The sequence below is a fragment of the Neovison vison genome, chromosome 11, assembly GCF_020171115.1.
Source record: "Neovison vison isolate M4711 chromosome 11, ASM_NN_V1, whole genome shotgun sequence".
NCBI lineage: Eukaryota > Metazoa > Chordata > Mammalia > Carnivora > Mustelidae > Neogale > Neogale vison.
Window position 1 is genome coordinate 13345121 of NC_058101.1, and position 144179 is coordinate 13489299.

Consider the following 144179-nt stretch of genomic DNA (forward strand, 5'->3'; position numbering starts at 1 on the left):
GTGTCATTATTACTGCAGAGGCTGAAAGTTGAAAACTACCTATCCAGAATTTTCTGCAGCTAGAGCTGGGATGCATTCCATATTAGCAAGGAAGAATGAAATCAGAATTTATTCTAAGTTTGGCTTTTTTTTTTTCTAGAGGGAAGCATGGTCAGTGGACATCTCATTTTTCTGTGGCAACACTATCAGAAGCCCCCACATCTGATCACTGGTTTCATGGTGGTGATAGTGAAAGCATGAATATCATTTTTCTGATACCCGTCATGACAGGTATGGTGTGTTCCTGGAGCCAGAAGCTATAACGAGGCTTCCTGCTCATGGAGACTTCTTATTTGTTGTGTCTTCCTAGACATGGCGTTTTGTAACTGCAGTGACTTCCTGATGACACAGTGGCAGTACGGCTCTGGAGGCTGTGGCATCAGCATCAGCTTCCCAAGTTTTCAGTTTGTAGCAGCAGCAGCAGGCTTTTGGTGGTTCAGTTCCATAATGTGTCTTTGGGAATGATTTCCTGAAAGCCCCCAATACATTATTTCTCCATCCCTCCCAACAATTCTTGTAAACAGATAAATTATTTTTTTTTTTTTAAAAGATTTTTTATTTATTTATTAGTGAGAGAGAGCATGAGCGAGGAGAAGGTCAGAGAGCGAAGCAGACTCCCCATGGAGCTGGGAGCCCGATGTGGGACTCGATCCCGGGACTCCAGGATCACGCCCTGAGCCGAAGGCAGTCGTCCAACCAACTGAGCCACCCAGGCGTCCCGTAAACAGATAAATTATTAATAGAGCCCCCTTTTGGCCCAAGTTAGCTATTACGAATTCTGTTTTACAGAACTGACCCCATCTATACAGTTCTGCACTGTCTATGGGAAGCGAAAAATTATGTTAACATTGAAGGTGCTCCGTAATTTAGTTCCATTTTGCAAACATGAGCCCTCTGCAGTATCTGACAGTTTTTCTCTGTGTCAGCAGCACGTCATTTCTGATTCGTGCTTTTGCTAGCAGTTTATTTTCCCACTTCTTTCACCCCTTACATCTCTTATGACTAGGTAATGCCTGGAAGCTACAGTGTGGGCACTTTATTGTTTATGAAACTCTACAGGCACTTGAATTGACAAACATCTATCATGCTCTATAAATACTTAAAGCAATATCTTATTTTTTCCTCATAAATGGAAAACTCATATAAGCTTTAGAAAAACAAAAACAAGTCTTTGGGCATAAAGAAGAAAATGAAAATCAATTGCTATTCCACCAGCCACGGAGATCATTGTTTGGATGGGTACCACAACTTTTTGGACACGTTTTCTCTAGTTGTGTGTATTTATATGATCAGATTAGTACATGCTGTCTGATAAACTGCATTTTTCATATAATGTATACCACATTTTCATGTCAATAAATATTAACATTCATTATTTAAATTTTTGCCTAGTACCACCAGAGTAATTGAAGTCTTTGCAAGGTTAAAATTCTAATGCAGAAAGTATATCATTAAGCTTTTGAAAATGTAATTGTGCTTCTTTAGTTTCTTTTTTTAATTGAAATATGATTGACACTTGTTATATTAGTTTCCGGTGTACAAGATAGTGTATCTAAATTAAATGTGTTTTAAGGGACAAAAGCTCCTTTTTGAGAATTATGCTGATCAGAAGTAAACTATAGATTGTAAAACAGAGATCCAGAGAATAGTGTATTTGTTTTGTTCCTCTAGTTATTTATTGATTTTAAAAAATTTTTGTAAGTAAATTCTATCCCCAAGGTGGGGCTCTAACTCTCAACTCTGAGATGCAGGGTTACCCGCTCTACTTAACCCAACCAACCACTCCTGTTATTTTCTGTTAAGAGCAACAATGTATACATAATAGAATTCAATTGCAAGTAATAGTCAAACACTTGGCACAGAGGAAACTGTGCTTTTTAAACAGCGTCTTTGTGGGGACCTTTAAACCAACCCAGAGGAAAATTGTGTGGGGTTTTGTTTTGTGAACGTTGCTGCCACCTACCTGCATATTGCAAACACACTTTATTAATGTGGCAATTAGAGTCTTAGTAGAGCCTTTCTTTTTTTTTTTTAAAGATTTAATTTATTTATTTGACAGACAGAGATCACAAGCAGACAGAGAGGCAGAGGAGGAAGCAGGCTCCCTGCAGAGCAGAGAGCCCGATGTGGGACTCGATCCCAGGACCCTGAGATCATGACCTGAGCCGAAGGCAGCGGCTTAACCCACTGAGCCACCCAGGCGCCCCTTAGTAGAGCCTTTCTATCTGAGGATAATTTTGTCAGAAAAGGATACTTAAAGAGAATGTACTTAACACAAGGAATAATGTTTCTCAGTTAGGAATTTTAAAAATTGAAATGTTATATTAAAAAATACAGTCCAAAAAGTAAACTCCAAAATTATTCAAATAAGTTTATTTCACTATAGTAAATTTTAAGTTATAATTGCAACATCTTTAATTTTTACAAATTTGATTTATGGAGTATAATTTTTTTCTTGCATAATTCTCTTACAGTAATTTGGTAACATTTTCATTTTTGACTTTTGCAGAATTTTTTTTTTTGCAAAAATTCTGAAAACACCTGCAATTTTATTAATGCCATTTTGCCCTATCATTTTACTATGAAAAGTTTCAAACATACACGGAAGCTAAAAGAGCAGTATTAATAAACACCTACACATACCATGTAGTTTCAGTAATTGTTAATGTTTTGCCATGTTTGCTTTAACTATATCTCTATTTTATTTATTTATTTATTTTAAGGAAAGATTTTGTTTATTCATTTGACAGACATAGATCACAAGTAGGCAGAGAGGCAGGCAGAGAGAGGGAGAAGCAGGCCTCGGGTTCCAAGGAGCCCGATGCGGGGCTTGATCCCAGGACTCTGGGATCATGACCGGACCTGAAGGCAGAGGCCTTAACCCACTGAGCCACCCAGGTGCCCCTCTACTTTTTAAATATATATATATATATATATTTAAGATTTTATTTATTTATTTGACAGACATAGATCACAAGTAGGCAGAGAGGCAGGCAGAGAGGAGGAAGCAGGCTCCCTGCTGAGCAGAGAGCCCGATGCAGGACTCGATCCCAGGACCCTGAGATCATGACCTGAGCCGAAGGCAGCGGCCCAACCCACTGAGCCACTCAGGTGCCCCTAAATATATATTTTTTAAGATTTAATTTTTTAAAGTAATCTCTGCAGTGAAATTGGGGCTCGAACTTACAACCCTGAGGTCATGAGTCACATGTTCCTCTGACTGACCCAACTAGGCACCTCTGTACCTTTTTTGCAACTGAACCAATTTAAAGTACTTAGCAACATCACATTTTACCCCTCAATACTTAAATATGTATATCCTTATCTGAAAAGAATAAGGGCATTCTCAACACAACAGCAATATAATATCTAAGAAAATTTTACATTTTCCTGTCATTTATTTATTTATTTTTAAAGATTTTATTTATTTGACAGAGAAAGAGATCATAAGTAGGCAGATAGGCAGGTGGAGAGAGAGGGGGAAGCAGGCTCCCTGCTGAGCAGAGAGCCCGATGCGGGGCTCCATCCCCCCGAGATCATGACCTGAGCCAAAGGCAGAGGCTTAACCCACTGAGCCACCCAGACATCTCACATTTTCCTATCATTTAATAATCAATTACTATTTTAGTTTTCCATTCTTTAATGCTCTTAATGGCTTCTTCGTTTTTACTCAGACTGACCCTAATTCACACACTGCATTTGGCTGATCTCTCTCTCTCTCTCTCTCTGTCTCTCTACTGGCCTGACCCCCTGAGCTTGCACATAATGAATCATAAAGTGTCAGAGGCGACCTCAATTCCATTATAGTGTTAAAATCCCTTCTGAACATTCATCCCAAATCCTAGTAAGAGGACCCTGTTTGGGAGACACCATTTTGGAAATTAATCCCTGTGATCCTCTTGTTTGTACAAGTAAAATTGACCCCGTGAGGCAACTCTACCTGGGGTAACCTGACATAACTCATCAAGGAGCGGGCCTACTTTGGTTTGTTAATATTCTAATGTCCTTAATTTTTTTTAAAAGATTTTATTTATTCATTTTACAGACAAGAGATCACAAGTTGGCAGAGAGAGGAGGAAGCAGGCTCCCTGCTGAGCAGAGAGCCGGATATGGGGCTCGATCCCAGGACCCTGAGACCATGACCTGAGCTGAAGGCAGAGGCTTTAACCCACTGAGCCACCCAGGTGCCCCATGCCCTTAATTTAAGTAAAGTTTGTTGAGGTATGATTTACAGCAAAAGTCGTCCTTTCTGAGAGTTTTGATACAGTTCTGAGCATTCTGACAAAAATACCAGAGTATTACAACCACCATTATAATTGAGATATAGACTATTTTCACCATCTTAAAAGTTCCCTCATGGCCTTTGTTGTCAGCATCTTTAATCCCCAACTTCATCTCCAGGCAACTACTGGTCTAATTTCTATTTGTACAGTTTATATAGTCACATATATGGAATCATACAGGAGGTTGTCTTCGGTGTCTGGCCTCTTTTTTACTTAGTATAAGGCTTTTGAGATTCATTTGAGTTGTTGCATGTATCAGTAGTTTGTTTTTATAGCTGAGGAAAATTCTGCTGATTTTTTTTTTAAAGATTTTATTTATTTATTTGACAGAGACAGATCACAAGTAGGCAGAGAGGCAGGCAGAGAGAGAGGAGGGAAGCAGGCTCCCTGCCGAGCAGAGAGCCCGATATGGGACTCGATCCCAGGACCCTGAGATCATGACCTGAGCCGAAGGCAGTGGCTTAACCCACTGAGCCACCCAGGCGCCCAAATTTTTTGATTTTAATATCAATTGTGTTATAATCTCTAAAACAAATTCATTTTTAGAGTGCCATTTTTAATAAAGATATGCTTTAAAATCATTTTAACAATTGCCAATTTAAAATTATCTACATAAAATCCTAAGTAACTAAATGTGACTACTACCCTTTCAAGTTAAATTTCTGGATACTTTATTTCCCATATACCCATCTGATATACATACTTCCATAGACTGATACACACACACACACACACACACACGTATACACCACTCCTTACCTAGTTTAAGTAGTTGTGATAGAAAACTTCAAGATTTAGTCAGTTGCCATAGAAGTTCATAAGGAGCCATCTGGATGTATTCTGGGGGGCAGAGGGCCCATAATGACAAATCCGAGTTTTATAAACATTAGTTAATTAATGAGCATCCCTATTTTTGGATGGTAAAAGCTATTAAATAGTGGTGGAGCTATTAAATAGTAGGACAGATGCCGAGGGAACTAAAAAATTTTGTTTGGGAATGGTGGAGTCTCCATAACTTTGGTTTTCATAAAGGTGCTGCTCCCTTTTCTCTGTAGAACAGACCAGTTCATCACCAACAGCATTGTACACCATGTCAAGTTTCTCAAAATACCTCTGAGAGTCGCTGAGATGAGGGAGCAGGAGGCTGGCTGAGGACAGAGCAGGGGCTGGTGCCTTGCACCCCCTCTCCACCCACTCCCCTTGGTAATATGTGTGCCATTCCTCAGGCACCCAACTGCCCTGAAAGAAGAACAAATGGTTAGCTTGCACAGATCACAGTCCTATAAGGCAGGAGAATCCCTTGGTTTGCAAATGTCCTTGAGATTTACAACAAAGAAGTTACCTTATCAATAGCCCAATTTCCAAGGACCCATAACTCAGTTCCTCAAGCCCTAACATCACCCTCCCTTCCATAAAAAAACCGAAGGAGGTGGAGGTAAAAAGAAAAGTAAATAAAGTTAAACTTCTTCTAAACCTAAATCTCACTGACAAGGACCCTTGATAGCAGGAATGTAACATTCCACTAGGAGACTCCCAATTGTCTTTATGTTAATGCCTCATTAGAGGGAAAGTGACCTTGGCTTGATAGTAACCAGGCCTTCAATATCCTGATAGTCTTCTTTACCCCAATAGCCCTTCTGAACACCCCTTAGTCCTCACCTACCCAACCTCCTGTGTATATAACCAGCCACTCCTCACAGGCCCTGGGCAGCAGCTCTTCCTGCCCACTGGGTCCTGTCCCTGGTGCTTTTAATAAACCACCATTTTGCACCAAAGATGTCTCAAGAATTCTTTCTTGGTCATCGGCTCCGGACCTCAGCCCACCCAACCTCATCTAGGTTCTAGAACTTCATCAACTGTCTCCAGTGGAATCATTTTACATGTGGAAATTTTACACATGTGATCGTGCTTGCTAAAATATCCACTGAGAGGTAGAAAGTGTATAGTGATTATGTGCTCAGTTCTAGAGTCGGAACACCAGGGTTCATCCCCAGTTCTGTTCTTTAATTGTAGTGTGATTTGGGGCAGCTTCCTTAAACACTGTCCCAGTTCTGTTGTCAGTAAAATGGGGATATTAGTCATCTTTTCTTAACAGGAATGTTCTAAGAATTAAATAAGTCACTGCAGGGAGAGAATTAAGAAAAAAAACACTTGGCATGCAGTATGAACTAAATAAATGATAGTTATTATAATCTATTTCAAATGTGACAGTATCAAATTATATTATGTAGTCTGATTGGCAAAACTTCTGTTAGATCAAGTAGAAAACTCCATAATAATACCAAGCATTACTTACTGAATTCTTTTTTTTTTTTAAAAGATTTTATTTATTTATTTGACAGAGAGAGATCACAAGTAGGCAGAGAGGCAGGCAGAGAGAGAGAGAGAGAGAGAGGAGAGAGAGGGGAAAGCAGGCTCTCCGCTCAGCGGAGAGCCCGATGCAGGACTCGATTCCAGGACCCTGGGATCATGACCTGAGCCGAAAGGCAGCGGCTTAACCCACTGAGCCACCCAGGCGCCCCTACTTACTGAATTCTTAGTATGTTCCAGGCATTTCACCTAGATATTAAATGGAATTAACCCAATACCTCAGCAGTTTTACAGACATTTTACAGACAAGGGACTTGAGAAAGAAATAGTTTAATTAACTTGCCCACTATGACAGAATTTGTGGAGCAGAATGGAATCCAGCCTGATTGCAGAGTTAATATATAGCCTCTTTTCCCTACCAAAAATAAATTAAAAAACCCTTAGCAGGGGATAAAATTTGTTAAATCATGACAAGTTTTAAAAGTTTATTAGCTCAACTCTTTTTTTTTTAAAGATTTTATTTATTTATTTGAGAGAGAGAGAGTGAGAAAGAGCATGGGCGAGGAGAAGGTCAGAGGGAGAAGCAGACTCCCCATGGAGCTGGGAGCCTGATGCGGGACTCGATCCGGGGACTCCAGGATCACGACTTGAGCCGAAGGCAGTCGTCCAACCAACTGAGCCACCCAGGCGTCCCTTAGCTCAACTCTTAATTCATGGATTGATTCAGTATTTTGTTTAAACTTCTCATGCAAACTTTTATTAAGTCACAAGAAATAGAATGGTTTCATAGAATCATAAAATGGACAAGTTTTCAGAGCATCTAATTTAGCCCTCCCATTCAATAACTGTGCTAAGTAAACACCCAGAATGGTGCCACAATTTGTCATAGATGACATTGCTAATGGCTGAGTAGATTTCAGGACACCTGATTAGGACTCCTTTCAGGACATTATACTTAAATGACATATATTTACCTTGGTCATTTTGTTGGCAATGCTTCATGAAAATATTACCCACTTGGGACGCCTGGGTGGCTCAGTGGGTTAAAGCCTCTGCCTCCGGCTCAGGTCATGATCCCAGGGTCCTGGGATCCAGCCCCGCATCGGGCTCTCTGCTCAGCAGGGAGCCTGCTTCCCCTTCTCTCTCTGCCCACCTCTCTGCCTACTTATGATTTCTCTCTCTGTCAAATAAATAAAATCTTTAAAAAAAATATTACCCACATATGTGAAAAAAGAATACATCATCATATTATTATTATTTTTACTTTCAGAGTTGATGCATAGATGGGCTACAGGTGGCTGACAAGTCTGCACAGTAAAATATTCTTCAAACAACTTCTGCAATTTCAACCTCTTTTCCTCTTCAAACAACTTCTGCAATTTCAACCTCTTATCCACTCCAGTATTATTTTTTTACTCTACAATAGAACCGTCGACACGTCTTACACTGGGTTCAAGGGCAAACGCCGCTCTCCAGACGGTGTCTAGCTAAGTAAAACTCGTTTCAAGCTAAGTCTACGCTTGCCTGGGGAGCAAAGGAGGATAAAGCCTTAGGAGAAATGGAGGGCGGGGCTACGGGAAAGACGGGGCGGGGCTACGGTGGGCGCTGCGAAGGGCGGGACTGCTAGAGCGTCCCGGGAAGGAGAGAGCCCATAACGGCTCTCTATTGGGTCGCTCGTCGCGTTTTGCGCATGTGCAGACCGTTTCAAACCGCGGAGTTTGCTGGGCGCGGTGCCTGTGGGGCCGAGCCAATGGCTGAGGACCGGAGGTAGCGCGCTTCCTGGCTCGCAGGCCCCTCGATTTTGCCGCCCTCCCACCTCAGGCTCCTGAGGCGCAGTCTAACCGCTCCTCCCGCGACTCGGGGCGGTGCCTGGCTTCTTCGGAGCCACGGCCCGCGAGGACTTCCGTGCCCGACGCCCGGGGCCGGGTGGCAACATGGCTGCGTCGGGTCTGGTAAGTGCAGGCTCCGGCCGTTCTGGTGAGCGGGAGCTCGGCCGGCCCGTGCCCTGGCGCTCGGGGCGGGGGAGAATGAAATGTTTATTTAGCCTGTGCTGTGGCTTCTTGGAGAGTTCAGCGGGAAAGCCCGCGAATTTTTTGAGACGAACACTGATCGAATGCCGATAGGCAGAGTTAATTTTCGTGTTGTTTCCTCAAGGGTTCCTTTAATTTTGGTTGCGATGGCATCTTTCTCTTCAGAGAATCTTGTGATTTAAACTTTTTTTTTTTTTTTGGCCTAACTTGACGTCTTAGTCCTTCAGATAATTTTCTGTCTGTAGAAGTGTTGGGACGCCTTCAAAGTCTGGACTTGACGGTCTGGAGAAGCAGATTATTGGTACAGACGTATCTGCTGTTGATAAAGTTTTCCAGAGGGCGGCTGTTAACTAAAAGGCGCTCAAGGTGGGAATGACTCCAGGGGGGCGGGCGCTCGTTTTTTGTTTCCGTCTCTGGGCTCCCTTAATGGTCACTATTCTGTATTTCACACTTCGCTTAGGGTTCCTGTGTATTTTACAACCCGTATCAGTCCCTGTCCTAGTGTATTTCCTACTTTCTCTCTCCCTCTTTAAGAAGATCTTGCTCAGGATCTGCCCTTTATGTAAAGTTATAAATGTGGGCGTGTACGCCTGGCGATGTGTGAAAGGATGCTGGAGAGCGGACTTCTTACGGTGAGCACGCCCGCTGTTTCCATGGATTCCATTTACTCCATTGTAGGATTTAAAAAAAAAAGAGAGGATAAAGCCATTTTCATTGGAGGGAGAGGAGGGGAATAAAATTTACCAAATGTCCACAGTTCCTTTTAAAAAAGAGTTCTTTTTTTTTTAATAGAGATCACAAGTAGGCAGAGAGGCAGGCAGAGAGAGAGGGGGAAGCAGGCTCCCCGCTGAGCAGAGAGCCCGATGTGGGGCTCGATCCCAGAACCCTGAGATCATGACCCGAGCTGAAGGCAGAGGCTTAAACCACTGAGCCACCCAGGCGCTCCCCCCCCTTTTTTTTTAAGTCTTAGGGTCTTCGCAAAATTAAGCAGGAAGTTACAGAGATTTCCCATACCCCCTTACTCCCGCCCATGCATAGCCACCCCTGTTATCAGTATCCCCCACCAGAGTGGTGCACCTATTACAGGGGATGAACCTATACTGACACATCGTTATTGCTCAAGGTCCATAATGTACCGTAGGATTCACTCCTGGTGTTGTCCATTCTGTCCGTTCGGACAAAAATGTAATGACAGGCGTCCATCATTGTGGTGGTCTATAGACAGTATTTTCACAGCCCCCATATCCTTTGTGTTCTGTCCATTTACCCCTTCCTCCCCACGCAGCTCTTGGAACCATTCATCTTTTTACCATCTTCATAGTTTTTGCTTTTTCCAGAATGTCATCTAGTTGGAATCACACATACATAGCCTTTTCAGATTGACCCTCTTTTGTCATTACACATTTATCCTTCGTATCTTTTCATGGCTTGATAGTTCTTTCCTTTTAGTGCAGAATAATAGTCCGTGGTCTGGATATACCACAGTTTACCCGTTCACCTGACATCTGGTTGCTTTCAAGTTTGGCAGTTAGAAGTAGAGTTGCTCTAAACATCTGCGTGCAGATTGTTGTATGGACAGCTGTGTGGACAACTCCCTTGGGTAAATACCAAGCAGTGTGATAGCTAAGTCATGGTAAGAGTCTCTTTAGTTTTGTAAAAACCACCACGCTCTTCCAAAGTGGCTGTACATTTGGAATTTTTACATTCAAAAATAAATGAGAGTTTCTGTAGCGCATTTGAAGTTGTTGGGTGTTCTAGATTTTGGTCATTCTAATAGGTAGAGTGATATCTCATTGTTTTAATTTGCTTTTGATGAAATATCTAAAAGATGTGAAACATCTTTTCATATGCTTATTTCCCATCTGTACATCTTGTTCCGTGAAGTGTAAGGCCCATTTATTTATTTATCTTTTTAAAACATTTTATTTATTTATTTGACAGAGAGACGTCACAAGTAGGCAGAGAGACAGAGAGAGAGAGATAAGGAAGCAGGTTCCCTGCTGAGCAGAGAGCGTGATGCAGGGCTCCATCCAGGACCCTGAGATCACGACCGGAGGGGAAGGCAGCTGCTTAACCCACTGAGTCACCCAGGTGCCCCAAGTCTGTTTATTTTTTAATTGGGTTGTTTGTTTGTTTTCTTACTGTTGACTTTAAAGCATTGTTTCTATATTTTGGATAATAGTCCTTACCAGATATGTCTTCTGCACATATTTTCTTCCAGCCTGTTGCTTGTCCTCTCATTCTTCTTTTAAATTTTTTTTTAAACCATGATCAGGGTTTTATTTGGATAAATGTTGGCATGGCTTTAAAATCTGCAATTGATAATATTATTATCAATCATGTTAATAAACTCTTTTCTCATCGTGATCTCTGCCTTTTTTTTATGAATTTCTTCTTTCTTGAGAATGTTGCTGTTCAGAATTTGGGAAGCTTAGACTGGTTGAAATTAGTCTCAGCTCTCATACTGACTGAATTTCTTGTTTTTCATGACCGCAGTCAGTCTTCAATAATCATTACCCTTGTATATCTCACCTTCTTTAAAGACAAACATTTTTAATCTGAGTTTGTGGCCTCACTTAGTATATGAAAAACATAAGAAAATGGTGTTTGTGTGGTGTGTAATAAACTAGACAAGGCTCTGGGGAGAATATAGATAGCTTATCATGAAGTCTCTGCTCTCAAGTTTTTAAAAATCAAATAGAGGTCTTCAAATTTTTAAAAATCAAATAAGAGATCTTCATCTTGTTGAATAATTGAGTCAAAAATCCTTTAGGTGAGGTCAGGCAAGGTAGGAGATCCCTATGGGTGGGAAACTACAGTGGCCCAGAGACCTGTGTTGGAGCCTGAGTGCAGTCAGGAGGGTGGTTCAGTTCAGGATGTCGGAGCATGAGTGGGGTAAAGAGAGTGTTTATATGTGGTGGGGTCATTTATAGCCCACTGGGCCAAGTGAAAATGAGGCGCAATAAATATTTGGTATTGATAATATTTTTTAAAGCATGCTGTTCATCCTGTTACTACCCAGTTTTCAACTAGGATTGATTTAACGATTAAAGATAGAACCCTAAGTATCTCAAATATCCTCTCGGTTTCCAAAATCAGCATGTCTCTGTGTTTTATTTTTCCTGTTGTTCCCAGTGATGAGGCTGTTTCCTAGTTGGAGTTAATGACGTTTTTCTTTGTGGAAGCATCCTAGCATTTCTTAGTCTCACTTTTTCAGAAATTTCACTATTATGGCCTAGGTATGGATCCTCTTGAATTCATCATGCTGGCTATATGCTCTACAGATTTAGGGAATTTGATTGTGTATTTTCTCAGAGTAGATCTCTTTTCTTTTTCTTTGTTTTATTTTTTTTTTTCTTTTTCTTTGTTCTTTATGGAATAAAAATTGGTCAGAAGTTGGACCCCCTGAGTTTTGGAACTTCTTTGTTTCTCCCATTTTCTTTTTTTTTTTTAAAGATTTTATTTATTTATTTGACAGAGAGAGATCACAAGTAGGCAGAGAAGCAGGCAGAGAGAGAGAGAGGAGGAAGCAGGCTCCCTGCAGAGCAGAGAGCCCGATGCGGGACCCCATCCCAGGACCCTGAGATCATGACCTGAGCCGAAGGCAGCGGCTTAACCCACTGAGCCACCCAGGCGCCCCTGTTTCTCCCATTTTCTACTTCTTCTTCATTTTTTTGTCTTTTTCCCCCCTCTCAGACGTGTCTTAGCTTTTTCATAATTACTGCTTTTTTAATTTTAGGCAAAAATGTTTTTAATTATTAAGAATTTTTCTTGGGCTCAGCGTAGTATACCACTTTTGTTTTATGAGTCCAGTATTTCAAATCTCTTTTCCATGTACTAATTAGAGTTTTGTTTTTGTTTTTACATTTTCTTTCTCTCTCTCTCTCTCTCTCTCTCTTTTTTTCTCTTTCATAGAAGCCTAGCCTGGGTGGCTCAGTTAGTTAAGTATCTGCCTTCTGCTCTGGTCAGGATCCCAAGGTCCTGGGATGGAGTCCCTCGTTGGGCTCCTTGCTCTGCAGGGGCTTTGTTTGACACTCCGCAGGGTTTGTTGACACTCAATGTTCCATTACTTTCAAATGTACAACATAAAAATTTGATGGGTTTATATGTTGGGTTATGCTCTTCTTTCTCATTCTTTTTTTTTTTTTTTTAAAGATTTTATTTATTTATTTGACAGAGATCACAAGTAGGCAGAGAGGCAGGCAGACAGAGAGAGAGGAGGAAGCAGGCTCCCTGCTGAGCAGAGAGCCCGATGTGGGACTTGATCCCAGGACCCCAAGATCATGACCTGAGCCGAAGGCAGCGGCTTAACCCACTGAGCCACCCAGGCGCCCCTCTTCTTTCTCATTCTTGAATTCAGTTTTCTCTTGGGCCTTTTTCTTTTCCATTTTTAAAATTCGTCTTGATTTTCCCGTTTTGTTTAGAGACTTTTAAATGTCTGGTGATCTATAGATGCTGGTGGTATTTAAGACTGAAACAATAGAATACAGTTTTTTAGCTCTGTATTCTTTAAATTCAGTTAGTCAGCTCTGTGTTGATAGGGTGGGGATGTGGGAGTCTTTTATCCTGTTCATTCCCTTTCTCACTCTTTCCTCCTTCATATTTCAAGTTTTCCTAGTTCTGCATTGTTACTGCTTTTTCCTGGGCAGATTAGCTTTACGACCCATCAAAAACTGGATCCTCCGAGCTTATTTTTGGCTGCTACTGCTTTTATTCTGCTTCATCAATTAACATACTCCATTTTTTTCAGTATTCTAGAAATTTGTTAAATTTTTTTGTTAATAGGTGGTCCTCTCTTCCACTGTCTTTTTCATTGTTGTTTTATGCCATTTTAGTGCTTAACTATTTTTCTACAGGGATCTGCCTGCAAGTAAAGGAGATAAGTAGATATTGCGAGTCAACCAATTTGAATTATTAGAAGCACAGATAGTTGGAATTTTGATGATGGAAAAGGTATGGAGGCAGGGTAGAGGAAAAGGGGAAAGATGGAATAAATCCCAAGGTGAGCAAATAGTATAAGCAAAGATTTTGAAACCGTAGATATGAGGCACGTTCTCTTTAACTTGATCCAGATGAATTCATCTTTATAATATTATAATGGCCAATTATCAAAATTTGCTGAATGAATAAATGAGGAACTTAAATTTTCACCAGTTGGATGATTTACTTTTCTTTTAGGATCATCTCAAAAATGACTACAGAAGAAGATTTTGCCGACCTTCCAGGTGAGTTATATATTTAAGCTTTTTAAGTCATTTTTATTTCTATCTTCAGAAAGTGATTTTTAAATGAAGAAGGGAAAATTACTTCTAACAATGATTTCTGTGCCCACTGATTAAGTATAGTCTACTTAGTGATTTTATATTAACGGAAATATTAATGCAATCACTGTAGTGACTTAGCAGCAGTGAGAAAAGAAATTTAGCTAATAAATTATGGTTCAGGAAGAATCAGTCTTAGTTCTGACTGACAGCCATGGGGAAAGCACTCTATAGAGTGGATTGAATGGTAATATGACAAAGATGCAGCATATTTGGTGGGGCTAAAAGAAAACATAGGTGTAGGTTATAAAGAGGCAATATAGGATCTTTGTAGTATGGAACTGTTCAGTATCTTGACTGTGGTGGTGATATCTGAACCTACAGATGTCATAAATTGCACAGAATTAGGTATTCACATAAACTCGCAAACGAGTATGGTTGACCCTTGAACATCTTGGGGGTTAGGGTTGCTGACCACTATAAAGTTGGAAAAGTTCAAAATCCTTACATAATTTTTAACTCCCCCAAAACTTCTACTAACAGCCTACTATGGCCTGGAAGCCTTACCAATAACATAAATAATCAACACATACTTTGTATACTGTATATTATATACTGTATTCTACAATAAAATAATCTAAAGAATAGAAAATGTTATTAAGAAAATCATAAGGAAACACAATTACAGTACTGTACTGTATTGGTAACAGTAAGTTTTTGTTGCCTGTTTACAAGAATTGTCTGTTATTACCTACATTAATAGAGTCTTATACAAAACACTGTAACTGTTACATATATTACTAGCACTAGACATCAGACATGAAAATATGTAGGAAAGAAATTCATATTTATTTACAAATACAACAGGTACTGATAAAGAAGCAGTAATATGATTGCTTTATGGTAGCCTGGTGTGATCAATATTATTGTTTTATGGTAGCCTAGTCTATATACTACTGAATGAATTGTAAAATTTTTATAGCATACAGCGTATGGTATAATAATTATATTCATAATGTAGTTTGGAAACATTGTTACTCTTTTATTAAACCACTTACCTGTGAGGAGAGACATATTGTATGGTAGTATAATTCTTTGAAAGGAAAGTTAAAGACAGTGAGATAACACATTATTAATTTTATATTAAATATCACTCACCTTATGCCCATGTAAAGATAGGCTATCTACTTCCGTCAAGTTTTGCACAAGATGTTCTACACAATGAATCCTTAGGTGATGATGATGACAATGACACACAGATGTTTCATACGTTTTTTGCTATACAGTTAATAGATTTTCACATGTGCACACACACATACATAGTTCATTAATGATATGGCATGCTGATTACTGTTCATTAAGTGGAAGTGGGTCATCACAAAGATCTCCATCCTCATCGTCTTCACATTGAACAGGCTAAAGAGGACGAGAAAGAGCTGAGGTGATTTATTTCAGGTGTGATGGAGGCAGAAGAGGTGGGGAGGTAAAAGGGGAGGCAGGAGAGGCAGGCATGCTTGGTATAACTTTTATACAGTTAGACCATAATTTTTGTCTGATGTTTGCTTTTTTCATTTCTCTAAAATTGATTTTATATGGTACCAGTGGTACCAGTCCTTCTGCTGTTTACCTTATTTTCACTGTCTGTTATGACAGTTAGAAGGTCCATGTCATAAAAGAGGCCAAAAACAGTCTGGAGTAATTGGAAGCCTCTATCAGATTATCTAGTATCAGTTTGTTTTCTGATAGTGCTTCTGTATCTCCTACCTCGTCTGGTACTGATTTAGAAGTGCTCATCCCCAGATAGTCATCTTCTGTTAATTCCTCTGGTATTGATGTCTGTTAGCTCTTTAATTTCTCCAAGATCCTTATTTTAAAACCCTGTACCCCAGCCTTTTTTGCCATATCCACAAGCTTTTTCTTGACTTTTCTTGTTTGGCTCCATTGTAAATCCTGTGACGTCATGTATTACATCTGCACATAGTTTGCTCCAGCAGGATTTTATTGCTTTGGGCTTAATGGTTTTCATAGCTTTTTCCTCTAACAATAATGGTATCTTCAGTGCTGTAATCCTTCCAGACTTTCATGTTGTTTTCTCTGTTACATATTCCATAGCATAGAGAACCATGTGTAATGAGTCTTTACAGTCCTTATGATTCTCTATTCTAGAGGCTGAATTTTAGAAGTAGTGTTGGGGGCAGGTATACCGTTGTTTTTTTTTTTTTTTTTAAATATTTTATTTTATTTATTTGACAGAGAGAGATCACAAGTAGGCAGAGAGGCAGGCAGAGAGAGAGAGAGAGAGGAGGAAGCAGGCTCCCTGCTGAGCAGAGAGCTCGATGCGGGACTCGATCCCAGGACCCTGAGATCATGACCTGAGCCGAAGGCAGCGGCTTAACCCACTGAGCCACCCAGGCGCCCAAGGTATACCGTTTTGACTCCTTCAGTGTTGAACTCTTGGGGTTTTGGGTGGCCAGTGGCATTTTTAATATCAGAAGAACTTTAAAAGACAGATAGATCCTTACTGGTAGGATACCTCCTGAATTCAGGGACAAAGCACTGGTAGAACCAGTCCAGAAGAAGGATTCTCATTGCCCAGCTTTCTTGGTATTGTACAGCCCAAAATCTGGCAGCTGGTGTTTATCTTTTTCCTTCAAAGCTGGGGTTTAGCAGTTTTGTAGATAAGTCAGTCCTGATTATTATTATTTGCACAAAACAGTAGAGTTAGCTTATCCTTTGCTTGCTTCTCTTCCTTAATAATAAATGTCCTCTATGGCATGTTTTTTCTAGAATAGGACAATTTTGTCTGCTTTAAAATATGTTTATACAGAGATCCTTTTTACTCAGTGATTAACTTTTTCTGCCCTTTTTTTTTTTTTTTTTTTTGGAAAAGTAGCTTTATTTATTTGAGAGAGAGAGTGAGCATGTTTATAAGCAGGGGGAGGGGCAGAGAGAGTGGGAGACAAGCAGACTCCTTTTTGTGAGGGGAGCTCAATGAGGGGCTTGATCCCAGGATCCTGAGCCAAAACCAAGAGCTGGATAATTAATTGACTGAGCCCTCTTTTTTTTTTTTTTTTTGAGAGAGGAGTGTGGGAGCAGGCATGCAAGCAGGAGGGAGGGGTAGAGGGACAGGGAGAGAGAGAATTTTAAGCAGGCTCCATGCTTGATGGAGGGCATGGAACCTGATGTAGGGCATATTCTCATGACCCTGAGATCATGATCTGAGCTGAAATCAAAAGTCGGATGCCCAACTGACTGAGCCGTTTTTATTATTATTATTTTGAGAGGGTGTGCACAAGCAGTGGGGACAGTGGATGGGCAGAGAGAGAAGGGAGAACACTTTAAGCAGACTCTGCACCGAGTGGGCGCTCCGTCTCATGATCCTGAGATCATGACTTGAGCTGCAGCATCTGGGAACTTGTATGCTGCCTTTTTTTTTTTTTAAAGATATTATTTATTTGAGTGAGAGAGAGCATGATAGAAGAGAAGATCAGAGGGAAAAGCAGACTCCCTGCAGAGCTGGGAATCTGATGTGGGATTCCGTCCTGGGACTCTGGGATCCGGACCTGAGCTGAAGGCAGTGCCTTAACCAACTGAGCCACCCAGGTGCCCCTGTATACTGCCTTTTGTTCAACAGAAGAGTCTTATGTTATCTTGACTTTTTAAAAATTAACATATAATGTGTTACTTGTTTCAGGAGTTCAAGTCTGTGATTCATCAATCTTACACAATTCATAGCACTTACCATAGCACATACCCTCCCCAGTGTCCATCATCCCGCCAATCCATCCCTTCCACCCCCTTCCATTCCAGCAACCCTCTGTTTTCTGAGACCAAGAATCTCTTAAGGTTTGCCTCCCTCTCTGGTTTCGTCTTGTTTCATTTTTCCCTTCCTTCCCCTATGATCCTCTGTCTTGTTTCTCAAATTCCTCAAATCTGTGAGATCGTATGATAATTGTCCCTTTCTGATAGACTTATTTTGCTTAGCATAATCAGTTCTGCCCATGTGGCAAATGGCAAGATTTCAGTTTCTCCTTTTTGATGGCTACATAATTATTCCACTGTGTATATATACCACATCTTCTTTATTCCGTCTCTGTTGATGGACATATAGGCTCTTTCCATAGTTTGGCTGTTGTGGACATTGCTGTTACAAACATTGGGGTATATGTGACTCTTCAGATCACTACACTTTTATCTTTGGGATAAATACCCAGTAATGCAGTTGTTAGGTTTTAGGGTAGCTGTATTTTCAACTGTTTGAGGAACCTCTGTACTATTTTCCAGAGTGACTGCACCACCTTGCATTCTCACCAGCAGTGTAGGAGGGTTCCCCTTTCTCCACATCCTCACCAACACCTGTTGTTCCCTGACTTATAATTTTAAACCATTCTGACTGGCGTGAGGTGGTATCTCACTGTGGTTTTGATTTGTATTTCCCTGATTCCAAATGATGTGGAGCACTTTTTCATGTGTCTGTTGGCCATTTGGATGTCTTCTTTGCAAAAATGTCTGTTCTAGTCTTCCGCCCATTTCTGGATTGGATTATTTTTTCTTTGGGTGTTGAGGTTGATAAGGTCTTTATAGATTTTAGATACTAGCCCTTTATCTGGTATGTCATTTTCAAATATCTTCTCCCATTCTGTCAGTCATCTTTTGGTTTTGTTGACTGTTTCCATTGCTGTGCAAAAGCTTTTGATCTTGATACTTTGATGAAGGCCCAATAGTTCACTTTTGCCCTTGCTTCCTTTGCCTTTGGTGATGTCTCTAGGAAGAAATTTCTGTGGCTGTATTCTCCGCAAGGATTTTGATGGATTCCTATTTCACATTGAGGTCTTTTATCCATTTTGAGTCTGTTTTTTGTGCATGGTGAAAGAAAGTGGTCCAGTTTCATTTTTGTGCATGTGGCTGTTTTCCCAGCTCTGTTTGTTGAAGAGACTTTTTTCCATTGGACCTTTTTTTCCTGCTTTATTGAAGATTAGTTGACCATAGAGTTGAGGGTCCATTTCTGGGCACTCTAGTCTGTTCTGTTGATCTGTGTGTCTGTTTTTGTGCCAGTTACCATACTGGCACTGATTACAGCTTTATAATAGAGCTTGAAGTCTGGAAATGTGATGCCACCAACTTTGGTTTTCTTTTTCAACATTCTCCGGGCTATTTGGGTTTTTTTCTGGTTCCATATAAATTTTAGGATTATTTCTTCCAGTTTGTTGAAAAAAATGGATGGTATTTTGATAGGGATTGCATTAAATGTGTGGATTGCTTTAGGTAGCGTAGATGTTTTCACAATTTTCGTTCTTCCAGTCCGTGAGCATGGAATGTTTTTCCATTTCTTTGTGTCTTCCTCAATTTCTTTAATGAGTATTCTATAGTTTTCTGAGTATAGATTCTTTGCTTCTTTGGTTAGCTTTATTGCTAGGTATCTTATGGTTTTTGGTGCTACTGTGAATGGGATTGACGTCTTAATTTCTCTTTCTTCTGTGTTATTGGTGTATAGAAATGCAACTGATTTCTGTGCATTGATTTTATATCCTGACACTTTACTGAATTCCTGTATGAGTTCTAGCAGTTTTGCGGTAGAGTCTTTTGGGTTTTCCATGTAAAGTGTCATATCATCTGCAAAGAGTGAGAGTTTGACTTCTTTGATGATTTGGATGTATTTCTTTTTGTTGTCTGATTGCTGAGGCTAGGACTTCTAGTAGTATGTTGAATAGGAGTGGTGATAGTGGACTTCCCTGCTGTGTTCCTGATCTTAGGGGAAAAGCTGTCAGTTTTTCCCCATTGAGACTGATTTATTTGCCGTAGGTTTTTCATAGATGGCTTTGATGGTATTGAGGTATATGCCCGGTATCCCTACACTTTGAAGGCTTTGATCAAGAAAGGATGCTATACTTTGTCAAATGCTTTTTCAGCATCTATTGAGATGGTTCTTGTTCTTTCTTTTATTAATGTATTGTATCACATTGATTGATTTGCAGATGTTGAACCATCCATGCAGCCCAGGAATAAATCCCACTTGGTCGTGGTGAATAATCCTTTTAATGTACTGTTGGATCCTATTGGCTAGTATTTTAGCAAGAATTTTTGCATCCATGTTCATCAGGGATATTGTTCTGTAATTCTCTTTTTTGATGGGATCTTTGGTATTTGAATCAAGGTAGTGCAGCCCTCACAAAATGAGTTTGGAAGTTTTCCTTCCATTTCTATTTTTTGGAAGAGTTGGAGGAGAATAGGTATTAATTCTTCTTTAAATGTTTGGTATTATTCCCCTGGGAAGCCATCTGGCCCTGGGCCCTTGGTGGGAGATTTTTGATGACTGCTTCAATTTCCTTACTGGTTATGGGTCTGTTCAGGTTTTCTTTTTGTTCCTGGTTCAGTTTTGGTAGTTTATACATCTCTAGGAATGCCTCCATTACTTCCAGATTGTCTAATTTGCTGGCATATTATTGCTCATAATATGTTTTTATACTTGTTTGTATTTCTTTGGTGTTGGTTGTGATCTTTCCTCTTTCATTCATGATTTTATTAATTTGGGTCCTTTTCTCTTTTTTCTTTTCTTTTTTTTTTTTAAGATTTTATTTATTTATTTGACAGAGAGAGATCACAAGTAGGCAGAGAGGCAGGCAGAGAGAGAGGAAGGGAAGCAGGCCCCCTGCTGAGCAGAGAGCCGGATGTGGGACTCGATCCCAGGACCCTGAGATCATGACCTGAGCCGAAGGCAGCGGCTTAACCCACTGAGCCACCCAGACGCCCTCTCTTTTCTTTCTGATAAGTCTGGCCAGGGGTTTATCAGTCTATTAATTCTTTCAAAGAGCCAGCTCCTAGTTTTGTTGATTTGTTCAATTGTTCTTTTGTTTTCTATTTCATTGATTTTTGCTCTGATTTTTTTTTTTAAATTTTATTTATTTATTTGACAGACAAATAGGCAGAGACCAGAGAGAGGAGGAAGTAGGCTCCCTCTGAGCATAGAGCCCAATGTGGGGCTCAATCCCAGGACCCTGGGATCATGACCTGAGCCGAAGGCAGAGGCTTTAACCTGCTGAGCCACCCAGGTGCCCCTCTGCTCTGATCTTTATGATTTCTCTTTTCCTGTTGGGTTTCGGCTTTCTTTGCTATTCTTTCTCCAGCTCCTTTAGGTGTAGGGTTAGGTTGTGTATTGGAGTCATTTGTTGAGCAAGTCTTGTATTGCCATATACTTTCCTATTAGGACTGCTTTTGATGCATCCCAATGATTTTGAACAGTCGTGTTTTCATTATCATTTGTTTCCATGAATTTTTAAAATTTTTAATTTCCTGATTGACCCATTCATTCTTTAGTAGGATACTCTTTAGCCTCCATGTATTTAAGTACTTTTCATCTTTCCTCTTGTGATTGAGTTCTAATTTCTGAAAATATACAGGGAGTGATCCCAGTCTTTTGGTACTGGTTGAGACTGATTTGTGACCGAGGATGTGATCTATTCTGGAGAATGTTCCATGTGCACTAGAGAAGAATGTGTATTCGTTTGTTTTGGGATAGAATGTTCTGAATATATCTGTGATGTCATCTGGTCCAGTGTGTCATTTAAGGCCTTTATTTCCTTTGCTTGGATGGTCTGTCCATTTCAATGAGGGAGGGTGTTAAAGTTCTCTACTATTTATTATTGTTGATGTGTTTCTTTTTTTTTTTTACTAATTGGTTTTTTTTTTTTTTTAAGATTTTATTTTATTTATTTGAGAGAGAGAGACAGTGAGAGAGAGCATGAGCGAGGAGAAGGTCAGAGGGAGAAGCAGACTCCCCATAGAGCTGGGAGCCTGATGTGGGACTCGATCCCGGGACTCCAGGATCACGCCCTGAGCCGGAGGCAGTCGTTTAACCAACTGCGCCACCCAGGCGTCCCACTAATTGGTTTATATAATTGGCTTCTCCCATGTTAGGGGCATAGATACTTAAAATTGTTAGGTCTTCTTGTTGGATAGACCCTTTAAGTATGACATAGTGTCCTCATCTCTGATTATATAGTCTTTGGTTTAAAATCTAATTTGCGTGATATAAGGATTGCCACCCCAGCTCTCTTTTGATGTCCATTAGCATGGTAAATTTTTTTCTGCCCCCTCACTTTAAATCTGGTGGTGTCTTTGGGTCTAAAATGAGTCTCCTGTAGACAGCATATCCATCGGGCTTTTTTTTAAGATTTTATTTATTTGACAGACAGAGATCACAAGTAGGCAGAGAGGCAGGCAGAGAGAGGAGGAAGCAGAGAGCTGAGCAGAGAGCCAGATGTGGGGCTTGATCCCAGGCCCCTGAGATCATGACCTGAGCCAAGGCAGAGGCCTTAACCCATTATAGGGCTTGTGTTAATCCATTCTGTTACCCTGTGTCTTTTGATTGGGGTATTTGGCATATTTAGTTTCACGGTAAGTATTGAAAGATACGAATTTAGTGCCATTGTATTGCCTGTAAGGTGACTGTTACTGTGTATTGTCTCTGTTCCTTTCTCATCTACGTTACTATTAGGCTCTCTCTTTGCTTAGAGGACTTCTTTTAGCATTTCCTATAGAGCTGGTTTGGTGTTCTTTTAGTTTTTGTCTGTTCTGGAAGCTTTTATTTTTTTATTTTTAATTAATTATTTTTATTAAGATATAATGTATTATTTGCCCCAGGGGTACAGGTGTGTGAATTGTCAGGCTTATATAGGTCCCAGCACTCCCCATATCACATACCCTCCCTAATATCCATAACCCAACCAGCCTCTCCATACCCCCCTCCCACCAGCAACCCTCAGTTTGTTTTGTGGGATTAAGAGTCTCTTATGATTTGTCTCCCTCTTGATCCCATCTTGCTTCATTTTTTTGTTCCCTACCTCCCAGGCCCCCCACTCGGCCTCTCAGATTCCTCATATCAGGGAGATAATATGATAATTGTCTTTCTCTGATTTATTTCGCTCAGCATAATACCCTCTAGTTCCATCCATGTCATTGCAAATGGCAAGATTTCATTTCTTTTGATGGCTGCATAGTATTCTACTGTATATATATATATACACCACATCTTCTTTATCCATTCATCTGTTGATGGACATCTAGGTTCTTTCCATAGTTTGGCTCTTGTGGACATTGCTTCTATAAACATTCAGGTGCATGTGCCCCTTCAGATCACTACATTTGTATCTTTAGGGTAAATACCCAGTAGTGCCATTGCTGGGTTGTAGGGTAGCTCTATTTTCAACTTTTTGAGGAACCTCCATGCTGTTTTTTTTGTCCTGGAAGCTTATCATCTTTACTTCTTTTTGCAGGGACAGTGTAGTTGGATATACTATTCTTTTTTTTTTTTTTTTAAAGATTTTATTTATTTGTCAGAGAGAGAGAGTGAGCAAGCACAGGCAGACAGTCTGAGTGGCAGGCAGAGGCAGAGGGAAAGCAGGCTCCGCTCCAAGGAGCCTGATGTGGGACTCGATCCATGACCCAAGCCGAAGGCAGCTGCTTAACCAACTGGGCCACCCAGGTGTCCCGGATATACTATTCTTCACTGCATGTTTTTCTCCTTTCGTGCTCTGAATATATCATGCCAGTCCTTTCTGGCCTGGCAGATCTCTGTGGATAGATTTCCTGCCAATCTAATATTTCTGCCATTGTATGTTATAGACCTTTTGTCCTGAGCTGCTTTTAGGATTTTCTCTTTGTCTTTGGGACTTCTAAGTTTTACTATTAGATGATGGGTTGTTGACCTATTTTTATTGATTTTGAGGGGGGTTCTCTGTGCCTCCTGGATTCTGGTTCCTGTTTTCTTCCCCAAATTAGGGAAGTTCTGTGCTATAATTTGCACCAATATACCTTCTGCCCCCTCTCCTTATTCTGGGATCCAAATTATTCTAATATTGTTTCATCTGACAGTATCACTTATCTCCTGAATTCTCCCCTCATGATCCATTAGCTGTTTATCTCTTTTTCTCAGCTTCTTTATTCTCTATCATTTGGTCTTCTATATCACTAATTTTCTCTTCCACCTCATTTGTCTTAGAATTAAGAGCCTCCTTTTTTTTTTTTTAATTTATTTGACAGAGAGAGAGATCACAAGTAGGCAGAGAGGCAGGCAGAGAGAGAGAGAGGAGGAAGCAGGCTCCCTGCTGAGCAGAGAGCCCGATGTGGGACTTGATCCCAGGACCCTGGGATCATGACCTGAGCCGAAGGCAGCGGCTTAACCCACTGAACCACCCAGGCGCCCCTAAATAAATAAAATCTTTAAAAAAAAAAAGAAGAAACTGCCTCCCAAAATTTTAAAGAAAGAAAATCATGTATATGTATACACACACACCCCCCCCACACAAATAAGGGTAAATGCGATGAAGAGATGGAATATGACTGTAAAGATGGAAATTAAAAAAGATTTCTAAAATTGATAAAAGTTGGTTGAAAAAGAAAGAAAAAAATTAAAAAAAAAAGGAAGAGAAACATCTTCAGGCTGGAGACTAGAACAAAGCCATACACTAGATTTAGGGTATAAGTCTGTTAGAAGAAAGTGTATCCTAAAATTTTAAAGAAAGAATAACGTACACACACACACAAACACACAGACATACACACACCCCAATACACATATATATACAAAAAATAAAGTTAAATACAATGAAGGAACTTAAAATGAATGTAAAAACTAAAATTAAAAAAGTTTAAAAAAAGGTATTGATAAAATAAGATGATTAAAATAAGAAAGAGGAAAAATTAAAAAAAATAAAATTAAAAAAAAATTTAAGTTTGAAAGACTAAAGAATCATGGGGAAAAAGCCATGAATTCCATGTGCTGTATTCCCCTGGTGCTGGAGTTTTGCTGTTCTCATTGATTGGTAAAATTGGTCTTGGCTGGATGTTCTTGCTGATCTTCTGTGGGAGGGGCCTGTTGCAGTGATTCTCAAGTGTCTTTGCCCTAGGCGGAATTGACAGCGCCCTTGCCAGGGGCCAGGCTGAGTACTCTGCTCGGGTTTGCTCTTGGTGCTTTTGTTCCCTGACAACTTTATGCACAGCTTTGGTGGACGAGAATGAAAATGGCAGCGTCTCAATCTCCAGGGTAGAGGAGACAAGAGCTTGGAGGTCCACTCCCCAGTGAGCCCTCAGAGAAAAGCTGTCAAACACGCCTGTCTCCCTGGTCTCCAGCTGCACTCTGTGCTCACCTGGCCTGTGACCTGTTTCTTTCTGGGACACGAGCCTGTTTGGGGTCTCCAAACCCAGCAGATGCTTGCAGTGCGCTCCCGCGCTGCCCCTCCCGGTGGAGGAATGGGGGGGGGTCTCCCCGATTTGCCACTTGTAGGGTCCTTTCCCGAAGAACAGTATCCTGGCTGTGCCAGGGATCGTGGTTTATGGCAACCCTGAGCCGAGAACGCACTCCTTAGCTCCGTCTTTGCGGCTGGCTTCCCTGCTCTGACACCTGGGAGTTGTGCCGCACTCAGGCCACCTCAGTCTTTCTGTGACCCTGAGGCTCCTGAGACCACACCGTCTCAGTGGGAGCTCCACCCCCTCCCCCGGCCTGCCCTTAGCCACTGGAGCTACATCCCTCAGTGGAGCCGACTTTGCCAAGTTCTGATTTTGTGCTCTGCTGCTCTGTCACTTGCCAGGAGCTGGCTGACGGAGGCCTCCTCTCCACCCCACCAACCCACCGCGGTCTGTATTTCTGTATATCGCCTTGTATTTACTTTCCTGAAAGCCTTACCTTTCAGAAAGTGGTCATTTTTCTGTTCATAGAATTGCTATTATTTTCTTTGATCTTTTGAGTCTGTAGGTGTTCAGAATGGTTTGTTAGCTATCTAGCTGAATTCCTGGGACTAGAAGGAATTTCGGTTTCCTAGTGCTCTGCCTCTTGCTCCTAATCTTGACTTTTTTAAAAAGCCAAGTCTCTTTCTAAATTGTCAGACCATCCTTTCCTGGCATTAAATTCTCTAGCTTTAGATCCTTCACTTCTTTTGCTTTAAGATGTTTTATAATAACCTTGCTTTTTTTCAAGCCATATTAGTATCTGTATTTATGCCTTTCTTGTAAGAGGTCCTGCAAGCCACATAAAAGCTGCGTTTTCAGTACAAGATAAAAAGGTAGTTAGCAAAATGCAAGGTTTTGTATCTGCTGGCACAGCAGCAAAGACAGCTTCACTAATTTCTTTTTTTACAATAGTCCTTATGCTGCATTTATTTATTTTGAAATGGCAGGCAACTACAGAGGCAGACTTCAGTCTATGGTATATATAAAGTAATTCAACTTTTTCTTGTAATGTCATGACGGCCTCTCTGTTGGTGGCATTTCCAGCATCACTAGTGGTACCTTGTGGGGTCCCCTGGTGTTATTTGGGGTTTACAGTATTGCACTAAACATAATGAAAAATGGGAGAACTGTGAGAGATCACTTTTTACTGCCAATTCGCAGTTTACTGGAGAAGATGAACTGCTCACTCAGAGATGATTAGTGTTAGATGGCATTTTAAGGGGATACTCTCTAATACTTGAGCTCAGCACAACAGCAGCAGAGCGACTGTAAAATTATTACAGTTGTACAGCATGCACTACAGTTTTATGCCATTATGATTTAACTGCATCTTTACATTTCTTCACATCTCTTGACTACAAATAGCACCATGTATTGCATGTATAAGTTTTGATAAATTTTAACTTCTAAAAATAGACTTGTCTGTATTTTATGGTAGTAAATGGTAAAATAGACTAGTATCTACATGTATTTTATGCATTCATGACATACTTAACTTTTTGTTAATTTCTTTTTATATTTCTGGGCTATGTGGTTTGTCTGAGTTTTTTCAAATTTTTGCAAATCTCCAAAAAATTTTCCAGTATGTTTACTGAAAAAAAATCTGTATGAGTGGATGAAAAAAAAATCTGTGTATGAGTTCAAACCCATATTGTTCAGGGGTCAACTGTATGTGTAGAAATGGAGAAATCGGAAAAGATTAGTGGATTGTATTGATATCAGTATCCTGGTTGTGGTAGTATAGTATAGTTTTATAAAATGTTACCATTGGGGGAAACTAGATAAAAGTGAACAAGGGATTTTCTCTGTTTTATTTCTTACAACTGCATGTGAAACTACAATGAAAATTTTATACTGATTCATAAGCTGCTATTAAGGTTAATAATATTAAATAAAAAATGCATTGGAGAACTTGAAGGGAAGACTGTTACTTGGAGCTATTAGGACTGTGACCATGAGTTTTTATTAAAGAAGTGTTTTAGTATGGATTGGGTTTGTTCAAAACCATTTATATTGTTGTTTAGATATACCAGTAGTCTAAAATGGCTTTAGATGTGGCTCTTCAATCAAGGAATGTAATTGTTAATGTAGATAACAGTATACTGCTTCAGATACTTTCCTGGAAACTCTTGGACTCTCAAGTACTTGTTTTGTCCTGAGATAGTAAAAGTGATATTTTCCCCATTAAGTAAAATAGCATTTTATAATGAGATATTAAATTATCAAAGTAGATGGTAACTTAAATAGCAAATATCTTCTGGAATGATATGTAACATTTTCCCTTCCTTCTTATTAGAGCACCTGACATTAAGACGAAGCAAGGCCAGAACATACTGGAAATCTTGCAAGACTGTTTTGAAGAAAATAGTAAGACATCTTAAAGGTGGACTTTGATGGTTGGGTTGGATGAAAATGTAAATCTGTCATATTATTATTAATATTAAATTCAGTAAATACATTCTGACATTTAAATATATATAAAATATTTTCCCAGAATGTTGAGTACATGTGTAATCCTTTATGCATTTCCTGATACACTGAGGATGATAGTAGCAAAAAAGAGAATAATTTATCATTTCCTTTAGTTCATATTAGATTCCTATACTCTGGGAGTCCATAAATAATTATCATACACAGGAGAAGGTATTTCATATAGTGGGAGTAAATGTGCGGAATACTTAGGATCTCTAAGAGGTAATGTTTGGTGATATGCAGTTCTTTCTATAGAAATGGTGAGTTAGGGCAAAAACTTCTCTAAGTGCTTGTCAGCATTAGAAGGCATTGAAATAAGAGAATAGGCCAACCAAAGAAACAATGGAAAAAATTTCTTCTATATAAGCACTGAAAGAAGAGCTGTTACATTATTTCTTCAGGAATTTTGTTTGCCTTTTTCAGTTCCTGATGCTGTCTAGGAACATTTGAATGTTGAAGTGATGTTTGTACTTAATTTAAACTAATTGTTTTTAAAGAGTTGTCAAACTTCTTCACATTTCATGTAGGGCTTTTAATTGTAACCAAAAGATTTTATACTGTGTTTATTTATTTATTTATTGCTTTTTTTTAAGGTCTTGCCAATGATTTTAGCACAAATTCTACAAAATCATTGCTTTATTCAACACCTAAAACAGGAGACATTTGTATTCAGTCACCAAGCAAAGAGGTAGGTCAAAAAGAAGAGCTGGTATAGCTTTAACAGTTTAATGATGAAACATTACACAATATAGTTACATTTATTCTAGTTGTTTTTACGTCTTATTCTTAAAAGGGAATCCTATATTCCCACTCTCTTTATCATTTAGAGGTGTTTTGTGACAATTTTGACTTGATGTTTCAAGTGTTTGAAACTGGAGGTCTAGGTGTAGAATTATTATATTGCTGCACAATCATTTTTCACCTCTCCTAAAATAATAATTGAATTAGGTTTTTAGGAAAGTGGGCAACTGCTGAAGTTCCTAATCTAGGTTGGCAAATTTGGTTATATTCTGAAAACCAAAGTTAATCTATTGCTATAAGGAGAATCAGTCTTTTAAAGATTATATCTTAAGAGGTTAGGTTGACCTAACTCTACAAAATAGCTAACTTTCAAATAGAATTTGTGAAGCTAATGAATAAAGACAAGTTATTCAAAAGTACAATACAAATTGGAGAGAAAAATTACATAGTACTAGAAATAACATTGATTAGAAATTTGTATAAATACCTAATTATATAGGTATTTATGAACAATGAAGAGGTTAGGGTTGTGGACCCACCCTTGCAGTTGAAAATCCACTTACAATTTTGGCTTTCCAAACACTTTACTAATAGCCTACTGTTGACTAGAAGCCTTACTGATAACATGAACAGTTGATTAACACATATTTTGTATATGTATTAAACAGTTGATTAACACGTAATTTTGTATATGTATTATATATTACGTTCTTATAATTAAGTAAGTTAGAGGGTCACCTTGATGGTGCAATTAGTTAATCATCTGGCTTATGGTTTTGGCTCAGGTTGTGATCTCGGGGTCGTGAGATTGAGCCCCATGTCAGGCTCTGAACTCAGCACAGAGTCTGCTTGAGACTGTTCCTTTCCCCTTTCCCACTCTCTCTCTCTAAAAAAAAATTTAAAAAGCTAGAGAAAAGAGTGTTAAGAAAGTTATAAGGAAGAGAAAATACACTTATGGTACTGTATTTATTGCAAAAAATTGTGAATAAGTGGACCCTCACAGTTCAAACCCTTGTTCAGGGGTCAGGTATATATAGCTTTTTGGTTCTAAAGACTGAAAACAGATCCAGAATTAGAGAGCTTCTCTTTAATGTGGTAAATTATATAGTACTGGTGTTTGAAAGTTAAATCAACCTTAAGTTTTCTGAGATAAATTTGACTTGGTCATAAAGTATTAACCTTTTTAAATTAGTTTGCTAGTATTTGAAGCATTTGCATCTATGTTCATGAACAGTATTTTCTTTCTTTTTGCAAAATGTTCTTAGAGGGCTTTGGTATCAAAGTTATGCTAGGGCTTTCACTCCTCGGTAGGAAGGGACAGATTGCAGTAGGCCGACATTTCTGCTGTAAAAGCTAAAAAGAATGAAATGCAAACAAATTCTAATTTTAGAGACATGGGGAGCTGTGGAAAGAACAAAGGCTGGATAAAATTCCAAAGAGAGAAAGAATCTTGAGATGAGTTGATGATTATTAATCTTTTTCTTTCCTTAGAGTGTTAGCTCATTTGGTGCAAAAGCTGAGGGCTTTAGGCCTGCCCACACAGAGATAGTCTATGTGGGAAAGCGTAGTTTTGTTTTTTTTTTTTTTAAGATTTTATTTATTTATTTGACAGAGAGAAATCACAAGTAGATGGAGAGGCAGGCAGAGAGAGAGAGAGGAAGGGAAGCAGGCTCCCTGCCGAGCAGAGAGCCCAATGTGGGACTCGATCCCAGGACCCTGAGATCATGACCTGAGCTGAAGGCAGCGGCCTAACCCACTGAGCCACCCAGGCATCCCCAAGGAAAGCGTAGTTTTTGTCAGCTGTGCTGAGATGGCATGACAAACTGGATTCCAGGGATGTTCCAAATGGGTAGGCACTTTTCCTTAAAGAACATTTGTAAGTTCTGGGGCTGGCACAGAATCCTGAGCCAGAAAGGTGGAGTGACATATATAGTCTTGCTATGCCAGGAAGGCAATTGCCAGATTTTGAAGCAGTCTGAGGCAAGAGGCTAAAAAGTTGAACAGAAACCTTCACAGGGGGCGCCTGGGTGGCTCAGTGGGTTAAGCCGCTGCCTTCAGCTCAGGTCATGATCTCAGGGTCCTGGGATCGAGTCCCGCATCGGGCTCTCTGCTCAGCAGGGAGCCTGCTTCCTCCTCTCTCTCTCTGCCTGCCTCTCTGCCTATTTGTGATCTCTCTCTGTCAAATAAATAAATAAATAAATAAATAAATAAATAAATAAACAAACAAACAAACCTTCACAGGACAGAACTGATGTCTCCCAATATTAAATAAATAAATAAATAAATAAATAAAAGAAACCTTCACAGGACAGAACTGATGTCTCCCAATATTTAAGGGCTAAGGTGACTCACCTGGCTCTCAGTTATCCAGGAGACCTCCTCATTCTGAAGAACAGGGTAGTCTAGGATGGATTGAGTCTCACTAAAATTTCATCTCAGACTGACCCATCTTAATCCATGAGAGAGTGAGGATCTGTTCATTTCAGTCCAATCTGCCTAAAAAGAGATAAGGTTTTTTTCTACTCTATAGAAAGATTTTGGGAACTCGACTAACTTATTTTGCTAATTAAGCTTTTTGTATTGAGATAATTATAAATTAACAAGCAGCTATAAGAAATTGAGTGCAAGCCTTTACCTGGTTTCCTCTGTGGGTAACAACTTGTAAAACTGTACTTGCAGAATTACAACCAGGATATTGACATTAATACAGGCTTGAGGTTCAATTTCACAACTCTGATATTGTGACCTGAGCTGAAATCAAGAGTCAGACTCTCAACCGACTTAACCACCCAGGTGTCCCTGCTTTCAGTGATTTGAAATTTCATGATATTCCTTGATGTTAGATTCCTCTAACTCTTCTTTTTTTTTTATTTAAAAATTTAAAAAAAAAGATTTTATTTATTTATTTGACAGATCATAAGTAGGCAGAGAGGCAGGCAGAGAGAGGAGGAAGCAGGCTCCCTGCTGAGCAGAGAGCCGGATGTGGGGCTCGATCCCAGGACCATGAGATCATGACCTGAGTCGAAGGCAGAGGCTTAACACACTGAGCCACCCAGGCGCCCCTCCTCTAACTCCTCTTATTAAGATTTCTTTTTACAGTTTCTGTTTCTTGCAAATTCCTTGCCTTTTTGTACTAGAGCCTTTTGTCGTATGTCCAGTGAATCTTAGTGGTCTCTTCATATTTGAATGGAAAATTAAAATGGTGATTGGAAGTTCTATTTGTGCAGTAAAATTTGTGCCTTGGTAGATTTTACTGTGCTATGATCTGTCTGGGCCATGTCACTGTGGATGTCCAGGTGTTACTATCTACAGGTTTTTTTTTAAACTTGGCTTCATACGTTTTTCTGACAAACGTGTCCTGCTTGGGAGTCTGATTCTAACTACAAATGTTCTCAGCCACGTGGGGCAGAGGGAAGGTATAATTGGATGCTTCCACTTAATATCTCTGTTTCTACTGTATTACTTTTACTTTCGGCTCTGTCTGAGTCTATAGTTTCTCTGATTCTGAAACTCAGGAGAGTAAACATCTAATATGACAGGGTTGGAAGAGGAGAGGCTCCGTGACTCTGACTGCTGCTTGTACCTACTTTTAGCAACTCTTCTGTTCCTAGGCCTCACTTGGAACCCATCTTTTAGAGGTGCTTGCACATCTAATTACTGATCTTACTGGTTTCTCCATAAATATTAATTTCTCTCCTTCTGTGCTTTCTCAGCATGTTTCTCCTCTCTCTGGACTGATTAGTTGCTGCTGATCTGCTTTCCAATTTAAGAAAAGTTTGTTGACATCTGCCATCTGTTCCCTTCTCTTTCTCCTCATACTTCTGGGTTTATACATTTTAAAAAATCCTAATGAGGTTTTAGGAGGAACAGAATATAGTGAAAACTTGCTTTTGTTTCTTTATATAATTGAGTTTCATAGTGTATTCACTGAACAACAGTGCAGTGGCTTCCTTATTTATATATTCCCCAACTGGTAGATTTGTTTCCATCTATTCATTATTACAGTCATGTACACTGATGTGCACCTTTGTCCATGCCTCTTTGCGCTCCTGTTGTAAACTGTATTTCTGAAAAAAACAAAAAAACAAAACAAAACAAAAAAAACTGTATTTCTGTAGGATATGCCACATTTCAAATGAAATTGTTAAATATTGTCAGTTTTTTCCTGCAAGATGATTTTACCAGTTTTCTTTGCCACATGCAATGTATGAATGAGATTTCCCTTTTCTAGATTTTTAAAATTTATGACTTGGTATATTTCAAATTTACAGAAGAAAAGATATTATATAAGGTTATTAAGAATAATATAAATGAGCACTTATGTACCCATCCCTCAGTGTAAGAAATACCCATTCTTCTGCAGCATCAGTGTATCCCGCTGTGTTTTATTGTTTTTAAATACTTTATTTTCCAATTTAAAAACAAGTGTATTTAATCAGAATTACTAATTTTTAATTGCTCTAATGTTATATATCTTTTAGGCTGAATGCCAGAAATCTCATCTGAAGTCAGTTCCAGTTTCTTTAAGGAAGAAAGAAGCCTCTGTTCCAAGTGAAGTTGACAGCGGGTCAGGTTGGTGGCATCCCCATGGATATTATTTACTTAGACATATTTAAAAGGAGGTGCTGAAAGTGTTGCATGTGTTGGCTTGGGTGACAAATTCATGGGTTAGCCTAGGCAAAGTGGTCAGTGTTTGTTTTTTTTTCACATGAATAATAAACTTTATTTGAATATTTGTTTCTTTGTTTTAGTGGTAAGAACATTGATTATTAGGATACAGTAAGAGACATTAACTAAGAATTATTATAGGGCTATAGTTTTAAGAATTTTCAAATAGATTTGGCTTTCTTTTTTTTTTAACAAATAATAAATATTATCTCACATAGTTTCTGTGGATCAGGAATTGAGAAGCAGCTTAGTAATTGGATGGTTTTGGTTTGCAGTCTTTCATGAGATGGTCGTCAAGATGTTGGCCAGTGTGTTGCAGTCATCTGAGGGCTTGAGGGGTTAAGGATATAAGATGACTCACATGGGGCTGGATGTGAGCAGGAAGCCTTAATTCCTTTTCACATGGCCCTCCATGGGCTTCTTCCCCCGCCACAAGATTTTATTTATTTGACAAAGAGAAATCACAAGTAGGCAGAGAGGCAGGCAGAGAGAGAGAGAGAGGGAAGAAGGCTCCCCACTGAGCAAAGAGCCTGATGCGGGGCTCGATCCCAGGACCCTGAGATCATGATCTGAGCCAAAGGCAGAGGCTTAACCCACTGAACCACCCAGGCACCCCTCTCCATGGGCTTCATGAGCATTTTTTTTAAACTGAGGTATAAATGACTTGTAACATTATTGTAGCTTCAAGTATACAACATGATTTCAGTGTTTGTATACGCATAGTTAGTGTTCATTTCCTCTCTTTTTTTGTTCATTTCCTTTAATTAGTCATATGTGCTGCTACTTTGAAAAGTTTATTTACATTTTTAAAATTTAATTTTTATTTTGTTATGTTAGTCACTATACAGTACATCATTAGTTTTTGATGTTGTGTTCCATTATTCATTGTGTAAAATACCCAGTGCTCCATGAAATATGTGCCCTCCTTAATAATACCCATCACTGGGCTAACCCTTCCCCCTTCCCTCTCCCCTCTAAAACCTTCATTTTGTTTCCCAGAGTCCCGTCTCTCATGATTTGTCTCCCCCTCTGATTTCCTTCCTTTCATTTTTCCCTTCCTTCTCCTAATGCCCTCTGTGCTACTCCTTATGTTCCACAGATAAGTGAAACCATATGATAATTGACTTTCTCTGCTTGACTTATTTCACTCAGCATAATCTCCTCCAGTCCCATCCATGTTGATGCAAAAGTTGGGTATTTGTCCTTTCTGATGACTGAGTTATAATCCATTGTATAAACGGACCACATCTTTATCCATTCATTTGTTGAAGGGCATCTCAGCTCTTTCTGTAGTTTAGCTACTGGGGACATTGCTCCTATGAACATTGGGGTGCATATGACCCTTCTTTTCCCTACATCTGTATCTTTGGGGTAAATTCCCCAGTAGTGCAATTCCTGGGTCATAGGGTAGCTCTATTTTTAACTTTTTGAGGCATCTCCACACATTTTCCAAAGTGGTTCTACCAACTTGCATTCCTATCAACAGTGTAGGAGGGTTCCCCTTTCTCCACAGCGTCTCATTTCTTGCCTTGTCAATTTTTGCCATTCTGACTGGTGTAAGGTAGTATCTCAGTGTGGTTTTGATTTGAATTTCCCTGATGGCTAATGATGATGAATGTTTTTTTCATGTGTCTGTTAGCCATTTGTATGTCTTCTCTGGAGAAGTTACTGTTCATGTCTTCTGCCCATTTTTTGACTTGATTATTTGTATTTTAGGTGTTGAGTTTGAGAAGTTCTTTATAGATCTTGGATATCAGCCCTTTGTCTGTAGTGTCATTTGCAAATATCTTCTCCCATTCCGTGGGTTTCCTCTTAGTTTTGTTGACTGTTTCCTTCGCTGTGCAGAAGCTTTTTATCTTGATGAAGTCCCAAAAGTTCATTTTCGCTTTTGTTTGCCTTGCCTTTGGAGATGTGTCTTAACAGAAGTTGCTATGGCCAATGTTGAAGAGGTTACTGCCTGTGTTCTTCTCTAGGATTTGATGGATTCCTGTCTCATCTTGAGGTCTTTGATCCATTTAGAGTTTATCTTTGTATATGGTATAGGAGAAGGTTGAGTTTTATTCTTCGTATATAACTATCCCATTTTCCCATCACCATTTATTGAAGAGACTTTTTTGCCTTGAATATTTTTTCCTGCCTTTTCAAAGAGTAGTTGACCATAGAGTTGAGGGTTCATGTCTGGAGTCTGTATTTTGTTCCATTGGTCTGTGTGTCTGTTTTTGTGCCAGTACCGTACTGTCTTGATGATTACAGCTTTGTAATATAGCTCGAAGTCAGGCAATGTGATTCCTCCAGCTTTGTTTTTCTTTTCAACATTCCCTTGGCTATTTGGAGTCTTTTCTGGTTCCATACAAATTTTAGGATTTTGGTTCCAGCACTTTGAAAAATGTCATTGGTATTTTGATCAGGATGGGGTTGAAAGTATAGATTGCTCTGGGCAGCATAGACATTTTAACAATGTTCATTCTTTTTTTTTTTTTTTTTTTTTTAAAGATTTTATTTTATTTATTTGAGAGAGAGAGACAGTGAGAGAGAGAATGAGTGAGGAGAAGGTCAGAGAGAGCGAAGCAGACTCCCCATGGAGCTGGGAGCCTGATGTGGGACTCGATCCGGGGACTCCAGGATCACGCCCTGAGCCGGAGGCAGTCGTCCAACCAACTGCGCCACCCAAGCGTCCCAACAATGTTCATTCTTCCAATCCATGAGCATGGAATGTTTTTCCGTTTTTTGTTTTTATGCCTTCTTCGATTTCTTTCATGAATGTTCTGTAGTTCCTAAAATATAGATCCTTTACTTCTTTTTTTTTAAAGATTTTATTTACTTATTTACAGAGAGAAATCACAAGTAGATGGAGAGGCAGGCAGAGAGAGAGAGGGAAGCAGGCTCCCTGCTGAGCAGAGAACCCGATGCGGGACTCGATCCCAGGACCCTGAGATCATGACCTGAGCCGAAGGCAGCGGCTTAACCCACTGAGCCACCCAGGCGCCCTAGATCCTTTACTTCTTTGGTTAGGTTTATTCCAAGGTATCTTACGGTTCTTGGTGCTATAATAAATAGAATCAATTCTCTAATTTCTCTTTTTACAGTTACATTGTTAGTGTATAAGAAAGTGATGATTTCTGTGCATTGGTCTTTTTTATCCTGCCACATTACTGAATTGCTCTGTTAGTTCTAGTAATTTGGGAGTGGAGTCTTTCAGGTTTTCCACATAAAGTATGTCATCTGTGAAGAGAGAGAGTTTTACTACTTCTTTGCATTTGAATACCTTTTATTTATTTTTGTTGTCTGACTAGTTGTTAGGACTTCTAGTGCTATGTTGAACAGTAGTGACGAGAATGGGAATCCTTGTCATGTTCCTGATCTTAAGGGAAAGGCTCTCAACATTTCCCCATTGAGAATGATATCTGCTGTGGGTTTTTCATAGATGTATTTTATAAAATTGAGGAATGTTCCCTTTTTCCCTATATTCTGAAGCGTTTTAATCAGGAAAGGATGCTGTATTTTGCAAATGCTTTTTCTGCATAAGTTGAGAGGACCATGTGGTTCTTTTCTCTTATGTATTCTCTCACATTGATTGATTCACAAATGTTTAGCCACCCTTGTGTCCCAGGGGTAAATCCTTCCTGGTTGTGGTGGATAATCATTTTAATGTACAGTTGGATCCTATTAGTTAGGATCTTGCTGATTATTTTGGCATCCATATTCATGAGGGATATTGGTCTGAAATTCTCTGTTTTGATGGGATCTTTGCCTGGTTTGGGGATCAAGGTAATGCTGGCCTCATAGAAAGAGTCTGGAAGCTTTCCTTCTATTTCTATTTTTTTTGAAACCGCTTCAGGAGAACAGGTATTATTTCTTCTTTCTTTTTTTTTTTTTTTTTTTTTTTTTTATTTCTTCTTTCAATGTTTGGTAGAATTCCTCAGGGAATCCATGAGGTCATGGACTCTTGTTATTTGGGAGGGTTTTGATCACTGCTTCAATCCCGTTACTGGTTATTGGTCTATTCAGGTTGTCAATTTGTGTTTCAGTCTTAGTAGTTTATAGGTTTCTAGGAATGCATCCATTTCAGATTGCTTAATTTATTGGCATATAGCTGTTGATAATAATTTCTGATAATTGTTTCTAATTCCTTCGTGTTAGTTGTGATCTCTCCCCTTTCATTCATAATTTTATTAATTTGACTCCTTTTCTCTTTTCTGTTAGATTAAGTGTGGCCAGTGGTTTTATTGATCTCATTAATTCTTTCAAAGAACCAGCTTCTAGTTTCATTGATGTGTTTTACTGTATTTCTGGCTTCTAATTCATTGGTCTCTGCTCTAATCTTAATTATTTCCCTTCTTGTGTGTAGGTAGGCTTAATTTGTTGTTGATTCTCCTGTTCTTTAAGGTGTAAAGAGAGTTCATGTATTTAGGATTTTCTTGTTTTTTTTTTTTTTTATTTAAAGATTTTATTTATTTATTTGACAGAGAGAGATGACAGGTAGGTAGAGAGGCTGGCAGAGAGAGAGAGAGAGTGGGAAGCAGGCTCTCTGCCGAGCAGAGAGCCCGATGTGGGACTCGATCCCAGGACCCTGAGATCATGACCTGAGCTGAAGGCAGAGGCCTAACCCACTGAGCCACCCAGGCGCCCCTCTTGTTTTTTTTTTGAGTGAGTCTTGATGGCTATATATTTCCTCCTTAGGACTGCCTCTGCCATATTCCATAGGTTTTGGACCAATATGTTTTTTTTTTTTTTTAAAGATTATTTATTTATTTATTTGACAGAGAGAGAGAGAGAGATCACAAGTAGGCAGAGAGGCAGGCAGAGAGAGAGAGGAGGAAGCAGGCTCCCTGCTGAGCAGAGAGCCCGATGCGGGACTCGATCCCAGGACCCTGAGATCATGACCTGAGCTGAAGGCAGCGGCTTAACCCACTGAGCCACCCAGGTGCCCTGGACCAATGTGTTTTTGTTCTCATTGGTTTCCATGAATTGTTTAAGTTCTTCTTTGATTTCCTGATTGACGCAAACATTTCAAGCAGGATGGTCTTTAGCTCCCAAGTGTTTGAATTTTTTCCAAACTTTTTCTTGTGATTGAGTTCCAGTCTCAAAGCACTGTGGTCTGAGAATATGCAAGGAATAATTTCAGTCTCTCAGTCTTTTGGTATGGGTTGATACCTGATTTGTGACTCAGAATGTGGTCTGTTCTGGAGAAAGTTGCCTGTGTGCTCAAGAAGAGTGAGTATTCTGTTGTTTTAGGGTGGAAGGTTCTGTATATCTCTGTGAAGGCCATCTGGCCCGGTGTGTCATTTAAAGCACTTCTTTGTTGATTTTCTGCTTAGATGATCTGTCTATTGCTGAGAAATGGACTGCTGAGTGCTCCTATAATTAACATATTATTATCAATATGTCTCTATTTTGGTTAACAGTTGGCTACTCCCATGTTGGGGGCATAGATATTTATAATTGTTAGATCTTTTTGCTGGATATGCCATTTAAGAATGATACAGTGTCTTTCTGTATCTCTAACCACAGTCTTTAGCTTAAAATCTAATTTGTCTGATATGAGAGTTGCCACCCCAGCTTTATTTTTTTTTTTATTTTTATTTTTTAAAGATTTTATTTATTTATTTGTCAGAGAGAGTGAGCACAGGCAGACAGAGTGGCCCGCAGAGGCAGAGGGAGAAGCAGGCTCCCCGCTGAGCAAGGAGCCCGATGTGGGACTCGATCCCAGGATGCTGGGACCATGACCTGAACCGAAGGCAGCCGCGTAACCAACTGAGCCACCCAGGCGTCCCCCCAGCTTTATTTTGAAGCCCGCTGGCATGAAAGATGGTTCTGTATCCCTTCACTTTCAGTCTGGATGTATCTTTAAGTTCAAAATGAGTCTCCTGTAGACAGCATATGGATGGGTCCTGTCTTTTTATCCATTGTGCAACCCTGTACCATTTTATGGGAGCATTTAGATCATTCACGTTGAGAGTGATTATTGAAAGATACGATTTTTTTTTTAAAGATTTTATTTATTTATTTGACAGAGAGAAATCACAAGTAGATGGAGAGGCAGGCAGAGAGAGAGAGAGGGAAGCAGGCTCCCTGCTGAGCAGAGAGCCCGATGCGGGACTCGATCCCAGGACCCTGAGATCATGACCTGAGCCGAAGGCAGCGGCTTAACCCACTGAGCCACCCAGGCGCCCCTGAAAGATACGATTTTATTGTCATTGTTAATCCGGTGAAGTCCTTCTTTCTATAGATTGTCTCTGTAAATTTCTGTATCATTCTTCGGGTCTTACTCCTTTCATATGAACCCCCCCTTAACTTAATAGTCCTAGAAAATCCCCCCCCCTTAATATTTCTTACAGCTCTAGCTTAGTGGTCACATATTCTTTCAGTTTCTGCCAATCTTGGAAGCTCTTATCTCTCCATCCATTCTAAATGACAGCCTTGCTGGATAAAGTATTCTTGGCTGTATGTTCTTCTCATTTAGTACCCTGAGTATGTCTTGCCAGCCCTTTCTGGGTTGCCAGGTCTCCAGGGACAGGTCTGACGTTATTCTGATGTTCCTCCCTCTGTACGTAAGGAATCTCTCCCCTAACTGCCCTTTAGATGGCCTTGAGATTCCTTAACACTGGAATGTTTCATGGCTTTATTTCTCTAATTCTGTTTTCATGGATTTTAAGCTGTTTGTTCCAGGCCTCCCTCTGGTCCTTTTCTATCAGTTTGTCTTCTAGATCATTAATTTGTTCTTCTGCCTGGTTTACTTTGACTGTTAGAGTATCTAGATTAGATTGGATCTCATTGATAGCATTTTTAAGTTCTGCCAGATCACCTCTCATTTCTGAGAATCTGAGATTTCTGAGATTCTCTTAGAGAATCTATGTTGCAATTAGTGGTTTTCTCCTTTGTAGTTATTGTCTGCATAACTGTTACCCTGAAGTTTATTTCCAACATCTTTCTCATATCCATATCCGTTAGTTCTGTGGCAGAGGTCACCGTCCCTGAATTTTTCCTGTGTTGGGGGGGTTTCTTCTCTTAGTCATTCTTTTGAGGTGTGGTGGAGGGAATGTACAGAGTCCAGACTATTGACCACAACCAAAGCAAGATACACCTGTTTTATAGGGACCTTAGGGTTGTTAGCCTCTTGTTCTTCTAGCCTGTCTCCTGAGGGAGGGGCCTGCCACACTGTTACTCAGGCAACCGTGTTTGGGCAGAGTTGCCCTGCCTCCAGTGGGCAGGGGGGGATGCTCAGTGAAGACTAGGTTTTTGGGGCTTTTGTTTGCTGGGCGCTTTCACTAGCGGCTTTCTGTGTCTCTTCCAAGAATCAGAGCAGAAGTGACTGTATCCCAGTCTTTTGACTCAGACCAGAGAGATCGCAGTCTCTTCTCTAGAGAGCCCTCCAGGTCACACTGACTCTCTTTTTGTCTGTGCTGCTAAAAACCAGAGCGTTCTGGGTTGTATGCCCCACAGCAGTATTACCAGTCTTTACTTCCAGGTTCAGGCATGTCTCTGCCCTTTGTGCTTCTGAAACTGCCAGCTGCCCGCAGTTTGCACTTGCTCCCCTGCAGCTCCAGGTTTCAGTCTGGGGGCTGCCCCAAAACCCTCTCCCTGCAGTTTGCTACCAGTCTGTGAGTCTCTGCCTGGTCCCCCGTGCAGGAGGCTTTTGTGCTCAGCAGCTCAGGATCCTAGAGGCTCCCTCCACCTTCTGTTTATCTTCCGATATGTGCCCCCAGAATCACGGCTCCCTGCTTCATACCTCAAAACCAACCGCCGGAGATACTCTGTAGAGATCTGGATATATCTTCTTACATTTTGGGGCTGATTTCGTGGGTGTTCAAATGATCCCTTGACTTCTATAGATTTTGTTTATGGTATCTTTAACCATATGATGAGTAAGATTTTTTATTTTAGTTCTCAGATGTGTGACTTTTATATTTTTTGACCTTGTTTTGGTTAAAAAGTCTCTCTTCTCCTATAGTCCCCATCACCTGTTTCCCCCATCCTCCCACCCACTTCCACTCTGGTCACCATCAGTTTGTTCCCTGTAGTTAAGGGTCTGTTTCTTGGGGCACTTGGGTGGCTCATTTGGTTAAGTGACTGCCTTCGGCTCAGGTCATGATCTCAGGGCCTGGGATTGAGCCCCATATTGGGCTCTTTGATCAGTGGGGAGCCTTTTTCTCCTCTGCCTTTCACTCCCCCTGCTTGTGTTTGCTCTTGTGTTTCCACTTTTTGTCTATTATGAATAATGCTGCTGTGAATGGGAGTGTACAGATATCTCTTGCGGTCTCTGCTTTCAGTTCTTTTGGATACATACCCCAAAAAGAAATTATTGGATTGCATGGCAATGTATATTTAATTTTTTGAGGCACCACTAGACTGTTCCTTGTAGTGGCTGTGTAATTTTACATTCCTACCAACATTGCATATTGGTTCCAATTGCTCCTCATCTTCACCAATACTTATTACTTTCGGTGCATGTGTGTGTTTTGTGATAATAGCCATCCTAATGGGTGTGAAGTAGTAATCTCATTGTGGCTTGATTGTTCATCATTGTCATTAGGAAATTTTAAATTAAAATAATAATTAGATACCACTGCACACTGAAAAGAATGGGCTAAAATCCAAAAAACTGATTTTCCTTTGTAACTCGTTTCTTTGAGAGTTTGTCTTTTCATTTGTTTCAGGAGAAACAAAAGAAAGTCAGTTCATAATTGTTAAAATATTTTTATGCTGTATACTTTAAAATTCTTATTAAATAATTTCAGCATTTGATTCATCTTGTCTATTTGTGTCCTTTGATCATATTGTTCTATTCTGGTTTTTGGTATAAGCAGTCATTTTTATTGTATTCTTGACATTTTGGTAATTATTTTTGGAAACTCTTGATTGTATTTAATTGTATTTGTTTTAAATTGTTTATTATAACATATAGTTTCTTCGTCTTGGTTTAATGTGTAGGTTCTTGCTCACTTTTGTGGATTTTATTTCCAGTGGCAGTTAAGTGTTAGAGTCCTAGCAGTGGTATTTTGTTCTGTTTTGTTTCCTAATGCTGCTGAGATTCCTCTTTAGTTCTTGCTGGTGCTGTGTCAGGAGAATGGAAGGTGCTTCCTGAGTACCCCATGTCCTCATTCATTCAAATGAGGGTTGGGGTCAGAAGCTGTTGGGATTGGATCTTCTTAAATCACTGGGTAGAGGACAGGGGGATGGGGGATGTAGTGTTCTTTTATGTTCTTCCTGCTTTAGATTAGACTGCTCACTGGTACCCTTATTGTTGTCAGTACTAACAGTGTTTCACAGTGTCACCTGTGAGGCAGTGGCTGGGGACCTCAGAGGCTTCACTACTTTGCAGCTGTTTGTGGATCATATGGTCTGCTGTCCTTGATTGTTGAAGTGGGGACAGTGTTGGTCGAGGGACAAGGTTACTCTAGGACTTTGCTCCTCCGCTACTACTATCACTTAGAACTTACGGAGTGGGTCCTGGCATGGTCGAAGGCTTTGCTCCTCTTACAGCGCCACTGCAGAATGGAGTATTTAGTGGCTCAGCTTGTGGAATGGGAGTTGGGGTTCCCCATTATGTCTCTGTTGTGTTTCCCTTCTCCAGGTTTTTTGGATGGAGAATGCAGGGTTTTTTTATCCCCCTGTTCGTGGTTCAGGGTTGCACACCTCTCTAGAACCCAGTCTAGGGATTCGTGGGAGATAAAGGGAAGGTACTGTCTTTTGTTGCTCAAGACTTGAGGTTCCTAGCAAATATGCCTCTTTCCTTCTAGCTTTTAGAGTTCTCTTATTGTTATTCGATGGATATGTACTATTAGCTTACTTGTATTTGGAGGGAAAAACAGAGAAAACTGAGTATACTCTCTTGTTCTATAACCTTCACAAGCTCCTTTTTGATTGTATTTAAAATTTTTAATCTTTGCTTTTTTAAAAATTTTTTTATTATTTGAGAGAGGTTGAGTGCATGGGGGTTGGGGGAAAGGGACAGAGGGAGAAAGAAACCCATGCTGACTCTGTGCTGTGTGTGGAGTCCAACGTGGGGCTCAATCTCACCACCCTGAAATCATGACCTGAGCTGCAATCAGGAGTTGGATGCTTAACTGATACTGAGCCACCCAGGTGCTCTTAATCTTTGCTTTTTCAGAGTATGAATCAATATAAATACTCCCCAACAGTTCTACTTTTTCTTTGATATTTGAAGGTATAAGCCTAAGAGAATATGTATATTCTTTATTTATTTATATATATATACACATATGCATATAAATGTACATGTGTATGTGTGTATGTATATAAACTTTTATGTATAAAGAATATTTTTATATATATCTTTACATATATACACATATACAAATCTTTTATATATCTCTATACATATCTGTTATGTCTCTGTATATGTATGTATGTGTATAAATATGTGGTCATCTGGCTGCCTTAGATCTAAAGATCTAGTCTTTAGATTAGATTTTAAAGATTGAATCTCATGATTTCTCTAAAATTACTTCTTTAATTTAGCTGTATATAGATTTATTCAAATCTTGGGTAAATTGACTATCCGTAGAATTGTGAGTTTTCTGTTTGAAATTTTTTTTATTTCAAAACTTCAGAGCATGGAAAAAATAACATCTTTATATTCATTAATTTAATGAATTAGAACTTTTAAAGGCCTTATATAATTTATTTATTTATTTTTAAGATTTTTATTTATTTATCTGACAGAGAGATAGAGAGCACAATTAAGCAGAGTGGCAGACAAAGGGAAAGAGAAAAGCAGTCTCTCTGCTAAGCAGGGTGCCCGATTTGGGGCTTAATCCCAGGATCCTGGAACCATAACCTGAGCCTAAGGCAGCCGCTTAACCAGCTGAACCACCCAGGCACCCCTTATTTATTTTTTAAAAATATTTTATTTATTTGACGGAGAGAGATACAGTGAGAGAGGGAACACAAGCAGGGGGAGTGGGAGAGGGAGAAGCAGGCCTCCCGCTGAGCAGGGAGCCCAGTGGTGGGGCACCCTGGAATCACCACCTGAGCTGAAGGCAGCTGCTCAACAACTGAGCCACCCAGGCGCCCTGCCCTTATGTATTTTAGTCATAGATCTTTGATTATAAACTAAATGAACTGTGAGTCTTCTGAAAACTATTTCTAGCTATTGCTGCTGAATTTTAAAAAGCACATTTGATTCTAATAGTATTATTTTAAAAGTTTCTAATGTCTTCATATAATTTTCTTCCAGGTCAGGACCGTGAAGTTCATCAGCAAATTTTAACAGCTGGTATTGGTTCTAAAAGTACACCTGACTCGAGAAAAATGTCGAGTAAAAAACTAAAAGATCGTCACAGTGAGGCTGATAAGGAATTACACTTACCAGTTGGTTCACCTTTTGTTCTTTTGGATGCAAAAGCTTCTGTATCACAAAATGTGATTTCATCCATTGCCCAAAAGAAAGAGGTCTACGCTTCTGAAAATTCAGTAAATACATTGTCTTCAAGTATGGAGATTTCTCTTAAAACCAGGAAAAGGTGAATTTTTATTTACTGAAATAATATCAATCTGCTTAAAAATTTTAAAGTTATTTATTAATTAATTTTTAAATTTATTTTTAATGTATTTTATAGTAAGTATTGAGGAATATTAACATGAGAAGAGCATAACATGGTTCAGTTTATATTCAGTTTATATAATAAGGAAGGCTTAAAGTATACTTCAGAGAAGTTTGTGGGTAAACGTTCCTGTAGTTTATGGAAAAAAGTGTTTTCTTCTGATAATATGTTTTCTGTATCTTCCTAAGAGTGTTTTCTCTATGTCATTTGTAATTCAATGGTAGGTATATACTGGCTCATTTCTAGGGTAGCAAAGGATAAGTACTTTGAAGATAAGTTGTGGTGAATCATTGTCTATTTCTTGGGGCTCATTTTGGCCTTTAAGAAGCAAAGTAGATCATTCAAAGTCCTTTGCTACTGGGGACTTTTGCGGTGAGTGTAATTAATGTCTGTCTAGTGTCTTGTGTAATTCTTGGAGCCAAGGAGTTAAATACATTCTAAGATTTTGCTAATCAAAATGTGGTATGCGGTTCAGGATCAAGAGCAATGCATTATCTGGCAGCTTGTTAGAAATACAGAATCTCAAACCCTATTCTAGACCTACTAACTCAGAATCTACATTTAAATTTTTTTTTTTTAAGAATTTATTTATTTATTTGACAGACAGAGATCACAAGTAGGCAGAGAGGCAGGCAGAGAGAGAGAGAGGAGGAAGCAGGCTCCCTGCTGAGCAGAGAGTCCGATGCGGGACTCGATCCCAGGACTCTGGGATCGTGACCCGAGCTGAAGGCAGTGGCCTAACCCACTGAACCACCCAGGCGCCCCAGAATCTACATTTTAATAAGATTATTCAGATGATTGAAAATCTTACTAAATGTTTGAGAACGAGTCCTTTAAGCTACAGAGTTTCTTGGTCTTTTCTCTTTTTTTTCCCACTGACAAATAAGAAATGTAATTTTCCTGAGCAATTGCCTTGTGTATTTTAAGAGATTACAAAGCAGGGGTGCCTGGGTGGCTCAGTGGGTTAAGCTGCTGCCTTCAGCTCAGGTCATGATCCCAGGGTCCTGGGATCGAGTCCTGCATCGGGCTCTCTGCTCGGCGGGGAGCCTTCTCCCCCCGCCCCCGCCTGTCTCTCTGCCTGCTTGTGATCTCTCTGTCAAATAAATAAATAAAATCTTTAAATTTAAAAAAAAAAAAAGAGAGATTACAAATCAGAATTTTTAGACATTAAATAAAGGGCTAGTGAAAAATTTTGTAATTGGTCTGTATTGTTACTGAAGGGAGTTCAGGAGAACTCCAAACTCAGCAAACTGTGAGAGTATTTATTCAGCTTGCCTTCCTTTCAACTTTTTAGGTTAAACTTTGAAGATAAAAGTGCTTTGAAGGAAGTAGAAATAGCAAATAAAATACCAGAAATAGAGGATAAAGTATCAGAAGAACCACAAGAGAGGAAATCGTCAAGAGCATCTCAGAAAAGAGTACCAGATTTAGAAGATGAAATTCTTCCACAAACTAAAAAGAGTTTTTCAACATTGTTTTTAGAAACTGTAAAAAGAAAAAGTGAATCCAGGTAAGTTATTAAGAAACTATCCTTTGAGGCATTTTTTTCTTATATTCTGTAAACAGTATCAAGGATTCTTAATGCTGTTTAACTAAAAGTTAATCTTAATTGGTGCAAATTTTAACGGAAATTATGCCTAACCCTAAGGAGAGTGTAGTTTCTTACCAGCAAATCACCCCCAAAGCCATCGTTAGGTACTTACTAAATGAAATGTGAAAGACAGTAAGTTTATTCATAATTCATTGCTTTCATTGCTTATTCAGTGCTTTTGCTCCTTAGCACTTTCTAGTCTGTATGATATCAAAGAATGAAGGCAGTATTTAGAGACAGAATTAATGTTGTGGTGTATTTCACTGTTAAGAGCTTTATTTATTTATTTATTTTTAAAAAGATTTTATTTATTTATTTGACAGAGAGAGATTACTAGTAGGCAGAGAGTCAGTCAGAGAGAGAGAGGAGGAAGCAGGCTCCCTGCTGAGCAGAGAGCCCGATGCGGGACTCGATCCCAGGACCCTGAGATCATGACCTGAGCCGAAGGCAGCGGCTTAACCCACTGTGCCACCCAGGCGCCCCTGTTAAGAGCTTTAAATCTTCTTTCCTTTTCTTCTTCTAGTGTTAATAAAAGTGTGATCCTAGAAGAAATTTTAATCTGTTCTTGCCTACTAAAAAACCTTCAGAGGTTCATTAGTGTCCACACTGTGATTCTTAACTATGGCTGCGCATTGCAGTTAACTAGAATTAATGGCAGCTAGAGATGGGAACCCCTGACCTAGAGAAACTTCAGATTTTTTTGGCTGGTATTTATAGCCTTCATTCTCCCTAGTTAACTCTTTCTTGCCAACTTGCTCGTACACATTTCCATTTGTCCCTGTTTTGGCATACCATTTTCCCTTGTCATATGCCAATCTCCTTTTTCCTTTCTGGTGACATCTGCTTCTTGGTTCGTGGATGGCTATCTTCTTGCCATAACCTCACATGGCAGAAGGTGGTAAGGGGGTTTTCTGCGGCTTCTTTGATGAGGGTATTAATTCTATTCATGAGTGTTCCACACTAATGACTTAATCACCTCGCAAAGGCCCCACCCCCAAATACTGTACCATTGGGGATTCGGTTTCAGCTTATGAATTTTGGAAGTATACAGATATTTAGTCGGAAGCAAGTGTCAACATTGTTTCCTAAGGATATCATCAGTTAGAATAATCTTGATGTTATGGAAGTTCCTTGAAGTAAAATAGAGGAGCAGAGTTAGAGAATTCTTTTATTTATTTATTTATTTATTATTTATTTGACAGAGAGAGAGAGAGAGCACACGCTCATGCAAGCACAAACGGGGAGTGGCTGGGAAAGGGAGTAAGGGGCCTTCTGATGTGGGGCTCCCAGGACCCTGGGATCATGCATGACCTGAGCGGAAGGCAGATGCTTGACTGACTGAACCACCTGGGCACACTTAGAGAATTCTTATTGGCTGGTTTAGGAAGGCTTAATTTTTAAATTCTTGGCATTACTTTCTTATGTATAAAAACTAACAGATACTGTGAGTTACATACAGTAAAGCAAATTAAATCTATTTTTAACAGATTGGCTATTTCTTTAAATGTTGAAAAGTAACATTTCTGTTTAAACATTCATTCATTATGGTTTTCTGTTTGTATTGACTTTGTTTTTCATTAGACTTTCTAGTTTTCTAATTACATAAACTTGCAAAACTCTACCTATTATTAGATACTATACTTCTTAGCATATATACACACATACATACATTTTTTTTTTAAAGATTTTATTTATTTATTTGACAGACAGATCATAAGTAGGCAGAGAGGCAGGCAGAGAGAGAGAGAGGAGGAAGCAGGTGCCTTGCTGAGCAGAGAGCCTGATGTGGGGCTCGATCCCAGGACCCTGAGATCATGACCTGAGTCGAAGGGAGATGCTTTAATCCACTGAGCCACCCATGTGCCCCCACACATACATACAATTTAACTAAAAGTTAATCTTTTTTTTTTTTTAAACTAAAAGTTAATCTTAATTGGTGCAAATTTTAATTGAAATTATGCGTAACTGTAAGGAGAGTATAGTTTCTTACCAGCAACACAACACGTGTGTATGTGTATGTATGTATACTGTTTTACATTATAAGAATTATCAGGGGGGACGCCTGGGTGGCTCAGTGGGTTAAAGCCTCTGCCTTCAGCTCAGGTCATGATCTCAGGGTTCTGGGATCGAGCCCCGCATTGGGCTCTCTGCTAGGCGGGGAGCCTGTTTCCTTCTCTCTCTCTCTGCCTGCCTCTCTGCCTACTTGTGATCTGTCTGCCAAATAAATAAAATCTTTTAAAAAAAAAATTCTTAAAAAAAAAAAAAGAATTATCAGGGGCTTGAGATTAGGTAAATAGGGAAGGTGTTTTCAATTTGTAATTTTTTTGGTATATTTTATTAGTGAAAACATAGAAAAAGCAGACACAATGATGGTTAAGCTTGCATACTCAGGTGGGAAAGGCAGAAACAGGAGTGCATATGCTAGCTTCAGAGTTTGGTTGTTTACCCTAAGGTTTTATTTATGCATATTTCCCTTCAATATGTGGTTTGCCTGAGGCTGTTATAAAAAGGAAGGAAATAGAAAAGAGTCCATCAGATTACTATTCTTTAAATAATTCTTCCTTCTCTAGAAAGCTTTCCCAACTAATTGGAAGAGATGCTGTTTAATCCCAATTTGCCTGCCTTTCTAGATACTTTCCATTTATTTCTGTATCATGATTGCAATATTAAAACTTATTTGAAAAGTATGTGAATTACTCAAACTTGGAATAATTTTTACATAATATAATTTAGTGCATAATTTAGTAGTGTTTTCTTAGAATATTAGACTGGAAGATGTCTTGAAAATAATCTTGTCTTGAATGTGAAGACATCTGGCCCCCAAGAGACAGCTATACATCCATTCATACATAAAATCAGGGTAGCATTATATGTAATAACGGCATGCATTTTTGGACTGTCTGTCAATGTGTCTGGGCTTTGTTTAATACATTTCTGAGGTTTGTTTTTTTTTTGTAGATTATTTATTTATGTATTTGACAAAGATCACAAGTAGGCAGAGAGGAGGGGAAGCAGGCTCCCTACCGAGCAGAGAGCCTGATGCGGGGCTCGATCCCAGGACCCTGGGGTCATGACCTGAGCCAAAGGCAGAGGCTTAACCCACTGAGCCACCCAGGCACCCCACACATTTTTGAGTTTTAACTGTTCAGTATATAAAATGGGTTGGGGGGAGCATTAAATTAGTTGATGTCTAGGCTTCCAACTCTAAATTTAAATTGAGATTCAATTCAGATTTCATTAGTGTTATAAATGAGTGTAATCAGGTATTATAGAAGTGTAAAAGAAGAGGAGGATTTTCAAGGGTAAGGGAAAATTGAGGTGTGCTTCGTTCTTTAAAATGTACATAGGGGAGAGAGGGAACTGAGGGAAATTGGGAGGGGAGATGAACCATGAGAGACTATGGACTCTGAAAAACAATCTGAGGGTTTTGAAGGGGCGGGGGGGGATTGGGGGAGTCAGGTGGTGGGTATTATGGAGGGCAAATATTGCATGGAGCACTGGGTGTGGTGCATAAACAGTTCTGTTATGCTGAAAAGAAATAAAAAAAAATATATATATATATATATATAAACACATAGGGGCGCCCAGGTGGCTCAATCATAAGTGACTGCTTTCAGCTCAGGTCGTGATCCTAGCATCCTGAGATCAAGCCCTGCATCAGGCTCCCTGCTTGGCAGGAAGCCTGCTTCTCCCTCTCCAGCTCCCTCATGTTTGTGTTCCCTCTCTCACTATCTCTCTCTGTTGAATAAATAAATAAAATCTTAAAAAATAAAAAAATAAAAGATACATAGATTTTATTTCCTGTATAGATTATGGTCTTCACAAAGCAAAGGTAAAAACTTAATTTTTTGAGCTATTGTTTATTATAACATCCTGTTTTAGTCCTATTGTTAGGCATATAGCAACTGCTCCCCTTCACTCATCTCCTTCAAATGACGTGAATTTGTTAGAGGATGAATTTATAATCGATGAATCCGAAAGAAGTTTTGCCAGTCGATCTTGGATTACTATACCGAGAAAAGCTGGGCCTCTGAAACAATGCACAGTAAACCCTGCAGAGAACTCTGCACTCCTTCAAAGTAAGAAGTCAAGAGAAAAACATCACAGTGTATCACCTGGAAATTTGACAAGTGACAGACATTGTGACACAGCTTACCCAGTAGAGAAATCTCAGCCTTCTAAACAAAAAAGACTGGGTAAGGGGTGTGCTTTGGCAAATGAACTGGAAAATCACTGTGGATCTACCAAATATGAAATGTGTAATGAGAATGCAGAAAAATCATCTCGAAAGAAAAAGACTATAAAACAAAAACAGAGAAGAAAATGTAAGGACAATGTACTTGAAGAACAAGTTGATGTGGCTCAGTCTAAAGAAAAAAATACAAATATGTCACATATCACCCAAGGTAAGTTACAGAGATACTCAGACAGAAATATGGAAGAGTGTGAAGAGATGATAAATACTGATATTTCCCAAAAAACAGATGCTGCCTGTGGGTAAGTTTTTTGCATTAAGTATACCTGTGAACATTATCCTACCACAATAGAACACAATATCATGTTCTTGTAATATTTCTATTTAGCTTTGGGAAGTAGGCAAAGTAAACCTATATCTATAAGCTCTTTTCTAGTATCTCTGTTTTACATGTAATTTAATTCTGAGTCCCTTGAGTTTTGTGTAGCTTCTAAGATGGCAGCATATATAAAGGACAAAGTGAAGGGAAAAGGCAGATGGTTACCAGAATATGAATAAGACAATATCATATATTCTTTGAGTTTTATTAAAATATAAACAGGGGGAAGAAAACCCTAAGATAGTATGGAGCTATTTCTTCTAGGATAAAACTTCATATTCTTCTTTTCTATCATTTACTTATTTATCTAACATTTAGCAAATTGCCATACACTGTATTGGGCACTGAAGTTACAAAAATAGCTAAAACAGTTATCACCATTAAAAAAAAATCAATGTAGGGGCACCTGGGTGGCTCAGTGGGTTAAGCTGCTTCCTTCGGCTCTGGTCATGATCTCAGGGTCCTGGGATCGAGTCCTGTATCCGGCTCTCTGCTCAGCAGGGAGCCTGCTTCCCTCTCTCTCCCTGCCTCTCTGTCTACTTGTGATCTCTGTCTGTCAAATAAATAAATAAAATCTTAAAAAAAAAAAATCAATGTAGTAGTGTCTGTAGACTAGGAGATATACACATATATTCATGGGATGATAATAGAATTACAGAGAACAGTTATCCAAGTAGTATCTCAATAGATCTTTTTATCTTGGACCACTATAGTATTTATCATCCAAACTGGGACACTTGAGAATGAGAGGGGGTGTCAGGATAGGAAGCATAAATTGGGATTGTCTCAAACAAACTTGGAGTGTGGCTGCCCTCTTTATGTAATCATTTTGTAGTGATTGAGGTTTGTAATGATGACACTGTCATGAAGAAAAGATTCATTTATGTTTTTTATACCACTTTTTTTGAAGTATTAGAAGAGGTAATTATTCTTACAGAATTTCTTTAGAATAGTTAATGGAGTAGAAAACACTTAACAAATGTATTAGATACTTTATGTGTACGAAATACAATTTAATCCTTCTTGACAGCCCTATAGTTAGGCGATAATACTCAAGATTAGAAAATATTGGCTCAGGATCTGTCCCCTTATTAGATCCTATATTTCTTCAGCACTGTCAAGAAGTTTTGAAATAAGTGAAAATGTTTTCGATGCTGATTTGAAAAAGCTATTAGCTAACCAGAAAACTCTCTTCACCAGAATTGTATTTGTACCTGGAGGTCCTAGATGACTATACTATACTATAATATTGCTGATACAGAAGGAAGAAAGAGTATATATTAAAGTACAGTATTTAAGCTAGTTTTTATGAAAGGAAATTCTACTTTAAGTATTGTTCAATTATTTTAGCTTTCTTTTTGTATAATCTAAACATAGACTTTATATCACCTTAAGTAATAGTTGTCAGATTTCAGTTTTGTCTGTTTGTACCTTTGTGTATCCACCTTTTCTGTTTTGTAGACCTCTCTTGTAAATGTCTGACATATCCCATATTACTATTTTTTTTAAAAAAGATTTTTATTTATTTGAAAGAGAGAGAGTACAAGTGGGGTGGGGGACAGAGGGAAAGAGATAGGCAGATTCCTCACTGAGCAGGGATCCTGGCAGAGCTGAACTTGATCCCAGGACTCTGGGATCATGACCTGAGCAGAAAGCAGATACTTAAACAATTAAGCCACCAGGTGCCCCCCCCCCAATATTATTTTTATTGAATTTCTTTCTTTCTCTCTTTCTTCTTTTTTTCCTCTCTCTCTTTCTCTCAACTTCCTTCACTTTCTCATTAGTGGCTGGCTATTTTAAGAAATATAAAGAATCTGACTAAACTGAAGTTATAGGGAAGTTTTTTTTTTTAATTAGTCCTTTACGTAGAATATTAATTCACGAAATTTGAAGGTACAAAATTTTGATTTGTCTGATTAGGAAAAAACATTATATCAAGAAATTATAGGGGCGCCTGGGTGGCTAAGTGGATAAAAGCCTCTGCCTTCGGCTCAGGCCATGATCCCAGGGTCCTGGGATCGAGCACTGGGCTCTCTGCTCAGTGGGAAGCCTGCTTCCTCCTCTCTCTCTGCCTGCTTCTCTGCCTAACTGTTATCTCTGTCAAAAAATAAATAAAATCTTAAAAAAAGTATACTTGAAGGATACTGTTTAATTATAAATGTTAAACATTTATTAAGTACCTGCCAGATTCTTCACATTGATACTCAGATAAATTCTTTATCTAGATTGGTTAGTGAATGTAATGTCTGATTAATTACCAATTGTATTAATTTTTCCATCACTGTCATCACAGATTACCACATACTTAGTGACTTAAAACAACACACATTTATTATCTTACAGTTCTGTGGGTCACAAGTCTGAAATAGATCTTGTTGAGCTAAAATCAATATATTGACAAGGTTGCTTTTCTTTCTGGTGATTCTAGGAGAGAGTATGTTTCCTTATCTTTTCCAGCCTCTTGAAGTTGTTTATATCCTTGAATCATGGTTTCCTTCTTTCATCTTCAAAGCCAGCAATACCAGGTTTCTTAGATTTCCAAATTCTTTTGCCTCTTCTTCCTTTGTCCTGTCATTCTGACCACCACTTTTAAGAACACATACAATTAGATTGGACTAGCCTAAATAACCCAGGGTAATCTCCTAATTTTAAGGTTTATTTAGTCACATATGTAAAGTCTCTTGCCATATAAGATAACATTTTTTGTGGATTAGGGTGGATTAGGGTGAGTACATTTTTGGAAGGATATTATTCTACTAACCATCTCAGTTCAAAGACAAATAATATGAAAATAACTTAATTCCAAGGGTATTCTTACTTTGAAGATATTTTTTCTTTAAATTAAAAGGCACTTGACAAATTTGTAATGCCTAAGCTAATGATTTGTGTTGAAGCAGTAGACTTTTCCACTTCTCCTATCTCTTAGGCTTCTCAAACTAGATGATTTACGAAACTAATAAATTCTTCCAAACTTGCTCCTTCTTTAGTTTTCCTGTCTTTATAAATGGGGCCATAATAAATGTAGTAGCTCAGGAAAGAAACCTGGATCATCTTTGACTCCTCTTTCCTTCAGTAGCCTGTATAAAGTTTGACTTCCATATCTTCTACTTCTCTCCTTTCCTCTTGCTATTCTTCTTGGCCAACTTAGAGTCATTTGTTTCTTAGATTATTTTAGCAGTTTAAGCACATGCCCTCTGTCTTCTCTCTGCTCTCCAGGTTCATCTCCTGGGTTACTTTATAATGAATTTCTTCCAGTTCATGAACATACTGTCTCAACTGTGGGCCTTTTAAAGTGCTGTAACTTTTGCCTAGAAAATTTTTCCTAAATGTATCCTGTCCCCTACCAAACTTTGTACTCAGTTTAAATATCATTTTACTTGGTTATTACTCCCTATCCCAGTATGTTCCTATATATGCTCCAATAGCATCCTTTTTGTTTTATCAAACATATAATTACTTGCTAAATTTCCATCTCTCCTTCTGGCAGTTAGACTGAAAGTTTCATGAGAATAGAACTATATCTGTTCAATTCCTAAAGTATCCCTTAGATCTTAGCCTTAGCAGTTATCTCTATGGGTCCTTGGAATACATTATTATTATTATTATTATTTTTTTTTTTTTAAAAGATTTTATTTATTTATTTGACAGAGAGAGATCACAAGTAGGCAGAGAGGCGGGCAGAGAGAGAGAGAGAGGAAAGCAGGCTCTCCGCTCAGCAGAGAGCCCGATGCGGGACTCGATCCCAGGATCCTGGGATCATGACCTGAGCCGAAGGCAGCGGCTTAACCCACTGAGCCACCCAGGCGCCCTGGAATACATTATTATTAATGACAGAAGTATTACTGTGTTTTGGGTGAATAATTTTGCTGTTTATTAAAAGATGTCCCACCTTCAAAATGATACTCCTTTACATGTAAATACGCAAATTTCCCACAGTATTAGAAATGTATTGCTTTTTTTTTTAAATAAAGATTTTATTTATTTATTTGGCAGAGAGGCTAGCAGAGAGAGAAGGGAAGCAGGCTCCCTGCTGAGCAGAGAGCCCGATACAGGGCTTGATCCCAGGACCGTGGGATCATGACCTGAGCCGAAGGCAGAGGCTTTAACCCACTGAGCCACCCAGGTGCCCTAGAAAAGTATCACTTCTAAGTCACCTCTTTTTCTGGCCATTGCTCTACTTAGGACGATATGTCTGCTCAGTTCCAAGTCAGCTCTCTTAACATTACCATCTGTTCATACCTTCTGCATGTGTTCTTGTTTATTAGTTTTCTAAGTTGTTTGTCATTCAGTTTCTGATCTTCTCTGATCTGGAATTAGTTTCTAGAATAATTAATTGGTTTGTTTTTGAATTTGTATGATTTCTATGTCGCTGTCTGAATAAGTCTTTCATGATAGCGTTTTCTTTTTTTTTTTTTTTTAAAGATTTTATTTATTTATTTGTCAGAGAGAGAGGCAGAGAGAGCGAGCACAGGCAGACAGAGAGGCAGGCAGAGGCAGAGGGAGAAGCAGGCTCCCTGCCGAGCAAGGAGCCCGATGTGGGACTCGATCCCAGGACGCTGAGATCATGACCTGAGCTGAAGGAAGCTGCTTAACCAACTGAGCCACCCAGGCGTCCCTCATGATAGCGTTTTCTTCCTCAAATTCTTTTTCCCTAAATCATTGTTCACACTTTTTTTTTTTTAAGTTTATTCATAAACATGGGCAATTTATGTCATCATGAGCACCTCTGATTTGTTAGAGCAGTTTCTGAGGGGGCACCTGGGTGGCTCAGTCAGTTAAGCTCCTGCCTTCGGCTCAAGTCATGGACCTGGGGTCCTGGGATAGAGTGCCACATTGAGCTCCTTGCCCAGTGGGGAGCCTGCTTTTCCCTCTTTCTCTGCTGATCCCCCTGTTCTCTCTCTCAAATAAATAAATAAATAAATAAATAAATTCTTTATTTAAAAAAAAAAGTTCCTAAGGATACTTTTGATAAGAGGAAAGAAATAGGGGGAAATAGAGGAAAAGGAGGTGGAGAAGAGACACAGGGTGGACATATAGGAGGCTTGAAGATGCTGCGCACTGGTGAGGATTCTTGCAGGAATCCCTGGTGATTCCTTAAGCCCACTCATCAGTGGCAACCATGTTGAAAGTTCTCTGTCTTTGCTTTAGTGTTTTGTAAACTGACCCTTTATTATCTCCTATATCCATTCCCTCAGATATGTTCTTCACTGTCAAGATTTTGCTATCTGTTGTGTCTCTTCTAATATCTCCCCTTCTTATCACTTCTAGCATATTGGTTGATTCTCGTATTAAGCACAGTATTGGTAAAGTATATTCTTTCCTTTTTCATCAACTTTTTTTGTGCCTGGTTCAGATCATTAAGGTTAATATTTTTCTTTTACTCCTTTTATAAGCATAAATCATTCTCTTTGTCTCAAATTCAGAGTTGCCAAATCCTGTAGCTTATTGTCAAACTGGACTCAGAGAGTTATACTGCTGCAAGGGATCTTGACATAATTTGTCTCGTTTTCTATCTCTCTACTTCTCAATCACATTTGACTGGGAGAATGGCTAAAACAGCAGAACAGTGCTTTTCAGACTTGCATATGCATTTGAATTCCCTGAGGACTTTCTTTTTTTTTTTTTTTTTAAAGAGTTTATTTATTTATTTGACAGAGAGAAATCACAAGTAGATGGAGAGGCAGGCAGAGAGAGAGAGAGAGAAGCAGGCTCCCCGCTGAGCAGAGAGCCCGATGCGGGACTCGATCCCAGGACCCTGAGATCATGACCTGAGCCGAAGGCAGCGGCTTAACCCACTGAGCCACCCAGGCGCCCCCCTGAGGATTTTCTTAACATTTTGATTCATAAACTGGGTTAGTAGATCTCAGATGGGACCTAAGATTCTGTCTTTCTTTCATTCTTCTTCTTCTTTTTTTTTTTTTTAAGATTATTTGAAAGAAAGAAATAGAGGAAGCAGAGAGAGGGTCAGGGACAAGCAGACTCCCTGCTGAGCATGGGCCTGATGCTGGGTTTGAGCTCATGATCCTGAGATCATGACCTAAGCTGAAATTGAGAGTTGGGATGTTTAACCAACTGAACCATCTAGGCACCTCAAGATTCTGTATTTCCAAATAGTCTCTCCTAGGCGATGCTGATAATAGATGATCTGTGAAGTGTAGTTGGTGTATCAAAACTTGGATCCTGTCTAAAATAGCTCATGCTGGAAGTACTTCTGCCAGTTCCAGTGCCTGCTGTAACATTGGCTTCACTCTGAATTCTTATTTCAAGCATATGTGCCAAACACAATGTTATATACTACATATAGTAAAGATGACAAGATGTAGTTTTCATTATAGCCCAATTAAACACTGTCTAATTTCTGATGCTATACTATTCTGATTCTCCCTTTTTTTTTTATTTCCTTCTGTGTCTTTACTAATTACTTTTCCTCATTTAATTTATAAGTTTTGGTGATTCTTTCCATATTCCCCAAGTTTAATAGTTTACTCTTTGCTCTTCCTTTATAGTCATACCTTAATAAAATTATTCTTTTGCTTTAGATATCATCTCCATCTGAATTATTTCCCCAAATTTACCTTCTTAGTGAAAGACTGGGCTTGTATTTCCTGTATTTTCAGATTTCAACCTGTATTATGTTCTCCTTTCATCTTTTAAAAAAGTTCTATATAGTTTCATATTTAATTATGTGATTATATATAATACCTGCTCAGTCTTACATACTGTTACATAATTTATTTAGTCCATGAGTATTTCCTATTTGATATGAGTGTAATTCCTTCTTTGGACCAGAAATCTTTGTCTCAGTTACTTAATAAAATGGTTTCTTGATTTATTTGATGATCAAGAAAATTTTCCATTCTGTCTACTCACACCTAATATTTTAAACTTGTTTCTTTTTTCTTTTTTCTTTTTTTTTTAAAGATTTTATTTATGTATTTGTCAGAGAGAGTGAGCACAGGCAGAGGCAGAGGGAGAAGCAGACTCCCTGCTGAGCAAGGAGCCCGATGTGGGACTCGATCCCAGGACCCCAAGATCATGACCTGAGCTGAAGGCAGCTGCCCAACCAACTGTGCCACCCAGGCGTCCCTAAACCTATTTCTGAGAAAAAGAAATTTTCCATTTTGGTGATTGTGCCCTTCTTAACTGTAATATTTGTATTGAAATATTGTGTATTTCTCTGATTTTTCTGGTTGTCAGCCACAAAAAACAAAACTACAATTGATTTCACCCTTCTGTTAGATTCTTTTCTTACCTATTTGTCGTGGTAGTGAAATGAGGTTACTACTGACACCAAACATTTTCATCAGCTATGTATTACTTGCCATATTCATTGTTTCTTTTCATTCTCTTTTCTCTTTTTAAATTCTGTTTACAAAAATAATGTTTTCCTACATAAAAGAATATCTCTTTATTGAAACCTCACTTTAAAATCTCCTCCTTCAAAAATTAAATTGACAAAATAATGACTTAATTCAAAACAGAAAAGAAGTAGTTACTTTTCTTTTTAACTTGGGACATTGGTAAGTAGTTCGAAGAAGCCATATATTTTTCCTTTTCGGAGTGTACCATTTTTTTGGTTCAGAAGTGTATGGTATCAAGCAATGTGAAAAGTTTATATTTAACTGACAGAAACAGATCTTATTAAGAAGATTTGGCTTTAAAAAAAAAAAGATGAAAGAAGCCCACAGAATAAGTTTAAGACATAATTGATAGTTTTTTTTAACCTATTGTGATTTTCTGTAAACTCTTTGGTTTCATAGATTGTAAATTGTTTTTTATGGTTTTCTTTAAATTAGGAAGCAAGAAAAATAGCACCAATGTTCCTTATAAAGAGAATCAGAAAAAAGATAAGGAATATAAAAAGAAACATTTTCCCAGTGGGTCCAAAAAGAATAAACTTGTACCTGACGAAGTGACTTCAACTATTACAAGAAGTCGAAGAATTTCTAGGCGTCCATCTAATTGGTGGGTGGTAAAGTCTGAACAGAGTAAGTATTTTATTTAAATGATGTTCATTGAGAGCTCTAAAAAGTCATTCTGTAAGAGGCTTTATGTTTGGTTTATGCTCCCATTTTCCACAGAAAATCTAATGAGGATGAAGTTAAATTGGGTTGTAGAAATATCAGATCATTTAAGTGTCAAGATATTAGCTCTACTATACACTATAGTCTAGATATAGGGCATATAACTGGAAAAACAAACCCCTTGCTCTCATGGGACTTACATTTGAGTGGAGGAAGACCAGCAATATAAGTGTATAAGTCATGCAGTGATAGGCATTAAAGAAAAATAAAGCAGATCAAAGATAGAGTTGGGAAGTAGATGGCAGAAGTAGGCATGGATACGAAGATAGAATAGTGTTTTTATAAAAGGTAGTGATAAGAGTCCATTTTGATTTTTCAGAGCATATATCTCAGAAAAATGAAGAGGGGAACCATACAGATAACATGGTGTGTAACATTTCAGACCAAGGGAATGTTATTTGAATATATTTGCAAAGGTGCTAATGAAGCATACTTGGCTGTTTGAGAATTCAGGAAGGCCAGTCTGGCTAAAGATGAGTAAGCCAGGAGAGATCAAGTCAGAGAGGGAGGCTGTGATAGACAGTTTAGATGCAGTGTATTGGAAGACTACTGAAATATTTTAAGTAAGATTTTTTTTATTCATTGAGAGAGAGTGAGAGAGACTGCTAGTGGGGTGAGGGTCAGAGGGAGAAGCAGACTCCCCATTGAGCAGGGAGCTTGACGCAGGGGCTAGATCCTGAGGCTCCGGGATCATAACCTGAGCCAAAGACAGATGCTCAACCAATTGATCCACCCAGGCACACCTAAAATAATTATTTTTACTGCTAGATGGAGAGGAAACTAGGGCATGGACACTAGTTAAGAGATTGTTGGAGGGAAGAGAAGAAAAGTGGTTGGATTTGGTATTAACAGATTGGAGTTAGAGAGAACCAGGAGTCTAGGATGACTCAGATTTTTTTTTTTTTCCTGAACAAATAGAACAAGGGAGCTCTACTATTCACCGAGATGAGGGAAAGGTATGAAAGAAGCTGATTTGGGAACTATGTCAAGATTTCAGGTTGTAAGAAATTAATTAGATACCAAAGTAGGTACATTGAGAAAGTAGCCTGGTAAATGAGTTTAAAGTTAGGGGGAAAGATTTGGGAGGACATATAGATAGGGACTTACCAGTATATGGATGATATTTAAGGACTACCTGAAATCAGGACTACCTAAAATCACCTAGTGATAGACTAAACCTAGAGAAGAAAGAAAGCTCAGGTCTGAGAACTGGGAGACTCCAATGCTAGGAGTCAAGATGGGAAGGAAGATCCACCAAAAGAAACTAAACAGGAACATTTAGTAAGGTTAAAGAAAATGAAGTGAACTTAGGGTTAGGAAAGCAAAGTAATGAAAGCATTTTAAGGATTGAGTGATGAGCTCATTTAAAATACTGCTGATGGCTTGAGGTAGATGAGAGTTAAGGACTGATAATATAATTTTGGCTACATGGAGGTTGTAGGTCACTTTGATAGAAATGGTTTCTGTGGAATGATCAGATCAAAAGCCTGATTGAAGTGGTTTCAAGAGTAGGAGGTGAGGAAGGAAATATAGTAAGATAAGGGAGCTTAAAGATGGGTCGAAGGTAGGGGTGTGTGTGTGTGTGTGTGTGTTCTACAAGATGTTACATTGGTTTATCTGCTCATTTAAAATAGCATCATAGAATGTGGAGAAAGGAGAACCCTCTTGTACTATTGGTGGGAATGCAAACTGGTGCAGCCAGTATGGAAAACAGTATGGAGGTTCCTCAAAAAGTTAAAAATACTGTGATTCAGCAATTCTACTACTAGGTATTTACCCAGTATAGAAATACTAATTCAGAGGGATATATGCACCCTGATGTTTATAGCAGCATTATCTACAGTAGCCAAGTTATTCATCAGTGGATGAATGGATAAAGAATATGTGGTATATGTATACACAACAGAATATTACTCAGCCATAAAAAAGAGTGAAATCTTGTCATCTGCAAGGACATGGATGGATCTAGAGTGCATTATGTTAGGTGAAATATGTCAGTCGGAAAGACAAATGCCATATGATTTCACTCATACATGGAATTTAAACAAAACAAATGAGCAAAGGGGAAAAACAGAGATAGGCAAACCAAGAAACAGACTCTTAATTATAGAGAACAAACTTATAAGAAGGAAGGTTGGTAGAGAGACAGGTTAAATATGTGATGGGGATTAAGGAGTGCACCTGGTGTAATGAGCACTGGGTGATGTATGGAAGTGTTGAATCACTATATTGTACACTTGAACTAATATATTGTATATTAACTAGCTGCATTTTTAAAAATTTTTTATTATTTTAAAGATTCCATTTATTTATTTGAGAGTGAGAGAGAGCACAAGCAGGGAGTAGGGGAAGAGGGAGAAGCAGGCTCCCTGCTGGGCAGGAAGCCCCATCTGGGGCTCTGTCCTAGGACTCTGGGATCATGACCTGCAATGAAGGCAGATGCTTAACTGACTGAGCCACCCAGGTGCCCCTACTAAATAAAAACTTAAAAAAGACTCTCGAGTGAAAAAAACAAAAACCCCAGCCTCCTAGAAAGTTAGAGCATAAATAGAGGATCAGAGTCCTTGAAGGAGGACTCCTTACCCTTGAAGGGGGTAAGGAGGGGGCTGTTTTGCAGTACACAGATGGAAGTAGGTTGGTCGAATTGATGGTGAGAAGATGAATATGTACACTGAGTTTTTTGTTTTCTCAGTGAAGTATAGCAGGACCATCAAGTGAAAGTGATGTGAGATCAGTGATAATGGAAGTCTGAAGTTTCTTTACAGCAAGAGGATACAAAGCAAAATCAGAGAAAAAGTACATGGGCAAAGTCTGAAGGAGTCCTCTCTCAAAGGATTCATACCAGGGGCACTTAGTTCTTTTGGCAACAAATACTTATGATAGATGTATGAAATGTTATCTACTAGGGAAGCTCATTAGAGATTTAGTACCCAAGATTTTTACTGAGGTGGTTACTTAGGCACCTTCTACCTAGCAAGTACTAAAATTCCAGACTCCCTGAAGGAAAGAAAGTATTTGACAAAAATCATATTTCTTTCGAAGCAGTTTAGGCACACTAACCCACATTTATCCGTTAGGAAATGATGGGAACCCTCCGAAATTAAAGTTCCCAAATGCTAGCCAAGAACTAACTTTGCAAGCAGGTTCTAAGAATAACATTCTTAGGTCTGCTATGCCAACTTTTTTCTGTACAGTATGAAACATTCATTGTTTTGGAACATTTTTGATCTTTTAAAGGTGGTTAATCATGAAAAGATGGTAGATGATAAGATAACATTTACATATACAGATACTATTGACTTTGCGGTATTTAGGTCAACAAGCGAGAGTAGATATGGCACTACATATGAGGCCTTGTGAATTTTTGAATCATTGGGATCCTTGATTGATAGTAGAAAGAAATATGTTGCAGCCTGCCTTGAATTTGGGACTTAGATCTGAGTTTAAATTATGATTTCTCCACTTTGGGCAAGATATTTTGTCCAGTTTCTTATTCTGTAACATAATTACAAATCCTTCTACTTCATTATAAGGATTCAGGCATGTAGTTACTATATAAAATATTATCTACTACTGTTACTGCTCTGAGGAACTCACCTTTCTGCTCCAGGTGCCTGAAACTGTACTATAGCAGATGAGTGTGTAAATACACAGGTAAATAAAAATCTTAAAAAGCCTGGATAATTTTTCTAGAACTCAGAGACTTACCAAAATACTTCTGTAGCAGTTTTAAAACCGATGTTGAGTTTCTGATCAAGTAGGGAGTCACAAAAATGGAAGAATGCTATAGATCTCAAAGTTAAAACAATCCTTCATCTGCTAGAAAAAGAAAGTCTGAGGCTCAAAAAAGCAGCATCACTTGCAACCTAAGGTGATAGACTTTTGTGCTAGAGCTGGAAAACAGTAGAACCCAGGTTTCCTGACTGTTGATGCATTTTTTTTTTTTTTAAAGATTTTATTTATTTATTTATTTGACAGACAGAGATCACAAGTAGGCAGAGAGGCAGGCAGAGAGAGAGGAGGAAGCAGGCTCCCCACAGAGCAAAGAGCCTGATGCGGGACTAGATCCCAGGACCCTGAGACCATGACCTGAGCTGAAGGCAGAGGCTTAACCCACTGAGCCACCCAGGTGCCCCTGTTGATGCATTTTTAATTTCCCTAATAAGCAACCATACTGCCTAAAGTAGATGTTTGGCCTTAACTGCTTTTTCAAGTATATTGAGAAACATTTACGGAGTGCACACTGTGAGGCAGGAATGGTGTTAGGGCCAGTACTAGAGTGAGGCAAGTGAGTAACATAGAATGAGAAATTTGAGGAGGCACTTAGTCTCAGGGTTGTGTGAGTCCAGGTAGAGTCCCTGAATGACTCTCTGAAAGTGAGCACCTTTTCAAATTACCTACCCTAGTTAAATTTTTTTTTTAAAGATTTTATTTATTTATTTATTTATTTATTTATTGGACACACAGCGAGAGAGGGAACACAAACAATGGGACTAGGAGAGGGAAAGCAGGGAGCTTGATGCGGGGCTCGATCCCAGGTCCCTGGGATTGGGACCTGAGCCAAAGGTAGATGCTTAATGACTGGGCCACCCAGGTGCCCCCATTTTTTTTGTTTTGTTTTTAATGATGAAAACTTTTAAGGTATAGTCTTTGGTATTCATTTTGCAATATCTACATATATAAAATTATTACATTATGTACCCTAAACTTATACAATGTTAGATTTCAATTATATCTCAGTGGACTGGAAAAAATTGCTTCACCATGGTCCTGGCCCTGGTGTTAGCTATTGGGAATATGAAGATAGGTAAAGGAGCAATATTGGTCTCAAGAAATTGTCAGTCTGCTGGAAGAGAAAGATAAGTAAACAGTTAGATGGGCGATAAATATTTTTAAAGGGTTGAGAGAGCTACTTAATTTAGGTATGGGAATTAGGGAAAGATTCCTGAAGGATGAATTAGGAATCAACTGAGTGACTGGGGGGCGGGGGTAAGGAGGAAGGATGGAATGTTTCTAGTAGAGTAGCATGTACAGAGATCTGGAGCTGAGAGTTTAACCTTTTAAAAATTGTTTTGTCAGGGGCGCCTGGGTGGCTCAGTGGGTTAAAGCCTGCCTTCCGCTCAGGTCATGATCCCAGGGTCCAGGGATCAAGCCAGGGTCCTGGGATCAAAACACAAATCATACTCTGTGCTCAGTGGGGAGCCTGCTTCCTCACCCACCCCCCTCCATCCACTGCCTGCCTCTCTGCCTGCTTGTGATCTTTGTCTGTCAAATAAATAAATAAAATCTTAAAAAAGTTTTGTCAGAGTTATTTGGAGGGCTTGTTAAAACACAGATTACTGGGCTCTTCTCAGACCTTCTGATTTAGTCCGCCTAAAGCAAAGCCTGAGAATTTGCATTTGAAACAAATTCTCAAGTGATGCTGATCCTTCTGGTCTAAGGACCAATTTTTTAAGAACCAGTTCTTTAGAGACAAGCAGGTAGTTCAGTATTGCTGGGTTTTGGTTTATTTGGAGGAGAATGTTAAAAATTTGAATTAATGAAGTAAACACTCTAGGTGTAGAAGTAAATTATTGAAAATAGTTATAATCACTAACAGATTTTAGCAAGGTTGTCATTATCCAACTTGTGTTTTCCTAAGATGATTCTTGAAGCAGTGTGAAGAATGGATTGAAGAACAGCAAAGCTAGAGAAAGGGAGACTAAGAGGAGCTTTAATAACCCAGTTAAATGATGAGGGTCAGTGATAGGCCGGAGAGCTTGAAAGAAGTGGATTTGAGAGGTATTAAGAATGGAGAAATGACAGGATTAGGGGATTTGGTTGTGGATAGGGACAGGAGTCTTGGATGACTCAGATTTCTGATATAGGTATTTGGGTAAATTGTTATACTTTTCATTAAGACAGGAACTAAAACCAAAAGGTCAGATTTGGGGGAGAGTGGTAGGTGAATATTATGATACTAGCATCTACATAGTAATTAAAGTCAAGAGTAGCAGGGTCCCTCAAAGTAGGTATCCAGAGTGAGAAGCTGGAGCTGGAAGCTTGGGAAATAATAGGATCTTAAGGATGGCCGAAGGAGTAGTGGGGAGAGACACCAAGGGTGGTTCTGGAAGCTTGTGATAAATTTAAAGGGGTTGAAAAGCTGCAGTTTATGAATTTAAATTGAAAACAAACATAGCCTTTGAAATTGGCGTGTGTGTTGATGTGTAAATAAATAATGTTGTCAGTGAGCCAGATAATCTGGGTAAACATTATGCTAACTTTAGGTTATCATTGAATCCTTCAGGTCTTCTTTATAGCAATTCTCCAAGAAGAAATGAATTGCTTGTGTGTCACAACAGTAGACGAAAACCTACTGAAAAGTCAAATCAATCAACTAAGAACATTGAGGAAAAAACTATTCCATTTAAAGGGCAGAAGAGAACTACGTCAGGCAGCTCAAGAGCACAGGACTTTTTAAACGCTAAAGATTCTGGAAGAATTATTGACCACGATGAAATTTCCAGTTGTTCCCAGAATGAGTCATTGGAAAATGATAAGGAAGACCTGGCTAAGAAGAAAAATCTTCTTAGGTATACAATATAGTTAGGTATACAACATAGTTATTTTTGGTGTTCAGCATTTAATAGTTGGTCAGTGTCATTTAATCATTTATGCAGAAACAGTATTAGCATAAAGGGCTCTGCAGTCTGCAAAGGTGGTTGTAAATCCACATGCAGCTGTTAGTTGGAGGATGCCCCAGGGCAAGGTAGTAATCTGAATTTGTTTCCTTATATTAAAATGGGAATAATATAAGGAATGTGGGTGTGAGTGATATATATATATGTATTTTATTAACATATTATTTGCCTGAGGGGTACAGTTCTCTGAATCATCAGGCTTACGCATTTCACAGCAGTGAGTGATGTATTTAATAAGTATTATTATCATCACTTAAGAGTTGCTTTTTTAAAAAAAGTGGTAAAAACATAAAATTTACCATTTTAGTCATTTTATTTATTTATTTTTTAAGAGAGGCAGGCAGAGAGAGAGAGACTCCTTGCTGAGCAGAGAGCCTGATGTGGGGCTCTATCCCAGGACCCTGGAATCATGACCAGAGCTGAAGGCAGAGGGTTTTTTGTTTGTTTGTTTTTTTTAAAGATTTTATTTATTTATTTGTCAGAGAGAGAGAGGAGTGAGAGTGAGCACAAGCAGACAGAGTGGCAGGCAGAGGCAGAGGGAGAAGCAGGCTCCCCGCTGAGCAAGGAGCCCGATGTGGGACTCGATCCCAGGACCCTGGGATCATGACCTGAGCTGAAGGCAGCCGCTCAACCAGCTGAGCCACCCAGGCGTCCCGAAGGCAGAGGTTTTAACCCACTGAGCCACCCAGGCACCCCTCATTTTATTTTATTTTAAAGATTTTATTTATTTATTTGACAGAGAGAAAGAGATCACAAGTAGGCAGAGAGAGAGGGGGAAGTAGGTTTTGCATTGAGCAGAGAGCCCAATGCGGGGCTCTATCCCAGGACCCTGAGATCATGACCTGAGCTGAAGGCAGAGGCTCAACCCACTGAGCCACCCAGGCACCCCATTTTAGTCATTTTAATAAGTATATTTTATGTTTTAACTTCAGTGTAATTAGCCATCTTAGTCATTTTTTAAAAAAAAGATTGTATTTATTTATTTGAGAGAGAAGAGACAGACAGCACATGAGCAGGGGAGAGGAGCAGAGGGAGAGAGAGAAGCAAGAGCAGGCTCCCTGTTGATCAGGAAGCCCAAGGCAGACCTCAGTTGCTGGACCCTGGGATCATGACCTCAGCCAAAAGCAGAAGCTTAACCAACAGCTTTTCAGGCACCTCTTAGTCATTTTTAATGTATAGTTTGATTCGCTTTCTTTTAAGTGAGGTTAATGTGATTTCAATAATTAGGAATACATCTAATACTTCTCTTATCCCGGTGTGCCTGGGTGGCTCAGTGGGTTAAAGCCTCTGCCTTTGGCTCAGGTCATGATCCCAGGGTCCTGGGATCGAGCCCCATGTCAGGCTCTTTGCTCGGCGGGGAGCCTGCTTCCTCCTCTCTCTGCCTGCCTCTCTGCCTACTTGTCACCTCTGTCTGTTAAATAAATAAATAAAATCTTAAAAAAAAACACAAAAACTTCTCTTATCCCTAAGGTGGTAATAGTTAACATACTTTGAGTGCTTATTACGTGCCAAGTATGCTCCAGTGTTACTGGGAGCTTTCAATGAATTTTCATCAATCCTAACAACCTAGTGAGTTAAGGGTTGTTCTTACATATTTTTGCTTATTGATGTAGTATTTATTCTTTCATTTACTCAACAAATAATACATGTATGTGAGAAACTGCAAGGAGTTAGGGATGTATGGAAATAAATTATAGTGCCCTAAAATGTAGTAGTGTATGTCATTGTAGTACAGAAAAAAAATCCCATACACATTCTCTTTAACTCTTTCACATCATTTCCATGCTACTTTCCAGGTTTATAAAATATTTCAGGTTTACAAAAAAAAAAAAAAAGGAACACCTGATTCCCCCATGATCTCACTTAAGAAATAAAATATTATAGTGACTATTAAAATCCCATTTGTATGTTTGCTGAGCCCATTCTTTCCCTTGTTAGCGGTAGCCTATATACTGAATTTGGTAGTTAACCATTCTCGTGGATATTTTTATACTTTTTCTATGTGTGCATGTATATATGAACAGCATGTGGTATGGTTTTAAAAGTTTATAAAAATGGTTTTTTTTGGTATACACATCCTTCTGTGACTTGCTTTTCCCCCCACAGTTCATTTTTGAGATTATTCATGTTGATAAGTGATTTATTTTTATTTCTTTATAAAGAGTGGAGGTTGGTAAATTTTTCTTAAAGGGCCAGATAGTAAATATTTTAGGCTTTGCTGGCCAAAAGGCAAAATGGAAACAGATATGTCTATAATTAAATAATCCTGTAAGATGTAACCTTTGAAAAATATACAAACCATTCTTAGCTCTCAGTATATATATAAAAAACAAGTGGCTGGTTGAATTTATAGTTAACACCTTATGTGGTTATATGAAAATACTCAGTTTCTCTCTCTTTTTTAGTACTTCTTTCCTTTTTTTTTTTTATTGCAAATAATACACCACTATTTAATACATTCATTAAAGGGTGAGTATTTGGGTGGTTTCCAGTGTTGCTGTTATTTTTTTAAATGATAATAACTTTTATTTATTTGCAGATGCTTCTCTTCCCTTCTAATATAATTAACATAGTGTTATATTTTCAATTGTACAGTGTTTTTAGTCTCTTGATAATTTTTCAATGTGTAAAACAATTTTTTTTAAAGGATTTTATTTGAGAGAGTGAGCGAGAGAGCAAGCATGAGCACGGGGGAGGGGTAGAGGGAGAAGTAGACTGACTCCCCACTGAGCAGGAACCCCAGTACAGGACTTGATTCCAGGACCCTGGTTACAACCCAAGCCAAAGGCAGATACTTAACCTACTGAACCATGCAGGCATGTTGAAAAATGATTTTTGAATGGACATTTTAGATATGTTTCCTTGTGCATATATGTAAGAGATTTCTTGTAGTATATATACAAGAAGTAGAATTGCTGAATTTTAGGGTTTACTTGCCTGAATACTGCTGCATCACTCTCCAAATTGCTTGGGCTGATTTATAACAAGGTGTGAGAGTTCTTTTTTATTTTTTTAAATTCATTTGAGAGAGAGAGAGAGCCAGTGAGCGAGAGCATGAGCAAGGGGGAGGGGTCACAGGGAGAGGGAGAAGCAGACTCTGCACTGAGCAGGGAGTCCAATGCAAGACTTGATCCCAGGACCCTGAGATGGATCCCTGAGATGACCTGAGCTGATGCTTAACTGATTGAGCACCCAGGCTCTCCAGATAGTATATCATTTGTATTGATTTTACCTTCTTTATAAATTGTAAGAATTGATTTGGTATAAAAAACATACTCATTACTTTGTATATGTATTTGTGTTTTTCTGTAATTGTTTTATTTAGTGTAGTCTCAAGTATTTTCAGCCTTTAAGCACTCAGCTTTTGTTTTTTTTGGACATTGGGGATATGAAAGTGGGTAATCAAGAACTATATAGCTATTGCTGTGTCCCAAGTACATATTACAAAAGCCTTTTAACATTGTTTTCATAGTGGCTAACATGAGTTATATATTAGCATCTGAAGGTATTGACTTATTTTTAGTCTATTTAACTGATGGTATTAAAATGTGTGGGACGGGTAAATTAAAATTACATTTAGAAATCAGTTTCTTATTTTTTATCTTAGGAATTGTCCATATAGCCAAAGATTAATTATTAACATAATTTAATACTAGTCTAAAGTCTTAAAGTTAAGTAAAGGTTTTGAAAACACAATTTAAGCTGATATATTGAATTCTTATAATTTATGGCTCTGTAAGAAGTAATTCTAGGGCGCCTGGGTGGCTCAGTCGGTTGACCCTCTGACTTGTGATTGGGACTTAAGTGGGGTCCAACTCTGCATTGGGCTCTGTGCTCACTGGGGAGTCTGGTTGAGATTCTCTCCCTCTGCCCCTCTCCCTACTCATGGGCATTCTCTCTCTCTCAATAAACAAAATCTTAAAAAAAAAAAAAAAAAAAGAATTACTTTTTAAAAAAAGATATTACTGGGGAGCCTGTGTGGCTCAGTTGGTTGAATATCCCGCTAGTGATTTCAGCTCGGGTCATGATCTCATGGAATGTGAAATTGAGCCCCATATGACGGGCTTCCCCTTAGGGAGGAGTCTGCTCTAGATTCTCTCCCTCTTCCCCTCCCTCTGTTTGTGCTCTCTCTCTAAAACAAGTAAATAAATCTTTAAAAAAGACCCCAACTATATTACCTATTACCATTATTATTTTTTAAATTAGTTGGGCACATAATTTTATATTTTATAGTGTTCAAAGGTATTATTGTCACCATATTAAAACCAGTAGAATAGAGGACTTTGAGGAATTAAAACTATACGTTTTTTTGGAGAAAATAAATTTAAACTTTTCAATTCTAGAATATTATGTGACACACATGCACGTACACATGTACAAACACACAAGCACATGCACACATTGGAATCAGGGATGAGATGGATAATAGTATTTGAGCCAGAATCGATGAATTAATTGGTCTAAGGAGTCTTCCTTTTTTAAAATTTTTTATTTTTAAGGCATCTTCCTGATTAGAAATGTTACTTGAGTTAACTTCTCCTCTCTGCATGTATTTAACAGATAATGAAACTTTTAACTTGTTTAAAAGTGATATTTTTTGCTTTTTTATGACCATGAGCATTAATTAAACTATACAAGCTAACTTCCTTTATCCCTGTTAAAACCTTTGGGAACAAAATAAGCCAAACTTTAAGAGCTAGAGCACTTATAGTGTGAGCAATTTCCACTGAGGTTCTTTCATTCAAATTTATGTAATCACTTAATTTCTATATTATTTCTGTAAGCCTAATAGAACAGAAGCTAATTACAGTAGATTTCTTTTTAAACAGGTTTATGAAGGGTACTTCACATACCATACAATTTACTAATGAAAGGTGTACAATTAAGTGGTTTTATAGTATATTCACAGATAGGTGCAAACCATCAACATAATCATTTATTAGTTTTGATAGCTTTTTAGCATATTTCATAGGATTTTCTGAGTATGAAAGTCATGTCATTTGTGAATAGAAATAGTTCTACCCTTCCTTTCCATTCTATTTTTTATTTGTCTTCTGTTGCCTAATTGCCCTTGCTAAAGTCTTTAGCAACAGTGCTTAATAGAAGTGGCAACAGCAGACTTCCTTGTCTGGTTCCTAAATTTTAGGATGAAAACATCTAGTCTTTCACCATTTAGCATATTGCTAGGTGTAGGTTTTTCATATATACCCTTATCAGGCTGAGGCAGTTCCCTTCTAATCCTACCTTGTTGAGCATCTTTATCATAAAAAGGTGTTGGATTTTGTTAAATGCTCTTTTGTTTGTTTGTTATTGATCTGATGTGTTATTTAATTGGTTTTTGGGTTGGGTTGTAGACCAAACTGCATCTCTGGTATAAATCCCATTTGGTCATGATGTATGTATGATTCTATTTATACATTTTTAGATTTCTTTTGCTAATATGTTGTTGAGTTTTTTGGTGTGTAGTTTTTTTGTGATGTCTTTGTCCAATTTTGGTATCAGGAGATTTCCTGGCTTTATAAAGTAAGTTGAGAAGTTCTCCTGTTTTTTGAAAGAGTCTGTGAAGAATTTGTATTCTTTGAATGCTAGGTAGAATTTAGCAGGGAAACCATTTGGGCCTGGACTTTTCTTTCTGGGTAGTTTTTTGATTACTGATTTATTCTCTTGTTACAGGTCTTTGAGATTATTCCTTTTTGAATCAGTTTTGGTAATTTGTGTGTCTTTAGGAAATTTATCCATTTCATCTAGGTTATCTAATTTGTTGACATAATTGTTCATAGTAATCTCTTATAATCCCTTTTATTTCTTCGGATTGTGATTATAGCACCGAAGTCTGCATGTTTTTTAGTAATGTTGTATGCAAGTTATTTTCTCACATATGATAAGAGTAGGTTGATAGACTGAGTCAAGAAACAAATTAAAATATAGGACTCAGAAGAGGAATGTGAGAGAAGAAAAAAATTACAGTCTGGGAATAGTATATCCTATTTGCATGTATTGGAGATAAACTGATTAGCTGTTAAAGCGATGAGCCCGATTCCCTCTGAGCACCCTACTGTACCGCGGTAGGCTGACTAGGGTTGGCAGAGAAAGCAATTTCAGTTTCTTGTGGATTTTCAAAAAAAAAAAAAGATTGATTAAATGTGTAATATACATCATATGCTACCTGTAGGTGATGTCTCCTTGTGTCCCCTTGTCATCACCTCTATCTTAGGCCAGGTCTGTACCATTTCAGAATTTTTCTTTTCTTTTTTTTAAAAGATTTATTTATTTATTTGTTTGAGAGGCAGAGATCACAAGTAGGCAGAGAGGCAACCAGAAAGAGAGAAGGGGGGAAACAGGCTCCCTGCAGAGCAGAGAGCCCGATGCGGGGCTCAATCCCAGGACCCCAGAATGATGACCTGAGCCGAAGGCAGAGGCTTTAACCCAGTGGGCCACCCAGGTGCCCTTAAAATTTTTCTTAGTAGTCCTAGAATCAAATTTTTTTCCTAGGCTAGTTGTATGTCCTAGGACCTAAACAGGGTTATCTAATATTTGTTAAAGCCAGTATTATGTTGTTTACTCATTGTGTATTATTCCTGAAAGAAATATTTTATGGAGAAATGAAAACAATTTTACACTTTACATTTTCACAGAGGTACAAGAAGTACAAAGGATCAAGATAATATGAGTGAAGGGAATGTTCATCAGGAGTCTCAGATCAAGGGATTTACACACAATACACCAGCAGAATCTAACTTGGATTCTAGAGAGCCGAAGATTTCAGTTTTGGAAAGAAGGTATGTATGTGTTCTAAGGATAATTGGGTTTACATTATATTAGTCACTCATTGCTGTGTAACAAATTACCCCAGACTTCAACAGTGACTTGGAAACATCTGTGGTTTCATAGTTTCTGTGGCCAAGAAGTCTGGGTTAGCTGGCTAGTTCTTACTCAGTGGTTCTAATGAGCTGTAGCATTCAAGATACCTAGCTGGTCTGTAGTCCTTTGATGGCTTGACTGTGACTGGAGGATCTACTTACAAGGTAGTTTGCTCCCATGGCTGTTAGCTTTATGTGTCTTTGTTATGTGGCCCTCTCCATAAGGGTGTTCAACATGACAGCTGGCTTTTTACAAAGCAAGTAATCCAAGAGAAAGTGTGACTGTGATGGAGGTTAAAAATGCTTCTCTCAAGTTGTGCACTATCACTTCTACTCCATTCTGTTTGTTGGAAACAAGTCATTAAGTCCAGACCACATTTAAGGAATGGGGGTTAGGCGCTCTCTCTCGAAAAGAGGAGTATTTAAAAATTTGTGGGTATGTGTTTAAAACAGGTACACTCAGTGAACAAACCAAGTTAACCTACTCTTGCAATATCTGAAATCATATACCCCTTTTTAACCCACTGAGCCACCCAGGCACCCCCCCATATACCCCTTTTTAAAATGAAGGAATGGTAAATTATAACAGATTCTTAGGACTTTTAAGTGATGGCTAAGATTTCTTTACTATTTGGTAGGTTATGACTACTAGGCCTATCCTGGGTTCCTAATGGAAAGAAAGGAATCTAGAACTGGGATAAGCTGAATTATCTCTGAGCAATTTCTGGACTATATTTTAAATTCCACTTGTTTCTGACTATATTTTTTAATTAAGAAAAGCTGATTTATTTCTAAAATATTTTATAATTTGATTTATCAAGGGATGTTACTTGAGTTGAAATTAAAATTTAGAATTAATTCATGAAGTTTAAAAGGTTATATAAAATTCAGTATTTGTCCTGTTTGACAGTTATAGGATTAAATTTTAGATTCTTTGTTTTATTTGGCATGTAAATGTACTTTTGGTGATCTATAACATCACTCTTAGTTTTATAAGAAGGAAACCTTTTTGTGGAGAAAAATGACCATTAGGGTAGAAAATTAGATATATGTATTATAAAAGCACAAATTTGATGGTTTACTTTTTTATCTTAAAGTGGACCTTGCAGGCTCAAGAATTATTTAACACCTGGAAGGAATAATTCTGACGTGGATGACAAGGAAGTTCAGGAAACTTCAAGTAGGTTATTACTTATTGTTTGTTGTCTTGATATTTATGGCATTATGCATGCAGAGTAGGGTGCCCTGCTATGTTTTACATAAATTGTTGCCAGTGGCAAGTGTGTATTGAGTACTTACTCTTAAGAGCCTTAGTATATTTAGAGATTTGTAAGATCTTATACCTATGTGATAGAGGGAGGAAGAGAGAAAGAATGACAGAGTGACAGTCCTTTCTTTGAGGTAGAACATAAAGAAGTAATTAACACTTAAAATATCTACTTGAGTATTGAAAAATGTTCAGGGGTGTCTGGGTGGCACTGTTGGTTGGGTGCCCGGTTCTTGATTTCAGCTCCGGTCATGATCTTAGTGTTGTAAGAGAGGGCCCAGTGTTGGGCTCATGCTCATGTAGAGTCTACTTGTGACTTTCTCTCCCTCTCTTTTTGCCCACCTTGCGGTTTCTCTCTCTCTTTCTCTGTCTCTGAAATAAATAAATTTTTTTAAAAAATAAGTATGTTAAGCTGTTAAGGGTATAAATGAAGAAAGATTCGCCATGTATACTGTAGCTGTATGATGGGTATATCAGTTTCATTATATTGTTTTTTCTATTTTAAATATATTTGAAACTTCACATAGTACAGTTTTTAAAATGCCTCTTAATAATTTTGTAATTTTTGTGCTGCTAAAGAATATGCTTGGAATTTAATCTGTTGTACTGTTTTTTTGTAATTCACTAATTCATTTTCCTTTTATTTTTTTATTTTTTAAAATTGGAATTTTTTCCTCTCTCTCTCTTTTTTTAAAAGATTTTATTTATTTATTAGAGAGAGAGAGGGAGAGAGAGCAAGCACAGGCAGACAGAGTGGCAGGCGGAGGCAGAGGGAGAAGCAGGCTCCCTGCCAAGCAAGGAGCCCGATGTGGGACTCGATCCCAGGACGCTGGGATCACGACCCGAGCCGAAGGCAGCTGCTTAACCAACTGAGCCACCCAGGCATCCCTCTTTTTTTTTTTTTTGAGAGAAAGAGAGCACACACAGGTGCGCCTATGAGCAGGCCTGACCATGGTGGGGTGGGGTGGCCAGAGGGAAAGGGAGGGAATCTTAAGCAGACTCCTTGCTGAGCTCAGAACTCATCTCACAACCCTGAGATCAGGATCTGAGTGAAAATCAAGAGTTGGACACTCAGCTAACTGAGCCGTCCAGCACCCCTCTTTTTCCTTTTGATTTGCATCTCTTGAAATACTAGGGATGTGGAATTTGTTTTTTTAAAGGTTCTGGTTTTAAGGGTTCTCTATGCTTAGAGATAAGCATCCCCATCTCTTGGGGCTTGAAACTGCAATGCTGATAACAAGAGTTGCAGGCTCTATCAACCAAGCCAGCCATGTGCCCCCCCCCTAAATTGTTTTTTTTCTCTCTGTGTTGAGAATTATTTTATTATTTTTCTCCTCTAAGTTGAATACTTTCTTACTATTTTTCTATGATAAAAATTTTTTTATTTGAAAAAACAATGAATTTTCCTGACTACAGCTTTAGCTTAATTTTACAGCTTTTTATTTATTTATTTTTAAAATCTTTAAAAAGAATTTATTTATTTGTTTATTTATTTGTAGTGTGAGCAGGGTTGGGGCAGAGCAAGAGGGAGAGAGAGAATCTGAACCAGATTCTGTGCTGAATGTGGAGCCCCCATGGGGCTTGATCTCATGACCCTGAGATCAGGACCTGAGCCAAAATCAAGACTCTCAACCGACTGAACCACCCAGGTGCCCCAATTTTACAGCTTTTTAAATATTGTGTTCTTTTTTCCTTTTTAAAGATTTATTCTTTTATTTTAGAAAGAGAAAGAAGAGCACAAGCCGGGGAAGGTCAGGAGGAGGGGCATAGGGAGAGAGAATCTCCAGCAGACTCCCTGTGAGTGCAGAGCCTAATACAGGACTTGGTCCCACAACCCTGAGTTCATGGCCTAAGCTGAAATCAAGAGTTAGATACTAGACCAACTGAGCCACCCAGATCACCCCCAGTGTTGTATTCTTACTGTAGTACACCCTAAATTACAGTGATTTTTCTTTGACCCAGGAGTCTTTTAAGGATATATTAGTCAACAGCTTGGCCCCCAGAGTCCCTTGGTAGAGTCGAACTCTACCACTTATTTACTATGTTATTTTGAGTAAAAAATTTCATTGCTCTTACTTTCAGCATACTTATCTGTAAAATTGGAATATCATTTCTAATCCCTTAGCTTTCTTATTTAGTTTAATATCTGGTTTATGTTAAAACATTATTATGTTGACTGTTATTCTAAAGTGTTTTGTTCTTTGTTAACAATTTCTAATTTCATTTCATTGTTCTAGGGAATTTTGGCTTGTATTATTTATTTTTGGAATTTATTAAGGTTTTCTTTATGATCTGTAGTATGCTTAGAACATAAAAAATTCATGGGTTCTCCTATGGGTGCTTGAAAAAGAATACTATTCTTTTGTGTACATGTATGGATATAGAAATATATATCCACTTATTTTATTGATATAAGTGTATATATATTTTTGAATATTTTGAATATTTATGGAACTCAAATATTTTTAATTTTTAAAGATTTTTATTTACTTGAGAGAAAGTGAGTGGGCATTTGAGAGGAAGAGGGAGAAACAGATTCCCTGTTGAGCAGGGAGCCCGACACAGGACTTGATCCCAGAACCCTGAGATCATGACCTGAGGCAAATGTTTACACCCAGGTGCCCTCGAACTCTTTAATATTTATAGAATATTATGGAATATTTACTGTGTATCCTTCTAGAGGCTGCAGATGTGGTAGTGAACAAAAGTGACAAAAACTTCTGTCCCCCTGGAGCCTACTTTCTGGGGGAACCAGCATAGAAGACAATAAAAAATGAGAGCAAAATTTAGGATTTGCTGGATTGAGAGTAGAATAATAAAGCAGGGATTTTGTGGTGGGAAATGGTCGTTACATGCGTAGGTAGATGGGCAGAAAAGGCATTACTGAGGACGTGATCATCTGAGGAAAAGATGAGGAAGCGAATCCTGTAGCTGTATCAGGAAGTACCTCAAGTCAGGGAAGAACAAGGACAGTTTTGGTATGATGATGAGTCTGATGGCAGGAGACGCTCAGGAGACTGGGTGGAGCAAAGAGAGCGGTATTAGGAGATGATGTCACAGAGATAACGAGAATGAAAGATCACGTAGGATGTGAAAGGCTATTTAAAGGATTTTTGCAAAAGCTTTTCCTGAGAGAGTTGATAAGACATTGGAGGGTTTTGAACAGAGGAGAGACATGATGGACTTATGAACAGAATGACTGGCTGCTGTGTTAGGGAAGGAGGGCTGGTGAGTTTGAGGGGGCTGCCATTAAAGTTGGAGGCAGGGAGACTGGTTGGTGAGACATTAATAATCCCCCTGAAAGTTTGCTTAGACTAGGGTGGTAGCAGGGGAAGGTGGACAACAGTAGTAGGATTTTGAATAGTTTTGAAGATAAAATCAACAGCATTTCCTGATGGATGGGATGTGGGATGTAAGAAAGAGATATCAGGGATAACTTTAAGGCTTTAGGCTTGAGCACCTAAAAGAATGATGTTGTCATTACTTGATTTGAAAACTGTTAGGGAAGGAGCAGATTTGGGGGAAAAGAACAGGATATTGGAATTGAACATATTACATTAGATATTAATTTGATCCTTTATATCCTTGCTTATGATTTGTGAAACCTGCTGAAGACTGCCAGAGTTGAAGTAAAGTGTTTCCACTACAATAGTCTGCTTTTTTCTCCTTATATTTTCTGCAGTGTTTGCTCTGTACATTTCAGTGCTGTTACTAAGCATGTAAGTCTTTATATGGAATGTACCTGCTTTGGTCAAATTCATCTTCTTCTTTTTTTTTTTTTTTTTTAAAGATTTTATTTATTTATTTCACAGAGAAAGAGAGGGATCACAAGTAGGAAGGAGGCAGGTAGAGAGAGAGGGAAGCAAGCTCCCTGCTGAGCAGAGAGCTGGATTTGGGGCTTGATCCCAGGACCCCAGGATCACAACCCGAGATCATAACCCAAGCTGAAGGCAGAGGCTTAACCCACTGAGCCACCCAGGTGCCCCCAAATTTATCTCCTTGATCTTGTTACAGTGCTTTTACCTTGTAGTCTGTTTTGTCTACTATTAATATTATGACCCTAGTTTCTTTTGGCTCATTGTTCTTTTTTACATTTTTATTTATCTTTTTACTTAACCTTTCTTACAGACCTAAAACAAAGTGGTTTAGAAACAGTACATGAGGGGCACCTGGGTGGCTCAGTGGGTTAAGCCTCTGCCTTTGGCTCAGGTCATGATCTCGGGGTCCGGGGATCAAGCCCCGCATTGGGCTCTCTGCTCGGTGGGGAGCCTGCTTTCCCCTCTTTATCTGCCTGCCTCTCTACCTACTTGTGATCTCTCTCTTTCTCTCTGTCAAATAAATAAATAAAATCTTAAAAAAAAAAAAAAAGCAGTACATGATTGAATTTTTATTTTTAACTTTCTGTCAGTATTTTTTCCTTTAATAAATGTTTAACACATTTATGCTTACTGTCAGAACAGATAGCCTTGTTACTTCCTTCTAAGTTGGTAGACATTCTCACACATAACAGCAAGAACTCAGGAAATTTTTTTTTTTTTTGTACAACTAGTTGAATAGTAAAAATAATCTTTGAGTCATAATCCTTTTTCCTTTAAACTAGCTGGCTATTGATCTTTTGTCTCACAATAGCTAATGCTTAGGAGTAGAAATTTAAAGGCAGACCTATTTCTTGTTTTCTTTGTAGGGAACCTGTTTTCTTCTATCTCCATGCTTACTAGAATTCTTTAATGTTTGAAATGTAGGAGTTATCTCTTCATTGCTGTTTTTTAAAAATAATTTTTTGGAAATTACTAAATTTATTAAAATACTAACTTTTAGAAATTATTAATTTTAAACATTCTGAATTCCCACATCTGCTTCACCCAGATTCCACAGTTGTCAGTATTTTACAACATTTGTTCCATCTCCATTCGTGCCTCCACTACATATATGTTCATACACATTTCTTGTCATTAGCCTTTAAAAAAAATTTTTTTTTATGTAGGCTCCACACCCAGCATGGAGCCCAACATGGGGCCTGAACTCAACACCCCAAGGTCAAGACCTGAGCTGAGATCAAAAGACAGACAACTCAACTGACTGAGCCACCTACGTGCCCTTAAAAAATGTGTTTTTTATTGAAGTATGATTAACATACAGTGTTAAATTAGTTTTAGGTATAAAATATAATGATTTAGCGTTTTTATACTTTATTTAGTGTTCATTATAAGTATAGTCTTAAACTCCTTTATCTATGTCACTCATCCCTCACCCACCTTTCCTCTGGCAACTGCCAGTATGTGCTCTGTATTTAAGAGTCTGTTTTTTTGTTTGTTTATTGTTTTCTTTGTTCATTTGTTTTGTTTCTTAAATTCCACATGTGAGTGGGGTGTCTGGGTGGCTCAGTCGGTTAAGTGTCTGCTTTCGGCTCAGGTCATGATCCCAGGGTCCTGGGATCGAGTCCCACCTTGGGCTCCCTGCTCAGTGGGGAGTCTGCTTCTCCCTCTCCCTCTGCCTCTCCCCGCTGCTTGTGCTCTTTCTCTCTCTCGTGGTCTCCCTCTTTCTCTTAAATCAATAAATACAGTCTTAAAAAAAATCCACATATGAGTGAGATCATACAGTATTTGTCTTTCTGTGACTGAGTTGTTTCACTTAGCATTATGTTCTCTATCCGTGTAGTTGCAAATGGCAAGATGTCAGTTTTTATGCCTAAGTACTATTCCACTGTGTGTGTGTGGTTTGTATACATACCACATCATCTTTATCCATTCATCTGTGGATGGGCACTTGAGTTGTTTCTATATCTTGACTATTACAAATAATGCTGCAGTAAACATAAGGGTGCAATATACCTTTTTAAATTAGTGTTTTTTTGTTTTCTTTGGGTAAACATCGAGTAGTAGAATTACTGGATCGTATGATAATTCTATTTTTAATTTTTTGAGTAACTTCCATGCTGTTTTCCACAGCATACCAACATGCATGAAGTTTCATTTTTCTTCACATCATTGCCAGCATGTTTCTTACCTTCTTGATTCTAGCCATTCTGCCAGATAAGAGGTGGTAGATCATTGTGGTTTTGATTTGCATTTCCCTGATGATGAGTGATGTTGAGCTTCACCCATCTGGATGTCATCTCTGGGAAAAATGTCTATTCAGGTCCTCTGCTCATTGTTAAATCAGATTATTTGATTTTTTGGTGTTGCGTTGAGTTTTTTACATATTTTGAATATTAACCCATTTTTGAATATATCATTTGTGGGTGCCTGGGTGACTCAGTGGGTTAAGCTCTGCCTTTGGCTCAGGTCATGATCCCAGGGTCCTGGGATCGAGCCCTGCATCGGGCTCTCTGCTCAGCAGGGAACCTGCTTCCCCTCTCTCTCTGCTTGCCTCTCTGCCTACTTGAGATCTCTCTCTCTCTGTCAAATAAATAAGTAAAATCTTAAAAAAAAAAAAAATATATATATATATATATATATATATATATATATATAAAATTTGAAAATAATTTTCTCCCATTCAGTAGGTTGCCTTTTCATTTTGTTGTTGGTTTTCTTTGCTATGCAAAAGTTTTTTATTTTGATGTAGTCCTAATAGTTTATTTTTGCTTTTGTTTCCCTTGCCTGAGGAGACATATCTAGAAAAATGTTGCTATAGACAAAGTCAGTGAGATTACTGCCTCTCTTTTCTCCTAGGGGTTTTATGGTTTCAGGTCTTACTTTCAGTTAGGTAATCCATTTTGAGTTTATTTTTGTGTAAAGTGTAAGAAGTGTGGTCCTGTTACATTTTTTTTTGCACGTAGCTCTCCATTTTTTCAAACATCATTGGTTGAATATGCTGTCTTTTTCCTGTTGTATATTCTTGCCTCCTTTGTCATAGATTAATTGATTATATAAGCATGAATTTATAGCTGGGTTCTCTCTTTTATTCTGTTGATCTATGTGTCTCTTTTTGTGCTAGTATCATACTGTTTTGATATACTACAGCTTTGTAGTATATCTTGGTCTGGTATTGTGATATCTCCAGTTTTGTTCTTTCTCAAGATTGCTTTGGCATTATTATTAGCCTTTTCTGTACTATGCAGACATAGTATTGCTTATAAATGTATGCAAATACGATGTAAGACAAGAACATAATCACATTATAACCATCCACGTCAGGAAATCAACATTAATATTACACTAGTATTCCTTCATTGATTCCTGCAGATTTCATCAGCAGTTCCGTTAGTGTTCTGGTTCAGGATCCAATTCAGGATCATAGATTGCATTTAGCTCTGATGTCCGTTAAGTTTCCTTCAGCAAGGAACAATTCAAAAGGCATTTTCTAACTTTCCTGAGCTTTACATTTTTTGAGAGAGTGCAACTTTTTATTCTTTAGAATGACGTTCTGCCTGAGTCTTTTTGATGTTTCCTCATGATCAGATGCCAGCCATGCACAGGTGACAGAAGTAGTACAGAAATGATGCTATGTTCTTTGTGCATCACATTAGGAGACACAGTGTTTGCCCATCTCCTGCTGGTGATGTTAATCTTGATCACCTGTTCAAGTTATTATCTCTAAAGATATGGTTGTTCTCTTTTATAATTGGTAAGTATTTTGCAGTGTGATACTCTGATGCTATTATCTAACATGTTTCTTTTCAAACCTTCACACCAATCTAAGCATCTGTTGAAGACCCCCACTCAAATCATCAGCCACTAAGGATGATTCCAAATTGTGCTGTTCTATTTTCCCAATTCCTATCTTTTAATTAGTGGCATTCTGTAAGAAATAGTTTCTTTTACCACTTCTCTTGATTTGTTTATCTACATAATTATGGGCTGCTATTGGATTCTTATTTTATTTGATGGTTGTAATATCTTTCATTTATTCTGATACTCAAATTGTGTCAGATTTGGTTGGTAGGCATCCTTTCAAACTGGTCCTTTGATTATGTTTCTGTCATTTTTCAAATACTCTTCTTTTTTTTTTTTGGCTTAAGATGTTCTGGCCTACTTCCCTTGTCTCAGCTCTGGAATCGCTTATTTCTCCTTGGGAAACTGGTTCTTTTTAGTGGAGAATGACATTTAGAAACTCAGATCTGGGTACTTGGTATGCTCACTGTTACTGGGATATCATTACTTTCAGGCTCTTGTCAGTGGATGTCCTCAGTATATTTACTTATTTGCTTCATTCCTTCTTTGATCCCATCACCTGCTTCCCTCAGCTCACTGCTATTTTAAGAATTTTCAGTGACTAGCTTCTACTTTTTCCAGTGGGGATTGCTGAAAATTAGATTTTTTTTTTTTTTGGGTAACAGCTTTATTAAGATGTATATTGAGATAGTCAACATACCATAAAGTTTACCCATTTATGGGATATAATTCAATGGAATGTAACCATCACCACAGTAAATTTTAGAACATTTTTATCATCCCCAGAAGAAACCCCGTATTCTCTATCTCTAGCAGGCACCTTTCATTCCCTCACCTCTCCATACCTTTTAAACCTGTGGCATTCCACTAATCTACTTTTATTTTCTATAGATCTCTATAGATTTGCCAGTTCTGGACAGGGAAATTAGATTTTATGATCACTAAAGTTTCTTCTTAGCCTGCAAGTTTATAAGGTAACTAATTCAGTCATTTAATTTTAACTTTTTTTTTTTTTTTTTTTTTTTAAGAGTGAGTGTGCGTGCATGTGTGAGTGGGATGGGGAAGGGCAAAGGGAGAAGGAGAGAGAAAATCTAAAGCTGGTTCCATGGTACCCAACTTGGCGCTCGATTTCATAACCCAGAGATCATGACCTGAGCTGAAATCAAGAGTCAGACGCTTAAATGATTGCCGCCACCCAGGTGCCCCAGTTCAGTTCAGTCATTTTAAACAGTCTTTTTGTATCGTGGACTCATTTGAGAATATAATGAAAGCTTAGACTTATTTTTCAGGAAATGCATATTACATATAAAATTGTATCAAAAGTTTTAGGTCATTCATAGACATTAAGTGTCCTGGTTACATGTTGCTCCATAACAAACACACACAACTTAGTAGCTTAGTACAACAATTGATTTTTATCTCTCAGTGTTCTTGGGTTGACTTGGCTTAGTTGGGCAGTTCTTGAACTTGGGCTTTCTCATGAATTCATACTTAAAATGCAAGCTGCTGGGCCTGGAGTCCTTTGAAAGCTCAACTGGGTTGGAAGTCCAGGGTGACTTTTTTCCACTTACATATTTAGCACTTAGGGGCGCCTGGGTGGCTCAGTGGGTTGAGGCCTCTGCCTTCGGCTCAGGTCATGATCCCAGGGTCCTGGGATCGAGCCTTGCATTGGGCTCTCTGCTCTGTGGGGAGCCTGCTTCTTCCTCTTTCTCTGCCTGCTTCTCTGCCTGCTTGTGATCTCCATCTGTCAAATAAATAAAGTCTTCAAAAAAAAAAGTCTTTAACAACAACAACAACAAAAGTACTTAGCACTTAACTGGTGTGGCTGGAACAGTTGAGGGCTGGCCACATGTATCTTTTTGCTCCGCATGTTCTTTCCATGTGCTTAGCTTGGGTTTCCTCACAGCATGGCAATCTTGGGGTGGTCAGACTTCACATAAGGTGTCTTTCTCCAAAGTGAAGTTCTAAGAGACCCAGGTGGAACTTGAATATCTTCTTAGGACTTACCTTTGAGGTCCCAGAATATCATTTCTGCTGTGTTCTGTTGGTCAAGCAGGTCGTTAAGATCAGCAGAGATTCAGGAATTAGGGAATTCAGAGAAAAGGGAATTAGACTCTGCTTCTTGATAAGGAATGACATTTGTGCATAGGAAGAGAAAGAATTAATGGCAGCTATGTTTAGATGCTATTTCAATACTAAAGTTGAAAATTCTGGCCTAATTGGCACACTGCTAAATTTAGTATACTTGTACTGTTGTAGAGCTTGAAAGATCATATATTACATTATTAGCATTTGATCGTTCTTTATTACACCCTACATTTTAATGTACTAAGTTGCTTATTTTACCTCAAGTCTAGAAAACTTCTTTTTTGTTATGTTTAATTATTAGGCTCTTTAGATATACATTATAGCAAAATCTAAAGAACTGTTACACTGTTTTTCATTAGTCTTTATTCCTCAGCAGTAAAAAGTAAAAGAAGTAATACCATGATTGTCAAGTTAAATTTAATTAAAATACTTATATTGAAATTGACAACTAACACAGTTTAATTCAACATGGAATTAGCAGGCGTTGCTCATGAGATTATCATTTGCATTTTGCAGGTGACTCAAGAGTAAAAATATCTACAGTGATACCAGAGGATAAAATACATCACAAGTTAGGTAAGACTGTTTCTGTCTTTTAATATCTTCATATTATAAAACCTCTGTTACTAAATGGGTCTTAATTCTTCTCACACAGAGAGAGGAAGTATTTGGATTAACTGGCAGATAAATTGAAACTATTTGTTTAGTTTTTATGAATTTCACAATAAGTCATCATAGGCCAATGATGATCTTTATTAAATCTTGTGTCCCTCTCACTCTTTGCCCCATATTAAGGAACATGATTTTGCCCAGGCTAAGAAGTTAGGGTGGAGAATTCTGTAAATAATAACTGCTAGGTAGATGACATTTGACAGCTCCCATTTTTATCCAGCTCATTTGCAAACAAAGCAGTAGCTGGCATAGGTAGGCAAAGGTGGGAGCTGGGGAACTCATGGAGAGGCCATGGAGGATTAAAATTCTTCAGTTCCCAATGGTATATTTGCCAGTCAGGACTCATGAGACCTCTTGCACTTGTATCTAAGGAAACCACTAGAACTGAAGCTTCTTCAAATTGCTTCAACCAAAAACTCACATTTTGTCAATATTTTGTGGGCCCATGTGAAGACTGTTCTACCTCTTAGTGTTTAATACTTTCTTGAAAATTGGAATGATAACTAGTCAGGAGTAGGTAAACAGATAAAAATGTTTCTGAGCAAGGGCTTTAGCAACTAGAGAGAGGAAAATCAAGTATCGTGCATAAGAAAGTAGACAACTGCTGGTGAGCTAGAATTTTTATTAGTAGATGCATAACAGTTTCAACAGTAAAAGAAATATGAGGATTTTCAGAGATTCCATTATAGCATAGAAAACTTTCTGGGACTGGAAAACTCAGTTTTTTTTTAACTTTAAAAAGTCATTAGCTGGGGGCACCTGGGTGGCTCAGTGGGTTAAAGCCTCTGCTTTCGGCTCAGGTCATGGTCCTAGGGTCCTGGGATCGAGCCCCGCATCGGGCTCTCTGCTCAGCAGGGAGCCTGCTTTCCTCTCTCTCTGCCTGCCTCTCTGCCTACTTGTGATCTCTGTCTGTTAAATAAATAAAATCTTAAAAAAAAGTCAGTAGATGAAGTGAAACTAAAGGATAGTCACTGTTGCTGAGAACTGAACTAGTAACTGGTGTTGACATGGAAGAAATTTATCAGAGACAAAATATGAAAAGATGGAAAGCATGAGGAAAAAAGGTGGAAATAATATGGAGATAGTTGAGAAAACTTGCAAAAATAGGATTTCCAGAAAAGAGAAACAGGTGGAGGAAGGAAAAGAGTTAAAAGAAAACTTACCTGAATTAAAGATGGCTTAAATCTGCAATTTGAATGAATTTGCCAAATGCCAGTCAAAATTATTGAAATAGATACACTTCTAGACATCAGTGAATAAAATTTCTAAATTTCAAGACTATAGGAAGCTTCTAGACAGAAAATATATATATATATATATAAGGGAGAAAAAATGATGAGTACTGTTGATCTGTATAACATTGGAAGAATAAAATAACATCTATAGCCTATTTTAAGAAATATATTACAATCTAGTAATCTTACACCTAGCCAAGATATTTTCCTTTCTGATAAGTGAATTTACTTTGCAGATAATACAAAGATTGAGTTGACTCTAAATCCTCTGATAAAATACTCGTGTATTTTACCTAAGTATATAAATCAAAACTGACTCCAAAGAAAGGAAACAGTGGTGAGGAATAATTCTTGTAATATATGTGCTTAAATTTAAGTAATATGTATTTGTTTTCTGTTGCTATGTACTAAGTTACCACAATTTAGTGGCTTAGACAACACACATTTATTTATTGTCTATCTTTTCTTTTGGTCAGAAGCCCAGACGCAGATTAGCTGGGTCCTCTGTTTAGGAGTCAGGTTGCAGTCAAAAGTGTCAGCCTGGGTTGTGGTCTCATCTGATGAGGTTTGAGGTCCTGTTCCAAGCTCATGTGGCTGTTAGATTTCAGTTCCTTGAAACTAGGGCTGAAGTACCTGTTTTTTTTTACAGGCTGTCAGCCATGGGCCATTACTTTCAACTTCTAAAGGCTGCCTATAGTTCTTGCCACTTGACCCTTTCCGTAGGTCCCTTCATAGTATGGCACCTTGGATCTTCAGAGTCAACAAGGCAGAATTTCTGCTTCTGCTCAATGGTGTCTTATATGTATGATATCATATATTGTCACATATATAATCATAACGTAATCAGAGTGATTCCCTGTCACTATTGCCATATTCTGCAGATAAGAAAAAGTCACAGTTCCCACAAACATCTTAGGGGAGGGGATTATTACACAAGGATGTGAATCATTCATTGCTGATACCTTAGGGTGTGACTACTACCTAATGTTAATGTGAATGGGGATTTATTAGTGTTAAATAATGACTTTTTTTTAAAAAAGATTTTTATTTATTTGACAGACAGACCACAAGTAGGCAGAGAGGCAGGCAGAGAGAGAGGAGGAGGAGGCAGGCTCCCTGCTGAGCAGAGAGCCCGATGTGAGGCTCGATCCCAGGACCCTGGGATCATGACCTGAGCCGAAGGCAGAGACTTTAACCACTGAGCCACCCAGGCGCCCCAATAATGACTTTTTTTTTTTTTTTAAAGATTTTATTTATTTATTTGACAGAGCGAGATCACAAGTAGGCAGAGAGGCAGGCAGAGAGAGAGGAGGAAGCAGGCTCCCTGCTGAGCAGAGAGCCCGATGGGGGACTCGATCCCAGGACCCTGAGATTATGACCTGAGCCGAAGGCAGCGGCTTAACCCACTGAGCCACCCAGGTGCCCCCAATAATGACTTTTATAATAATACTTTGTAATCCATACTATCTTTAATTAAAACTTAATGTGGTGGGGCGCCTGGGTGGCTCAGTGGGTTGAAGCCTCTGCTTTCGGCTCAGGTCTTGATCCCAGGGTCCTGGGATCGAGCCCCACATCTGGCGCTCTGCTGAGTGGGGAGCCTGCTTCTCCCTCTCTCTCTGCCTGCCTTTCAGCGTACTTGTGACCTCTCTCTGTCAAATAAATAAATAAAATCTTAAAAAAAATAAAACTTAATGTGGTAAGGAAGAGAATAGGGGCAGAACAGCAGTAGTAAAAGTAGTCAAAATGTTTTATTTTACTGAATGAGAAAAGGAGAAGATAGTGTATGTTGGTAAGGGTTATAGTTTTTAACATAAGCATGGAGAAATGAGAATTTGATTTTTGAGTGCCAAGAATGGAAAGGTGACCAATATTAGAGGGAAAAAAGCACAGAAAACTTTAAAATGACTAAGGGAGGGGAGTAAAAAGATATGATCATTTGCTCAAATCAATAAAAATGAGAAAGAAGCATCAATGCAAAATAACTAGTTAAATATAAAGTAAGATGGAAGGAATAAAAAGAAACATGGTACTTGTTAACACTAAATAATGGATTGAATTTCTCTAAAAAGGTAGGGACTCTCAGATTTGAAAAACAGAATAAAGAAGGACAGGTAATGATAAAAAATTAATGAAGAAGATAGAAAAATCAAATGCTTACGCACCAAACAACTTATCAAATAAAATATATAAAGAAAAAAGTTTTTTAAAAACCCTAATTTTTACTTAAACATTATAGTTAGACTGGGAGATTCTAATAAACTTCTTTCAATTCATTGGAAACTCCTAGCAAGCAGAGTAGGTAAAAGCATAGGAATTTGATTATATACCCAACAAAGTCAGCTTAGTGTATAGAACTTTGCATTGTTCAGATAAAATTAGTGGATTTATGTGTATACACACAAACACATGCATACGTAACTACCCTGATTTGTAAATTTTCTGTTGTGGAGCATTTAGATGGTGTTCAGTTTGGTTTTTGTTTTCTAAATACAGCTTTACCCATTTTTTAAAAAAACAGTAATAGCAGAACGCCTGGCTAGTTCAGTCAGAAGAACATGTGACTCTTGCTCTTCGGGTCATGAGTTTGAGCCCCATGTTGGGTGTAGAGACTACTTAAATAAGTAAGTAAGTAAATTTAAAAAAACAGTAATAGCTAATGTTCAATGAATTGCTATATGTCAGGCATTTTACACCATTAAGTTATATCTCACAAAACTCCGTAAGGTAGGTTCTGTTATTTATCTGTTATTTATTTTATTAGACAGATGGAGGAAGCTACAGTTTACATAAGAGAGGTTGAGTGGCTGTAACTTCTGGGATGTTTCAAAATTAGTTCATAATAAAGTTAGTATGTAAGTTTGACTCCAAAAACTAGCTATTGAGAATTCAGGAGAAATACTTCCAATGGAAAATTAGCTAGGTGGTTAAGGTAAATTTTAACAACCAAAGTTGTAATGATTATGAGAATTTCAGTTTATTAATACTGCTTTTTTTTTCTGCTGCTGCTTTTTAAAAAAATATTTAAGTTTTTCTTTATTTTTAAAATTTAATTGTATTAATATATAGTGTTTTATTAGTTTCAAAGGTAGAGTTCAGTGATTCATTAGTCTTTTAAAAAATTTTTTTTATTTAAATTCAGTTAACATATAATGTATTATTGGTTTCAAAGGTAGAGGTCAGTGATTCCTCAGTCTTGTATAATACCCAGTGTTTATTCCATCACTGTCCTTAATGCCCATCACCCATTTCCCTATCCCCCACTACCCCAGCAACCCTCAGTTTGTTTCCTATGATTAAGAGTCTCTTATGGTTTATCTGTCTCTTTGATTTTGTCTTATTTTCCCCTCCTTTCTCCTATGAATCCTGTTTTGTTTCTTAAATTCCACACGTGAGTAAAATCATATAGTTGTCTTTTTCTTTTTTTTTTTTTTTTTTAAGATTTTATTTTATTTATTTGAGAGAGAGAGACAGTGAGAGAGAGCATGAGCGAGGAGAAGGTCAGAGGGAGAAGCAGACTCCCCATGGAGCTGGGAGCCTGATGTGGGACTCGATCCCGGGACTCCAGGATCACGCCCTGAGCCGGAGGCAGTCATTTAACCAACTGCGCCACCCAGGCGTCCCTAGTTGTCTTTTTCTGATTAACTTATTTTGCTTAGTGTAATGTCTTTTAGTTCCATCTACGTTGTTGCAAGAGGCAAGATTTCAGGTTTTTTGCTGGCTGAGTAATATTCCATTGTATATACCTACCACATTTTCTTTATCCATTCCTCTGTTCGTGGACATCTAGGCTCTTTCCATAGTTTGGCTATTACAGACATTGCTTCTATAAACATTGGTGTGCCTGTGCCCTTCGGATCACTATGTTTGTGTCCTTTGGGTAAATACCTAATAGTATAATTGCTGGATTGTAAAATAGCTCTTAGTTTTAACTTTGAGGAGCCTCTATCCTGTTTCCCAGAGTGGCTGCAGCATCTTGCATTCCCAGCAGTGTAAGAGAGTTCCCTTTTCCCCACATCCTTGCCAACATGTCATTTCCTGACTTACTAATTTTAGCCATTCTGACTGGTGTGAGATGGTATTTCATTGTAGTTTTGATTTGTATTTCCCTGATGCTGAGTGATGTTGAGCATTTTTTCATGTGTCTGTTGGCTATATGGATGCCTTCTTTGGAGAAGTGTCTGTTCATGTCTTCTGCCCATTTCTTGACTGGATTATTTGTTCTTTAGGTATTGAGTTTGGTAAGTTCTTTATAGATTTTAGATATTAGCCCTTTATCTGATATGTCATTTGCAAATATCTTCTCCCAATCTGTTGGTTGTCTTTTGGTTTTGTCAGTTGTTCCTTTGCTGTGCAAAAGCCTTTTATCTTGATGAAGGCCCAGTAGTTTGTTTTTACCTTTGGTTCCCTTGCCTTCAGAGGTGTGTCAAGTAAGAAGTTGATGTAGCTGAGGTCAAAGAGGTTGCTGCTGCCTAAGTTCTCCTCTAGGATTTTATTGGATTCCTATCTCACATGTTGGTCTTTCATCCATTTTGAAAAGCTTGTTTTTGTGTATGGTATAAGAGAATAGTCCACGTTTAGACTTCTGCCTGTGGCTGTCCAATTTTCTCAACACCATTTGTTGAAGAGACTGTCTTTTTTTCCACCAGATATTCTTTACTGCTTTGTCCAAGTTTAGTTGATTGTTGAGTTGAGGGTCCATTTCCATGTTCTTTCTTCTTTTCCATTGATCTATGTCTTTTTTGTGCCCGTACCATACTGTCTTGATAATTAGAAGTTTGTAATAGAGCTTGAAGTCTGGAATTGTGTTGCTGCTAGCTTTGGGTTTCTTTTTCAAGATTCCATTGGCTGTTTGGGGTCTTTTGTGGTTCCATACAAATTTGAGAATGATTTGTTCCAGTTCTGTGATAAAAGTTGATGGTATATTGATAGGGATTGCATTGAATGTGTAGATTGCTCTAGGTAGCATAGACATTTTCACAATATTTGTTGTTCATTGCTCTAGATAGCATAGACATTTCCACAATATTTATTGTTCCGATCCATGAGTATGAAATGTTTTTCCATTACTTTATGTCTTCCTCAATTTGTTTCATGAGTGTTCTATAGTTTTCTGAGTACAGATCCTTTGCTTCTTTGGTTAGATTTATTCCTAGGTGTCTAATGGTTTTTGGTGCAATTGTAAATAGGATCAACTCTTTAATTTCTCCTTCTTCCGTCTCATTGTTAGTGTATAGAAATGCAACTAATTTCTGTGCATTGATTTTATATCATAGTACTTTCCTGAATTCCTATATGAATTCTGGCAATTTTGTGGTGGAATCTTCTGCATTTTCCACATAGAGTATCATGTCATCTGTGAAAACAGTTCTTTTTTTTTTTTTTTAAAGATTTCTTTATATTAGAGAGCACACACACAGGTAGGGGAAGGGGCAGAGGGAAAGGGAGAAGCAGACTCCCCACTGAGTAGGGAGCCTGACATGGGGTTTGATCCAAGGACTCTGTGATCATGATCTAAGCCAAAGACAGATGCTTAACTCAGTGAGCCAGCCAGGCACCCCTGAAGTCGACTGCTGTTGTACTACTGTCAGTTTATCCCTTTGTGTATGTTAGTATTTACTTTATATATTTAAGTGTTCCTGTGTTGGGTTCATATATACTTACAACTGTTAAATCCTCTTGTTGGATTGATCCTGCATAATTATGTAATTCCCTTCTTTGTCTCTTGTAGTCTTTATTTATTTATTTTTAAGATTTTATTTATATACTTGAAAGATTATAAGTAGGCAGAGAAGCAGGCAGAGAGAGGGGAGGGGAAGCAGGCTCCCTTCTGAGTAGAGAGCACGGTGTGGGGTTCGATCCCAGAATCCTGAGATTATGACCTGAGCAGCAGGCAGAGGCTTAACCCACTGAGCCACCCAGGAGCCCCAGATCAGTTGATATCTTTATGGGTTTTCCCTTGTACATAACTGTCTGCTTTTCTCTTGCTGCTTTTTAAAAAGATTTCTGCTTTATCTTAACTTTTGGTATTTTAATAATTATGTGTGTTGGTGTGGACCTCATTGGGACCTCCTTGTTCTCTGTTCTTCCTGAACTTGGATGTCTGTTTCCTTTCCCAAATTAGGGAAGTTTTCAGTTATTATTTCTTCAGTTAATTTTTCTGCCCTTCTGTCTCTGTTTTCTTCTTCTTCTTCTTCTTCAACCCCTGTTGGTACTACTGTTATTACACTTGATGTTGTCCCAGGGTTCCCTTGACCTATCCTCATTAAAAAAATTTTTTTTTCTTTTTGCTTTTCAACGTAGGTGCTTTTTTACTACCCATCTCACTGATCCATTCTTCTATCCTCTACTTTGCTGTCAGTTCCTAGAGTCTGTTTTTCCTTTCACTTTTGTATTGTTTAGCTCTGGTTCTTTTTTATATTTTTTTATCTCTTTATTAAAGTTCTCACTGAGTTCATCCATTCTTCTCTCAAGTTTGGTGAGCATTTTTATGATCATTACTTGGAACTCTAAGGTGGATTGTTTACTTGTGTTTTGTTTAGGGTTTTTTGTTGTTGTTGTTGAGTTTTATCTTACTCTTTCATTTGGAACATGAGCATGAACATGTCTCCTTATTTTGTCTAGTGTTCTATTTGTATCTATGAATAAATTGGACAGTTACCGTTATTGGTCTTGAAGAAATGGACTTGTGTAAGAATATCCTCTATGTAGACTCTGTGTTTTGGTGGTTTTGGGTGGCCGGCTAGACCTGGAGTGTGCTTGGGCTGTTGTCACCCTGGTGTGATGAGGCAAGGCAGATGGGGTGCTACCCTGGGTCTGGCTGTGGTAGCCCTAGCAGGCCAGCTGGAGCACCTGAATTTTGATCCCATCTGCATTATCAAGGTGAAGGAATGTAAACAGTGGTGCTTGCCAGCACCTGTTGACCTGGAGAGAGTTCCAGTAGCTGTGCCTCTTTTTGACAGATGCTCTAAAGTTAGAAAAGCTTTTCTTCACTTACTGTCTAGTTACCCTTTAAACCACTGGTATTTTGTTTGTTTGTTTTGTGTCTCAGGGCAGGTGAGTCTGTGTACCTCTCAGTGACATCCTTCTGCAGGTCATCAGAGGGAGTGGAGTGTCAGATACTACTTTGTCTTGTCTCTCCTCCCTTTCTCTCCGTGGTCCCTCTGTCCTTTGTTGAGCAGAAGTTCTTCAGTCAGTTTTCAGTTCTTCAGAAGAAAGTGGTCTATATTTAGGTGTAGGTTCAGTATGTCCATGGAAGTTGTGAGCTCAGGGTCTTCCTTATGTTACTGTCTTAGACCACCTCTAGCTTTGCCTCTTTTTGTGAGTATTTTTGCAGATTAATTTTATGTAAGTTAAATTCTAAATCAAATGGCTAGGTTGCTTTCAATTCAGTTTACATTTCTACTTAACAGTATGTTTGAGTTTCTTTAACATCATTCACCTTGGGTGTCATCAAGTTTTTTAATCTTTGACAATCTAGCAACATATTTTTTCATTGATATTTCTTTAACTATTAACACAAATATATTGTGAAATTTTTTTTCTGTTTTGTCTAGAAACATTAGTGTTCTAGAGGGTAATATCAATCTTTCCACTACAAAGACCATCCAATTAAACATTTATGTGCATTCCTTTTTTGTGTGATATCTTTTTACAGTATTGCCTTCCAACACACCAAATGTTCGCAGGACCAAGAGAACACGATTGAAACCTTTGGAATATTGGCGGGGAGAGCGCATAGATTATCATGGAAGGCCATCAGGTAAATTCCAGTTTACACTTTAATATCTGGCAAATAATAATTAGGATGCAACAGTTTATGTATATTATGTGCAAAGCACTATTTTACATATGTACATAAATTACCTCATTTTATCATTATCCTTCAAAAATGAGGCCAGAATAGATTCAAGTACAGATCTATCTGATGACTATGGAAATGCTTATCTTTTTCTCTCTTTGGTAGCAGTTTGAGGTGAGTTTGTGACTTGAGAGTATTTTTATTCCATAGTATTGCACAAGGTTTTTAATTGCAAGAAATAAGTCATTAGATCAGAACATGAGAAAATAGTAAGTGGCAAAGATTAAGTATTCTCTTTTACTGTTCTCATCCCATTTGCTCATCATATTTCTCTATAGAAATATAGATAGTGGGTCGGAAAATTATTTCCTTTCTGTGATGGATATATCTAAGTCAAAGAACTAAACTCACATGTGCATTATTATAAATATTTCATTGCTGGTTTTTGTGTTGTTTTTCAAACTGACTTGATTTCAAGCAACAGAGATCATTCTATCATGTTTCATCAGTGCATTTGGATTTAGGGTGGTAGAAACGTAAGTGAAATTGGTATTTGTGTTGTTTGAGTTACCAACTGTAAAGTATAATAGTAATACATTCTTTGATAGCCTGAAAGAAAATATGTTATAATAATTTAAATTTTGGTTCAATATTTTTACTTCCTCAGGTATGATATTTACCTTTTTTGTCATTAACTTTCAGGAGGATTTGTGATTGGTGGAATACTGTCCCCAGACACAGTATCATCTAAAAGGAAGTCAAAAGGAGACACTGGAAGAGTCAATAAAATGGTTGCTAGGAAAAGGATCTGTCTTGATAATGAGGAAAGAAGTATGAGCTTATTCCTGAAAGTAACCTTTAGATTTTATTTTAAATAATAGTGCTCTGAGAAGTAGCTCTTTACAAATTCTGTAATTTATTTGTAAAAATGTTAGATGTAATAGTTCAGGGTGAATTCACCTTTTTTTTCTTTATTTTCTTACTAAGTTTTTAAATTTTAATTCCAGTATAGTTAACATACAGTGTTCTATTAGTTTCAGGTGTACAATATAGTAATTCAACAATTCTGAACCTCATTACTCAGTATTCATCATGATAAGTATACTCTTAATCCCCTTCACCTACTTCACCCTTCCACACACCTCCCTTCTGATATGCTTTATTTTAAATAAGTACCCTCAGTGAGAGTTCCTTTTTTTTTCACCAAGAACATTTTTAACTCGAAACATACTTCAGAATACATGGTTCCAAAAATATACATAAAACATTCCATCCAAGAAAAGTAGAATACACATTTCAAATACACACAGAAGATTCAATCCCCTGGTTAAACCACATAAAAAGAGACAAAACAAATACTGCAAATTTAAGAAGACTGAAATCATACCAAGTACATTTTCCAGCCACAGTGGTACAAAACTAAAGATCAACAATAAAACAAAGCTGGAAAATCTACAGTGTAAACTATTAAATATTTAGTATGTAAATATTAAATAATACACTACTGCACAGATAAGCATTGGGCCAAATAAGAAATCAAATGGTAAAACTGCTTATTACTTTCAGTGTTATGTTAGTGTTTCTTCTGGTCTCTATTTTATTTATTTCTGATTTTTCTTTGTTACTTCCTTCCTCTACTAAATTTCAGCTAAGTCTTTTTCTAGTTCTTGTGTAATGTTGTTTCTTTGAACTTTATTTCTTAATACAAACGTTTATAACAAATTTCACTCTTAACATCTGCTTTTGCTGCATCCTATTGGTTTTGGAGTATTGTGTTTTCTTTTTTAATGTTTTGAATTCACTTTTTAAAAAAATTTATTTATTTTTTAATTTTTTAAATTTTTAAAAAGATTTTATTCATTTATTTGACAGTCAGAGATCACAAGCAGGCAGAGAGGCAGGCAGAGAGAGAGGTGGAAGCCAGCTCCCTGCTGAGCAGAGAGTCCAACTCAGGGCTCGATCCCAGGACTTTGGGATCATGACCTGAGCCGAAGGCAGAGGCTTTAACACCACTGAGCCACCCAGGTGCCCCCCTTGAATTCACTTTTTAATATCCACTTTTTCCCCAAATTCTGAAAATAAACAGATTTTTACTTTAAAAAAAAATCATTAATAGCATAATATAAAAAAAACTTCCTTGTGAGTAAATTACCCTGTCATTGAAGCTAACTTTTCCCATGTCAAATTATGATTAAAGTTGACATTTTTGATGAATTTTTTTCTGAAATGTATTTTATACTTCTCGCTGAGAGAATATTCTAAATTTTCTTGATGATGCAAGAGTATCAAGAGTTGTCATTACAGGTTTGCAGAAAATAGTATAGTATGTTTGCTTCTGTATTAAATCATTGTGGTTTTTGAATTTTTGTTTGTCAGAGTGGTCATTTATAAATAGGAAAATAGGAAGAGATTGTTATGCCTGTGGCAGTCTTTTTTTTTTTTTTCCAACTTATTCTTAGCTGTATTTAATATCAGACTTCTTTTTAATTGGGAAGAATTTTAAGTAGCTTTATTACAGTGGTATTTCTTTTGCAGAGAATAAATTCATGGTAAATCTGAATATACCTCTGGGAGATCCATTGAAGCCAACAAGGGTAAAGGACCCAGAAACAAGAGAGATTATTCCCATGGGTAAGATTAGGGATAATGAAAATGCTTAATTTAATAATTAGTAAGGACACATTGCTGGCTTGGTGACTATCTGTAGGTGACTACCTATCTACTTTCTCTTTTACTTCCTAGCTCTTTTAGAGCCCAAATCCATAGAGTATCTAATTCCAGTAAGCAGCCTTTGAGGACTACTCTGGAGGAGCTCTGATAGCAAACAATGTCTAGGGACACATAGCACGAGGCATTTATCCTCTAGGGTTCAGGTGCTGTCATCAGGAGTGTTGCCTCCCTCAGTAGGGCCCAGGGGGAGGCAACCAAGATGACACATGGGAACAGGGTTTTTTTATGGGTAGTTGTTGCAATTTAGCTGGTAGATCCTAGAATACACCCTTACTGTGAGTCCAGACAGGGATTGTGGACAGGATTTGGACAGCCTTCTGCACCATGGGATGCCAGTAATAGTACCTGAGAGATCAGGCCTTTAGAGTGATGACGAGCAGGGACGTTGATTGGCATGCCATAAATGCCATGGTTAACCTTAAGGCCAGCAGAGGGATTCTAGAGACCTACCGTCGTGTCTAATAGGCCTTAAAAGTACATTGTCTGTGAGACCATGACTGGTTCCAAGAGATGAACTATAGTGTGGTAAGGGCAAATAGGGAACACTTAGCTATCTACCAACAGGCAGAATTTACATATAGGAAATAGTTAAATGTTTTAGCTGTTTTGACTATACCAGTGAGTACTTAGGACTAATTTCTCCTAATCAGAGGACAAATAGGTCCAACCAGAGAAGCAGTGATCGCATTCCCAATTAAAATTTTGGCTGTGAAATAGGTTCCATTTGACATCTTAAGTAGTATTAAGTATTTCTATAATCGGATTATTTATTTAGCAACAGAGGTAGAAGTACAGAAAATTTTGTTTAGTGTAACGTTCTTAACCAAAAACATTGCTATATTGTATCAGGTTAGAAAAGTTGTCAGAGTTGTCAGGAGTTCATAACTTTTTGTCTGTTTCTTGAGTCTGTATATTTTCTATATTCTACAATCTGTAAGATTACTAACATTCCTAAATACCCAAGGAAACAGAAGTTGATTGCAGAAGAATATATTAACTATATATTTGGAAAGGTTTATAAGTAAAAGGGGAAGAATTAAGATAGTGATTTATGAGCAACAGTAAGTACTCTGGCTTTACTTGATAAAAATCTTGCTGTTTAATAATCAGTCAAGCAAGCACAAAATAATCTATTACAATGATACATTTGTTAATTGTGGGCCATGTTAAACTTCATAAAGATGTGGAAATCTTGTTTCTTAGCTAATTTTGTTCTCTGCGCTATAATAGAAATAATAATAATTTTACCATTTTTTTGTTAATAGCTAAGACTTACCTAATGCTTATTAATTGTGCCAGACAGTATTTTAAATACTTTATACACATTTATTCATTTGATATTCACAACTCCAACATAGATGAACTATTATTGTCCCATTTTAGAGAAAAGAAAACAGAGGCATAGAGAAGTAACTTGCCTGGTCACACAACTTGTGAGACAGACAAAATTTGACCTCTACCATTCTAGCTCAAGTAAATGACCTTAACTTAATCACTTCTGTCATTGTAAGCCAGGTTTATATCTAGGAATAATGCTATTATATATGTGTGTATATATGTTACATCATTGAGCATTATTATTGTTGTTGCTCTATATTTACATTAATGTTTTTCCCTTAGATCTTTTAAGGCCACGAGATACATATCAATTTTGTGTTGAGCATGGTGACTTGAAAGTGTATAAAACACTGGATACACCTATTTTTTCTGCTGGAAAATTGATATTGGGACCACATCAAGAAAAGGGAAAGCAGCATGTTGGCTCAGATATATTGGTGAGTGTATTTCTCCATATGTTTATGTTTCTCTGTTGGCATAACTCTGATTTATTGGACTTGATGAGGCATTAAAAATGCTGTTTTCCCAGAAATGATACTATTGTGGTGCATAGAGAATTTTTCTGTTAAATCTGTTTAGAGTCAATCAGGTAGTGGTTCTTTAATAAGTACCTGTTCTGTGCATAGCCATGTAACCTTGAAATTTAGAAGTTTAAGGAATGTTCTTTACTTTGAGGAATGGTAGAATATAGATTTGCAAACAAATCATTAGAGCTGGTGAAAATTAAGTCTAAGTTTCATTTCACTGATCATGTAGTTTAGCAATAATGAGGTTTTAAAAGTCTTTCTCAGAATCATGTAATTAGCAGTAGACTAAGGAGTAGGAGCTAGTTACTTCAATAAGTACTAAATAATGTATTACTGTATGTGGCAGCATTACTGGCTGAAACTATAATGAGATTCAAGGTGAGTCCATCTTTGTTCTTTCATTGGAGACACACACCTTTGCACCATTGATGTGAAGTATATATATGTTATATTTGTACATTTTGAATTTGAAAATTGCAGAATTTGAATATCACCAAATTTTAATAATATTTACTGTTTTAGGGATGCCTGGGTGGCTCAGTTGGTTGAGCATGTCTTTGGCTCAGGTCATGATCCTAGGGTCCTGGGATTAAGTCCCACATCCGGCTCCTTACTGGGCAGGGAGCCTGCTCTCCCTCTGCCTGCTGTTCCTCTGCTTTTGCTCTCTCTTTCTGACAAATCAATCAATCAATCAAATCTTTAAAATATATATATATTTACTGTTTTACTGCCATTTAAAAATACTTAGTCTAAGGCACATGTAACATTTCAAGAACCTGTGGTATCATGGGTTACTGGAGTATTGCATTCAAAACAATTAATTTTACTCAGGAAAGAAAAAGAGAAGGAACACGAGGACCCTTGGGTTTATATTATCAAAGAAGGGCAAATTGAGGCAAGAAAAAAAGGCACACATGAAAGAGTAACTCCTTAATACCTTAGTATAACTAGAATTAGAAAATACTTTAATCCAATCTTAAAATGATAAAGATCTCCAGGTGCTATTAAAAGAGTAAAAAACACATTTAACTAGCTAAAGTAATGATGATTTCTGCATAATAGTTAAGGAACAGTTAATAAGACAAGCATTATGAAATAGCATCATTGAAATAATTACCAGTTACCCATTAAACTGTGATGCCTTTATTAGACAAAAGAAAATTTAAATAGTAAATTTAAATAGTAGATGTTTGAAAGTATTTAATCTGGCTACTATTCAAAGGAATGTACATTAAAAAACATTAAAAACAAGAATATTTTATATTTACTGAGCTAGTAGAAATTATTGGAAAAATATCTGTACCCTTTGATTTATGACTCTTATTTCAGTATATTTTCCTCAGAAAATAATTTAAAGGGTAGGGAAACTGAACATATATAGGTATTTTTTGTAACATTGATAGTAATTGCAAAAATTAGAAACTATTGAAAAGTGTTGCAGAAAGAAATGGTTATATTTTATATTTTGACTTTATAATAAGATGTCATTATATGATAATAAGCAGTTATATAGCACTTAGATGTTCCAGATACTTTAATAAGTATCTTTATATCAGTTTAAGCATATATTTTTGAAGAATAGCCATATAAGAACTTTAGGATAAATATTTAAGCAAACTTATGGAAAATAGAAAACTGTTTTATTCTGACCAAAATTTAAAAATGAAAATTGAAGGAACTATAGAAAAATAACGTGTTATCAGGTGATCATAGTTTATTTTTATTTCTTCTAAATATTGCCTTTAACTTTTTAGAATGAAAATCAGAGTTATTCTTTTTTTTAATATGAGAGTATTTTTACATTTTTTAAAACGTGAAGGACACTTTTAAATACATGCTTTTGAAAAACAAAAGGGACCAGAGAGAGAACTAGCATAGACTGTTAACTCTTTCCTTCAAACTCAATGTTAAAAAGTCTGTATGAGAGGGAGATAGTAGCAGTAGTAGATTTGTTCAAATCAAACCACAAAAGAATTAACAGATTAACTATGGGATTTGGTTGTGGAGCTCTCCCAAAAGATGAGATTTAGAAATGGAAATATAAAATACATATTTTATTATATTATATAAATATAAAATATATAATATAAATATTAAAAATCATGTAATATAAAATATAAAAGTGAAGTGATGTGGAAAACAGGAAAAGAAAACAGAAGAGAGGAAATAAAACCAAATGAGTGAAGGGATGGAAATATTTGAAAAATTAGACAATAAATGTTCCAGAACTAAAAACAAAAAGTTAGAGCAACATACTTTAAAGAACCAGAACTCCTTAGAGAAATGTCTGAATGGAGGCCTGGAGCTGAGCTTGAAATATGTATTTTTAAAGATTTATTTATTTATTTTAGAAAGAGAATGTGGGGAGGATTGGGAGAGGTTAAGTGAGAGGATCTCAAGCAGACTCTGCGCTGAGCGTGGAGTGTGACACAGGGCTCAATCCCACAATCCTGAGACCATGACCTGAGCTGAAACCCAAGAGTTGGAGGCCTACTGGACTGTATCACCCAGGTACCCCTGAACTTGAAGTGTTTTGAGTAAATAAGAATAACTTAAGTGGATTGATACATATCTATTATATATAAATTCATGAATTTGAAAGACTGATATGAAAAGAAAACCCAATTCACCACTCTTGGAGAATACTAGGACTAACTTATTTTGACAACAAATGAATAAATAAAGGGAAATAATCAAATATTTTTTCTGCCCTTTTCTTATAAACTGTACTATTATGTAACCAAATAAAAATGAGGTGAAGTTTGTTTTTCTTAGAAATATTTCATTTAGGGGTGCCTGGGTGGCTCAATTGGTTAAGCATCTGCCTTTGATTCAGGTCATGATCCCATGTTCCTGGGATCGAGCCCTCATCAGACTCCCTGCTCAGTGGGGAGCCTGCTTCTCCCTCTTCCTCTGATGTACCCTTGTACTCTCACTCTCTCAAATAAATAAATAAAATCTTTAAAAAGAAATTCCAAGTAATAAATGAAAAAGCAATAGTAGAGGAAAATATTGTCATTTTGTAATCCTTGATAAACTGTTGGATCTGTCTAGGCATTGAGTATCAATGTCTGCTAGTATCTAAAAAGGAAGACAACCCTGAAAGTTGAAAATAGAGCTACTGTATGACCCAGTGATTGCACTACTAGGGATTTACCCCAAAGATACAAATGTAGTGATCTGAAGGGACACTTGCACCCCAGTGTTAATAGCAGCAATGTCCACAATAGCCAAACCATGGAAAGAGCCCAGATGTCCACTGACAGATGAATGGATGGATAAAGAAGATGTGTGCGTGTATACACATACACAATATTCCATACACACGCAATGGAATATTACTCAGCCATCAAAAAATGGAATCTTGTCTTTTGCAATGATGTGGATGGAATTAGAGGGTATTACACTAAATGAAGTCAGTCAGAGAAAGAATTACCAAATGAGCTCACTCATGTGGAATTTAAGAAACAAAACAGGAAAAAAAAAAGAAAACAGGATCACAGGGGAAGAGAGGAAAAAATAAGACAAAACAAAATCGGGGAGACAAACCATAGAGACTCTTAATTATAGGAAACAAACTGAGGGTTGGTGGAGGGACGGAGAGTGGGAGGAGAGGTAAAAATAATTAATTATAAAAGTAAATTAGGGGCGCCTGGGTGGCTCAGTGGGTTAAAGCCTCTGCCTTCAGCTCAGGTCGTGATCCCAGGGTCCTGGGATTGAGCCCCACATCGGGTTCTCTGCTCAGCGGGGAGCCTGCTTTCCTCCTCTCTCTGCCTGCCTTTCTGCCTACTCGTGATCTCTGTCAGATAAAGAAATAAAATCTTAAAAAAAAAAAGTAAATTTAAAAAATAGAAGAAAAAAAATGAAAAGAAGATAACCAGACATTATGTGCCTCCTGATGGAAGAGTACAACATTGTATGAAATAGTCTTGCCTCTTCCATCTCCTTTAAAAAACAAGCAAACAGAAAAAAACCTATAAAGCAAACAACAAAAATACCCAAATTTGATCAAACTCTAATATCTAACCACCAATTTATAGGAAATAAAGAATAGATGACCATTCATATGATACTCAGGTGTTGGCAATCAGCAAAATTCAGCTATGCAAAGATTTTTACAGCAAACTTTGCTGCTTGATTTCTTTAATAAATAAGTTGCAAGGAATAAAAACCTAGTAGAACCTATATAGATCACTGTTTCTCAACCATGGCACTATTGACATTTCAGTTCAGATAATGCTTTGTTGTAGAGGGGCTTCCTGTGCATTGTGGGATGTTTGGTAGCATCCCTGGCTGCCAAGTAGATTCTAGCTGTACTCCTCTAGTTGTAAGAATCAGAAATGTCCCCAGACATTGCCTGTTGTCTCCTGAAATTGAGAAAGCACCCCCAAATTGAGAACCACTATAGAGTGAGCAATTTAAGAGGATGAACAACTTCTTAAACAATACATTTAAGAGGGGCACCTGAGCGGCTCAGTGGGTTAAAGCCTCTGCTTTCAGCTCAGGTCATGATCCCAGAGTCCTGGGATCTAGCCCCGCATCGGGCCCTCTGCTCGGTGGGGAGCCTGCTTCCCTTCCTTTCTCTCTGCCTGCCTCTGCCTACTTGTGATCTCTCTCTGTCAAATAAAATCTTTAAAAAAAAAAAAAACAATACATTTAAGAAACAATTGGAAATTTAAAACTGACTGGGTATTTGATATTAAATATTCATTTATGTTTAGTTGTGATAAAACTGTTATAGTTGTGTTTTTAAAAAGCACCTTGAGGTGTGCCTGGATGGTTCTATTGGTAGAACATGTGACTCTTTATTTTGGGATCCTGAGTTCAAGCCACATGCTGAGTATGGAGATCACTAATAATAATAATAATAATAAACCAAACTTTAAAAAATAAAAAATTAAAAACACCTTGATTTTTTAAGTACACACTGAAATATTTGCAGATGATTTATGATGCTGGGGTATTTACTGCAAAATAACATGGAATGGGGGAAGTAAAGAGATGGAACTGGGGAAAGTTGTTGGTGTTAGGTATTCATGGGAGTTCATCCTTCTGTATTTGTGTACTTCAAAAGCCTTCCAGTTTTAGTATATGTGCTGCCGAAGCAAGCACTTTCAAAAACCTTCCTACCAAGATGTTTGCAGAAGTGGAAAGAGGTGTACATAGCTAAGCTGAATAGATAAAAAAAAACCACCTAGAAATATATGCTTGACCTTCTGGGTAGTATGTTTGTTACCTTTTTGTCTTTTCAATTAATGCAAAATTATTTTAAGATATAATAAAATTTTTAAAAAGTAAATTATAAGGTACCGTACTTTGGAACCATTTGAAGAGTTTTTTCCCTATTTAGGGAGACAGCATTTCATAGTGGTGAAGAGCATGAATTCTGGAATCAAAGTGCCTGAGTTCAAATCTCGTTTCTGCCTTCTACATTGTGAACTTGGAAAATTACCCCAATCTGTTGCCTTATTTTCTTCATTTGTATAAAACTATTAAAATAGTACGTGTCTCACTGCTTCTTACATACATTAAATGAATGTCAGTTAGGTGCTCAGAATAGTGACTGGCAGGGAGTAAGTGCTGTATAAGTGCTAGCTGCTACCGGTTTTCTGGTATTTAAGGCTCATTTTACAAAGTGTTAAAAAAAAATAAGAGAAGGGGGTGGAAGAGGAGGAGTAATTCTCTGAAGCAAAATATTTTTGATGGCTGACTCTCAAAATTTGAATCTGAATGTTGGAAGGCTTTCGGTTTTTCTAGTTGTCCCAAAACCAAATCATCACTTGGGTGCTACCTGTGTATAAAATGTAAAATTTGCCGTGACTATGAATATGGAAGTCTTTATGATTGAGAATTAGATTTATCCTCTTTTACTTTCTTAATGTTGATATTTGCTTAAATGTATCATTTATTTGTTTTACTTTTTGTCCTCTCTTTGGTTGGGTGATTGAATTACTTGTCCCAACCATGTAACCTTTGAAGAGGTGTATATAAGACCAAGCTATTTTGTAGTATAGCTAAGTGATATTATTTATAGTGGTGTTCTGAATTTTCATAAGCTGTTAAATAATAAGAACAAGAGAAATTTCTTCCAGTGTTTGTTTTCTGTTGCTGTTTTAACAAATTACTATAAATTCATTGACTTAAAACAAGACCTACTTATTATCTCACAGTTATATTGATTAGAATCCTGGTAAGCTTGGCTGAGTCTTCTGTTTAGAGTACCACAGGACTGGAATCAAGATGTTGGGAGCTCTGTATCCCTCTCTGGAGACGCTTTGGATGAATCTGCTTTCAGGTTTATTCAGGTTGTTGGCAGAATTCAGTTCCATATTGTAGGGCTGAGGCTCCCATTTCCTTGCTGGCTGTTGGCCAGAGTTCATTCTCAGCTTCTAGAAATAGCCTGTATATCTTGACCCATGGCCCTCTTATCTTCAGTGCTAGCAACAGTCTGTCCTTTTCATGTTTTGAATTTCTCTGGTTTTCCTCTGCTTCATCCCTCTTCTGCTTCCAGGAGAAACTCTCCACTTTTAACGGTTCACGTGATTAGAATAGGCCTAACTATATAATCGAGACTTAACCTATCTCCCAGTCTCTAGGTCCCTTTTGTCATGTAACAAAACAAATTCTGGAGATTAGAGTGTGGACATCTTGGGAGCGTCGTGATTCTGCTTACTGCATTTCCTTTAAGTTTTTTTGTACCATGGTGTGATGGTGGTTCGATTTGAAATGAGATTTTAATTTTTAATTTTACAGGTTTTTTATGTTAACTTTGGTGACCTTTTATGTACCTTACATGAAACACCTTATATAATAACAACTGGGGATTCGTTCTATGTTCCTTCAGGTAAGAAAAATAAAGACAATCTTCTTTCATATAGTTAAAATATTTATATAGTTGCTCGTGAGTACCATGCAAATGGAAGCCACACGGGTCAAAATAAGATGTCATGTGACTCATGACAATGCATATTTTGATTTTGTCATTAGGTAAGTATGTTAGTATATGGGTACGTGAAAATCGGATAAGAATTGCTTATTGCAAAGTATACAAATAATTTAGTTGTGTCTAGGGTAGGAGGAAAATTATTTATAAGACATTATGTAGTCAAGCAATTTTTAGTAGATTATTTTAAACATACAGAATAGTGTGTTTCATCAGCTATTAAAGAGCACAAGACTCTGGAAAGAGAACTTTTAATTTGTTCATTTATTTATTCATCATTGGACAGAGTCTGTCAAGCACTGCTCTCAGAGTATAGGATGCGTAAGTGAGCAAAATAGGGGAAAACTCCCGGGCCTTACGGAGCTTACATTCTAATGAAAGAAGACAGTAATAATAATAGCAATGTTTATGTAGTCCTTAGCATGTACCAGAACTGTTGTGAACTGTTTCATTTATTGTAACTCAGTTAATCTTGGTATGTATTAGTTTGAATATACAGAAATTTTCTCTTCTTCACCCTCGTCTAATTCACCTTTGCATTCATAATCAGAATGATGTGAGATTTTCATTTCTTTCAAACCTTGTCTGGATCACAGGTGATGGTTAACTCTTGGATTTTTTAGTTCATGGAGTTAAATAAAACTTACTTTAGGTTAGATGAACTGATTTAAGAAAAAATTTGGTACTATATACTGTAACTGCCTTAGTGATAGCTAAATATTTAGTCAAAAGGAAATGATGTCTATGGAAATAATTTTTTTTTCTTACCACTTTCCTTCTAGGTAATTATTACAACATCAAAAATCTCCTGAATGAGGAAAGTGTTCTTCTTTTTACTCAGATAAAAAGATGAAAGATGAAGCAAAGTTTAAATACATGTGTGTGTATATATATTGTGTGTGTATATATGTGGACACATATATATACACATATACATAAATATATAAAAGTTTGTGCAGTTGAGACATTTATCTTTATAATTATTTGTGGTATATTTTAAAATAAAAATTTTATTCAGTTTTGTGTCTTCTTTGATAAACATTTCAAACTCCCATGTGTCTTCTGATTTTTCTACAAATGTACACATAGTCTGTAGTGATGCCCATATTCATAGCATTTTAATAACAGGAAAAGAATCACTGCTCTCACAGTGAAATATAGGACATTTCTTTTTTAGGAGAGATTTGATTAATATGTTCATCCATTTAATCTTTTCTAAATGTTTTTAAGTCACTAAAGAAATAATCCAATAATGAGAATTGTGATATATATAAATAGTACATTTGTATTACTTTCTTAGGGCTTCATAACAAAATAGTACAAACTGGTGGCTTAAAAATAAAAATTTATTGTCTCACTGTTCTGAAATCAAAATGTTGGCAGGACCAAGTTCTCTCTGAAACCTTCAGGTTTCACAATGATGCTTCTGCTTAGCACTCATCTTTCTATTAGAGGGAAAGTCAGTGTGAAAGAGCATTTAAAAATAACTCAGGCTTTCTTAATATGACCAGATGCACTGAAAATATGTAGATTTAGGGGAGAAAAATGGCTAAATGTCACAAACAAGTTGCTAGCAGCTATTTTTGAAGTCATTTTAATAGGTATTTTCATATTAACTTGAAAATCTTAGTTTCATTTGTAATTCAACAGTATGTGTTCACTGTTGCTTTTATTAAAAAAAATCATGCACATTCATTTTTTTTGAGGCTTGCTAAGACATTGTCTATTAACTTCTCAGTGTCTCTGTAAGAAGTTGCAGAATTTAGTATATGAATAAACTTCTATCACTAGAGAAACTGGTTATATTTGCTTTCCTAAGTCAAGAGTTATAGGACTAGATTTGTCTCCATCTTTACCTGGACTGGCCAGATTTTTGGTCAGTTATCTGCAATGGCTTGATTATTTTTTTAAGTGAAGCATTTATTTTATAGATGTAACTTACAAATGGTCAGATGCATAGATCTGACAGTTCAGTGGGTTCTTGGCAAGTACATCTTAAACTAAGTAACCCACAAAACTTCTGCCACTTCAGGAAGTTCCTGTTCTGTCCAATTCAATTCCTGCTAACCTGACTTAGACCCTGGGCCACTGTTCTTCTTTATCATGGTGGAGAGGTTTTGCTTATTCTAGAACTTGATATAAATGGACTCATAAAATATACTTTAATTCAACACAGTGTCTAAGTTTCTTCCATCATAGTATGTATATCAGTTCATTCATGTTTTATTTCTGAGTAGTAGTCTCTGTGAACACTGTACCTTTTTTTAAAATTTTTTTAAAGATTGTATTTATTTATTTGAGAGAGAGAGAATGAGAGACAGAGAGCATGAGGGGGGAGGGTTAGAGGGAGAAGCTCAGCAGGGAGTCTGATGTGGGACTCTATGCTGGGATACCAGGATCATGACCTGAGCCAAAGACAGTGGCTTATCCAACTGAGCGACCCAGGCACTCCTGTTACTTCTTTTTGTAATCCTTGGAAGGGTTTGTAAGAGATTGGTAACATTTCCTTCTTAAGTGTTACAAAGAATTAACAGTAAAACCGTCCAGGTCTGGGGTTTTCTTTGTGGGAAAATTTTTAATTATGGCTTTAACTTCTTTAATAAGTACCAGAATATCCAGATTTCTTATCTGTTTAGTTTTGGTAGGTTTATTTTTTTTAAGAATTTGCATATTTCTAAAGTTTTACCTTGATGTGCATGAAATTTATATTTTCTCTCGCAAAAGCTTTTTTTTTTTTTTTTAATATTTTTTATTTATTTATTTGACAGAGAGAGATCACAAATAGGCAGAGAGGCAGGCAGAGAGAGAGAGGAGGAAGCAGGCTCCCTGCCGAGCAGGGAGCCCGATGCGGGACTCGATCCCAGGATCCTGAGATCATGACCTGAGCCGAAGGCAGCGGCTTAACCCACTGAGCCACCCAGGCGCCCCAGCTTTTTTGAGATTTGACATAAAATAATGTTAAAATACCCAAATTTATATAAAAATAGTACAGTATCGGAAGCACAAATTTTGCTGTATAATTACTTTTCTTTTTCCTTTTTCTTTTTTTGGTCATTTTTTGCTAAGCTTTTATCAGTTGTTCTTTTAAAATAATTAACTTTTGGGGCACCTGGGTGGCTCAGTGGGTTAAAGCCTCTGCCTTCGGCCTACGTCATGATCTCAGGGTCCTGGGGTCGAGCCCCGGGTCAGACTCTCTACTCAGGGGGAGCCTGCTTCCCTTTACCCCTCTGCCTGTCTCTCTGCCTACTTGTGATCTCTCTTTCTCTGTTAAATAAATAAATAAAAATTTAAAAAAATCAACTTCGTTTAATGGATTTTTCTCTCTTTGTATTTCTATTCCATTCATTTTTGATCTGCTCTTTATAATTTAGGCATTCTGGGGCACTTGGGTGACTTAATAAGTGTAGTGTTGGGAGTCTTGGTTTCAGCTCAGGTCATGATCTTGGGGTTGTAGATTGAGTGCCTCATTGGGGTGTGCTCCGTGCTCAGCGAGACGTCTGCTTCTCTCCTTCTCCCTGTCCATCTTCTTCCTTTCTCTCTCTTACAAATAAATAAATAAATAAGTAATGAATGAATCTTTATAATTTACTGTATTCTACTTTGGGTTTGATTTGCCCTTTTTTCCCTAGCTGCTTAAGGTGAATGTTTAGGTTCTTTATTTTAGAATTTTCTTCCTTCCTGTTTCAACCATTGAAAGCTTCATTTGATATGTCATTTAATTCAAGGTACTTTAAAATTTTTTCTTGTGAGGCCCTCATTTACCAGTGAGTTATTTGGAAGTGTTTCTTGTAAATTGAATATTTGGGAGTTCTCCAGATTTGTTTTTTCTAAACCAACTCAAGAGATTTACTAAGTTTTTCTGCAGTTTTAACTTTTGCAGCCGTATGGTTGATACTGCAACAACTCTGTTCTGCCCCTGAAACATGAAAGCATCATAGACAATAAGTAAATGAATAGGTGTGGTTATGTTGCAATAAAACTTCATATACAAAATGCAGTCAGTGATCTGTATTTAGCCTGTGAGTGGGATTTGTTGGCCTCTGATGTATGCGGAAAACATTATTTGTACACTTTCAGTCCTTTAACATTTATTGATGATATTTTATGGTCAACAATATGGTCTGTCTTTGAGAATTTTCCGTGTGTTAGAAGCTAATGTGTGTTCTGTTGCTGTTGGGTGGGGTATTCTCTGTCTTTTGGTTGATAGTGTTGTGTAAGTCTTCCGTATACTTCCTGATTTTTGTGTAGTTTTTCTTTCTGTTACTGATAAAGGAGTATTGATACCTCTGATTCAGCCTATTAAATATGTTTCTTTTATATCTGTCAATTTTTCCTTCATCTATTTTGATACTTTTGTTAGGTTCATATTCAAAATTTATCATTGTTTTACTGCTGTATTGAACTATTTATCATTATGAAGTATCTTTTAATAATTTTTTTAATCTTAAAGTTTATTTTGTTTGATGTTAATATAGCTACTTCAACTGTCTTACGTATACCATTCGTCTGATGTATCTTTTTCTGTCCTTTTAACATTAATTTATTATGTCTTAATTTAAGATGTGTCTCTTATGGAAAGCACGTAGTTGGGTCTTGAGTTTTTAAAATCTAGTGTAAGGGACGCGTGGGTGGCTCAGTTAAGCAGCTGCCTTCGGCTCAGGTCATGATCCTAGAGTCCTGGGATCGAGTCCCACATCAGGCTCCTTGCTCAGCAGGGAGCCTGCTTCTCCCTCTGCCTCTGCTGCCACTCTGCCTGCCTATGCTCTCTCTTTCTCTCTTTCTGGCAAATAAATAAATAAAATCTTTAAAAAAAAAATCCAATGTAATAGGCTCTGCCTTTTGATTGGAATATGTAATCTACTTATTTAATGTAAATATTGGTAAGATTGAATTTATGTGTGCTCTTTTGTTTTCTATATGTCTTAAGGAGTTTTGTTGTTTTTATTATAACTGTTTCTTCCTCCTTTATTTGGGTTAGCAGTCTTTATAGTGTACCATTTTAAACAAGTTCATACTTGTCTGTTTTTTGCATGTCCACTGAATATATACGTTGAGGTATTATTTTATTGGTTGCTATAGAGATGTCTATATTTATCTTAAGTTTATCTTGGTCTCTGCCAGGTTACTACTGACTTCATTTCAATAAAACTTGGCAATTTTGCATTTTCTTAGCTTCATTTCTTTTTTCTTTTAATTTATACTATTTCATTGTATAATATGCATATATCTATGTGTATTTATATAGTTCAACAATTTTGTGTCAATTTTTATTTTGAATTATTTTTTTTTAATTAAGAAAAGAGGAAAAAACATATACAGTCTTTTATATTGACCGTCTTTGGTATTCTTCATTCCTTCCTGTACATCTAACTTACCTGGCATTATTCCTTCCAGCCTGACGAACTTTAGTACCTTTTATAGGGTAAATCTATTAGCAACATATTCTCTTAATTTTTGTGTATCTGGGAATGCTTTTATTTTGACTTCATTTCTGAACGATAGTTTTACTTGATAGATCATTTGGGGTTTATGGTTTTTGTTGTTGTTCGAGCATATTGACTTTGTTTTTCCATTACCTATGTCCTCCTTCATTTCTAATAAGTCCATTGTTAATTAGATTGTTCTGTGTGATGAGTCCTTTTTTTCTGGCTCCTTTGAAGATTTTTTTGCCTTTTATCATTTTGACTCTGGTATAGATTCTAGATTCTCTTTGTATCTATTCTCCTAGGAATTTGGTGAGCTGTTTGCATCTGAATGTTAATGGTTTTGATCAAATTTGGGAACTTTTGGGCTATTACTCAGAAGTTTTTTTCTCCTTTTTTTTCCCTCCTCTGACTCTCACTACATATACGTTGATTTCTGATGTTCTATTCATTTTTTAAATCTTTTTTCTTTTCTTTGGATATTTTCTATTGATATGTCTTGAAATCAGTGATTCTCTGCTATCGCATATTTGCTGTTTGAGCTCATCTAATGATTTTTTATTTTTAATTTCAGTAATTCTGCTTTTTTCAGTAATTATGCTTTTTTAACTCTAGAATTTAAATTTGGTTCTTTTTATAGTTTATGTAGATTTCCAATTTTGTTGATTCATTTTTAACATACTTACCTTTAATTATATAAATGTGTTTAATACTCTCTTGTAGTCTTTGTTAATCTAACACCTAGTTTCATACAGACTCAGTTATCATTAGTGACTGCTTTTTTCCCTTTAGTATGTTTCATACTTGTCTGTTTTTTGCATGTCTAATAGTTTTTAGTTGAAAATTAGACATTTTAGGTATTGTAGCAATTCTTGGTTATGTTTTATGTCCGGGGTTGCTTTTTTTTCTTAATTTATGATCTCTCCTGGACTCAAACTATGGAATCTGTTGCCCCTGTGGTATTTCTGCTCAGTTTTTAAAATTCTTTATTTCAGTGTTTAATCCTGGCTCCCTAGGGATAGCCTCTATTTTTATATAGTTTAGTAGTTGGCTGATGATTAAACAGAGGTTGACATTGACACTTTGAGTCTGTAGACTTTCTACCTTCTGCTAATTGCTCCCTGTGTGGGATGGTGGAGGGGAGATACATTCAGTATTGTTCTTAAATCTTCCTTGGCTTTTACTTTTTGCCATCCTCTTTCGCATCTCTCCTGTGTTTGCTTCATTTCTGAGTTAGATAGTATGTGTACAGAACTCTCTTAGCTCTTATGTGTCTGTCTTGTTTCCAGGATCATCTAAGTAAATTTCTGGCAGCTCTGTTACTTTCTAAGAACTGGGACTATAACTTTTGGCTAGTAACTACAGGTTCCATGGCCATTCCTAACTGATTTCCTGCACATTAACTGACAAAGCTATAGATTTACACCACAGCACTGAATCAAGTCCATTCCCTTTTAGGGCAGAGTTGTTGGTTTTTGTAGTCAGCCATAGCCTGTTAAAGATATAATCCTTACTGATCAACTTGGGTAGAATGAAAACCTCACTCAAGAATCCCATAGGCATGGGATTCCTGGGTGGCTCAGTCGGTTAAGCCACTGCCTTCGGCTCAGGTCATGATCCCAGGGTTCTGGGATCGAGTCCTGCATCGGGCTCCTTGCTTGGCAGGGAGCCTACTTCTCTCTCTACCTCTGGCCGCTTGTGCGCTTGTGCTTGCTCTCGCTCTCTCTGACAAATAAATAAATAAAAATCTTAAAAAAAAAAAAAAAGAATCCCATAGGCTCCAGCTTTTTTTTACTTTCCCCCAAAGCTTTAGCTGTTTTTTCAGGAGTAAATGTTCTTAACCTAGTATTTACCCCAGGTTGTTTTCTGGTGCCTTGAAATGATAGCTTTTGACCATTTTGTCTAGCTTTATACTTTTTTTAAAGTAGGGAAATTGTTGACCTCTTCATACATGTATTACTGGAAATAAACTTTATTTTATTATTGAGGTGCTTTTTTTTCCCCTCTAAAGAATTTTATTTAAGGGGTTACTTTATTATTGTTCAGCATGATCCTGTTGAGAATTTGTTTTGGTCTGTAGGATAGTTTCAGATTGGCTGTTACTCTAGAGAGTGATTCTCACCTAGGGTGATTTTATGATTCAGTGAACATCTAGCAATGTCCAGAAATGGTTCTGTTCTTTTTTTTAAAATTATATTCTGTTTATTTACTTGACAGAGATCACAAGTAGGCCAAGAGGCAGGCAGAGAGAGAAGAAAGGAAGCAGGCTCCCTGCTGGGCAGAGAGCCCAACGTGGGGCTCGATCCCAGAACTCTGGGATCATGACCTGAGCCGAAGGCAGAGGTTTTAGTCCACTGAGCCACCCAGGCGCCCCTCTTTTTAAGATCTTATTTATTTGTTTGAGAGAGAGAATGAATTGGGGGGGTAGGGACAGAGGGAGAAAAGAATCTTAAGCAGACTCCACACTAAGTGCAGAGCCTGATGCGGGGCTTAATCCCAGGACCCTGAGATCATGACGTGAGCTGAAACCAAGAATCAGATGCTTAACTGTCTAGCCACCCAGGTGCCCCTGGAAACAATTTTGATTGTTATAGTGAGAATTTGTGTTAGTGATTGTTATAGTGAGCATTTGTGTTAGTGATTGTTACAGTGAGGATTTGTGTGGGTGCTCCTGGCACTACTGTAGAGGCCAGGTAGGCTGGTAAACGCTGTACAGTGAACAGACTCTCCCACTTCCAACATTGCATGCCACATAATTACCCGTTAAAATGTGATGTGTCAGTAATGCCGAGGTTGACAAACCATTTCTGAATGTGGAGTAGCTTTTCCTAAAGTGTGGACTTTCTGTGTCTAAAGTAAAAGCCTGGGTTGTTCAACAAGGGCTCTATAGTTTGTGAGAAATGTATCTACATTTTGCCATTCTTTCAGCTCACAGCTCCTGGTAATTCTTTCAGGCCTCACAAAGTTTTTTTTTGTTTGCTTTTTTTTTTTTTTTTTAAGATTTAATTTATTTATTTGACAGATCACAAGTAGGCAGAGAGGCAGGTGAGGGGGGGGTGGAGGGGAAGCAGGCTCCCCGCTGAGCAGAGAAGCCAATGCAAGGCTCCATCCCAGGATCCTGAGATCATGACCTGAGCCGAACGAAGAGGCTTAACCTCCTGAGCCACCCAGGTGCCCCTTTTTGTTTGCTTTTAATAAAAATTGTATATCTTTAAAGTGTGTAACATGGTGTTTTGATATACATAGTAAAACTATTACCGCAGTCAAACTAGTTAGCACATCTGTCTCCTTAATTTCCATTTCATGTATGTTCTCAGGTGTGGCAAGAGCACCTAGAATCTGCTCTCAGCAAATTTCCAGTATATAATACTGTATTAACTGTAGTCATCATACTGTATGTACATTAGGTCTCCAATACTTATGCATCCTACATAGCTACAACTTTGTACCCTTTCAACAACCATCTCCTGATTTCCTCCACTTCCCTGCCCCCAGGAACTACTGTTCTACTCTGCTTTATGAGTTCAACTTTTCTAGATTCAACCTGTAAGTGAGGTAATTTTCCAGAGAAAACATAAAAATGACCAACCAGATGCATGAAAAGATGTTCAACATCACTAATCAGGGGAAATGCAGATCAAAATCAGAGTTATCATCTCACATGTTAGGATGGCTGTTATCGAAAGGATAAAAGAGAAGTGTAGATGTGATTGGAGAAGAGAGAACCCTGTTAGTAGGAATGTAGAGTCGTACAGCCTTTATGGAAAACAGTATAGAGGTTCCTCAAAAAATTAAAAATAGGGGCGCCTGGGTGGCTCAGTGAGTTAAGCCTCTGCTTTCGGCTCAGGTCATGATCTCAGGGTCCTTGGATGGAGCCCCGCATTGGGAGCCTGCTTCCTTCTCTCTCTCTGCCTGCCTCTCTGCCTACTTGTGATCTCTCTGTCAAATAAATAAATAAAATCTTAAAAAAAAATTTAAAAATAGAACTACCATGCAATTGGGTAATCACTCTTCTGGGTATATATCCAGAGGAGAAGAAATCAGAGCTATTTGCACTCCCGTATTCATTTCAGCATAATTCACAACAGTCCAGATACAGAAACAAACTGCCAACAGATGAATGGATAAATTGTGGCATATATCTGCACAATAGATACAGTTTTTAAAAAGGAGGTCATGCCATTCGCAACAACATGGATCAATCTGGACTATTTATGCTAAGGGAAATAAGCCAGATACAGAAAGACCTCATTGAATTTTGCCCTGCATATTTGCAATTTATTCAGCCAAACTCTAGGGCAAACCGCATGTTGTAGCTATTTAAATTTAAACAAAATGTTAGTTCCTTACTTGCACTTGCCACAGTTCAAGTGCTCAGTAGCCATATGGTAGTGGTGCTGTCATACTGGACAGCACATTAAATATTTCCATCTTTGCAAAAAAACTTATATATTTCCATCATTACAGAAAGTTCTATTGCACAACACTGTTCTTGGGCACCATGCAGGCTTCTGGAGCTCCGTTTTCAGTGCAGCTCCCTCTTTGGTCTCTCCGTGCAATTCCAGCTCTCTCAACAGCAGCCTGTATTACAGTCTATTTTCTCTGCCCCATGAGACTGTTTCTCTGTTTGAATTCCACTCCCTGTGCTCAGTTTTGCAAAGTGCCCTAAAGCATGTGGAGCTAACCTTATGGCAGCCCTGCACTGTTGTCCAATGCCTCCACATAATTATGTTGAATATTTTGCTAGTACATAGAGCAGAGAGAATAAATTCAATATCCAGTAACCCATCATGGACATCTCCCACAAAAACCTGTGAGGCTTGTAATTATTTTTATTGTTTAATAGTATTCCAGTTTTGTTATCCATTCTCTTGATGAATGGGTGTACCTTTCATTCAGTTGTCCCTAATCGTTACATATTATATACTATAGTACAATGTCCAAAACATAATTTGGATGAGTATAATGTGTATGATTCCACGTTACTTTATCACATGTAACCACCACTGCAACCAAGATACAGAGCTATCACCACAAAGCTCTTCTTCATGCTCCCTCTTAATATTCATATCAGCTCACCACTTTCCATCACCTGGCCTTCTAGTCTTTTTTTTTTTCCCCCCCAGCCTTCTAGTCTTACGTTCTGGCAACTACTCACTTATTTTCATCACTATAATATTATCACCTACAGATTGTTATATCAATGGAATCTTATAGAATATATGACCTTTGGCTTGTCTCACTCAGCATAATGTCCTTGGGAACCACCGAAGTTGTTAGATACACCAATAGTTCATTTATTTCTGTCGTGAGTAGTGTTCTTTGGTATCACTGTGCTAAAAGTACAGTATTGTGTACCTGTTTTTATGTAAATTTAAGTTTTTATTACACTGGAATAAATGTGCAGAAATACATATGGTAACTTTTTTTTAAGAAATTGCTAAACTTCTTTTCGAGTGGCTGTACTGTTTCACATTACCACTATCAGTATGAGATAACCAGTTTTGTCACATCAGCAGCAGCATTTGCTATTTTCACTTTTTAAAAATCTGTTTGAATAGGTAGTGTTACCTCATAATTTTATTTGTATTTTCTAATGATGTTGAATATCTTTTCATATGTTTATTTGTCATCCATAGATCTTTGTCAGTGCAATATCATGTTTTTTGACCATTTTCTATTTGGATTTTTTTTTAAAATGTTGATTTTTTATCATTTAAAAAATTATATACAGCTAGGGGTGCCTGGGTGGCTCAGTCAGTTAAGCTTCTGCCTTAGCTCAGGTCATGATCTCAGGGTCCTGGGATCGAGCCCTGCATCAGCTCCCTGTCAGCGGAGAGTCTGCTTCTCCCGCTGGGCGCCCCCCTCCGCTTGTGCTCTCTCTCTCTCTGCCTCTCTCCCCCAAATGAATGAAATCATTATTATATATATATATAATACATAATATATACAATCTTAAAATATATGTAAATATATATAAAATATATAATCTAGAACTATTAAAATACATGTCAATTATATCTCAGTAAAGCTATAAATAAAAAATGTATTTTAGAGTCCATAGTAACAATCTGAGGGGTTTGAAGTGGCGGGGGGGGGTGGGAGGTTGGGGTACCAGGTGGTGGGTATTATAGAGGGCACGGCTTGCGTGGGCACTGGGTGTGGTGAAAAAATAATGAATACTGTTTTTCTGAAAATAAATAAATTGGAAAAAAATTAAAAAATGTATTTTATTATTTCTAAAAATGTTTTTTTAAAGATTTTGTTTTTTTAAGTAATCTCTACACCTAACGTGGAGCTCAGACTTAAAACCCCAAGGTCAAGAGTCTGACTGGACCAGGCAGGCACCCCTGGAAAAATTTATTTTAGATAGGAGTCATATTTTGGGTATGTGGTTTGGAATATTTTTTCCTAGTCTATTTTTCATCATCTTAATGGGGTCTTTTGAAGAGTGAAGTTTTAAATTTTGATGAAGTCTAATTTATGATTTTTTCTTTCATAGATCATGCTTTTAGTATGAAGTACATCATTTTATTATTAAGGTATACAACTTGATAATTTAACATATATACATTGGGAAGCAATTACCACACAAGTTAGCACATTCATTTCCTCACATAGTTACCAATTTTTTTTTTTTTTTTGGATGTATGGTAAGAACACTTAAGATCTACTCTCTTAGTAAAAAAAAATCAAGTGCACAATGCAATATTACTAACTCTAATCATGTTGTATGTTAGATCTTTAGATCTTACTAATCTTATAACTGACTTTTTGTATCATTTGACCAACATCTCCTCATTCCCTGCCCCCCCCAACCCGACTACCACCATTCTACTCTTAGAGTTAGTCTTTTTTAGATTCTACATATAAATGAATCATACAGTATTTTTTTTCCCCTGGTCTGGTTTATTTCACTTTGCACAATTTTCTCCAAGTTCATGTTGCTGCAGATGTGCCAGGATCTCCTTTTTTTAATGCCTGAATGATACTCCATTAGTGTGGGTGTTTGTAGGTGTATATATACCATAATTTTTTGTCCATCAGTGGATATTTAGGTTAAGTATTTTGGCTACTGTGAATTAAGCTGCAATGAACATGGGAGTGCAGATACTGCTTTGAAATCCTGATTTTATTTGCTTTGGCTATTTACCCAGAAGAGGAATTATTGAATTGTATGGTAGTTTTATTTTTATTTCTTTGGGAATCCCCATGCTGTTTTCCATAAAAGCTGTACAGTTTTATATTCTTACTAACAGTATAAAAGGATTTCCTTTCCTTCACATCCTTGTCAACATTTGGCAATTTCTTGTCTTTTAGTAACAGCAGTCCTAACAGATGAGAAGTGATAACTGGTTTTGATTTGCATTTCTCTGATGATGCGTGATACTGAGAGCTTTTTCATATACCTGTTCACCATTTGTAGTCCTTTTAGAAAATGTCTCTTTAGGTTTTAGCCCATTTTTAAATTGTATTTTTTTTCAGTTTTGCTATTGAGTTATATGAAGTCTTTTTGAATACTTTTTCTGTAAATTGCTTTTAATTTTGTTGATATTTTCCTCTGCTGTGCAGAAGTTTTTTAATTTTTATTTTATTTTTAAAGATTTTTATTTATTTATTTGACAGACAGAGGTCACAAGTAGGCAGAGAGGCAGGCAGAGAGAGAGGAAGGGAAGCAGGCTCCCTGCTGAGCAGAGAGCCTGATGTGGGGCTCGATCCCAGGACCCTGGGCTGAAGGCAGAGGCTTTAACCCACTGACCCAGGTGCCCCCAGGAGCTTTGTAGGCTGATGTAGTCCTATTTGTTTATTTGGTGTCAACCCCCCCCCAAATAAATAAATAAATTGCTGAGACTAATGTAATGTCGAGGTTTTCCCTGTTTTCTTCTAGAAGTTACAGAGTTTCAAGTCTTATGTTTTAGACTTTATTTTGAGTTAGTTTTTGTATGTAGTGTAAAACATGGTTTTAACTTCATTATTTTGCATGTGGCTATCAGTTGTCCCAACACCATTTATTGACTAGATCAGTTTTTCCCCATTCTGTATTCTTGGTACCCTTGTTAAAGATTAGTTGAGTTCATATGCATGGGTTTATTTCTTGGCTCTCCATTCTGTTGCATTGGATTATGAGTATTTTTATGCCAACACCATACCATTTTGATACTATATCTTTTTTTTTTTTTAAAGATTTTATTTATTTATTTGACAGAGAGAAAGCACAAGTAGGCAAAGAGGCAGGCAGAGAGAGAGAGAGGAGGAAGCAGGCTCCCTGCTGAGCAGAGAGCCCGATGCGGGACTCGATCCCAGGACCCTGAGATCATGACCTGAGCCGAAGGCAGCGGCTTAACCCACTGAGCTACCCAGGCACCCGATACTATATCTTTTTAAGACAACTTGAAATCAGTTTGAGGCCTCCAATTTTGTTCTTTTTCAGGATTGTTTTGGGTATCTGAGGTCTTTTGTAGTTCCATAGGACTTTTAGGGTTATTGTTCCTATTTCTGTGAAGGTTGCCACTGGAATTTTGATAGGGATTGCATTGAATCTAAAGATGGTTTTGGGTAGTATGGTCATTTCAACAATGTTAATTCCAATCCATGAATAAGGAATATCTTTCCATTTCCTTGAGTCTTCCTCAATTACTTTCATCCCGTGGCTAAGAGAGGCTGTAGCTAGGTTACAGCACTCTTTCAGGATCTGCAAGTGGACTGAATTTGGAAGTGTATGCATGTGTCTGTGTCTTTTTTTTCCTCTTTTATACTTTTGTTTAGGTTTTATATTAAATGCTTTGGCCAGAATTATCAGAACAAAGTTTTATCCTTGATTATAAAAGTAATGTATCTAGTTGTACATTGTTAAGATACTAGTTTAAGATAGTTATTCTTAATATTCTTTGCAGTGTTAAGGAATATTCTTCTGTTACGCTTTTTAAAGATTTATGAGGGAACTGGGGCTAAACCTTATATCACGTCAAGGTTTTTAGCTTATATTAAGAAGTTAATGGGTAAAAACTTACTGCATAACAACATTAGATTAGTAGTCAGCGTATGAAGTTGACAAACTCATTTCCTTCCTACCAAATCTTTCTGTGTTCCTTTGCCAAGGTTTTGATGGATGAAGATGAGAATAATCTTTAGGTCTGTTGGAGTGGGCTTCTTTATGCCCACTTTTATACTTCAGTCTTCCCAGGCTTCATATTATTCTGATATTCCTTGTTCTTCTGGAACTCATAGGTAGTTCTTTTTTGGACATCCTGATTACTTTGTAATTAGGCATGACATGCAGAACATACATGAAAAGAAAAGAATGATAGTTTCCTTATTTTACTATTGCTATATTTTTTTCTCTAGTGGTCTCTTGAGTATGGGCCACAACACAGCAAAAGTCCTTTCCTCAGAAATCAAGATAGGGACCCTCTTCCCACTTGCTGGATAAATTTCGTAAGAGTTAAGGGATTTAGATAAGTAGTAGTAACAACAGGGTTAGGCTCTGAATCTCTGAGATGCCATTGCAGTTGGATTTCAACCCAATGAAAGATCAGCTTTTAGATCAGTCTCTATGGAGTGAATACTTTTTGTTTTCCCTCAAGAGAATCCTGCACATGGAAGTAGAAAATGCTAGCTACAAACCACTGATGCTATTTATGTGGAGGATTTATGTAGTATAAGGTATCTTATTAGTCTTTTAATATCTGAGCATTTTCTTCCTCTGGTTCCTCCCTAAAATCTTAGCAAAAATATTGGCTAATTAGAATATACTTTCTTCTTAGCACAGAGAAGTTCTTTAAAAGCAATGTTTCACGTGATTCAGGTGTGGGTAATATAAAGAACATATTTTTAATAAAACCATTTTAATAACCTATGTCAGAAGGTCACTATAATTAGTGGAGTTGTAAAAACAATATTTCAGTAAAGTATAATTTTAGGCATTTAAATTTTTTTTTATTATGATTATATGCTTAGTCATGTTGCCTCATGAGCCAGAGGGAGGGAATATTCTAGATACCAAGTTCTCCCTCCACTGAGGCAAATCAACCGTATAAGATACCAAGGAATTACTAGTAGTCTGGAAGATGTAATTTAGCAAATGATAGATGCTAAGTTTAAAAAGAATAGTTATTTTAATATTTTTGTACTGCCATCTGCATTTAATTACAACCCAGTTGTAGCTCATACACAGCTGCTTAATTCATTCAGTGATCCAAAAGTATTTACTGGACACCTGCTATCTGATGATTAAATGACATAACTAAAGGATTTTGTAAACAATAAAGTGCTATAAAAATGCAAGGTAATGGTATACAACTCAGTAACAAAACAAAATAATCCAATTAAAATGGGCAGAGGATCTAAATAGACATTTTTCCAAAGAAGACATACGGATGGTCAACAGGTATATTGAATAGGTGCTTACATCATTAACCATCAGGGAAATGCAAATCAAAAGTACAGTGAGATATCACTTCATATGTTAGGTTAGCTGTTATCAAAAAAACAAGAAATACATGTTTGCAAGGATGTGGAGAAAAAGGAATTCTTGTATACTGTTGTATACTGTATACTGTTGATGGGAATGTAAATTAATTCAGTCACTATGAAAAACAGTGTGGATTTTCCTTCAAAAAATTTAAAAATCCAACTACCATATGACTCAGGAATTCCACTTCTGGTATTTATCTGAACGACACAAAAACACTAACTTAAAAAGATAGGCACCTTCATATTCATTGCAACAATATTTACAGTAGCTAAGATATGGGGAACAAACTAAATGTCCATTGATAGGTGAATGGATAGAGAAAATGTGTATACACACACACACACACACACACACACACACAGTGGAAAGTATTTCAGCCAAAAAATAGAAGGAAATCTTGCCATTTGTAACAGACAACATGGATGGACCTTAAAAGAAATACCATATGGCCTCACTTAGAAGTGGAATCTAAAAAAACAAAAATAACCAAAACCAAGCTCATAGATGTAGAGAGCAGATTGGCGATTGCAAGAGGTGGATGGGAGGTAGGTGAAGTGAGTGAAAGGGGTCAAAGGTAAAAATTTCCAGTTATAAGTTAATGAGGATGTATTCTACAGCATAGTGACTATAGGTAATAATACTGTATTGCATAGTTGAAAGTTGCTAAGAGTAGGTCTTAAAACTTCTCATCACGAGAAAAAAAATTACATGTTGACAGATGTTAACTAGACTAATTGTGATCATTTTGCACTGTATACATATATTTCAACACTGTGTGCTACACATGAAACTTACATGTCAATTATACCTCAATTTAAAAAATGCATGGTAATGGTTCATCAACTGTAACAAATTTAACACTAATGTAAAACATAAATAATAGAGGAAAATGTTCTGTCAGGAGAGGGGACATATGGGAATTTTTTCTACTTTACACTTAATTTTTCTATATATCTAAAACTAAAGAATAAAGTCCTTCGTGATGATGATGGTGATAATAGTAAGAAAAGAAGAAGCGGCAGTAGCAGCAAGATAAGTTTGTTGATGCTATTGAATACAAAGTATCTGAGTATTATCTCACTTTAACCATGCCCAAAAAAGAATTGATAAGGTTAAAGAAACTAACTTAGAATTTCTGGTTCAAGATAATAAGCTAAGCACCATATTTCTCCCCAGAATGGAATAGATTGTTGAGCAGTTTCTAGTTGGGGTGTTTGATCCTGAGAAGTGGAACAGTTTGTGTCCTCAAAAGTAGACACAGAGGAAAATTAAAAGAATAGGCAGCTAAACTCATGGCTTAAGCTGAATACTTTGTGTCCTTAATCTTTCAAATACAGCCCTGTCTGCCTGTTGACTAGTTCCCAGGCCACCCACCCTGCAAGGAATCCTGCCTATTGGCAGGTGTCACCTCCCTATGTGAAACCCATCCTCCCCTTCAGATGAAAGGATTACTAGGGAAACAGGACAACCAAACTGCAGAGAAAACCCACACAGGAAGAGGAAAAAGTATTAAAAAGATCAGGATTAACTGACACAACAACCAACAAGAGACAAACAATTCATGTGAGAAGAAAATGTAAAAAAATAAAAATAGAAAAAATTCTAGTTAGTGTCTTTATAAGTATTGAATAAGAAATTAGACCCATAAAACAAGCCTTGCTGTTGTTTAAAAAAAAAAAAGCTGTTAGGCAATAAGAGTGGTTAGAAATTTAGGTATTCAGTAGGTATGATAAATAACTAGAAAGGACATGGTTGAAAAACCAACTGGCAATGTAAAAGAGACAAATAAGTGAACTAAAGAGAAATATGATAGAAAATTTAAAGAATATGGTAGATAGATTTAGCAGGTATAGCATTAGTAGAAATTCTATAAAAGCAGAATCTGGAAAGCAGAAAAAAAAATAATGGAAGTCAATTTTCTTGAGCTGAAGAAAAGAATCTTCAGACTGAAAGAATCCCTGAAGAACCAAGAAGAAAAAAATTTTAAAAGATACACCTGGAGACATTTCGATAATACTTTTTAAACTCTTAAGGATAAAAAGGAAATCCTAAAAGCTTTCAGATAGAAGCAGAAGAAGATCTTTACAAAGGAACAAGAATCAGCTCAGACATCTTATCCACAATAGTGGGCTATATGAAACAAAGGAAAATTCTTTCCAAGTATAAGATAAAGTGACTTTGAACTTAGAATCTATACCCAGCCACCTAGTCAAGTTAAGGTAAGACAGGTTGTCAAAATGAAAACATTAAGAAGTTTGTGACCAATGGACATCATATGAAGAAAATTGAGATTGTACTCCAGGAAAAAAAGAAATTGTTTTTTACAAAGATGAATGAGAAGATACCAGAAATAGTAATAATTTGTAGGTCCCAAGAGACACCATTTCTCAGGCTGTTGTTCTAACTAGATCCTACCCTGAAAATTGTAATATTCATTAAAATTACATTACAATCCACATAGCGATTTTCAGAGAATAGTTCTTCATCTTAAGGAAAGAGAACACTCTGAGTATGTTCAGATTTTAGTGTGATATATAAATGAATGGCAAATGGGACTGCCATAACAAAGTACCACAGAGTGGGTCGCTTAAAGAAGAGAAATTCACAAAAAAAAAAAAAAAAAAAAAAAAAAAAAAAAAAAAAGAAGAGAAATTCATTTGCTCACTATTCTGGAGGCAAGAAGTACAAGGTCAGTGTGTCAGCAGTGTTGATTTTTTATGGGGACTCTTGGCTTATAGATGACTGTCTTCTCCCTGTGTCTTCCCATTGTCTTTCCTCTGTGTGTGTCTGTGTTCAAATTCCTCCTCTTTTAAGGATACCAGTTATATTGGGTTAGAGCCCACTCTAATGACCTCATTTAAATCTTTTTTTTTTTTTTAAGATTTTATTTATTTGACAGAGAGATCACATGCAGGTGGGGGGGGCGGGGAGCAGGCTCCCTGCTGAGCAGAGAGCCCTTTGTGGGGATCAGTCCCAGAACCCTGAGATCATGACCTGAGCCGAAGGTAGAGGCTTAACCCACTGAGCCACCCAGGCGCCCCTCTAATGACCTCATTTAATTTAATTACCTGTAGGAAGGTTTGTCTTCAAGTGCAGTCATGTTCTGAGGTACTGGGTGTTAGGGCTTCAACATATGAATTTTTCAGGGATGCAGTTCAGCTCACATAAGTGATTAGAAGACACTACCATTTCAAACTTATTTATTTAGAGGAAATATATTCACAATTTGAAATGAGAGATTAGTGAAGAGTTTTGATGACGTTGATAATGCCATTAATTTTTTATGCCATTATTTTAAATTTTTATTATTTTAAATTAACTCAGGTATGTATTTCAGCAATATATTCATTATCGTTATTAGTCTATATTACCTAAAAACCAAAATATTACAACTTTAAATATTAAACTGTTCAGAATGTCTTCAAACAAACCATGAAGAGTCATTTCTTTTCCACTGAATGATTTTCCTTCCTTTTTTACATATATTATCAGACACGTTTAAAACCATATCCAGGGGCACCTGGGTGGCTCAGTGGGTTAAAGCCTCTGCCTTCAGCTCAGGTCATGATCCTGGGGTCCTGGGATTGAACCCTGCATTGGGCTCTTTACTCAGCAGGGAGCCTGCTCCTCCCCCACCTCCTCTCCCTCTGCCCGCCTCTCTGCCTACTTGTGATCTCTTTCAAATAAATAAATAAAATCTTTTAAAAATCCAAATATTATGACAGAATATAATTAACATTTCCAGTGTTAAGAACCAGAGAGGCATGACTTGCTAAGATCACAGAGTTAGAAAGAAGCAGATTTGGGACTTTATATCCAAATCTGTCTGAGGCCATAGCCCATTCCCTTCATTAGTGTACAAGTTTGCATTAGTGTCCCCTAAATTCACGCCCACTTAGAACCTCAGAATTGATCTTATTTGGAAATAAGATCTTTAGAGATGTAATTAAGGCAAGGATTGAGATGAGAGCATACTAGATTAGGGTAGGCACTAAATCCAATGCCAGGGGCCTTCTAAGAGATAGAAAATGACACCCAGGGACACGCAGAGAAGGCCATGGAGGCCTAGATCGGAGTTATTCTAGTTAAGCTAAAGAAAGGATGTCAACAGCCATCACAAACTAGGAGAGGTAAAGAAAGATCCTTCCCTAGAGCTTTCAGTGGCAATGTGGCCCTGCTGACACCTTGATTTCTTCCGACTTCTGGCCGTTAGGATGGTGAGAACCAATTTCTATTGTTTTAAGTCACCAAGTTTGTAGTGATTTATTGCAGCAGCCTTATGGGCCGTTACTTCCACTGCTTTCAATTCTTTTGGGTATATATATATAAGAGTGGAATTGCTGGGTTATTGGAAATTTTATGTTTAACTTGTTGAGGAACCACCAAACTGTTTTCCACAACAGACATGCCACTATTTATTTTCACATTCCTACCATCAAAGCACTAGGGTTTCAGTTTGTCTATATCCTTGCCAACCTTTTTATTTTGTGTATTTTAAAAAATTATAGCCATCCAAGTAGATGTGAAGTGATACCGTTGTTTTCTTAGCTGTTTTTGTGTCAAAACAATTAATTAACTTCATTTAGGCAACAAAGTTAAAGTAACCTTTTGATAACCAGTGGATCAAAGTTAAGGTGGTTTTTAAGATGGGGCGCCTGGGTGGCTCAGTTGTTAAACGTCTGCCTTCGGCTCAGGTCATGATCCCAGGGTCCTGGGATGGAGGCCCACATGAGGCTCCCTGCTCAGCGGGAAGCCCGCTCCTCCCTCTCCCACACCTCCTGTTTGTGTTCCCTCTCTCGCTGGCTCTCTCTCTCTGACAAATGAATAAATAAAATATTTTTTTTAAAATAGTGGTTTTTAAGATAACTTTGTTTATCAAAATACTAGCTTCTGTATCTCCACTGATTCACTGAGAAACCACACATCCAGACTCCCCACCATGTTAGAAATGTGTTCTCGCAGTGGCAGTCCACTCTAACCACGCTGATGCTGCTATACCTTAATTCCATCCGGTGCTCCAATAACAAGAAAGCACCAACATGTCCAATCACTTTTACTTCTAGGTGACCCCAACCTAATTCTACTAGAGTAAGGAAAAAAAAATACCAACTTACATTATTGAGAGGGATATTGCAGCAGTTGACTAGAAGGAAAAGCTACAGGAGGTAGAGACCCAGGACTAGAAGTTAAGATTTGACGCTGGCAAGAGAGCACTCGATCTTTCTTTGCTCTGTCTGCGTGGTTGTCTTTCATTCTCTCTTACTGCAAAACAGGTAGATGGCCAGTTTTAGTTTTACACTCTTTCACATGCTGTGAAGCAATAGACTATTTTTCTCAGTATCTCTATCAGAAAAGTCTTGGAGATTATTCTGATTTGCCCACTTCCTGTGACCCGCCCCCATTGCTGTGGTCGGGGATGGCTTTGAGGATCATGGGATGGTCAGTTTTATGTGTTAACTTGACTAAGTTAAGTAATACCTAGATAAGGTGGTATAATATTTCTGGTGTGTCTGTGAAGGTGTTTCTGGAAGCGATTAGCATTTGGTGAAATGAGTAAAGAGATGGTCCTCTCTCCAATGTGAGTGTGGGCACCTTTGAGGGTCCACATAGAACAAAAAGGCTAAGGAAGGCAAAATTCTCTGCTAGGGCTGAGACATTCATCTTCTCCCACTTTTGGACGTTGGTGTTCCTGGTCGTCATGATTTTGAACTCAGATTGTAACTTACACTATCAACGCCCTGATTCTCAAGACTTGAGACTTGGAATGACACACCACTGGCTTTTCTGGTTCCCCAGCTTGCAGATGGCTGACTGTGGGACTTCTCAGCCCCCATAATTGCAAGAGCCAATTCCTGTAATAAATCACTGTATCTATATATATCCTATTCGTTATAGTTCTCTGGAGAACCCTGATTAACACAAATAGCATGCAAAAATGTACACAGGGAGAAAATAACTCTTTAGTTAAAGTTGTCTTATTCTGTTTAGGCTACTGTAACAAAAATACCATAGACTGGGTGGCTGTTGAAATTTATTCCTCACGGTTCTGGGGGCAAGAAAGTTCAAGATTAATGCACCACCAGTTTCAGTATCTGGTGAGGTCCCACTTCCTGGTTTGCAATAGAGTTCTGCTTCGTGTGTCCTCACATGGAAAGGGAATGGAGGAGGGGAAGCAAGCTCCCTTCTCTCTCTTTATATAAGAGCACTAATTCTATCATGAGGGCTCCACTCATGACTTAATTACCTCCCAAAGGCCTCACCTCCAAATAGCAACACATTGAGAATTAGGAGTTCAACATATAAATTTTGGAGGGATACAAATATTCATTTTACAACAAAAGTGGACATTATGAAAATTTAAAACTTTTGTGCTTCAATGAACATAATAAAAAGAAAAGACTCATTGAATGGGAGAAAATATTTGTAAACTCAAGTCTGATAAGACTTGTATCTTTGAGGGGACACCTGGGTGGCTCAGTCGGTTAAGCTTCTGCCTTTGGCTCAGGTCATGATTCCGGGGTCCTGGGATTGAGCCCCACATCAGGCTTCTTTTTTTTTTTTTTTTTTAAGATTTTATTTATTTATTTGACAGAGATCACAAGTAGGCAGAGAGAGAGGAGGAAGCAGGCTCCCCGCCGAGCAGAGAGCCCGATGCGGGACTCGATCCCAGGACCCTGAGATCATGACCTGAGCCGAAGGCAGCGGCCTAACCCACTGAGCCACCCAGGCGCTCCCCACATCAGGCTTCTTGCTCAGCAGGGAGTCCACTTCTCTCTCTCTCTCTCTTCTCTGTTCCTCCCCCTGCTCATGCTCTCTCAAGTAAATAAAAATCTAAAAAAAAAAAGAAAAAGACTTATATCTTTGATATAGAAAGTACTTCTGCAATTGAATAATAAAGAGACATAATCCAATTTAAAAATGGGCAAATAATTTGAAGAGGTATTTCCCTAAAGATGTTCTACAAATGGCCGATTAATCACATGAAAAGATGCCCAACAACATTAACCATTAAAGAAATTTGAATTGAAACAAATATACTTCACACCCATTAAAATAGCTAATATAAAAAAGACAGATAAAGATATGTGCTAGAAAAGATGTGGAGAAATTGGACCTCTCATGCACTACTGGTGAAAATGAAAAATAATGTAGGTGCTTGGAGCACAGTCTGATAGGTCTTCAAATAGTTGAACCTATGTTACCTTACGATCCAGCAATGCTACTTCTAGTTATATACTCAAGAAATACATATATGCATATACATGTAAAAACTTAAATATAGATGTTCATTGCAGCATATCATAATACCCCAAAGTGGAAACAACCCTAATTATATCAGTTGATGAGTGGATATGTGGAATCTGTGATATCCAGACAATGGTATATTACTTGGCCATAAAAAACGAATGAAGTACCGATTCATGCTACAATTGGGATAAACCTTGAAAATACGCCAAGTGAAAGAAACCTTTCACAAAAGACCACATGATTTTGTTTATATTAAAAAGTCTAGAAAAGGCAAATCTGTAGACAGAAAGTAGGTTAGTGGTTGCTTAGGGGTGGGGCAGGGGAATAGGAATTGGAGAGTATGGATTTTCTTTAGGCAGTGATTGAAAATGTTCTAAAACGTATGGTAGTGATGATGCCTGATGCACAACTCTGTGAATATACTAAGATTTACTGAATTTTGCACCTTAAATGAACAGTATGTATGTGAATAATATCTCAGTAAAACTATTTTTTAAAGGGGCGCCTGGGTGGCTCAGTGGGTTAAAGCCTTTGCCTTTGGCTCAGGTCATGGTCCCAGAGTCCTGGGATCCAGCCCTGCATCGGGCTCTCTGTTTGGCGGGGAGCCTGCTTCGTCCTCTCTCTCTGCCTGCCTCTCTGCCTACTTATGATCTCTGTCAAACAAATAAATAAAATCTTTAAAAACAAACAAACAAACAAACAAACAAAAACTATTTTTTAAAGAATACCATGGCTATCTGGTGGAAAAACATTTATGTTTGAGTAGAGAGCTGAACCAAGCACTTTTTTCATGGAACATCATTCTTAGCCGAGTGACTGATAGACAAGGTATTGTTATTCAGAGTTGGGTATTTGGCAGACATTTAAAAAAAAATCAATTAAATGAGCCTATAACATCAAGAAAAACAACTAACAGTAATTGTTTCTGGTGATAAATTTTGCTTTCAAGTGAAAATTAGACTTGTATCTGCCATCTTGAATTTCATGGCTTCCTAAATAAATGTGAGTTTTGGATATGGTATAGTGAAATGTGTCAACACTGGAAGATTTGCATAACTCCGTGACCCAATATATGTATATTTTTAAAGATTTTAGGGGCGCCTGGGTGGCTCAGTGGGTTAAGCCGCTGCCTTCGGCTCAGGTCATGATCTCAGGGTCCTGGAATCGAGTCCCACATCGGGCTCTCTGCTCAGCAGGGAGCCTGCTTCCCTCTCTCTCTCTCTCTCTCTCTCTGCCAGCCTCTCTGCTTACCTGTGATCTCTCTCTGTCAAATAAATAAATAAAATATTTTTTAAAAAAAGATTTTATTTATTGTCTTATTTTAAGAGATAGGGAGAGACAGCACACGTGGGGATTGGAGCAAGGGAGAGGGACAAGAAGACTGCGCTGAGTACAGAGCCCAATGTAGGGCTCAATTCCATGACCATGAGATCATGACCTAAGCCAAAATCAAGAGTCTGACCCTTAACCAGCTGAGTCACCCAAGCATCGCAGTGAACCAATATTTTTAAATGAGCCATGTGTGATGCAAAATCACATGGGTAAAAGATCCATTCAAAGTGTAAGAGAGACCAATGGATTTTTACATAACGTAGTTCAAAAAGTTCACTAATTTGGGGACCTGGAGTGGCTCAGTCTGTTAAGCGTCTGCCTTTGGCTCAGATCATGATCCCAGGGTCCTGGAATAAAGCCAGCATCAGACTCCTTGCTCCACAGGGAGCCTGATTCTCTCTCTCCCTCTCCTTGCTGTTCTCCCTGCTTGTGCTCTGTCAGATAAATAAATAAAAATCTTTTAAAAAATGTTCAATAATATTGCATTTCAGATGTAACATTGCAACTAACATTTAAGATACTACCACTTACCAAATTTTGGCATACTATCAAAGAAGAATATACAGTATAATTCAAAAAGGCTATGAAAATACTTCTCCCCTTTCAACTACATATCTGTGTGATCAGATTTTTTTGGTGTATTTCAACCAAAACAACACATTGTAACACATTAAATGCAGAAACAGAGATGAAAATCCAGCTGTCTTCTACTGTTATGGATGCATGTTTGTGTCTGCCCCCAAATGCCTATGTTGAAACCCTAAACCCCAATGTGACGGTATATGGAGTCTGTAGAAGGTAATTAGGTTATAAAGATGGAGCTCTCATGATGAAATTAGTGACCTTTTAAAAACAGATAGGACAGAGTTCTCTCTCCCTCCCCCTACTTCCTTCTTCCTTTCTTGCCAAGTGAGACATAGTAAGCAGGTAATCAATCGTCTGCAAATCAGGACTAGGTCACAAAACACTGAATCTGCTCACTGTTGATGCCTTAATCTTGGCCTTCTCAGCCTTCAGAACTGTGAAGAATAAATTTCTATTATTTATGTCACCAGTCTATGGTATTTTTGCTATAGTAGTCAGAACTAAGACATCTATTGAGCAGGTATTAAAGAGATTTGCAAAAACATGAACCCTTTCTGAAAATTTAGTATTTTTCCCTCTGAAATATTATGTTATGTTAACATATAATGAGTTTATTGTTATTTTAAAAATAATATAATTAATTTGGAAATAGGCATTTAAAATTGTCTTTTAATTTCTAATACATTAAATATTAATCGATACAACCCATGCAAAAACTCCTTGGGGTCATTAAATTTTTCAAGAGTGTAAAGAGAGGGGCACCTGGGTGGCTCAGTGGGTTAAAGCTTCTGCCTTTGGCTCAGGTCATCATCCTAGGGTCCTGGGATCGAGCCCTGCATCGGGCTCTCTGTTCAGCTTGGAGCCCGCTTCCTCCTCTCTCTGCCTGCCTCTCTGCCTACTTGTGATCTGTGTCTGTCAAATAAATAAATAAAAATATTAAAAAAAAAAAAAAAAGAGTGTAAAGGGAACTTGAGACCAAGGTATTGAGTAGAGAGAATGCAGGTTGTATCAGGCCTTCACTCCACAGAAGGAGAGAAGGGCCCCTTTTTCAGGTCAGGCAGGAGCCTACATGGAGATAGGTGTAGGACTTATTCCCGGCGCCTAACTCAGGGTGTGCACCTTGGTTTGAGGGAAGAAAGACAAGTCAGAAAGGTTTGGGGAATTGCAGAGCAGAATGCTTTTGTGCCTGGTTTTCTATCAGAGAAACTGAGCCAGACGTCCTACCGTGCTTCCCTCCAATGTGAAGTGGTTGTGAGGGTTTCCCCTCCTTGATACCCAGGAGTCTGTGAGTGGAATGAAGAAGATGACAATAGTTCATATGTCCTTTTGGGGTATGTGGAATGCGTCCAGAAGTGTGGGAACCAACTTGCTTGCAGGTAAATAGTCCAAAGGTAGGGGCCAGTGGGGGTCGTGGGAAAATCACAGAGAACCAGTGTCATCAGTGAGGATTTGGGCAAAAGCAGGTCACCAGTGGGGCTGTTGGCAACACTGAGAGAATAGTCAACCCTCAGGCGCTTCAGCTGAAAGTCGGATGCTCACAAATGAGACCAAGGTGAGGGGCTGGGATGCCTCAGAGATCAACATGGGAAGAGATGCCTCTCCCTTGTTTTATAAACTTATACCACACTCTGAGGGGGGAAAACCCCAAACCTGGGAGAACCAAAGAGACTGAGCTAAATCGGAATTAGGTTTTTGTTTTTAATATAGAGGTTACTATGAATTTTTTTTTTTCCTGTTATTGAGTGGAAATGAAGGCCTTTGAGCAAATCAGGTTTATTTATAAAAGAATAAAGAAAGTTACATCAGAGGTGTGACTCATTTCTCCACTAAAACTTTATTCCTATGGTAGGTCTGCGTATCCTCAATGTTGTATCCCTAGAATTTAAGCTTATGCCTGGTCACTCAGTAAATAATTGTTCGTTGAATGAAGAGTAAACTGATTTGGAGATCTTGGTTCTGTTTTATATTTGTCCTCCTTATGTACAAATGTTTATGAACCAACCAGGCCAGACTGAGCCCAAAGCCCCATGGTATTCAAACCAAATTTCTACTCAAGCCACACCCTGGCTTCCTAGGATGCTCTGGGTCAAAGTTCACATCCTTAGAGTGGCCATCGAACATTCCCCACACCAGCCCTTCTCTTGATCTCCTATACCTCTCCCCTCCACTCACTCCATTCCAGCTACACTGGCTTCTCAGCACCTAGAATCTATAAGGCATGCTCTCCTTTGACCATCTTTCCCTAGATGCTCATGAAGCTAATCCCCTCACACCTTTCTAGTCTTTGTTTAAATGTCACCTGCTCTTTGAATCTTCCTGTTTAAAATTGCAACCTACCTGACCCCGACCGGGGACCCCTTTCCATCTTTATTTATTCCCATAACACCTCATACTTTCTAATTCATAATATTTATTTATATTGCTTATGGTCTGCCATTCCTTAATAAATGCTCAACGAGGACAAGAATATGCAATTCAAAGGTTTATTTTACGGGAAGAATGTTGTTTGGCATAAAATAGGCTCTTAATACACATTTGTTGAATTTACTGAGTTGAACGGAGTACTCATTGTTTGGAATTCCATTCCTAGAAGTCTCTGTGAATCTCCTTTCTTCTGGCACACAGCCCCATTTAGCGCCCCTGAGCTGTGTACTCTGTTCTCCTATTTTGACATTTGGCTTTCAGACCTTTTCTAATCATCAATCCCTGTAGCTATTTAAGGAGTTTATCTAGAAGTCTTATCTACTTTCTTCAAAACAGCTTCATCTTTATTCTCTGTTGGATCATCTGTTTTTTGAGACAAGCCTTTATTTCCTCATGTCCCTGTCATTCCTCACAGCCCACACCCCAGTCACACATCCAGGACCTTGTTGGCAGCCTTGTCTTGCCTTGTCTGTCATGTAATCTAGCTGTCAAACAAGTTGCACTCACTACCAATGTGAGCATGTGGAATTCTTCCATTTACATTGCAAGTACACTTAGCCACCCGGATTGAGGCCTTTCAACACACATATTTTTGGAATTTTTTTTTTCTTCCATGATGAGTGGGAAGTATAGGGAGTGGGAGAGTGATGAAGAAAGATGGGAACTAGTCATAGTAATTATATGGGAAATTCAGGATCTTCCAAAGACAGCACACCTTTTTTTGTTTTTAAAGCACTCACAGGGATTTTTGAACTCCACTGCTTTAATTTATGGAAATGATGAAAGACAACTTCGTAGCTATCAAGTTCTTTCCAAGGTCACCAATAAGTAAGTGGTAGAGCTGAGAATGGAACCCCAGACTTTCTATTTCTCAAACTAGTACTCTTTCTATTCTGTCAGGCTACTCCCCCCAAAAAAAGAATATTTCAGAGGAATCCTTTGCCTTCTTTGACATCACCATTTCGTCCTCTCCTCTCCGGGTAAAAGTTCACAGAAATCCATCTTCTCCTATTTTGATTGAGTGGAGTTTATGAATCTGGATAACTCCCTGGTCTTTGGGTTTAACCTGAAGACCCATTCTAGGGAGTCATAGGTGGAACCAAAATGCCTATGTTTTATCTGATTTCTAGTTCACTACTTTCCCCACTGGAATGCATTATTTTTCTGTGTGGCATTGAAGCTAATTAGCAATTCCCAGTTAGTTACAACCTGTGGAGTAAATGTCAGGTTAAAATAGGGTTGGTACTTTGTAGAAAGTTTGTAAAAATGATTTGAATAAGTTTCCATGTCAATATTATTAGAATCTTGGTGCTTTGTTACATCACCGTCCTTAACTAAATGGGAGTGAACTTGAAATTATTCATATTTTTCTCTTTAAAAAATTACTTTATTTTTGTTTTCCTAGTTTCAAGTGTACATATAATTCAACAAGTCTATGCATTATTCACTATTCATTGAAATAAGTGTATTCTTGATCCCCTTTATCTGCGGAACATCCCATCACCCACTTCCCCTCTTGGAAACACCAGTTTGTCCTATTTAAAATCTGGTTTTTTGTTTGTCTTTTTTATCTTTGTTTGTTCATTTGTTTTGTTTTTCAATTCCACATATGAGTGAAATCATATAGTATTTGTCTTTCTCTGACTGACTTATTTCACTTAGCATAATACTCTCTAGTTCTATCCACATCCTTGCAAATCGCAGGATTTCGTTCTTTTTTTATGGCTAAGTATATTCCACTGCGTGTGTGTGTGTGTGTGTGTGCGTGCGCACACACATCTCGTCTTCTTTATCCATTCATCTATGAATGGGCCTTGGGGTTGCTTTCATAACTTGGCTGTTGTAAATAATGCCACAGTAAACTTAGGGGTGCCTGTAGCTTTTCAAATTAGTCTTTTCATTTTCTTTGGGTAAATATCCAGTAGTGGAATTACTGGATCATATGGTAATTCTATCTTTAATTTTTTGAGAAACCTCCTTTTTCCACAGTGGCTCTACCAATTTGCATTCCCACCAACAGTGCGTGAGGGTTCCTTTTTCTCCCTATCCTCGCCAACACGTGTTCTTGTCTTTTTGAATTTAGCCATTCTGACAGGTGTAAGGTGGTATCTCACTGTGGTTTTAATTTGCATTTCCCTGATGATGAACGATGTTGAGCATCTTTGCATGTGTCTGTTAGCCATCTGGATGTCTTCTTTGGAAAAATGTCTATTCAGACCCCTGCTCATTTTAATTGGATTTTTTTGGTGTTGAGTTGTGTAAGTTCTTCATATTTTTTGGATTTTAACCCCTTATTGGATATATAATTTGCAAATATCTTTTCCCATTTAGTTGCCTTTTTGTTTTGTTAATGGTTTCCTTCACTGTGCAAAAACATTTTATTTGGTATAGTCCTAATAGTTTAATTTTACTTTCCCCACCTTGACTGAGGAGACATATCTAGAAAATGTTGCTATGACTGATGTCAAAGTCAGTTTTGGTTTCAGATTTCACATGTAGGTCTTTGATCCATTTTGAGTTTATTTTATGAGTATGGCATAAGAAAATGGTCCTTTCACTCTTTTGCATGTTGCTGTCCAGTTTTCCCAGCACCATTTGTTGAAGAGACTGTCTTTCCCCATTGTATATTTTTGCCTCCTTTGTCATAGGTTAATTAACTATGTAAGGGTGGGTTTATGTCTGAGCTCTCTGTTCTATTGATCTATGTGTCTATCTTTGTGCCAGTATCATACTGTTTTGAGTACTACAGATTCATAATATATCTTGAAATCTGGCATTGTGATACTACCAGCTTTATTTTTCTCAAGATTTTTTGACTATTTGGGCTCTTTTATAGTTCCATATAGATTTAAGAATTATTTGTTTCAGTTTTGTGAAAAACAGTGATGGTATTTTGCTGGGATTGCATCAAATCTATAAATTGCTTTGCATAATATGGACATTTTAACAATATTGTTTCTTCCATAAGCATGGGATATCTTTCCATTTGTGTCATCTTCAATTTCTGTCATTAATGTTTTATAGTTTTGAAGTACCAATCTTTAACTTCATTGGCTAATTTTACTCTTAGATATTTTATTATTTTTGGTCCAGTTGTAAATGGGATTGTTTGCTTAATTTCTCTTTTTGCTAATTCATTATTAGTGTATAGAAATACAACAGATTTCTGTATATGAATTTTGTAACGTGTGACTTTACTAAATTCATTAATCAAGTCTAGTTTTTTGGTGGAGTCTTTAGGGTTCTATCATCCGCAAATAGTGAAAGTTTTACCTCTTCCTTAGCAATTTGAATGCGTTTTTAAAATTTCTTATTTGATTGCTGTGGGTAGGAGTTCCAGTACTATGTTGAATAAAATTGGTAAGAGTGGCCATCCGTGTCTTGTTCCTAATCTTGGGGGAAAAGCTTGCAGTTTTTCACCATTAAATATGATTTTGCTATGGGTTTTTCATATACAGACTTTATTGTGTTAAGGTACATTCCCTCTAAAACCTACTTTGTTGAGGTTTTTTAAAAAATTATTTTTATTACCATATAATATATTATTTGCCCCAAGAGTACAGGTCTATGAATCATCATGCTTACACATTTCACAGCACTCACCATAGCACATACCCTCCCCAATGTCCATAACCCAACCACCCTCTCTATACACCCCCACCCCCCAGCAACCCTCTGTTCCCTGAGATTAAGGGTCTCTTATGGTTTGTCTCCCACCCGATCCAACCTTGCTTCATTTTTTTCTTTCCCTACCCCTCATAACCCCTGCCATGCCTCTCAACTTCCTCATATCAGAGAGCTCATATGACAGTTGTCTTTCTCTGATTGACTTATTTCACTCAGCATAATATCCTCTAGTTCCATCCACATCATCGCAAATGGCACGGTTTCATTTCTTTTGATGGCTGCATTGTATTCCATTTTATATATATACCACTTCTTCTTTATCCATTCATCTGTTGATGGACATCTAGGTTCTTTCCACAGTTTGGCTATTGTGGACATTGCTGCTGTAAATATTGGGTGCATGTGCCCCTTCAGATCACTACATTTGTATCTTTAGGGTAAATACCCAGTAGTGCGATTGCTGGGGTGTAGGGTAGCTCTATTTTTAAATTTTTGATGGACTTCCATGCTGTTTTCCAGAGTGGCTGCACAAGCTTGCATTCCCACCAACAGTGTAGGAGGGTTCCCCTTTCTCCACATCCTTGCCAGCATCTGTTGTTTCCTGACTTGTTAATTTTAGCCATTCTGACTGGTGTGAGGTGGTGTCTCATTGTGGTTTTGATTTGTATTTCCCTGATGCCAAGTAATATGGAGCACTTTTTCATGTGTCTGTTTGCCATCTGGATGTCTTCTTTGTAGAAATGTCTGTTCATGTCCTCTGCCTATTTCTTGATTGGGTTATTTCTTGATTGGGCTATTTGTTCTTTGGGTATTGAGTTTGAGAAGTTCTTTATAGATTTTGGATATTAGCCCTTTATCTTATATGTCATTTGCAAAAATCTTCTCCCATTCTGTCGGTTGTCTTCTGGTTTTGTTGACTATCTCCTTTGCTGCACAAAAGCTTTTGATTTTGATGAAGTCCCAGTAGTTCATTTTGCCCTTGCTTCCCTTGCCTTTGGTGACGTTTCTAGGAAGAAGTTGCTGCCTGTGTTCTCCTCAAGGATTTTGATGGATTTCTTTCTCACATTGAGGTCTTTCATCCATTTTGAGTCTATTTATGTGTGTGGTGTAAGGAAATGGTCTAGTTTCATTATTCTGCATGCGCCTGTCCAATTTTCCCAACACCATTTGTTGAAAAGACTGTCTTTTTTCCATTGGACATTCTTTCCTACTTTGTCAAAGATTAGTTGACCATAGAGTTGAGGGTCTATTTCTGGGCTCTCTATTCTGTTCTATTGACCTATGTGTCTGTAATTCTGTTCTATTGACCTATGTGTCTTTTTATGCAAGTACCATACTGTCTTGATATGACAGCTTTGTAATAGAGCTTGAAGTCTGGAATTGTGATGCCACCAACTTCAGCTTTCTTTTTCAACATTCCTCTGCCTATTCAGGGTCTTTTCTGGTTCCATATAAATTTTTGGATTGTTTGTTCCAGTTTGTTGAAAAAACATTGATGATATTTTGATAGGGATTGCATTAAATGTATAGATTGCCTTAGGTAGTGTAGACATTTTCACAATATTTGTTCTTCCAGTCCATGAGCATGGAACATTTTTCCATTTCTTTGTGTCTTCCTCAATTTCTTTCATGAGTACTTTATAGTTTTCTGAGTACAGATTCTTTGCCTCTTTGATTAGATTTATTCCTGGATATCTTATGGTTTTGGGTGCAATTGTCAATGGGATCGACTCCTTAATTTCTCTTTCTTCTGTCTTGCTGTTGGTGTACAGAAATGCAACTGATTTCTGTGCACTAATTTTATATCCTGACACTTTACTGAATTCCTGCATGAGCACTAGCGTTTTAGAGTGGAGTCTTTTGGGTTGTCCAAATAAAGTATCATATCATCTGCAAAGAGTGAGAGTTTGACTTCTTTGCTGATTCAGATGTCTTTTATTTCTTTTTGTTGTCTGATTGCTGAAGCTAGGACTTCTAGCAGTATGTTGAATAGCAGTGGTGATAGTGGACATCCCTGCTGTTTTCCTGACCTTAGGGGAAAAGCTCTCAGTTCTCCCCCATTGAGAATAATATTTGATGTGGGTTTTTCATAGATGACTTTGATGGTATTAAGGTATGTCCCCTGTATCCCTACACTTTGAAGACTTTGATCATGAAAGTATGCTATACTTTGTCAAATGCTTTTTCAGCATCTATTGAGAGTATCATATGGTTCTTGTTCTTTCTTTTATTAATGTATTGTATCATTGATTGTATATTGATTGATTTGCAGATGTTGAACCTTCCTTGCAGCCCAGGAATAAATCCCACTTGGTCCTGGGGAAAAATCCTTTTAATGTACTGTTGTTGGATCCTATTGGCTTGTATTTTGATGAGAATTTTTGCATCTGTGTTCATCAAGTATATTGGTCTGTATTTCTCCTTTTTAATGGGGTCTTTATCTGATTTTGGGATCAGGGTAATGATGGCCTCATAAAATGATTTTGAGTTTTCCTTTTATTTCTGTTTTTTGAACAGCTGCGGGAGAATAGGTATTGATTCTTCTTTAAATGTTTGGTGGAATTCCCCTGGGAAACCATCTGGGCTTGGGCTCTTGTTTGTTGGGAGATTTTTGATGACTGCTTCAATCTCCTTACTGGTTATGGATCTGTTCAGGCTTTCTATTTCTTCCTGGTTCATAATTGGTAGTTTATATGTCTCTAGGGATGCATCCATTTTTTTCCAGACTGTCAAATTTGGTGGCGTATAGTTGCTCATAATATGTTCTTATAATTATTTGTATTTCTTTGGTGTTGGTTGTGATATCTCCTCTTTCATTCCTGATTTTATTAATTTGGGTCCTTTCTCTTTTCTTTATGATAAGTCTGGCCAGGGGTTTATCAATCTTATTAATTCTTTCAAAGAACCAGCTCCTGATTTTTTTGATTTGTTCTGCTGTTCCTTTGGTTTCTATTTCATTGATTTCTGCTCTGATCTTTATGATTTCTCTTCTCCTGCTGGATTTAGACTTTCTTTGCTGTTTTTCTCCAGCTCCTTTAGGTGTATGGTTAGGTTGTATACTTGAGAACTTTCTTGTTTCTTGAGAAAGGCTTGTATTGCTATACACTTTCCTCTCAGGAGCACCTCTCTGTGTCCCAAAGATTTTGAACAGTTGTGTTTTCACCTTCATTTGTTTCCATGAATTATTTTCAATTCTTCTTTAATTTCCTGGTTGACCCATTCATTCTTTAGTGGGTGCTCTTTAAGCCTCGATGTATTTGAGTTCTTTCTAGCTTTCCTCTTGTGATTGAGTTCTAGCTTCAGAGCATTGTGGTCTGAAAATATGCAGGGAATGATCCCAATCTTTTGGTACTGTTTGAGACCTGATTTGTGACTCAGGATGTGATCTATTCTGGAGAATGTTCCATGTGCACTACAGAAGAATGTGTATTCTGTTGCTTTGGGATGGAATGTTCTGATTATATCTGTGATGTCCATCTGGTCCAGTGTGTCATTTATCTTTTGATCTTTTGCTTAGATGATCTGCCCATTTCAGTGAGGGGGGGATGTTAAAATCCCCTACTATTATTGTGTTATTGTCAATGTGTTTCTTTGATTTTGTTATTAATTGGTTTATGTAATTGGCTACTCCCATGTTAGAGGCATAGACATTTAAAGTTGTTAGATCTTCTTGTTGGACAGACTATTTAAGTATGATATAGTGTCCTTCTTCATCTCATATTATAATCTTTGGCTTAAAATGTAATTTATCTGATATAAGGTTTTCCACCCCAACTTTCTGTTGATGTCCATTAGCATGGTAAATTGTTTTCCACCCCCTCACTTTAAATCTGGAGGTGTCTTTGGGTCATGAGTTTCTTGTAGACAGCATATCAATATCAATGGGTCTTTTTTTTTTTTTAATCCATTCTGATACCCTGTGTCTTTTGAATGGGGCATTTAGCCCATTTACATTCAGGTTAAGATATGAATTTAGTGCCATTATATTGCCTATAAGGTGACTGTTACTGTATATTGTCTCTGTACCTTTCTGATCTATTACTTTTAAGCTACCTCTTTGCTCAGAGGACCCCTTTCAATATTTCCTGTGGGGATGGTTTGCTGTTTGTAAACTCTTTAAAAAAATTTTTTTTTTTTTTTGCCCTGGAAGCTTTTTATCTCACCTTCTATTTTCAATGACAGCCTAGCAGGGTATAGTACTCTTGGCTGCATATTTTTCTCGTTAGTTCTCTGAATATATCATGCCAGTCCTTTCTTGCCTGCTAGGTCTCTGTGGATAAGTGTGCTGTCAATCTAATATTTCTATCATTGTATGTTACCGACCTCTTGTCCCGAGCTGCCTTCAGGATTTTCTCTTTGTCACTAAGACTTGTATGTTTTACTGTTAGATGACAGGGTGTAGACCTGTTTTTATTGATTTTGAGGGGGGGTTCTCTGTGCCTTCTGGATTTTGATGCTTGTTCCTTTTGTTATATTAGGTAAAGTCTCTATTATAATTTGTTCCAATATACCTTCTGCCCCTCTCTCTCTTCTTCTTCTGAAATTCCAATTATTCTAATATTGTTTCATCTTATGGTATCACTTATCTCTTGAATTCTCCCCTCATGTTCCAGTAGTTGTTTGTCTCTCTTTTGCTCAGCTTCTTTATTCTCCATCATTTGGTCTTCTTTATCACTAGTTCTCTCTTCTCCCTCATTTATCCTAGCAGTAAGAACCTCCATTTTAAAAAAATAATTTAAAAAAATTTTATAAACATATAATGTATTATTAGCCCCAGGGATACAGATCTGAATTGCCAGGTTTACACACTTCACAGCACTCACCATTGCACTTGCCCTCCCCAATGTCCATACCTTAACTCCCTCTCCCTACCTCCTTCCCCCCAGCAACCCTCAGTTTGTTTGTGAGATTAAGAGTGTCTTATGGTTTGTCTCTCTCCTGATCCCATCTTGTTTCATTTATTCTTTTCCTACCCCCCAACCTCCCCCACGTTGCATCCCCACTTCCTCATATCAGGGAGATCATATGATAGTTGTCCTTCTCTGATTCACTTATTTCGCTCAGCATAATACCCTCTAGTTCCATCCACATCATCGCAAATGGTAAGATTTCATTTCTTTTGATGGCTGCATTTTATTCCATTGTATATATATACCACTTCTTCTTCTTTTTTTTTTTTCTTTATCCATTCATCTGTTGATGGACATCTAGGTTCTTTCCACAGTTTGGCTATTATGGACGTTGCTGCTATAAACATTTGGGTGCATGTGCCCCTTCAGATCACTACATTTGTATCTTTAGGGCAAATACCCAGTAGTGTGATTGCTGGGTCGTAGGGTAGCTCTATTTTCAACTCTTTGAGGAACCTCCATGCTGTTTTTCAGGATGGTCGCATCAGTTTGCATTCCCACCAAAGTGTAGGAACATTCCCCTTTCTCTGCATCCTCGCCAGCATCTGTCATTTCCTGACTTGTTAATTTAGCCACTCTGACTGGTGTGAGGTGGTATCTCATTCTGGTTTTGGTTTGTATTTCCCTGATGTCGAGTTATGTGGAGCAGTTTTTCATGTGTCTGTTGGCCATCTGAATGTATTCTTTGCAGAAATGTCTGTTCATGTCCTCTGCCCATTTCTTGATTGGGTTATTTAAGGACCTCCATTTAAAAAAAATATTACATTAAAAAAAAGATTTTATTTATTTATTTGACAGAGAGAGAGAGAGATCACAAGTAGGCAGAGAGGCAGGCATAGGGGGAGTGGGAAACAGGCCCCCTGCTGAACAGGGAGCCTGATGCAGGTCTTGATCCCAGGACCCTAAGATCATGACCTGAGCAGAAGGCAGAAGCTTAACCCACTGAGCCACCCAGGTGCCCCAAGAGTCTCTGTTTTTGATTGAACCTCATTAATAGCTTTTTAAAATTTCAACCCAAAATTTTAAGGAAAAAAAAAGTATGCATACAAAAAATAAGGTTAAATACAATGAAGGGATAAAATATGACTGTGCCAATGAAAATTTTAAAAGATTTTTAAAAAATGTATTGTAAAGTAGTCAAAAAATGTTAAAAGAGGGAAGAGGAAAAGTTAAAAAATAGAATCAGAAAAAAATAAAATTAAAGGAAATTTAACTTTGCGAGACTTCAGGATCTGGGGAAAAAAGCCATGAATTCTGTGTTGCTTTCCCCAGCTCTGGAGTTCCACAGTTCTTGTTGATTGGTGGTCTTGGTCTTGGCTGGAAGTTCTTGCTGATATTCTGGGGGAGAGGCCATTGCAGTGATTTTCAAATGTCTTTGCCCCAGATGGAATTGCACTGCCCTTGCTAGGGGCCAGGCTAAGTAATCTGCTGGGGTTCTCCCTCAGTAGTTTTTGTTCCCTGAACTCTTTCTGTAGAGCTCTGGAGGACAGGATTGAAAATGGCAGACTCCCAATCTGTGGCCTGAAGGAGCTGAGATCTCCGGGCCCCCCTCCTCAGTGCACCTCAAAAAAGAATAGCAGTCAATCCCTCTCAGCTCCCCGGTCTCTGGCCACACTCTGTGCTCAGCTGGCCTCTAACTGAGTGTTTCTGTCTCTGGTGCACAGCCTCATTTGGAGTCTCCAAACACAGCAGATTCCTGCAGCATGCTCCCATGCCACTCCTTCCGGAGGAGGAAGGGGTGGGTCTCTCCGGATCTGCCACTTGTGTGGTCCCTGCTCAGAGAGCAGCAGCCTGACTGTGTCTTGGATCATGGTTTAAGGTAACTCCGAGCTGAGAGCTCAGTCCTCAGCTCTGGCTCTGTAGCCGACTTCCCTGCTCTGATACTTATGAGCTCTGCTAAATTCAGACACCCCACGTCCTACCTTCCAGAAAATGGTTGATTTTCTGTTCCTAGATTGCTGCTCTTCTTCTATCTCCTGTTAAGTTTGTAGGTGTTTGGAATGATTTGGTAACTATCTAGCTGAACTCCTGGGACCTACTGATATTTCAGTCTGCTACTCCTCCACCATCTTGCTTCCTCTCCCTAGTATCTTTGTGGAGGGTTTTTATCATGAATGGATGTTGTATTTTGTCAAGTGTGTTTTCTGCATTTATTGAGGTGATCATATGGATTTTATCCTTTCTCTTTTTTAATGTGATATATCATGTTATTTGATTTGTGAATTTGAACCCCATCTTTGCATTCCAGGAATAAAACCCACTTTGTCATGGTCATTTTTTAAAAAAAATGTATTGTTGAAATTGCTTTGCTAATATTTTATTGAGGGTTTTTGCATGTGTGCTCATAAGAGACATTGGCCTGTAGTTCTCTCTCTCTCTCTCTTTTATAGTATATTTATCTGGTTTTAGTGTCAGGGTAATGTTGGCCTCAGAATGAATTTGGAAGCTTTCCATCCTTTTCCATTTTTTGAAAAAGTGTGAGGAGAATAGGTATTGATTAACTCTTCTTTATATGTGTGGTAGAATTCAGTGAAACCAACTGGTTCTGGACATTTGCTTTTTGGGGATTTTTTGATTACTGATTCAATTTCATTGCTGGTAGTCATCTGTTCAAATTTTCTATTTCTTTCTGATTCTGTTTGGGAGGTTGCATGTTTCTAGGAATTCATCCACTTCTACTAGGTTGTCCAATCTTTTGGAATATAATTTTTCATAGTATTTTCTTATAATCCCTCGTATTTCTGTGGTTTTGGCTGTTATTTCTCATCCTTCCTTTCTGATTTTATTTATTTGGATCCTCTCTGTTTTTTTGTTTATGAGTATGGCTAAAGTTTTATAAATTTTTCAAAGAATGAACTCCTGGTTTCATTGATCTGTTCTATTATTTTGTTTAGTTTCTGTTTCATTTATTTCTGTTCTAATCTTTATCATTTCCTTTCTCCTACTGACTTTGGGCCTTGTTCTTTTTCAGCCCCTTTTGGTATAAGGTTGGGTTGTTTATTTGAGTTTTTCTAATATTTGAGGTAGGTCTGTGTTGCTATAATTTTCTCTCTTAGAACAGGTTTTGCTGCATCCTGAGGATTTTGGACTGTTTTATTTTCATTTTCATTTGTCTTCATGTATTTTTAATTTCCTCTTTGATTTCCTAGCTGACCCATTGATTGCTTTTTATTATGTTATTTATCTTCCATGTATTTGTGCTTCTTCCAGGTTATTTATTTATTTATTTTAAAATTTCTAGTCTCATACTGTTGTGATCAGAAAATATGCATATCATGATTTAATCTTTCTGAATTTGTTGAGACTTATTTTGTGTCCTAACTTGTGACATATTCTGGAGAAAGTTCCATATGAACTTGAAAAGAATGTATATTACACTGTTTTTGGATAGAATGTTCTAAATATATATGTTAGGTTCATCTAGTCCAGTATGTCATTCAAAGCCACTATTTCCTTATTGATTTTTTTAATCTGTATTATCTATTCATTGATGTAAATAGGGTATTAAAGTCCCCTACTATTATTGTATTATTGTTAGTTTCTTCCTCTGTGTCTGTTA

At 37.7% G+C, this 144179-nt stretch overlaps 1 protein-coding gene across 2 annotated transcripts; it reads left to right on the forward strand.

Annotated features, from left to right (window-relative positions):
• The first annotated feature begins 8368 nt into the window (after positions 1-8368).
• Positions 8369-105482, forward strand: CENPC (centromere protein C). 2 transcript variants are annotated; one of them, XM_044226118.1, is made up of 19 exons: positions 8369-8584; positions 13841-13887; positions 27443-27529; positions 28212-28306; positions 32841-32931; positions 44228-44513; positions 45889-46104; positions 50068-50591; positions 58556-58747; positions 65130-65415; positions 72159-72302; positions 73481-73563; positions 83871-83930; positions 92916-93020; positions 93762-93890; positions 95595-95690; positions 97410-97564; positions 104408-104498; positions 105380-105482. In XM_044226118.1, the coding sequence occupies exons 2-19, from the start codon at positions 13854-13856 to the stop codon at positions 105448-105450; spliced, it is 2745 nt and encodes a 914-aa protein (XP_044082053.1). In that variant the 5' UTR covers positions 8369-8584; positions 13841-13853; the 3' UTR covers positions 105451-105482. The 2 variants fall into 2 exon arrangements, with proteins under 2 accessions (XP_044082053.1, XP_044082052.1); XM_044226117.1 differs by having other exon boundaries at positions 27443-27513.
• The last annotated feature ends 38697 nt before the right edge of the window (positions 105483-144179 follow it).

Excerpts from the sequence above, each read along its gene's own strand:
- CENPC (XM_044226117.1), top strand. Across the intron at positions 46,105-50,067 it reads AAAAGAAAAAGTGAATCCAG|TCCTATTGTTAGGCATATAG; the intron begins GTAAGTTATTAA and ends ATCCTGTTTTAG. Across the intron at positions 104,499-105,379 it reads TTCGTTCTATGTTCCTTCAG|GTAATTATTACAACATCAAA; the intron begins GTAAGAAAAATA and ends CTTTCCTTCTAG.